The sequence below is a fragment of the Topomyia yanbarensis genome, chromosome 2, assembly GCF_030247195.1.
Source record: "Topomyia yanbarensis strain Yona2022 chromosome 2, ASM3024719v1, whole genome shotgun sequence".
NCBI classification, from domain to species: Eukaryota; Metazoa; Arthropoda; class Insecta; order Diptera; family Culicidae; genus Topomyia; species Topomyia yanbarensis.
This window is the reverse complement of record NC_080671.1, coordinates 468,405,995-468,550,173: the sequence shown is the minus strand read 5'-3', so window position 1 is coordinate 468,550,173 and position 144,179 is coordinate 468,405,995. Positions and strand designations below refer to the sequence as shown.

The 144,179-nt window shown below is 37.4% G+C and overlaps 3 protein-coding genes across 7 annotated transcripts; 1 reads left to right on the top strand and 2 right to left on the bottom strand.

Annotated features, from left to right (window-relative positions):
- Positions 1-16,273: 16,273 nt before the first annotated feature.
- Positions 16,274-43,937, bottom strand: LOC131686176 (glycogen phosphorylase). The gene is made up of 5 exons (XM_058970392.1): positions 43,443-43,937; positions 19,227-19,458; positions 18,872-19,168; positions 17,204-18,810; positions 16,274-17,144 (listed from the first exon to the last, which is right to left on the bottom strand). Exons 1-5 carry the CDS (start codon positions 43,683-43,685, stop codon positions 16,992-16,994), a joined length of 2,532 nt encoding a protein of 843 aa, XP_058826375.1. The 5' UTR covers positions 43,686-43,937; the 3' UTR covers positions 16,274-16,991.
- Positions 43,938-47,341: 3,404 nt separating this feature from the next.
- LOC131681222 (uncharacterized protein K02A2.6-like) lies at positions 47,342-50,564 on the top strand. Its single transcript, XM_058961926.1, has 3 exons — positions 47,342-47,902; positions 47,980-48,341; positions 48,485-50,564. The coding sequence occupies exons 1-3, from the start codon at positions 47,342-47,344 to the stop codon at positions 50,562-50,564; spliced, it is 3,003 nt and encodes a 1,000-aa protein (XP_058817909.1).
- Positions 50,565-52,118: 1,554 nt separating this feature from the next.
- Positions 52,119-121,630, bottom strand: LOC131686174 (reticulon-1-A-like). Of its 5 annotated transcripts, none has more exons than XM_058970386.1 (6): positions 120,524-121,629; positions 104,405-104,440; positions 54,258-54,465; positions 53,979-54,187; positions 53,815-53,920; positions 52,119-53,746 (listed from the first exon to the last, which is right to left on the bottom strand). In XM_058970386.1, exons 1-6 carry the CDS (start codon positions 121,383-121,385, stop codon positions 53,692-53,694), a joined length of 1,476 nt encoding a protein of 491 aa, XP_058826369.1. In that variant the 5' UTR covers positions 121,386-121,629; the 3' UTR covers positions 52,119-53,691. The 5 variants fall into 5 exon arrangements, with proteins under 5 accessions (XP_058826369.1, XP_058826372.1, XP_058826371.1 ...); XM_058970389.1 differs by lacking the exon at positions 120,524-121,629 and adding an exon at positions 104,944-105,460; XM_058970388.1 differs by lacking the exon at positions 104,405-104,440 and having other exon boundaries at positions 120,524-121,630.
- Between the last annotated feature and the right edge of the window lie 22,549 nt (positions 121,631-144,179).

Here is a 144,179-nt window from a genome sequence, read left to right as displayed (position 1 = left end):
CAGGTATTTTGGGAAAGTTTGTCCTAGCTTATATGTCTGTTCTATGTGCTTTTACTGTCTCGAGACATTTGTCGAAACTGATTAGAGAATGCAAGAAATGAAGAAAAGATTCCTGTTTCTGTTTGCTCTTGCCAGAAGCTATAATATTGTTATACATCTGATGAGATCCGGTAAACATGACAGTAATATAGTGAGTCTGCAATTCAAATTATAGTGAATATGCACTCCAAAATCTATACAACGAGATCAATTAATATAATGAACATGAATTACTGGACTAAAAGCAAACCAATAAATGTGACAATAAACAATTCTTCGCGCCGCAAATTGGTAATTGATCAACTTTCAATTCTCATACATGATTCAAGAGTCATTGATTAACGTCACCTGGGGGACGCGTGTTCCCTTAAAATTTTATTAAAACAATGAACATTTAAATTTACAAACGAAAAAAATGTGCATTTTGGAAAAATAAACGAAGGCTTACTTGTAATATGATCGAAAAAAACTGATCACATAGGAATCAGAATCAGAATATATATGGGAACATTTCCCATATGTAGTCGGGGATTTGTGCCTTGGCGTGTCTTGTCATTATTTCCTGAGCGGAAGGAAAGTAGAAAAGTGAGAGAAGAAGTAGAGTTAGAAAGTGGGAAAAATAACAGTACAAAATCACAAGTTGGACTCACAAGTAGTTCAAATCGCCTGCGAGTAAGCCTAAAGCTCTTCAGTGTAACAGGTCACTTGCGTTTGTTGTTGCGTTGATATACATTCCTCTTGTGAGAAAATCTTTACACACAGTAACTCAGAGTCAAAGAACTGCAAGGAACGAACGCTGGTTGTTATTCGCTTCTTCGTGAAAAGAGCCAATGAAGTTTTGCATGTTGCCTTAAGTCAATGATTGTTCCGATGAAAAGTCCCGTAATTAATATTTGGCAACGGTCACTTAGTTTCCATAACAATCCGTCGATAACCAAATTCCACAACAAAGGTGACAGGACGCCACCCTGAGGACAGTCGCAAATACTCAATTTTCTTATCTCTGACTGTTTCAGCGACGAGAAAAGAATGCGGCTACTAAGCATTGCGTTTATCCCGAAATACATGCAGATACTACATGGCCGCGCGTCGCTTCCAGAATAGCACCCTCCAGGAATACACCCAAGCTGAATTAGTTGAGCGAGAAGGCCTTCTCAATGTTGTTGTTTGTCGTGAATAAGAGTGATCGTAGATTTCCCACACTGATATGCATGTTGCATTTTATGCAGTGGATATTCACCTAAACTAACGTTCCTGATGTGATGATCGATTATCCGTTCCAAAGCTTTTAGAAGAAAAGAACAAAAACTGATAGGTCTAAAACTCTTGGCTTCTTTATAGCTTGAGCGTTCCTCTTTGGGAATAAATCTAACAGTTCGTCTTTTTCGTCCGTCATTTAAACACCATCCCTAATTTTTAAGAAGGTTATCTGAAAATCTTTCAAGTTTGAAAGAATTTTATTTAACCTGCTAAGCTCTGGTTTTCTCCATATAAATTGTCGAAAAATCCTATACAAACTTCTGGCACGTTGGTCCGGTAGCTAGACTTGTCCGAATTGCTTCAAATTTGGAGTAAGTACTCCTGGTGGGACTAGGAATCGACTCAGGGGTGGGTTGATAGGGGCCATTTTTTTCTTTTCACTATTATTCATGCTGGAGATTGATTTGTGTTACTCTATCCATTGTTCATTCGAAAATTATAAATTTTCTTTCCAACATATATGTTTAACTAGAGAATACCTAGCAAATTGGGTTGTAAACGCATATGGTGAGCCATATCACATTTAAATGGAACACGATCATTGGATTCCCCCGATTTGCGCATGGCGGGCCACTGTGTCAGAGATCCGCATAACACGGTAAGGGCAAAACCCAAAATGCTTCGTGCGCGACTGGCATATTTTAGACCCTCCAGCCATCAAGTCCACGATACGGAGCTACACCTTGACTTAGGGAATCCTGAGAGTAGAAAACCTGGCTGGATGCCACACGGCCTGACATGCAGAGGTTCCGTTGCGGCGCAGCGGAGCATGTGGATGGAAATGGACATGAAAGATTCCCCTTCCAAGTTGGCTTACTTTGGAGACGAAACTCAAGTTACTTGTGTGGTTAAATTGGAACATAAAAAAATAAAATATAAAATTCAAAATTCTGTTTGAATTTGTTGTGGGTCTATGTTCAATCCTAGCAGGTGATAGGCACTCAATGCGAACATAGACCGGCGGAAAATAAATGTGAATAAAACAATATTGTTCGAGACAACTCGTTATTAGGCAGTCCTACGTCATCGTTGCGTAGAATGTGGCTGAAAGCCACAATATCCGGTTTCTTGCATGTAAAAAAATATGAAGCATAAAATACTGTCTGAAACTAATTAGATAAAAGGCTGCCAAAATGTGCGATTTCTTAAGTAAAATCAAACAATGATCATGATCTGCTCTTCATAGACATAGCCAAAAAGTATCTAATTCTGTTCCAATTCGATCACTATAGAATACTTGTATTTCCTTAATTAACCCTAATGTGTTGCTAGATTACGCAATATAGAATAGATGTTACGCGATAGCCTGTGCTTTCAAACGAAAAGTCACAGCCCCACGTCAAGCAACAAAACAACTCTTACGTCAAACGACGCGATCGATTCGCAATTTGTGGCGTATATTAACATTTTTTTCAGGAATGGCCAATTAGTAGGAACTATCCAGATCTTGATGGGCTAAATAATACTTCATCGGGAGATGCTTCCAGGAATTGCTGCATTTTATTACGACACCAGATGGATTATTACTTCCTAATTGGGGGTTTCCCAGACCGACGACAGAAACGTTATTTTTGCGATAGTTAAGCCCGATTCAGGATAATCGATTCTAAATGACCGTCGTCTGGTGCGTCGTTAGAAGATAACAATCCGCTCAAACCGTAAACAGTTGCAGTGCATTTACGATCGAGAAATTATCTAGACTTTTTAAATGCTTATCGTTTAGGTATGACTTCATCTCGCACAACAGCGGTGTTGATCTATCCTACTCACTTCATTAGCATTAAATTGCGTATCACCTTTGCCTGTGGGCCCTGTTCGGATGAAGGGTGGTTTTACCAGGTCGATTGTCATTTGTTGGGGAAGACATTCAACTGTGTGATTGTTAAATGCGATAGACAGTTTATAACTTCCGGTTCACTGAGCTTTTAATTAACATTTAATAATGTAATATCATCAAAGTTACAGTTTGCGATATAGAGGAGTAACACTCAAATAAATTTGGTACTCGATACACTCATTATATCGTTAAAAATTGGAACCAAATCAAATTAATGATTATTCAATTAATCAATAAAACATGCTGGAAAGCATAAATCAATGATCGAAAAGAAACCTGCTGCCGGTTTTCCATGCGTATGAAAAATAATACCGAATGCTTGTCGAGTCAAAGCATTGAAGGAGAAGAGTAAATCTGATCGAACTGTATACGCCAAAATGTAGACTTCTCGATGGTCTCACCGTTCGCTGGCGTAAACATGTGAAACGAAAGATAACATTGTTTACTAGTTATGATCATCTCAATTTATGTTTGCTTGAATTTCAGTTGCACGTTTATCTCACTTCTAACCTAGTCACTGCTAAAGACGAATCACCTTAGAATTCTAAACACGTTGGACGATTCTTCATTATCTTGATTTCATCATCTTGTTATCAAATAGTTAAAGAAGATGTTATCTTAATTTTTGGTCCACATACAGGGTGTTTGGTTCTCGAGGGGTGATTGACTATCATATTGACTACACATACCATCAAATCTCAACCGTTACTAAGTTAGACTTTTTTATGTTAAAAACTTAGTTATCTTAAAATACCTCTAACTCAAAAAGTCTACTTTGTATTTCAAATCTTTAAGGTCCATTGGATAGGTGCGAAAATTTTCCATTGAATGAGGTACTCACAAGTTTCAGTTCATGAGGTTAAGTAACCTTTTTAAAGTAATTTATTTAAAATTTATCAATTTTGATCGATTTTTCGTTCATTTCCCGAAAATATTAATAGTTAACATCACTATTTTAATAATTCAAATTGTTAGTCTTGAAGAGTTGTATAATTTGTTCTTTGACATGATACACTTATCTTGTTTGGTTTACATGTGTTAGGGTTATTGAACTTGGATATTTTTATCTGATTTTCACTAATACTAGCTCTAATATAGAAAAAGTATGGCACTTATTGTACCTTTTCTTCTCTTCATTCTAAAGTCAGGAAAATTTTGCAGAGAAGAAATGTATTAATACCTTTCAGTTAAGCGAATTTAGTATTCTTTTAGAAGTAAATTAGCTTATAGTTAGTGTTATTATCAGCATTTTCGTTATTTCCTTAAAATAGTAAATAATAGTAATTATCTCTTTTTGTTCCGACGCAAAATCGTTTTTATCACATCGTTTCATATGCTTTCGAACCCATTACATTTGGGGTGAGGTCATGCTGTGTTGACTATTAAATTGCAGCGAAATGAAAAGCGATAGGGTTAAAGTTTCAAATAACAAGTTAGAGAGAATGTTAAGAGGCATCAAATGAACAATGGTTACGATAAATTTAGTTGATTAATAATTAGAATAATTATAAAATTCTCCAAAAAACGTTAATTTTAAGTTATTTTACTAGTAAAAAGTCATTTAATACACTTAACTAAGAGATATTTGTGCATACATCGAAAGGAAATTTTCTCAGCTTTCCAATGAAACCTTAAAAATTGCGATATAAACCATATGTTTTAGATAGGAGACTTTTAAGCACTTGCAAGTGGATTACAGGAAAAGTTTAGTAATGAAATTACAAAGAAACGAGAAGAGATAGGAATATTATGTTGAAGAAAAATAATGAATCGTCCTAAAACCTAACTTTTGGATAATAGATATAGCTATAATCATAATTAATTATTTTGAGAAAATCAATAAAAACATTAACTTTTAACTACTTTACAACTAAAAGGTAATTAAAACTAATTAACTGAAAGATATAACAACACCATCCAATAAGAAATTTTCTCAACTTTCCAATGGAACTAAAAGATTTAAAATACAAAGTATACTTTTTGAGTTAGAGATATTTTAAGATAAATAAGTTTATTACACAAAAAGTTCGATAACTCTGTAATGGTTGAGATTTGATGGTATTTGTAGATCGATTTTTTCTCCAAATATGATAGTCAATCACCTTCGAGAGGTTCTTAATCATGAAACAAACACCCGATATTGTTCTTGACGGAGAAACGTTTGTTATGAGAACCACCGATTTTAGTCAACATATTTATAGATTTATTCGTCTTTAGATATTTTTCCTGCGATCGCTCAACTCACATCTCACTCTGTGGTATGGGATGTTTTGGGAGCAGACATCTGTCGATGATACTGTTTCCAATCACGATAGATTCGTTTATTCTTAGTTCACATCCGTGTTTCTCTATTATGAATCCAAAGGTCTCTGCCTCACAAATATCTTGCAGGCCCACTCTTAGGTTATTTGTTTGCTTGTCATGTTCAGGTAATACATCGAACAATTTGCAGCATTTGAAAAACAAGTAGTTCTGGGTACAAGATTTTTTGGTGCTCAAAAGTCTCAAGTCACTGGTTTGTCTGATTTCATACCGATGCACATCTCTTTTTCAAACAAGAATACTATATTCAATACGTTGCTGAACTGGCACCCACTGTAAATAATCTTCGTGAAGTTAGTCTACCATATCGTAGTAATATGGGTCGTCAAACGGTGAGATAACATAATTCTCGCTATTTTCCTATTTCATGCCTCCAGAATGAGGGGATGCGAAAGGATCAAGGCGTGAAAATGAATAATTGATCGGAGATCAGTTACAATACGAATTTAATCTGAATAATATCGATGATCACGGGCAATAGGTATGGAAAGTACGCCGCGTCTGCCTTTATGAATCTAATTTCAAGTTCCGTTCTTGGTCATATGCCAGTTTTATCAATACCTTGTATTTTCTTTTGATGGACGTTATTATCGCTCGTATACGCGTATTCTACAAATATTCCGTTGCGAAGAATAGGTAATACTTTTATTGATCTATCACATTTCGCGCTATCCTAGTTATGCGTCCACATTATGTGTTATCATTCGGTGGCTTCCAACTCAACAAATACATTGGAGAATTGAAATAATGATATCTAGACCAGCTTTTCTATGCAATACACCAACAGCCGGCTTTGCAGTACGAATTGGCTTTGTTCGGTTACTCTCGGTAGCCGGCTGCCCAGAGTCAAAAAAGACTCAAAAACTAAACAAGACCTTTTCTTTTTTGATTGACCGTGTATTCGAAGACTAATGGAACAAGTGGATAATAGAATATGCTTTACAAGCCGCATCGCTTGCTTGGAGCCAACCGTAAACCTTATACCCTTCTGAATCTCCAACTCCGTGACACCCATGGAAGAATCTGATGAATCGTCATCCTTCCGGTAAGCAGGTAAAGCATTATCACTTCCCAAAACTTTGATATTTTGAGTTCTTGCAAATAACATCAATGCCAATCTATAAATCGAAAAGTAGTCGTCGTTAGGAAACAATTTGTCACTCTCGCAATCAAATAAATTGTACGGATTAGAAACTGTCTAAAGGCGTAACAAAGAAAGCTTTTTGGACCAATTCGCAGCGAATAGAATTAACAAAACGAATAAAATAAACAGAATAATAAAATATTAAATTTTACTGGACTGGAACATTTTCTAAATCAGAAAACAATAAAAATAGCAGTAAGAAATTTTAATTTAACTTTATGTTGGTAATCCTGAAAATCCCTCCCCTAGGTTGACGGGTTTGACGGTATTGCAAACATCATCAAGCATATGGACCAAATCGCGGACTGTTACGTTACATTCAGACGGATATTTTGACATGAATTTCCCTGATAATACATATTTCTGTTACTAATGATACAACCACCTGAAAGTACGCTCATTTTGTGAGATTTTCTTCAAATATAAAATTTTTTGCATGCTTTGTTATTGGTGAGTTAAGAACGTCTAAGCATGGAACGATTAAGTTACATAATTTTTGAGCAGCTTTTAAACTTGCCTTACATTGTTGAAAAAGTCTACTCTACTAGTGAACTATTTTTAACAAATGTTACACATTTTCTAAGCTTTAGAATGAAAGCTGAAAACAAAATGACGATAATGTTGAAAAATTTCTTTTTCACTTGTGTAAAAGCAAAAATGTTCGGACTGTTACGCTACATGTGCGATCTTGGTTTGCGTCTAGAGTTGGATTTTGCATTGAACTCACTTTAGTTGTTCTATTATACAATGGATAACCTTAATTAATTGTCATTTTTTGGTTTATTCCGATGCAGCTGACATTAACCATGCGTGGTCAATTGAGAAAAAAAAATTATTTTTTGAAATTGGATAAGCAGGGCAATACCTTCCTTTCAACCTCCTTTCTACTATACTTTCGAATAGGTTCAAAGACACTAACCCAGGTGAATATAACAATTGTCGACTAAGTCCGATTGTAGCAAACAGATCTGTTTACATTGCAGTAGAAAATGAATTTTAATTCTTTCTGAAGATTCAAGAGGAAATTCATATGGTTATGTTTAGAAAACTGACTTCTTTGGTTCACTACATGAAGAATAAAATTCTTCTTTTATTATGCAACAAAAGAATTTTATTCTTCATGTAGTGACCCCATTAAAAGTGAATGATTATAGTTTCGTTTTGTTGGAAGAAGCGCTCCATTATTCACTTGAAATTGATTAGTCGTTGCTATATCGCGAATATTTTTTACTTTAGTAATAAAGTCAAGCTCTTTCAAAATGTATTAAAAATGTAATGTTTTGTACTGTTTATTACAGTATTGAGGTCTGAAGTAATGTACGAAACAATCACAAGTAAAAATATGCTTCCTAGACATCATTTTGGCATTTGCCCCTATGCTATCAATACAGAATTTCCCAGGCGAAATCTTGCAATAGTTATATTAAATTTTTCATACCAAATTCGCTTTTGAAGAGAAAAAAGTAATTTCAGCAATGAACTTATTTGCAAACTACAAGCCTTATTTAACCTATTCTAAGCATAAAAAGTATGTTTTTGGGCTATAAAATCAACACAGTATAAAAAATTAAAAATCTATAAAAAAGACTGTTACGTTACGAATTGTTTTTGGCTCTACACAATGACATACCTAAATATACCGCCATTGTTTTATATTTTTTAGAAAATGGGTTAAAAATGTTCGAAGAAAATTTCATGTTCATGTTTTGTTGACAGGGTAAACTACGCACAAAAAGACTTTTTAGGATTTTGGACTGTTACGTTACATTGAAAAAGGCGGCAGAATACTTTATCATACAAAAAACTGATAAATATTGGATTCTTCGAGTACTCCTTACAGTTACGTTTACTTAACTTTAATCTATCTGAAAAAAAATATAGCGCGTAAAAAATAGCATATGTTGAATATAACTATTTTTTTAGCTTAGCGTTCAATTTTTGCTTGTTTTTACTCACTAAGAGGCAATGTAAAATTGAGCGTGATATTTTCGATATCAATAGCAATTTTGAGTTGACAGTTCTATTGCTCGATACTCCAGGATGTCTATTACCCACAAAAAATCAAAAAAGTACGGAAATGAAATAAATTTTATTTTTCACGTGGTTTCGTTTTTCGCGTTTTGGTCCATATTTGAGCATCAGTTTTAAAGAAGCTCTGGCAGATAACTGCTTTAAGATGGTTATTGCATTACGCCTCGATAGTGATGCATCGAGGACTTATGGGCCTTTTTTATGTTTTGTGTTTTTATTTTATTTTATTTTATTTTATTTATCATCTGACCTGGTTGGTCTTAATGAATGTGGGGATGGGGAAAAGCCAATTTGAGTGAAACATTAACTCTTCTCAAATTGGCATAAAAACCCCATATCTTTTCAATTGAATACACAATACATAACTTAACAATAAAAATAAAAGAAAAAAAAATGTAACAAAACAGGCTAGTACAAAAAGTAAAGAAAAAGTAAAAAACATATATAAAAGAAAAGCAGCAAATAAAACTACAGATTAAAAAGTCGTCGGTAAATAACTGTGAAGTCAGAGACTCCTTAGCAGCCGGTTCTTGAAAGTGGTGGATGACACGTTGAAATCGAAATCCGCAAACACATCGTTGAATATGGCAGACATGAAACGAATCGAGTCATGACCACCATATAGAGAGTTCCTATGTTCCAACAGCAAAAAGTTTCGTTGACGGAGTACACGTTCTGGTGCATAGATGTGGAGTTGACCTAATAATTCCGGCGTATCTAACTCACCTAGAAGAATCTTAGCGACGAAAACAGCTTGGGCTACTCTCCTTCTCGTTTCAAGCGTGTGTAGACCTAATAATCTACATCGGTCTTCGTACGGCGGAAGATCATTAGGGTCCTGCCACGGAAGGCGTCTTAATGCATAACGAACGAATTTTCTTTGAATGGCTTCAATTCTTGCTATCCATGTTGCTTGATACGGACACCATATTATGGAGTTAGATTCCAATATCGACCGTACCAATGCGCAGTACAGTGAGCGAAGACAAAGAGGGTCGTTAAATTCATTCGAAATTTTAAACATGAATCCCATCTGGCGGTTTGCCTTGTTAATGATAAAGTCGAAGTGAGGTCGGAAAGTGAATGCAGAATCCAAAGTGACTCCAAGGTCACACACTTGTCCTACACGCTCAAGATGTTGATCTCCAATACAGTAGTCGTACGAAATTGGCTTGTGCTTGCGATGATACGATATTACACTGCACTTGTGAATACTAATTGTAAGCGAGTTTAAGGAGCACCAGTCATTGAAAGTGTCCAAGAGCTGTTGTAAAGCTAAGCAATCCCTGATGCACTTGACGATCATGTATAATTTAACGTCATCAGCGAAGAATATACGACAACCCGGAGGTAATACCGTGGCTAGATCATTGATAAAGAGTGTGAATAAGAGTGGGCCCAAGTTACTTCCTTGGGGAACACCCGAGTTGTTCGTAAAAGGGGCAGAAAACACACATCCAATTTTTACTACAAGTGTTCGATCTCTCAGATATGAATGGAGCCAACGGATCAGGTCAAGAGACACTCCTAATAACTTCAGCCGTTCCAAAAGTATTGCGTGATCAACTCTGTCAAATGCTGATTTCAAGTCGGTGTATACAGTGTCAACCTGAGCACCAGCGTCCATATTACGTAAGCAGAATGACACGAATTGAGCGAGATTCGTGGAAGTTGATCTTTTTGGGATGAATCCGTGTTGATCAGGGGAAATGTAGCTTTGGCAGGATGCAGAGAGCACATCGTTCATTATGATCTCAAAAACTTTGGAGCAGGCACACAACGATGTAATTCCTCTGTAATTTCATACTCAGCACCAGCCCAAACTAACAGTCAGCTAAGAGCCTATGCACACTGGCGTGGCTGATTGGCGGGTCGCACAGTGATCACCTTCCATACAAAAGTCGGACAAAACTTAAAAAGTAGCCTGAATTTGATGAAAGCTTTACATTAAGGTAATTTTGTGACGCAGAATTCATATTTGATGTTTATTTTTTGTTTTTTTTTATCGCTTCAAAATTTTGACACTTCCCTTGGTTCGAAAATTCAATATTTACGAATATAAAGTGCACTACATCCGAAAATTCATTTTCAAAAAATTAGGCGCGGTGATTTTTTTAACAGAATACACATTTTTTCAATTGTTAATAATGATAAGACACATCTAAAAATTATATTACGAACCCTGGGTAATCAAAGGCTACCATGCGTCTTCTTCAGACATATTATGAAAAATCACCTTTTTTCATACCTCGGGGCAGAAAGGGGCAAAACAAGATATTTATTTTCGAAAAGTACACTAATTTTCAAGTATCATGAACAACAAGCGATCTTTCCGAACTGTTTCAAAAAAAAGTAATACTTTGAATATTATAACTTTAATTTATTGCGCGATTTATTATTTATTCCTCATGTCTGAGCGAGAAGTAAGGCTTGTATCGACTAAATCGAATGGCAACTATAAGTCCAGCGATTAACCTTTAACCTTTAAACCAGTTCAATCCTAATCGGAGTCTTAACTAAAAAGATATATTCATTTGAATACAGTATTTCTCAGAATTGACCATCTATTTCATCTTTGAAGTTCTGTAAAAAATCGAACTATCGGCCTCAGGACTATATATTTTTGGAGGACTTTATTCAACCTGTTAAGAAACAGGGAAAAATGTTTAATCATGAAAAATCAAAAATAAAATTTTGAGGTTTTGTCCGGCTAGGCGACACTGTGGGTCGCCGTGAATTGACTTTTTCTGTGGGCTGTGTTCGCAGACATTGTTCAACAGCTTAACGGCAGTCTTTGTGAGCACGGCTCGCAATGGGAGTCATTGTGTGTCGATTTATCGGTCGACCTCGTCAACGTGCACAGGCGCAATAAAAAAAATAGCAGTTGAACTCTATTAGTTGTGTTGTGTTGTAATAATAGTAGTTTTTAGTACTAGTGTACAATTGTTATGTGCTAGTCGTATATCTATCTGTGTATGTGTTCGTCTGAGTATTTGCGACATATGGGTCAGGTAATGGATGCAGAACTGGCTTATATGATAGAATAGTGGGTAATCCATCTTGGGATTCGTTGGTCACTTTTTACCGGTGTTCAATTCGAGCATTCGATTCGATTCATTCGGATTGGATAAATGAAGGTACCATTAATTTACCGATGCACGTCAACCATCCATTCCCGGTCAGCATAGCATGAGAACGGAACGGAACATAGCATGAAACGGAATACAATTGTCGTTAATGGTAAATATATAACATTTTCTGGGCGGTGGTCAGCTATTTTCGTCCGCGTCCCCTATCACCAATTTTTATAAAGTGATTCATCAGCAGTGCTATCTTTGAAAATGAACCACCTTGTAGAGATGGTCGGTTTTCAATTTTTTTCGAACTTGAACCCGACCCGAACCCGAGAGCTTGAAAATTTAAAAACCCTGACCCGACCCGAGCCCGAAATTATAAAATTTTAAAAACCCGAACCCGACCCGAACCCGATCATTTTAAAATTGAAAAACCCGACCCGAACCCGAGAATGAAAGTTTTGTAAAACCCGAACCCGAGAATTTCAAAAGTCGAAAAACCCGAACCGTACCCGAACCAGAAAATATATAATTTTGAGAAATCAGCGTGAACCAAAGATCCCGAATATTTGAAATTTTAAGCACCCGAGCTGGATCTTAGGCTCGACTAAGAAGTATAGAATCACTAGAAATTGAAGTAGCACCATACACGTATAGTTATATCTGCCTATGCAATACGAATTACTGGCGAGTGGAATTCGCATTTATATTTACCATTCAGGAACGTCGAATTTGTAATGCTCTGAGAAATTTATAAATCGTCGATATCCTAACCGGAAAGTAGGATAAATCGGCGGCTAACTCATAGGGAAACAAAAAGCTTGATGATGACAGTTTCAAACAACCTTGCCCGTCGTACTTAACCAAAATTTTATTTTGTTTTATCGAAAGCCATTCCTGCAAGAGTAGTTTTGTATAATTTATTGCATGTATTAAATGAGCCATGGTAATTGGCTCAATAAATGAGGAATAAAATTTTCCTTGTATTACAACTTAAAACCCTTAAAACTTCTGAATAATTTTAATTTATTTTTTAACGAAAATGTGAACATGTCCTCTTTTGACACTATCGGTCTTCCTTGACAGTGAATTTAGCCACATGGGTTAGAATGTATGACAGTAATCCTAGAAAAAGGATAGGGATCAAGGTAGTTCAACGGAAGGTGTGGTCGTAATAATTTAATTTTATCCAACAATTTTTATTTGTTATTTTGCGTATGAAGAAGTGAAACAAAAAATTCGTCTACGTATCTTTAACGTCAACTGCATCAGAATAAATCAAAAACAACCTTATGACCAGTGTTGCCACCTCTGGAGAGGCTTTGACTCGAAGATTTTCACTAACCTGGGGAGGGTGGATTTTGATCGGAACAGGGCAGAAATTGAAATCAAAGCGATTGCATTTTTAGCACTTTAATCGCTTTTTAGTATTACGTTAAAATAAAGCTGTAAATTTATCATGTTGGAGAATGGTTTTGTCGGTTTAATCTGGTGTAGTATCTCACTTCCCCGACAAAAATACAAAAGCACCAGTTACTCTCGCTGTGGCGGATAAATGGAACGTGCATTGCTCTTCTCCACAACTAACAGGAAAAGGAGAGCAAAGTAGGCAGGCCAGCGGTATCACATGCGAAGCATTATGTGGGGTCGGTTATTCATCATCAGAGGTCGCCACAAAGCGGCAAAACTCACCTCCCTAGCACACAGTTAAGGGTCGCTGCAGGAGTAGCAACAAACTCGTTTGATATTGACCTAGCCAGTTAGATTCAAACAATTCTGCCATACCTTGGTGCAGCTGGTGATAAGCACCACCTACAGTGAAGAGATTTGGTAAAGTTGCAGTAAAATAAATTTTTTCCACTATTATGAGCGACTTAGTGGGATGCAACATTTCAATTGTAGCATATAGCGAAATATTACTTTCCTTAATTTGTACTAAATTTGATTTGATTTTCATTTTCATTGCTTTGTGTAAGAAATCAGCAATATTCGGTGAACTCATCTTTGCCACCTTGAAACGAAGGGTTAGCCAGGCAAAATAAATCTGAACCAGAGCGATAGTTAACTTAGACTCTTTAAATATTTTGTAAAGAATCAATTAATTCCAAAAATATTGAAATTATGCTTCTTCTCACCAAACCCGGAGAAATTAATGTAAAACCCGGAGGCCCGGAGATCGCTCCCGAAAACCGGAGTCTCCAGGTCAAACCCGGAGTGGTGGCAACCCTACTTATGACCCTATTCGTATTCGACAGTTTACCTGACGTCGCCCTCGTTACTGGTTGGTCCAAGGGCTGCAACGGCATTCAAAGTATAACGAAATTTATATTCCGTAGTGAAAAGTTGAACCAATATTTTTGATAAATTTCCTTTGACATGGTTTATTGATGATTATCATGAAAAATAAATTGCATTGAAATTTTAGATGTGAAACACTTATTGTTGAATGCTCTCTCATGAGTACTCGCTTAAAAAATAAAAGTTTTCGCGCAGTTTGCGAATCTGAAGAGAAGAAATTTGGTACATGAATATAAAAATATAATATTTGAGCGCCAGAAAATATGACGAATTCTTGCGATTCATAAGTGGTAATATTTAGTTCGGTTATATGTGTCATCCATTCATATCACGAAGATTAGTTAATTACTACAAAACGAGACTGAGTGTTGTGTATAGAAGTAATCAGCGTCAAGAAATGGTTGGGTGTCATTTGTTAAAAACCCAAACCCGAAAATTCTAAATTTGAAAAACCCCGAACCCGACCCGAACCCGAAAAGTTAAAATTTCAAAAACGCGGACCCGACCCGAACCCGAGAGTTTCAAATTTGAATACCCAGAACCCGACCCGAACCCGAGAAGTTTAAATTTTTAGTACCCGAACCCGACCCGAAACCCGTCGGGTGCGGGTTTCGGGTCCAAAAACCCGAACCCGACCATGGTTATGCAACTAATTTTTTTCCGATCTATTTTTAAATGCAAATAATTAAGCAATCTTCATTTCGTTATATTCTGAATTGCACATATTTTGTCGTATGTAATTTTAAACGTACTTTCATTTGATGGCATTGTAAGGGAACACGTATCCGCTGGTTGATGCCAATCGAGCTGACATTTCTTTAGACTGAGCAAACTAATATATTTGTTTGTTTAGTGTTTATTTGACCAACTAGGAAACGAATCCACTGGGTCTTTAATGCATGTGGGAAATACGCATGGTCTTGTCTGAGTGAATGGCTTTTGAATTATGTATGAAGGTGGAGAATTGACAATTCGCAAGATCAATTCAAATCCAATTACCAATTTGCGGCAATCATTTCAACACAAAATGCAAATGTTTTATGGTCATATATAATAGCTAATGGAGTCCATTAGCTCATCAGTTAGTTATACTGAGCTAAGAATAAGTACGTACTATCTGGAAACGGGGGGTGTTTGATTCGTGCATGATGTTAATATCGTTTAGGAGCGCAGATTTATGTTTTTTTTTTGTTTCACGTCTTCATTGTAATATCGCAACGTTTACTCGAACGAGGTGGAAAATTTCAAGTTAGGGGATCTCAATATGCTCGTGATTATACCAATAAGGATCATTTATAAATTCTGCCACGCTATTAGGAGGAAGAGATATGACTAATTGGACATAAATGGGAGGAGAGCACGCAATCGGCCGTAAAACGCACGATTGCGCCATGGATATAGGAAATTCCGTAGAACATGAACATTTTTATGAGTAGCGGCTTTAATGTGCTACTACAAAATGAAGGAAAAACTAAAATCATTTGATTCGTATTAGACCAAGGGGAAAACAACGTGGTAATATGACAGAGAGTTAGTGTTGGGTAATCTTTGCGTGACATAATTTATGAATGTTCCACAATACCACTTTTAAACTCATTTTTACGGTCCATTTTACATTGTCGACAACACTCCCGACAGCCGGCTGTCCGGAGTTCAAGTTGTTTTCGATTAAACAATCTCGATAAACGATTACCCAGAATTTAAACGCCTAGAACATTTACGTATCCTACAGTCAATAAACTGTTCAAACATCTTATGCACGAAAGTATATTCTCAGTCGCATCGCTTGCTTGAAGCGAATCCTGACTAACAACCCACCCACTACCCAAGCCGTGGTACTTATGGGAGTGTCACTGAGTCGGGGCCTTTCGTTAAGTAAGTACCACATCAACACTTCCCTTCTCATCCCTTTTTTTTGTTCCAGGGTACAGAATATTTTCTGTAACATTTAGTGACTTCGACCTTAACATAAAATAAATTCTATGTGACACAAATGCTTTCCATTATTGGTTTACGGATTTTCTTGTTGCAAAACTTGAACGAAATTGGAACATTAACGCATGTCGCATAGCGATTAAAGTTTTACATGGGTCGTATAATAACTTTGTAATCGTTTTTTTAGAGCTATCGTCAATGCGGTGCTAGTTCACCTCAAGAAGCTACCCGACAGCAAAATCAAGCAGCCGTCAAATTCGATCGAATAAAGTTTATTATAGGCTGAACAAACACCGGGTATGAGTGTCATCTATATTAAACATGAAATGCACATTTCAGGTTTTCTGATTATATTTCATAAAAATAATAATATAAACAATAAGATGCTCAAAAAATTTCAACAGAATTTGTGTTACACATTTCAATGATGTTTTGGTTTTCCTAACGGTTTAGTTCTACACGCTGTGAATTGGTGGTTCAAACTAAGGGCTTTTTAACTTCTATTTGCGTGTTTACTCTCACAAAACATGTTCCTTTCATTCGTTTTCCGGTACATTTAAAAGTAAACGAAAGAGGGGGTTATATCTAGTTAATGGCACCCTAATTTTAATGTTGATTCGTGTTGTGATTATCTCATAACCATGTGTTTTTAACACTTTGAGTTTATTTGCATGCCTTATTACATCTAACGATAAACGTTTATAACTTTTTTTTAACAATTTTTAAATTTAAAATTTCAATTAACTAGTTACTTTTGTTCTAAACTGCCGATTTGCGTTGACGAAAACCACCCCACTCGAACGAATGATCGCTGGGCAATCTAAAGCTTAGTAGGACGTCGAGAGTTTGACTTGTTCTATATCCGGACTGCACATCGAATAGCGATAGTATTAAAAAGTCGAAATAGTATTTCCAACATATAAAGGTTAACTCCTTGCTTGACCCATTTGTTTCTTGTATGTTTGTCTGTCTGGTGTATGTTTATGTGTATGGGTGTGGCTGCGCACGGTGGCAGTGGTGTTTATTTCTGCTCATGTCCCTTCGGGAAGAATTACTTAGGGGCCTCAGCTGGGTTGGGCAGCTTTTCCCACGTTGGTTCGACACCCCAGATTTCACGTGCGTATTCGGCGATCGTACGATCGCTGGAGAATTTACCACTGGAGGCGATGTTGTTGATCGACATTTCGAGCCACTTGGATTGGTTCTGTAGATAAAAAAAATGTGTTAAAGATTGGTCTGTTTAACTCATCCTTTGCAACTTACCTGATAAGTAGCAGACACAAGATCCTGCGTCTTAATGTACGAATCGTAATCAGCAAACAAGAAGTAGCGATCGTGTTTCATCAGCACGTTCGCAACGTCCTGGAACTCGTGCGGGTTACCCGGACTGAAGAATCCACCCTGGATTTGATCGACACACTGCTTGATGTCCGGGTTTGAGTTGTAGTAGTCCATGGCGTTGTATCCACGCCGCTTCAGATCTTCGACCTCATCGACGGTCATTCCGAAGATGAAGATGTTCTCGTTGCCCATCTCCTCGGCCATTTCGACGTTGGCACCGTCCAGGGTACCGATCGTTAAGGCACCATTCAACATGAACTTCATGTTGCCAGTTCCGGAAGCCTCTGTGCCAGCAGTGGAGATTTGTTCGGACAGATCAGCGGCCGGCATGATCTTCTCAGCCAGTGTAACGCGATAGTTCTCCAGATAGACGACTTTCAATTTGTCTCCAACGATCGGATCGTTGTTGACCACGTTTCCAACGGCACAGATCAGTTTGATGATTTGCTTAGCAATGTAGTATCCAGGAGCAGCCTTTCCACCAATCATAATTGTACGCGCAGTAAAGTTTGCCGTCGGGTCTCGCTTGATACGGTTGTACAATGTGATGATGTGCAAGCAGTTCAGCAATTGACGTTTGTATTCGTGGATGCGCTTGACTTGAATGTCAAACATCGAAGCTGGATTGATCTTGACGCCGTAGTCCTTCTCCAGCAGCTGTGCGAGTTTCAGTTTGTTCTCCTGCTTAACCTTACCCACTGTTCGCTGGAAACCTGTATCCTTGGCGAATGCCTTGAGTTGAGCCAACTGTTCCAAATGTACAGGCCACTGATCTCCAATCTTGTCAGCTATCAGATCCGATAGAGCAGGATTGCACAGTAGAAGCCAACGACGAGGAGTAATACCGTTGGTTTTGTTCTGGAACTTTTCCGGAGTTAGGGCGTAGAAATCTCTGAAAATATCCTTCTTGATAATTTCCGAGTGAATAGCGGCGACGCCATTCACGGCATGTGAGCCAACAATCGACAGATTCGCCATGTTGATGCGCTTATCACCGTCCTCCTCAACCAGTGAGAGAGCGCGCATACGATCAAAATCTCCTGGAAAGCGTTTCTCAACCGCTTGTAAATGCAAAAAGTTTATGTGATAAATGATCTCCAAGTGACGTGGTAGAATGGATTGCAGCAGTGACACTGGCCAGCGTTCCAGCGCTTCCGGTAGTACGGTATGGTTAGTGTAGGCGCACGTACGCACAACAATATCCCAGGCCTTATCCCACGGTAACTTCTCGTCATCGACCAGGATCCTCATCAGTTCCGGGATAGCCAGCGATGGATGCGTGTCATTCAACTGAATGGCGGCCTTGTTCGGGAAGTCTTCGAACGTGGTACGGATAGCGTCACGGGATCCAAATTTGGATGATTTGTACCGGCGAACAATATCCTGGAGAGTGGCAGCGCACATAAAGTACTCCTGCTTCAGACGTAGCTCTTTGCCCTCGAAGAAATTGTCATTCGGATACAGGACGCGGGATATGTTCTCGGCTAGATTACGATCCAGCACAGCCTGGATGTAGTCACCGTCGTTGACTGTAACGAAGAAAAGGATTGTTATTCAAACTCTAGCTGTGCACAGCTAACGTAAACTTACAGAATTTCAGATTGAAATCGATTGGCGACTTGGCAGACCACAAACGCAGACTGTTGACTACGTTGTTTCCGTACCCGGGGATCGGATTGTCGTACGGCATAGCAAAGACAGTTTGTGTGTCAACCCACTTCTTGCCCTCGGGGGTATCGATGACGCGGCCATAGAAATGAATCGGTATCATATATTCCGGGCGAGCCTTTTCCCATGGGTTTCCATATCGCAGCCAGTCATCGGGTTCCTCAACCTGCTCTCCATTCTTAATCTTTTGCGCGAAGATACCGTACTCGTAGCGAATACCTAGAAGTGAGATCCCGTTACTTGCAACTAGTCTGTAACGTAACAGGTGAATTATTACCATAACCGTAGGCCGGCATTCCGAGCGTGGCCATCGAATCGAGGAAGCAAGCGGCTAGACGGCCAAGACCACCGTTACCGAGACCGGCATCCTCTTCCAGTTCCTCCAGCTCCTCGATGTCCAAACCCATCTGGTACATGGCCTCGTCGCAGGAGGTCTGGATGCCCAGATTGATCATGGTGTTCTGCAGCGAGCGGCCCATGTAGTACTCCAGCGAGAGGTAGTACACGCGCTGAAATGATGGAGAGAAAATGGTGGTTAGTGTTGAAATAAGATTAAAGGATAATGATAATGATAATCGGATCAATCTGTAACTTTCCAAGTAGCATCAATTTAAATAAGAATAAGGATAAGAAATATAATAGTTAATCTATCTAGAACTGCTATGCAGAATTAATTTTTTGAATAAGTAAACACTGCAGTTGATTTTAAGTCATACAAGGGCAGAAGGAAATAATTCCATTATATCACATATTTATTTTGTTACAAATCCCCTATCAAATATTGCTATTATTGGCATCGTCCTCGTGCACAAACTAATAAAAAATAGAAAAAAAACTGATCCTATTAACTGTCGTTTTGTAATAATTGTAGTCCTTAGCCCAAGTCTACACTTGTTATGTGCTAGTTGTATGCCTATCTGAGTATGTATTCGTCTGAGTATTTATGACAGCTGGGTCAGGGAATTGATGCAGAACTGGCGTATATGATAGAATAGTGGATAATACAGGGTGCGCCATCTGGATGTATTCTATTTCAACATTGAATAACTCCGTCCAACTTCCAACTGATTTTGACAGATAAACACAATTCGGAAACGTCATTTAGCGCCATTTTAGCTATGAAGCGATTTACACCAAAAGAACGCGCCACGTCGCTTGGAAAATGGAAATGCTGCGGCAAGAATGATTGATGCAGAGCCCGAATTTTGGGACAAAATCTTATCGACGTTGTATTCTAAACCCGGTTTATAATAAATGACATAAAATACCCTAAAAAACTTGTTTACTTGTAAAAATCGGCTGAAAAATGGCGGAATTGTTCAATGTTAAAAAAGGATACATCCAGCTGGCGCACACTGTACTTGCGGTGTTCAATTTGTATAATCGATTTTATTCATTCGGGAAGGTAGGATTGGATAAATTAAGGTACAATTAATTTACCGATGCACGTTTATCATCCATTCCCGGTCAGCATAGTATGATGAAATTCTAACAGAATGCAACTGTCGTTAATGGTAAAGTAGTTTGATTGCTTGTATCATACTTTCTTCTCTTCTACTTCATTGGTCTGTTTTTGTTGTACATCTATTAGTTTGCTTTCCCATTACTCATGTATACCAAAACACCATCGATCAATTTATACATTACTAATCAATCTCTTTGCATTTTTTTTTCTTAATTCGGCATGTTATAATTCCTTTTATTACTATAACTTAAATTAGATTCATACTGACACTCGCTAACACAATTAATTGCATGTTCGCTTATACACGTACAAACGCTCGTAGTCTTTCACGATAACACAAACCTGGTCACAAACAAGAGCATACAATTGCAATCATCTACACATTTTGCACCCGCTATTTCGCCAACATTAAAACACTCGCGCGATCATGAAACGGTTATGTCCGAAAGTCTCTACTCTCGGTCCTAGCAGCCTAGACTCATGCCTTCAGTTGGACCAATCAAAAGAAAATGACGCTCATATTTGCTAGACAACGCGTTTCATGGCGACATGACCGGGAACTCTAGTGATATGGGGAAATTGTCTCTCTCTTCTAGCATCTGTACCATACACTAAAAATTAAGCATCAGATTCACGATCCGCGCGCGATCATTCAACAATACATGCGAATGTGCGAATGGCCACAAGATTATAAAATCGAATTTATATATGCGAAGCCACAAACACGCGACAAACACGTTAACATACCATTGCTCGAGCCCTTCGCGACCATCCCGATGAACGTTTGAGCGCTTATAAATTTTCAAACGCGGTCTCAGGCGCGAATTTAATAACTCCTGCGCTCGCGCAATCATGCATCGGTAATTTCCGGAAGTCTCTATCCTCGATACAAAAAGTCTAGGCCTATGCCTTCAATTGGACCAATTAAAACAGCTCTCATATCCACCAGACAACACATGGGCGATATGCCCGGGAACTCCAGTGATATGGAAGATCTCACTTTCTTTTAGCATCTGAAACGTACACCGAAAATTGAGTATTAGATTCACAGTCCGCGCGCGATCATCCAAGAATACACGCGAACATGCGAAAGGCGCACGGTTATAAAATAGACGCGATCAAACACATTAACGAACAAACGCTCGAGCGCTGCGCGATGATACACGCGATCGCGATGTCCCTACGCCCGCACATATCTGAAACGTAAAATGAATAACACATTCGGAATCACGGCCCACTGCAACTGGCCTTAAGCAGTGTTTTAGTGGGCGACATTGCCTGTCCCGTCTACAATTGGAGTGTGTGATACTGACGGGGAGCCCTTCCGAGATCCTAGCTCTACAGCTCCAGTAAACACAAGTCTCAAAAAAAATGACAAGATCGTAACAACTCAAGAATTCCACTCATTTTCGAGCGCTCGGTTGAGACACAAGTGTTTTTTCTTTGCTTCATTCCCACTGTAAAGTGATTGAAATGAAAATTATTGATGAAACGTCTACCTGTTCAATAAGGAAAAAAATAATTAGAATTGGTCAACAAACCATTGAGATATGACCTTTTGAAGTAAACATTCAAACTTTTATCTTTTTTTTTTTTTTAAATTTAGACATTATATTTAACGTTTGGTAGAAATCCCTATTTTCATATTTTTTCAGTGCACCATATAAATAACACTTTTTGTACATTATATTTATGTAATTAAATGGTAAGGTTTTCCTTTAAAAACCGCGATACGTATAAACGATCTAAATAGTCAATGGACAAACATGGATTCACGCTTGAAGTTTGGTAGAAAACCCATCTATGACCGCATACCACATCCAAACCGTTATAACTTTCGATTCCGCCAATGAAATATTTTCAAACTTGCAGGAGATATACTTGATTACTATATCTTTCGATCGCCGTATACTAAATAAACAGACAAATATTTATTTGTTTATAGAGATAGGACCAAACCCGTGGGTGTTTGCTGGTAGCCTTATGAAACGTATTATAAAACTTCAAATCGCAATATCTCTCGAATCTCTCGATGGATCATTTTGAAATTCACTGAGAAGATGCTTGAATACTGTATTTTTCGAATGCCGTATGCCAAATTTATGGTAATTTTTTGTTAATAACGGTTTTAGGAACACCGTGCGTAGCTTACAGTCGAGAATGACATCAAGGTTCTTGACGAATACGACTCGTTCTACGCGAGCATAATATATTGAGTATTCGAACACAATTGGAGAATGTATTATTGTAAAGGTGATTGTGCTGCATATTAGAATGTTCACACTCATTCTGTTTCTGTCACTTTAGTCGATTCAGCAATGCACAACAGTCTACCATAGTTGTTATAAAACGATAAATTTTCAGATTGTCAGTATACATGGCTTTAGACGATGACAATTCACTGCAGAGGTCATTGACAAAGAACACAAATGGAAGAGGTTCGAGATGGCTCCCTTGAGGAACGCCCGATGTATTGTGGAAACGATTCGAGAGTGTAATCCCAGTCGCATCGAGGCGCTACGGTTCGCAAGGTACGACGAGATCCAATTAGCCAGCAAGTCCGCCAGTCCAATCCGCCTTAGCTTTTCCACAGCAAGCTGATGAGGAACACGGTCGAAAGCTTTCGAAAAATCGATGTACACAGCATCGATCTGTTGTCATTTTGCCATTTTTTCAATCAGCGATGACACGTAGCTCATCAGATTAGTAGTTGTCGAGCACTTTCCTACAAAAATGTCCGAAGTGTTGATACGTTTTATTGCGGGATAGATAACATCTAACAACATTCTCTCGAAGATTTTTGGGAGGCAGCTTAAGATTGAAATTTCTTTATAATTGGTTTTGTGGATTGATGTTATCAAAGCTTCCTTCCACTTTGTTGGAAAACATTTTCAGCAAAAAAGCGATTGAATAATATAGATGCCGGTAGCGCCAGAGATGAAGAGCAATTCTTGATGAACGATAGTTGGAACCCGTTCGACCTTGGATCCTTCAAACTGTCAAAACCCCGTTGATTAGATTGTACCTGATTTTCGGTGAATGATGTTAAAGGCAAATTCAGAGTGAACATTGTCAAACTACAAAAGTACGATGCACACAAAGGTGGTGAGTTATTTTTTAGCACGTTTTGAAAGAATGACGAGAATAAATTTGCTGACTCCTGAGCTGATGTCGATGTCCTGTCTACATAATTGATGATTTCCAGGATTGCATCGGAGGATGTTTTGTTCCGCAGGTAACACCAAAATTGCTTAGGGTTGTTTTTCATCATAATCGCATTTATTGAAATCGTAGAATAAATCTGCATCGTCATTCATAGAATGCCAATCACAGCGTCAAATTTCAACACAAATAGATTCTGTTGACGAATAATTAACGGTAATGGTGGTTCCAATACTTCGCATCCGCCAGTGTTACTAACTAACGCTAAATCAAGCAACCTTCCATTCGGGTTCGTCAAATAGTTCACTTGTTATAAGTCAGAAGCGATCATAGTTTCGACTAGCAAAATTTCGTGTTTCGAAGAGGCATTTATTGGAATAAAACATCCAGCTTCGTCATCGAAGCTCCAACCCAGCAAAAGTAAATTATAGTTGCCCAGAGTTGGGCAAATTAGTAATTATTCTAGAGATCTCGAAAGATTTGACTAAGAACTATTCGGTTGTGATCCAGATAACAAAGCGGATAAAATTAGAGTTGTCGTGATTAGCATCGAACAGGTGAACCAGATTTCTTGTTGCAAGCGTTATACGCAGCAGTTTAAGGTATATGTACCCGTAAATGCAGTGGAAATCGATGGGATGGTCACCGAGCCGGGTCTGACATGCGAAGAGTATGGGGTTGGCTGCTTTAAGGATTCCGGGCTTCGGCACCAGCTGATACATTTCGAAACACAGTTCACGCAACATATGTAGTTCAATTCTGCACGAAAACAAATCGATTCGAAGCACTTTGAAGCGCTCTGATTCAATAAAACCATCATTTCGTTTCCCAGCTAACTAAACCTAAATCTTGCCAAGAATTACACATTATTTCGAAAAGAAACATCCTTGTAAATGTTTGAACTGCGCACGGACAATGTAATACAACGAGGAAAAATGTCAAATTTTTCAAATATCTCGCATTCAAAATGGAGCAATTATGTGCAACTTTTCTTTCACCGATCTAGTAGTATTTGGGTTAAACTTAATCAGGGAACAAGAGTCTTCACTGGGACGGATTGGGAACATGAACATTTTCAATTTTGAAAAGTGAGAAAATGGCGGATTTTTTTTTTCTTCTGTATTTAAGTTTAATAAGACTAATATTTTTTCGAGTATATGGATCCATCTACACCAAAATATGACCCTGACCTTGGTTTATTAAAATATAGGATATTTGAATCGAAACAATTCGAATCACTAATGTTTGGAAAATTTTGTTTACACGCGCAGATTTAAATCAGCCTAGAGCATTAAAAAAAATATTCCTTGGACAGTGAACAGCGTTACCAAACTTTAGTAAATACACGCAACGTGGTTGCCTTCTAATGCAGAAATTACTAGAGAATATCATGATATAATATAATGTCCTTGATAATGGTTTTTGAAAATGTGACTTTCGGCCAGCTTTTTCGGTCAAATACTCCTCTGTGAGACGGTCTCCCATCCCCTGGTGGGATATAAAGTGCTCAGAAATGTACGAGGAGAAATCCACTGCGTATAAGACCTCCCGAGATGACGGGTTATCCGCTAGCTATCGACAGTACGCGTCCTTAGAAACGCGAATGAATAGTCTAATGAAAACCAAAAAACGCAGTCATTGGCATCAATTCGTTGACAGGTTAACGAGAGAAACTACAAAGAGCACTGTTTGGGGTACGACTCGATGCATGCGTAACTGAAACAGTACCAACGAGGATGTGGAATATTCAAACCGCTTTCGCTAAGAAGATCTGTCCGGACTCAATCTCGTTACAGAAAACGTATCGCGCCGCGTCTCCTCAGGATGTCGCGAACAAAACTCCGATGGAGGTTCTCACTTGCTCTCTTAACATGCAACAATAAGGCTGCGGTTTTAGACAAAATCAAATTAAACATGCTGAAGAATCTGCCTAACACTGTGAAAAGGCGCTTGTTGAATTTATTTTACAAGTTTCTTGAGGGTAGCATTGTCCCTTATAATTGGAGGCAAGAGAAGATCATCGCTATTTCAAAACCAGAAAAACAGGCATCCGACCACAATTCGTACCGGCCAATTACAATGCTTTTCGGTATCCGGCAGTTGTTCGAGAAAATGATCTTGTTTCGCTTCGACAATTGGGTCGAAGCAAATGGCTTACTGTCAGATACACAATCGAGAAAAAAAATTGTTGGAGTCATATGATCCCTTGGTTACAAGCAAGCGCGATTATTCGATCCAGAGGCATGGTGCATAATAGATTTAAGCTAATCTGACGAAAATTCTGATTCGGATGAGTGTAATATCGATAATGAATAATAAACAAATTTCTATAAGACCATTCCTTTTTCATCTACCTATCTAGCTAGCTACCAGAGCCATGGATACAACCGGATACAAATAGTTTTTACAAATGCTTATGCTCTTTTACTTTCAAACGCATACTAATTAATCTGTCCGTTTTTGCCCGGTCATGAGTTATTTGAGAGCAAAGTAGGCCGTATTTCAAAAAAAACGCAAATATCTCAAAAACGGTGCAACATAATTAAATACTTTGTTCACGGAAATGATGTATTCCATTCATTGTAATAGTTAACTGCTAAAAAAACTTGAAAAAAAGTTATGATGAAAAGAATGTTTTTTTGGTCTTTTCTCAAATAATACTCGATACCTTAAAAACCATTGAAGCTAGAACGTTACCACCTTCGGTAAAGATTCTTGTACTAGAATTTTCTACAAATTTGTCGAATACTTCAACTCGCTATCTCTAATTGTACGAGAAAAAAATTTACATCTCACTTATAGGAGGATTAATCAACATGTTTTTTATTAAAAAAGAAGGGTAGTTCCATTGTCACAAATTTTTTCGAAGATCGTACATCGCTTCAATGATCCATTTCGAAGCAATTGAAAACGATAACTTTTTTCGCGTTTTAAACCACTGTGCACCGGTGTAACACCATGCACAGTGGCCCAGAATGCAAATTTGGCAGGAATTTTGAAGCTTCATTAAGTCTTTGGAGAAGTTTTAGTAGTTTGTGAGCCCCTTATTTTTGTTAAAACAATAGTCAGGGTGGGTCTAATTTTACCAAGATTTAAAAACTAACTTTTTAATCATTCCAACTAGAACCAAACGACCCTCAGTGAAGTTGTAGAACGAAAAATTTTGGAAAAGTTTACTGAAGACAAGTAAGCTCTATCTGTCATACTTTTTAATTTACAACAAATTTAAAATCGAAGGTTAGGGTGCTTCTTAGAAAAACTGTTTCATTCAAATAAGTTTTGCGATATTGATTTAAAACAGAAGTTGTCTTCAGACAACTTTAAGATTGTTTTAAGGAAATTAATTTGTTTCATGGCACCACATATCCAATAATTTTCGTTAAAAATTTACGAGCACTTTTTCGCCAAAAAAGGGTTTTTTTGGAATAACAATATAACTCATTGGGGCAAATAAAAGATAATTCTTTTTCAAATATAAATATGCTCATGATTAGAGTTAAAATTAAACTGTTTATTGAGTAAATATTGCAAGATATAAAAAATATCGTATTTTCCATTTTTTGGTAATCTATACTACAAAGCATACTATTTCATATGGCAGCAACGATATTTAATGTTAGGTGCCCTAATGGAAGATAATGCTATTTAAAAAAGTTAATTTTGTTGTATAAAAGTTCTCATGATTTGCCCTTTTTTGACAATAATCGTTTACGTCAAGCGCCCAGCAAGAGGAAGTCATCCTACGTTAGTCGAATTCGTTGGGTGTTTATTCAATGAACGCCCGACATCCTCGACTGGGCGTTGTTGTCAAGCTGGCGTAAACGATTATTGTCAAAAAAGGGCAATTAAACATATTACGAACTAAACAATTTAGACCGCCTTTATGGCACGTAAAAAGCTGGATGGAATTAAAACCGTTTTTTTAAGAAACATTGTAGAGCTTACATTTGAAATTCTCGTGCAATGGAAAGTATAAAAGCTAGAGCTTCCATGTCTTCGGCAAATTTGTCTAAAATGTGTTGCTCTACAACTTCATCGAAGACAGTAAAGCTCTATCTCGAACCGTTAAAAAGTTCAATTTTAAATATTGATAAAATTAGAACCACCCTAGCATTTGTTTAAACAAAAAGAAGAGCCTTGCAAAGTACAACAACTTTGCCAAACATATTGTAAGGCTAAGTCATTTAATTTAAACGAAAAGTCCAAATTCCTGCTAAATTCACATTCTGGACCACTGTGCCATGTGAAAACGAAAACGCTATAAATTTGAACCGAGCGTAATTTCAAACCAAATAAATGTTCGCGCAAACTGCATCTAAGCAGGCTCTCGAACGCCCAAAGACCCAAACAATGCCAACGACTTTCAGTTGCTAATCGCGAATATATGCGAACCAGCCAGCTGGCAGTACGTGCTTCGCCTGCCTCAACGCAGAGGTTACTAAGATCCGTGAACGTATTATCTAATTTACTGCTCATATTCATAAAACTATCCCACCGACTCGTAGGATTGCAACTGGCTCTTCGCCAACTATGTACCACAATATATGGGGGTAGTTTGCGTGACACGCGAGTTTGATCATGTGTTCGACGCGTGTCACGTGATCATTGCCCATTATGTTTGTTATTGTTTCTGTCTGCTAAAAACTGGTTTGAAAATGTGTAGCGCCTATCGTTTTTTTGCAAGCCTTGCCACCTTCACCGATCCTGCTCTAATGTAAACCGATTCGCTCACCCCACGCGACACCATACAAACTTGTTCAAACCTAAAAATAGGCCGCGAAACAGTTGTCCGGTAGCAAAAGTCTTTCAAAAGACCTCTAGGCCAAACCAAATTTTGTGCAGTGACGGTAGCGGCATTATGATTCAAAAAAGAAATACACGATCATTTGCAGTGAAATGAAGAGGCAATTGTCCACCCTCTAACCGTACGGAAAAGCGTGTTCAGGTCACGGCTATTAAGGCGTGAAGGTTAAACTAGGGCAGTTGATAACCCTTGGGTCTCCGCGCTGATGGGGTTTCCAATGCGTGCATGTTTGAAATATGCTTGGCGACAGTCGAGAGGAAGTAACAGTAGATGACATATCGATAGCTTAAATCACGTCAAGTCACTTGTGCAATTGCCACCAGCACCGATCGACAAATGTAAACAGCTTGGCGGTGAAGCTTTTCCGTGTTGTGGCAATCGATGGCCAACTTGTTTACAACGGCGGGTGAAATATGGTGATCGGTTATCAGCTGTATTATGAATGAGAAGAATAGTACTTGCTATTTTGCAAATTTTATAAATAAGCCGACCGTTTGCTTGGGGAACTGATTTCAGATTACAAACGTCAATTTGAAGGGAGCTGTTGATGAAACACTTCCAATGAGATTTTTCCGATTAGAGCAGAAATAGTTGCCCTAAATAATTGCTTTTCGGAATTTGTAATCATGGTTAACAAGAAAAACACGCGACATCATTGTATCATGGGTCAAGTCACAGCCTACTTTGATTTAGCTCTATATACGGCTTATTTGGTAAACAGTTTGTATTGATTGGGAAACTATACCTTGTTTTTCTTTTTTTTTTAATTTGATTTAGTTTTGTGGCGTCACTGATGAACTAATACATTAGGAAATGACGGTGACCTACATTGGTAATCTATCTATAGTTACTCACAATATTGGTCGTGCAGTCATGTTGAAATCTATAATATTGATGTGAGATCGTTTAAATTTCTAATTTCTGTTTATTCAAAATGTATCACTTTCGAAAACGCAAAATTGATTGCATATTTTCAAATAGCTTTAGTTTAACTCTGATACGTTGTGATATGTTGAATAATATAAGAAAATTTGAAAATGCGATTTCCAAGGTAGCATTTTTCAAACATTTGAAATGAATTTTTTTTAATGCAGTTTTTAACTAATCAAACAAAAATGATACAGTCCGGCTACATAAAAAATTGAATAAGCGATTTACAATCATTGTTTGTGACAAATATATATCCTAATAGGTGTAAGATTAATTTTGTGAGCAATTGTACCTAGTTTGTAAAAATATGGCTATAAAACCGAGAATCTTTTATGCGGGAGTATGAGATCAAAATAATTTATTTCGCAATTTATTGCTGTCATCACAACAAACCCATCTGCGTAATCTCAAAAATAGACTGAATTGCGAGTTCATCGACACTGCACATTTTTGTTTATTTGTTTCAGTGTCATGAGAATAAAAACCTAGCGGAGTTCGGAGTTTTTTGTGATGTACTCACTTGGGAACAAAGTTGAAGAAAGCAATTTCAGACTGGACTGATACAACTTTCATTTGTGTAACAGTGCGACTGTTTCATGAAAGAAATGTGGGCATTTTTTACGTAGAATCAGATAAAATTTGGATACTTGAATACGGGGGTGGGGTTCATCCCTCACTTTTATTAGGTTCAAAGAACAAAACTGTAGATTAGACGTAAACTCAGTGCGAACATAGCGATTAGTTACGTTGCATATGATAATATTTGGCCAAAGGTTGCCGAAGTGCTGACTGTTTTGATTTGGATCAAGAAAATGTCTTAGATAAAAAGCGCTATCACTACCGCCGACAAGTGACGCTGAGACAATGTCGACGAAAGTAATTCGGTGCATTTTTTTTCTTATTCCGACAGTCACGGTTATCAACTTGTGCTCCATTCGGTAATTCAGCAAATTGTTTATCTTATCTCATTATGAACTGTATTAGAGACCACCAACTGAAGGTCTTAGTCATTTGTGAGTGTACAGCACGTGCAACAAAAGCTTTCCTCTGCTATCGTAAGTACATTTTAGCAAATTAATCATTTCTTATAGTAAGAAACTCTTGAAATACTGTCTCTGAATAGAATAATACTTCGCCCAAGATGAACATATTTATGCGGTTATAGAAGCCGTTTAACAGTGCGATTGAATTGAGTCCATTATTGACTTCACTGACATCGGGATGCTGATCAAGCACGGTAGACTACAGTGGACTAGGCATGTAGCGCGAATACCGGAAGCTATGGTTATGATAAGCAGTAATCCTGGAAAAGGTTGTCGACCTCGGGGTTTTAGTGCTCTCCCAAAGCTGGCGTCCTTGGCGGGGGTCAGCGAATATGTTACGGTGAAGGTTTAAAGAATGTGCAATTTTGCTTAGATAAATGAATTTGTTTATTTGTTTATTTGTTGTACCGTCACCAACAGACCCCTTGGCCCCAATGGTGGCTACTTAAACTAATTACATTTCAGAATACGAATTATTTTAGTTTTTATCGAATTCCTTGTCAGGTTGAAGTCAAACGCCGTCGCCACATTGTTAAACACACGCTGGAGTCCGGTAACAGCGCTCTGGCGCCCATAGTTAGTTCTCCTGAATGGGACTCGCAGAAGAGAGTTATTGCGCAGAGCTCGAACGCGAGCTTGAAGATCGAGGCGTCCGAGGATTGTAGGGCAATCCACCCTGGCAGACAGTAAGTCCGAGATGAACAGGGCTCGAGAGCAGTCCCTCCGGATGCTTAGAGTATCGAGCTGTATTAACTGACAACGGTTTTCGTAGCTCGGCAGCTGAAATCTGTTTTGCCAAGGAAGATGTCGGAGTGCAAAGCGTATGAACCGGCGTTGGACGGCCTCGATTCTGTCGACACCGTTCTGGTAGTAAGGGTTCCAAACAGCAGAACAATATTCCAGTGTTGAGCGAACCAGCGCACAATAGAGAGATTTTAAACAGTATACGTCCTTAAAGTTTTTCGCTATTCGGAAGATGAACCCAAGCTGTCTTGAAGCCTTATCCACAATGGATGATGTATGTGGTTTGAACGTTAGTGCCGAATCCATGATGACTCCGAGATCCTTGACGTTAGAGTGTCTTGGAATACTCGAGTCGAAGAGATGGTAGTTAAACTGAATCGGATGGCGTTTCCGCGTGAACGTAACGATTGAGCATTTGCTCGGGTTTAAAACCATTCTGTTTAGATCACACCAGGTACTAAAGCTATCCAGTTCCCTCTGAAGAAGCTCGGCATCGGTTTTATCCCGTATTTGTTGAAAAATTTTCATGTCGTCGGCAAAAGAAAGGCGGGGTCCTTGTAATTTGATGTTGACGTCATTAAAGTAGAGGAGGAATATCACTGGACCGAGATGGCTTCCTTGTGGGATGCCGGATGTAGCGAAGAATGGTGTAGATAGACAGTCCTTAATGCTGATTTGGAGTTGCCTTCCATCGAGGTAGGAACGAAACCAGCGCAGAAGTTGTCCATGAATACCGAGTTTGTCCAGCTTCGCTATTGCGATATCATGATTGATTTTGTCGAAGGCCGCAGATAGATCCATGTAAATAGCATCGGTTTGCAATCCGTCAGCGAATCCATCCATTGCATATGTTGTGAACGAGAGCAGGTTAGTCGTTGTCGATCGTTTAGGCATGAAACCGTGTTGGTCATCTGCAATGTATTGTTTGCAGTGAAAGAAAATAGGATCTAACACAACCAGCTCGAACAGTTTTGATACAGCACTTAAACACGAGATTCCCCGATAATTGTCAATGTTCGATTTGTTTCCTTTTTTATGAACTGGAAACATGTGCGCTGCTTTCCAGCAGGAAGGGAATGTTCCAGTATTGAGTGATAGCACAAAGACTCGCCGAAGTGGTTCAAGAAGCCCGCTGATGCACTTTTTGACAAAAATCGAGGGAACGCCATCTGGGCCCGGGGAACTAGATGCTTTCAGCTTGGAATTTGCTGCAAGAATGGCAGCATTATCGACACATATTCGGTTGATGGTTCGTCCTAGAGAAGGAGTTAGATTTGAAGCGGCAGCGACTTGTTGTGGGGAGAGGTTCTCGTCGGAGAAAACGCTTGAAAATTTGTCGGAAAACAATTGGCAAATTTCCATGCAACAGTAGTTATACAACATTTCGCTAACACAACACACAATCAAGACTTTCTTTTTGATATGACGAATGAGTTTTCATTCGTGAATTTGGAGGGCCAGACTGACTTAAGAGCGACACCTCTTGCATACTCTTACCGATTGAAAATTGAACATTTAACAACAATTTGAAGTATGCATGACTTAAATTTTTTTTTAGAAAGTCATTCAAAACCGCTTGGAAATGGAAATTTCTCAACCTCTTTCAGGCAATTTAAAGCACCACCAGAATACTAGACGATTGTAAAATTTAAAATATAAGTTCAACGTAGAACATTTACTCGTGAGACTGTGAAATCAGCTGACGCTAGATGTTTAAAGGCGACGGAGGGAGCATTTTTCTGGGAGACTGTACATGCAGATTGGTTTACTGAGCAGACAATTTCTTGGGGAATTCAACCCGCGGGGCAATCATCCAAAAATCCGAATAATTTATTTGTTCCTTTATCAACCTTTATAAAAAAAACCCTAAAAACTCATTTGGTGTAAAATACCGTCTCAAATAATAAACCGTATATCCCTGCAAAAAGTTGCCGCTTTGTGCTTGAATGCAACGTACCATTATATGGAGGAGACTATCTTTATGAGCTGTGAGCTGGTTGATGGTTTGTTGATCACGGCGCTGTCAGGAGCAGTACCAGTTTCAGTGCTGTCACGACATTCCATTTATGCCCAACCACATTATTTTTCACAGACTAGTGAAAAAAAAAGTTGCTTTTATGATCTCTTTCTGTGTTTTACAGTTTCTTTTTGCCATTTACTAAGAAAATCGACTGCATTTTATACCGTAAGAGATATTTCCAAAGTTCGCCGAGATAAGCTCAGATTTATGATATTCCGTCTCAAGTAAGCAAGTGACAAGTATTTTATGAAGGTCTAAAGCGTCTACATGCCTGCCTACAACGTTACGATCGGCGGTGTGATCACCGATTCGAGTTCGTCATGCGTGAATCTACTGAAGCGGGGGATTGACTGTTTCAAGCACGAGCAAAAATTCTGAATGGCAATTGCACATAACGGGACAAAATTCCTTGTTCCTTCAAACTAGTATCGGGTGATCTTTAGTGAGTAGTTCGTCTGCCTGTTCAGTTATTTGTACCAAGCGTTGTGCATTACACTAAATTTAAGCAAATGAGCAAGTACGTAGAAAGTCATTAGCATGACTTTTGCATTGGCAATACTGAAAAGTTTGCCTTGTGTGAGGAGAGCTCACACGATCTGTTATCATGTCCAGTTCAAGTGTTTTCTTTGGAAAACGCTAAACCATTCACCACGACAAATCATGCTATTTCGTCAGATGGGGTACCTTGTAAAAGCTAAAAAATTTTGTCTTGTGTGGTCAACAAATATAATAGCTCGAAGGAACAGTGACACAAAGCCGAAGTAAACAACTACTGGTCTTAGAAATTCGCGTACAAACGAGAAGTTTCCACGGCTTCTAGGAGCATCACAAATCTTGAATGGCTCAACATTTTAACCAGAGATTCAGCTTAGTGCCAAACCGGAAACTTTGTGTTATTGCGAAACTACCGACACGGAGGAGAAGCGCGATGTAAGTTTGCAATAATTTTCGCATGGAAATGGCATCCTTATTCCGATTTATTTCATGTCCAGTATGTCTTCATGTCTTTTACAAACATGCATTGTGATTTTATGAAGTTTTCTATACAGAATACAATTGTAATGAGAATAGTTTTGGCTCTGGTCGCTCGGATATCTGAAAGACTTGGAAATATTCGTTAGCAAACTAATTCTTTAGGATAACTTGGTGATGACTTTTGTAGTGAAAAGTTACAAATATTTTCTACCATTAAACAATAAAAAATGCATCCTACAGACATCGTTCATTTGGAATCGATTCATGGATACCAAAGTGGTCAACTTGTACGTGAGTTTCTTACAGGGTGTTTTGGGGATAAAATCGTTCTACACAGACCCTCAAATTTCAACTGTTGCAGAGTAATAGATCTTTTTCTGCAAATAACTCAAAAAGTATACTTTGTATTTTAAATCGTTCAGTTATATTTTAAGGGCGAGAGGGTTTCCTATTAAATTTTTTTATCGATTTTTCGTCATCATTTTAAAAAAAGCTGCATAATTTGTTCTTCGACATGATGCGGTTAACTCTTCTTGCTTTTATAGGTTTGGGTTATATAGGTTTGGGTTATTGAACAACCTCTACTTCGAAAAGTATGCTACTTATCTTATTTGTTTTTGTTTTTATTGGAAAGCCACGAATATTTTACATATAAAAATGTTCTAATGCCTTTCAGAATTTAGTATTCTTTTAAAAGTAAATTAATTTCAAGTTACGGTTATTATTAGCATTTTCGTTGATCTTCTTAAAAAATAACATTACTATCATCGAAATAATGCATCCCGGCAAATTCTACAAAACCATCTCTGATTTCATGCCACTATCTCTTTTCATTTCGACGCAAAATTATTGTTTATTGACATGTGTTGAGAAACCAGGACGTATGGTCATTAGAGTGGCTCGACATATGTCATTTTTCAGTACAGCACTTTTTGAGCTCCTTTTGTGGTCCCGTGCATAAATTCATAACACGAGCGTTCATATGCTTTACGGATTTCTCAGCTGTTCAGAGTCGGAATTAATAAAAACGCATATCCATAGATTCCAGGAAGTTACTTCAAGGGGGTGGGCGTAGCGTAATTGGTAAATCGATTGCCTTGTACGCTGCGCACCTGGGTTCGATTCCCGACCCCGCACATAGGGTTAGAAATTTTTCATAAAAGATTTTTCTAACCCGAACAGGCGAATGACCTTAAGGTGAAAACCTCTATAATCGAAATAAAAAAATTGCTTCAAACAAACGTTTTTGATGGAATTGAGTTAGGTTCTCGCAAACTGCGGTGATGTTAATGAACCTGAAAGAAACCCAACCCAATTTCCAGAACAGAGTTAGTTTTAGACTCAAGCTAGGGTTACCAACCGTCCTTATTTTAAAGGACATGTCCTTAATTTCGATGATTTGGGAAAGCGTCCTTAATTTTACTTCAAATGTCCTTAGTTTTAATCTCAATCCATGTTATTTTTGAAATCAATTAGATTAAATTCACTCAAGCGAATGAAACATTTTACTCGCCATGTTAGTTGTTCACTTCCTTAGAGTCTTTTGATTTGTTATGTTCATATTAATGATTCAAAAAGTTTAGTTCATCCAAAAATTTTATTGCCTGAAGAAAAGTTACAAACTAATACTTTTCATGTTTCTCATCTTGTTGAGCGCTAACAGGAAAAAAAAGATTTGTCCTCTAATTCGAACCATCGAATTTTAAACAGCTATCACTTTTTAGCACAGTCGGCAAATTTCTTAGTAACTTCATGGACTTTAATCAATAAGTTCTCTAAAGGAAAAACTTTGATTTTTGGAAATGAAGATGAAAAATATAGGATTTCTCGCAATAATATCCATACAAATTTCAAATGTAACACGGTATGCCACGACCTAATATTCTGCATAGTTTCTTAGGACCCCAGAAGAACAAAAAAAGCGCTGTTCTAAAAAAAAATTGAAAATCTTTTCTTAACACCACTCAACCAAACACATTTAGTCAAAGATTGTTAGTTTCGGTCAAAATTCAAAATGTCCTTATTTCGCTTTCAGCCCATTTGGTAACCCTACTCAAGCAAAAGCAACATATTAGTTTTTAGGTGTGAATCCTTAATGCTGTAGATGTTATTTCCCCACAGCAACGAGTGTAGTATGATTCGTATTTGAGTCTATCAAAATATTAAGAAAGTACAGTCTTTCACATTTCCAAGGACGTAACGATGGCTTCGTTGAACATTTTTAAATCATATATTCTTCAAATTTTTTTTCTTGGTTCTTATTCTGGGATTAGATGCCAGCCCATCATATCGTTTCAAATGAGATAGTAGCTCAGACATTGAATAGTGGTATTCTAATACCTAATTCGACGGTCTAAACCTGCGCTGAAGATGTATTATTTATCTTATACGAAACAATCTAAAAAGGGCCGGGGACACACGTCCCTCCCGTCTTCTATACTTCTATGTTATTCAGCAATTCTTCCTGAATATTTCATTCAAAGGTCTCAAGTCTCTGCGATAAATATATTCTCATGTATTTAAGTTTAAAATGCTGATGTCGGTGTGGCAGTGTTGGTAGAAACGATTTTCCGCAATTGGTTTGAACCATAAGTTTTAAAATCATTATAACTGTTTTTTTTTTGTTTTTTGTCTTTGACATAGCTCTTAACAAAGATTTGAACTATTGTTCTATAAAGCTGGTTTTTCATATTGAGTGAAATAGCGATTTTTATTAACGTAAATGCAAAATAATTGCTTTTCCCATATAAACCCCATACAAACTTGTTTGATGATCTGAACCAGATAGCAACAGTTTGCCAGAAACCAAATCTCTCGCAGGAATCATTCTGAAAGGTTCCTGTCACTCTTTGGTTTGAAAACCCTGTCAGATTTCTGCCCGCATCCTGCCGGACCAGTCAATCGAGGGCGAATTCGATTTCGTTCACACTTCCTGGTAAATTAAGATTAACAGGAACCAAAGTCGCACGAAACTCTGACAATATCATCCTAGCAGAATTACGTCAAAATTCAAGCAAACAATCCGACAAAATTATGGAAGGGATCAAATTAAAACCCTACATAAACACTGTATTAATCTGGCAGAATCTTAACTACCAGCTTTCAGTACCGCCTATCTTCAATGTTTCACAGAATTGGTTTTTGCAGTTTGAGCAAACGTGCACAGAAAGCCGTGAGATTTCTGCCAGACCTAACTAACCTAATACGCATTGCCCAGCTTCTGCTAACTGTCAGACTGCCATGACTGGGTTACTGCGATCTAAATAACATTTCTTCAGTGTTTCTAGGTGAGGAGCTGAATCTCTTCATTTTAATGAGTGACTCAGATACGCTGCGCTCACAGAACTGAATCAGTTTGCCCATGTCTAGTGTTAAATGATCGAATGATTTTTAATCCTGTTCAATCTCCAAAAATATGTTTTTTGCTAAAAACGAACCATCGGATATGAATATAACATGTTGGGAGTACTCGTTCGTCGGTCCAGTAGTGTGAAGAATTTAAAAGTGAAGTTATACACGGATATTTTTCTTATTTCTCATTTATATTTTCATTTTTATCATCTTTCGTACATGGCTAGTATAACTCACGGAACGTAGGATTCGAGTATTTTATAGATTTATTTAATTTTATTTCTACACTAATACACTAATACAATATTTTCAAGTGATTCTTTCGCTGAGTTTATCATTTGAAGATTGTGGCCAATTTCTTCATTCTAATTGATTTAAAGAAGGTTTTGGTTGCTGGAATTACTTTTCTGATATTAGCTTTCAGCGATTTAAATCTTAGGTCAGTCTAATGAGACTTTGACCCCGAAATTTGCTCTGACCTGGGTGCAGATTTCACAAGAAACATGAAAATGCGATGAAACCAGACATAATTTTGAATCATAGCGATTGCTCGACAACATTTTAAAACATTTTCATTGCTTTTTATTATCAAGTGTGCTCTTTGTCTGTTACCCACCAGGCTCAAAATTTACCACATGATTTGACAAAGTATAATGCCGCTGTGGCACTGTACATTGTTCGCGATTGTGAATTGTTTTGTTTATTTAGTTAGAAATAGAATTTCGCGTTCCAATTGACCGTACAGGTTCCAAAACGACCACTCTCGCTGCGGAGGAGAAGTCAGACGAGCGTTGATCTCTACTAGACCAACAAGAGATAGAGAGGTAAGAAAGTAAGTTATCACCTGGAAAGTACAAGAGGGGGGTTTCCGTGGATCTTTTCGTGGAGCAAAGAATCCAGCCGCAACAAATATTCCAACAAAAGAGCAAAAATCCACCCGGTCGATCGAAAATGAATTTGCCAAGCAGCAGCTGAAATTGCAAATTACCTCTATTCTCACCGCAACATTTCAATTATCATAGGTGTACCAAATTCCACAGAACAACTGTGCAAAATCTAAGCTCGATCGGAGAAACTATATTTTAGTGCCCACGGTGTAAAGTTTACATGGGATTTCGTATGGGGCAATTAACAAACAAATTTGGCAGGGAACAATTCTCTTAGCCATTAATCTGAGCTATTTGGTCTCTTCATATGAGTTTATGTGGTTAAAATGACAAATGAGGCTTCTTTTGGATTTAACGACCATGTTTCAAGTATCACTGTAAAGACGCTACGGAAGAAAAAAAAACTTTTCAATTAGAGGAGACACAGAGTGTTTAGTTCATAGTTAAGAATCTCTCGAGGAGCGACAGAGGTCTTATTTGGGAAATAATCTGTGTAGAATTACAATATTTTTTACAAAATTCAAAACTTTTGGAGCGACTTAGTGGAATGTCACAATTAATTCTGTTGAGACAGGTGAGGAATTCCACGAAGATCCGTCCAAAAAATTTTCAAATCGTGACCGACCATCTTAGATTCCAATGAAACTTTACACGTTTCACCGTCATGCAAGACTAAATATTTTCCACAGGTAATAAGATTATTTTGACTCAAGAGCAACTTTTCAAAAGGGCGCAAACGTTTCTACGTGTATGAACTTCAATTTTTTTTTGTTCGATTACTGTATTTTATAAAGCAAAACTATCTGAGAACGAGTTACAGGGAATGAATACTTCTGTCTGAAAAAAAATATACACTGAAAAAAATGTTGTCATTTTTCAAAAAAACTAAAATTTATGATAAAAATTTAAATTGCGAAAAAACCCATTTTTTAATTTTTTTTATATTTTGTTACCAAAAACCTAAAGAGAAAAGAAACATTTTGAATGTGATTGCATGATGGAGAAAAAATCGGTAAAAAAGTTTTCCTAACAATAACTTCGTACATGTTTTTAAATTTCATACTAATAGACATACAAAATTGTAATTCTATTACAGAATATAATTCTAAGCACTATTTAAAATCAAAATACATTTAACAAAAATCTTCCAAAATGCGATAGTTTTCGAGATATTTGAAATTTTGCTCCTTCAAAAACAATTAATTCGTGTAATTATGCTCTTTTTTAAAGTTATTCGCGTTACCCCATCAAAAAATGTCAAAAATTTAATGTTTATCGTTTTAAAGACGTAAAAGCAACCTTTTTAGTGTATTTGGATCCTGGAGAAGCTTTCAACAAAAAAAATTTCCTAACAACAACTTTTGACATTTTTTTATAATTCTTACTATTTGCAGTCAAAAATACAATTTTCTTTTTGAATATGATTCTAAACGCCATTTTAAATCGAAATGCTCTTAACAAAAATTTTCTAAAATGTAGTAGTTCTCGAGATATTTTAACTTTTGTTTTAACAACACAATTATTTTGTTTTATTACGACCTTTTCATAAGTTAGTCGCATTTCTCCATCAACCATAATAGGTTTTTCAAAAGGCCCGTAAACTTTCGTGCAACTTTCTCTTTGACATCAAGGCGATATTGTAAAACATTTTAAAGTTACATGAAAACAACCAACATATGATTCAGCTATATAGTTTAATCAACAGACCCTATGGTGTCTTTCGTTTAAATCCATTATAATATTATAGTGCAATTAAACGGAAGACACCTGTCTTAGCAGAATTAACTTTGTAGAACGATTTTTACCCCCAATATGATCCCCTATCGCCCTGCGTCAGGTTCTTAACCGTGAAACAAACACCAAACACTACCAAACCTCAATCGCTATAGAGTTATTAAGCATTTTCTGTTAATAACTTGTTTGTCTTAAAATACTTCCGACTTAAAAAGTATAGTTTGTATTGTAAAACTTCCTGTTCCACTGTTGAAAAAATCCTTTCGGATGGTTTCCTCAGGTTGCCTCATATCTTTCAGTCAATGAATTCATGTAACGTTTTAGAAGTAAAATTTTAAAAGTTCAAATTTCATCGAATAAATCTGGTAGTCTTATTTATAAGTTGGTGATTCAGATTATAATCCAACAGATAAACTATTTTTAACAAAAATGCACATATGGGATTCTTATGTTTTAATGGGTTACTAAAGCTGACAGAGGATTTTTTGTATTCGTCATGCTTTCCTATTTATATTTTCTGTAAATTCTACATTAAAGTCAACTGTGAGTTTCATGAAATTTTGCTTGAAGCTCATAATCATTATTTTTAAGTTTTAAGTTTAAGTTTTATTGAACTGACAGACGCCCCCTGATGCTTGAAAGTTTTGCCAGAAATACTTAGGATATTCTTGATGATTCACGAAGATTCTAAAGATTCTTAAGATTTCACTCTAGATCATAGGAATTTCTTGAAGTTAGACTGAGAAACACTTTTGAAGTTCGCAGAGCTACCCCGAGTCCAGTAAAATATGCGCGAAAATCGTGAACACTCTGCTGTTTATAGCACTTGTTTGAGTGCATGGAAATTCTCTAAGGTTTGAGGTATTTTTGAGATTCTAAAAGACTTTCGAAACCTCAAAGTGAGATACTCTGAAGTGTATGACTGAAGTGCTGAGGATCTTCTTGTAAGTTAGCAGGCTCCCGAAATTTATAGGATTTTTCTGAAAGTTGTAGGACGTCCCTGATCCTTATAGGTTTCTTTTCATGCATTGTAGATTTGCATTCACGGTTCACTTGAAGTTTAGAATACTATGGTGGAATGTGCAGAACTACTTTGAGTAGCGTAGAACTTCTCTAAAGTTCCCTTGAAACTCGTATAACTTCCACAAAATATATCCAATTTTGTTGAAGTTTACAAAATCAAACGAATAAATTTTTGCTAGTTTTTATAGTACGAGGCAGTACTAACTACAATAGTACTATCAAGGCATACCAGTATCTCGTTTCGCCCGTAGCTAATAAATGCATAAAAACTCATTCGGTCCAAGTGCTAAATCGTACTTGAAATACTCACCAAAAACTGTGAATTTTATCTATGACATAATACCAAACTTGGCAAAATTTAGCACACTGTAATTCACGAAATGACAAAATATAACCGTGAACAATCTAATTTTATATGAAAGATATATTTTCCATGCACTGCGCATAAATTTACACTTATCAACTATTAAAAATAATGCCATTGTAGAGTAAAATTACGTGTTTTACAAAATTCAACGAAATGTAAAGTTAAAATCAAACATAGGTTTATGTCATTTCTAATGCTCGTATATGTCAGAGCCAGGAGACTTTAATTTGGACGAATTCTCAAAACACAACTATGCATGCATTTCAGTTGAAGTTGAAAAATAATCAAGTGAAATTGATTTAAGAGGGGGTTAGGGTTGCAGCAAGAAAAAAAAACTTTTTTTATGAATTTTTTTTACAAATTCAAAAATTTCACAAGAATTCAATGTAGGGGTTAGGTATTTTTTACATAAAATGTGCATGCAAAATTTGAAAAGAATCTGTTAAGTAGTTTTTGAATGGCAGTTAAATCCGCAAATCGTGTTTTTTCAGAGATGTTCTACAAAAAGCTTCGTCACCGCGTCGCTCGTCGATATTTTTGCAGGGAAAAATAACAGAATGTTATTGAAATGATGCATTATAATACACAAAAGTTTTAATTAATTCGCTTCACCCGAATTTGTAAAAAAAAATCGCAAAAAAAGGATTTTTTCTTGCTGAAACCCATACCTTCCCCCTTAATGTTTAAAATATAATTTTGAAATCAAAGTATTCGAACAGGTGTAAAAAAATCATTTGGTATATTTCATGTTTTAAAACTATAATTACGAATGCGCTTCTTATTTTCAAATTTTAAGAATTGTCCAAATTTGTAGGATATCCGGTATATCTTTTTTCTTGTTTTAAGTAGTATCGAAATCAAAAAAAAATCGAAAATTGTTATAATTTAATCATGATTGCATGTGCGAAGCAACCACCAAACCAAAATGCGCTTACGTATTTCGTATAATTGTGCCATACAGTTTCCCTTTACCTAGAACGCAGCACACTTCCTTATTTTGCCAGCTTCGCTGCTGAATACATCAGATAAATATTTAATCCAAACCATGTCAAAAACATCCACTACCAGTCAATTGCGCTAACCATTTTATTTATCGCCCTTCGCACAATCATCACACTACCCTAAAGACCATTGATGACGGTACCCGTTACAAATTATGCCATCTTTTTAATTTAACTTTGAAATCATATGAAGGTCACAGAATCTATAATAGTTTGAATGGTGAAAAACGACTGTGGATTTGCTTGGAAACTCGCAGTGGTATTTTCCGTCGTTATGACACCACAGAAAATTACCGGCTTTGCCCAGTGGGAAAAAACATGTAACAAGATACCATTTCACCGGGATATGTTCAAGCTTAGCGAACTTCTTCAATCATTTGTTGTTCTCACCCAAACGGAAATTTGTCTCTGATTCCTTTATAAAAGTTATCCAAGCAATCAAAGTATCGCATTTATTTTCCCGTCTAATGCTATCGTGAAAATTGTCTGCCATGGCGACCGACCGCACACGCAGGTCAACGAAATTCAAGATCGACCGGTCTCGCACGAGGGTGGGCTCTCCTCTCGAAATCGTTCTATTGAATCGCCTCCAAATAGTAGGCGTCGGTCGGCGCTGAGAGCATTCTTTCGCTCATCTCGAGTCTCGACGAGCACGTTTCGGTGCATCATATATGTAGGTATGAAGAAAGAAAGAGAGTACTGAATCGAAAATTAGGTAATGTCATAAAAAATCTACTTTCACTTTCTATTTTTCGTGTTAGCTTTAGAACAATTCTGATTCAAACCGGTTGTTCTTATCAAATTAGGTCTACCCTTCTCAAATCATCCTGACAGGGTGGGAGATAACTGCTAATTATAAAAAACTGGGTATTATCATCGTGCATGTGTGGAAATAATTCCAGTGATCCAGAGCGACAAGACAATAAAAGGTTAAAGTTACGCTTATAATAGACCCCCCGAGTACATCTAAAGAGTTGGAGTCTTTACCTTGGGGTCCTTTTCGTAGTAATGCTGCTGCGTTCGGATCCATCTGGACACCAGATGATCCTTGACGGTGTGGGCTAGCGCGAAGTAGTAATCGCGAACCGTTGCCACATTACGATCCTTCACCAGGGTGTAGTGAAGGTGCCGATTGAAGCCCTTCTTGATTTCGGTGACATCCTCCAGCACGGAGATGCCACGGACACTGATCTGCTTACGCTTCTGTTCATCCGATTGTGGTTTCGACATTTTGTTCACACTCACAAAAATCACTTAACACAATTGGACAATCAAAATGGACAGTTCAATGTACGAATACTTTTTCTTCCCTAGCAGGATTAGCGCAGAACACTTTAGTGCGATCCGTTCGGAGCCACAGTTGCACTACAAGTGAAGTAACGAATCTTCTACTCGGATGCGGTCACCTTGTGGAAGGTCAAACATGCGCGGTTTGTGTTGTTTAGTATGGTTTTACTCGCTCTCTTGCCTTCCCGAGCTGTTTCACACATAAGGTACTTAGCAAGTGGCCACCAGCTTGTGAAGCTGTCATTTAGTCGGGTTCGCTTATGCTGCCTTTCGCCGACTCGCTATCAGACGTACACCAACTGTCAGCCAAACGAGCGCGGTGTGTGTGTATTCGTTTCCATGCGCTCGCAGCAGGCCGGCGAGCGAAATGAACGGTTATCGAAATATTGTAGTGTGATGGCGAAAAGTTGAGGCAAAAACAAGAGGCGCATTTGGGGGTTCTGCCAATAATGCATTTGATCGGTAAAACAAGTGTAATATACGTACAGTTTAGTTTCTCCATAACGGCTAAGTTAAAAACGTAAAAAATCAATGAAAATTATGAAATAGAATGATTTAAAACGTCAGTATGTTTGTTGCGAAAAAAATTGGTCAAAAGTAAAGCTCATGGGTTTGGTTGAGTTGTTTTAGACTTCGATCAATTGCGCCACACATGATTATGTCCGTCCTGTAAGCGAAATCAACGAATAAATTAATCACCCTATCTAGCAGTCGCATTTTTCGGTTTTTCTATGTCTATTTTACTCCTAGGACTAGAATACACTCACTCTAATATATCTTACATCTATTTCTTAGTAGCTTTTGCACAGGAAGTTTATTTACATTTACGTGGTAATCTGATAATCATAAGTACACAGCGTTGTCCGAACATAAGAGCGCTTTGCACCAGAAAGGCAAAATATGAAATCCGCACTAACCGCATTTTTACCACACAAACTGTCCAGAAAATTACTGCAAATCCCATTTGGAATTGTTCAAGTCGTTTTGGCAAACGAAGACTTCTATGGTAGCTAGCTTTCTGAATGTATCAGTATCTCATTCCATATATGATGAAACTGGATAGAGTTTATTTCACATAATAGTAATATTCCATTTCACGAATAGGAGAATGAGTTTTCCAATACCCAAAATCAACTGATAGGTTACGTCACTCATGTAAGTCAAAAGTTTCGCATATCTCGATTCAACCTATTCGAAGTAGTTGTTGCTGGTTCCTTTTGTTCGTGCTTGCAACCAGTATAACAAGTGTTCTTTGTTTGATACTGTTACTAAAACAAATTTAAGAATTCTGCGTTGTTGCAGGATACACTAGTTTCAATATTTGAATGATATTTGACGGTAATCTAACGCAACCAGAATAACAGTTTTTTTTTCTGAAACTCTGACTAGAATCCCTGAGATATTGATCCAAATATTCTAAAATCTTTAGTTTACATGAAATTACATTAACTGGTGATAGATAGGTGAAAGAGTGAAGCCATTTTTTAGCTTTAGCATGTAAACCGCGAGTGAAAGGTCATGAAAGTTTCATTAGTAACCACATATTTTTGCAATTGAATTTTACTCGAACTAGAGGTGTCAATTTTTGAGCATCTCATCATTGCGAATAGAAAAAGATTTCATTTCATGCATGAGCGAAAGTAAACGTATAATTTCGCTTTTGTATCAGCACTCACAGAAGTAAAGATATGAAGTATCACCTGTGGTATCGTACCAAATAAGCTAGCCATGACTTTAGTGGCAGAGTAGTGTAATGCTTGTTACGAGATGGACGTAAAATATATTGTGCTTACACAGAAGCTAATAAATCAAGTGCTAGTAATCTTCAGTTCCGAAATCCTGTTACTACATTGGCTACGAGGAGAAAATGTGAGTACATGCATTATATGTGGAAAATTATCATTTGGTTACATTGATCGTCTCCAAAATTCCACGCACCATTCAAATCGAGTTCAATACGGTAGCTACGCCACCCGGAATTTTCAAGCGTGCAAAGTTTCAAACGAAATATTTCCATGGCAACCGCGAAACTACAAACTTCCATGGTTTGCTATATATTTCTGAACAGCCGTTAAGAAAAAAAAAGTGTTTGTTATGATTGAGGTCGACATACTAATGTACGGTGAAATCATTAACGGTGGTATTGTGGTGTTGTGTGTTATTCGGTGGGTTGTTCCGACTACGAATGGTAGATTATCCTGCTACAGATGATCATGTTATCTGTACACAAGAGACAGAAAACGATAACTTAAATGCAGTTGGTTTCAGGTATGTATGTATAAGATTCATGTTAACATTTGGAATTAATGATATGAAATAAAAAAATGCGTGTGAAAACTGATTTTTATTCACAATTGAAGAACTGTTCGCTAAAAAATATACATAAGAAAAATTGTAAGGCGGAATCGCCATACTTTATCAAGTGAAAAGCGGGTTCGCCACAGTACAACTATTAGGTGAAAATGAGTCACCAAGTTACATGAAGTACGAAAGGCGGGTTCGCCACAGTATGTGAAATTGGGTTAGCCACAAATGTGTAAATTGAAGAAGGCGGGTTCGCCACACAAATTCCATTGAGAAGGTCAGTTCACCAAAATGATAAATAAGATAGGCGGGTTCGCCGATGTGCTATAAGAAGGTTACTTCGCTAAAATATGAAAACTGAGGAAGGCGGGTTCGCCAAAGTGTTAAAACCGAGAAAGGCGGGATCGCCAACATTAAGAAGGCGGGTTCGTCATGCAAAATAATTTGATAAGGCGGTATCGTCATATTTTATTGCGGTTTGGCTATAGCTTGACAGAAAAAAATGAATGGTGCGTGAATTATTTTTTTCCCTTTCAAATTTTTATTTGGCATGAACTATTTATGAATTTGTTTTGTTTTTTTCTGCATTTTGTTCAATGAAATAATAGGGCTGATTGAGAAATTCGGATTAAACAGTTTTCAAATTCAATAGAGTCATCCCAATTGCCCTTGGCATGGGTCAAATGGAAACACGATTTGGAATGTTACTTTGAGTCTGAGAAAATTGAATCTCAGTACGACAAACGGTCGAAATTGTTGTACCTAGGCGGTTCTGATCTACGGGATATATATGATAATTTACCAGAGGTTGAAAATGTAGCGCACGTTCTGAGGGACCCACCGTATTTCGATGTCGCAATTGCCAAACTTGACGCTCATTTTGAGGCGTACCGTAGACGTACTTTCGAACGTCATTTGTTCCGCCAAATTACTCAGAAACCATCTGAGCGTTTTTCTGATTTTGTACTGCGGTTGAGGACCCAAGTTAAAAGATGCGAATATGATAAGCCTGATGAGATGATCTTAGAACAAATAGTTGAGAAGTGTTCTTCTAGCAAGCTGAGACAAAAGATGCTTAAGCGAGATATGCCATTGAGCGAAGTAGAAGGTTTGGGTGTAAGTCTTGAAGAGAGCGAACGGAAGCTAAAGGAATTTGGAAATTTGTACGATGCTCCAATCAGTAATGTATCGAATTGGAAGGCAGATGGCAATAAAGGGAAAACAAAACTTCAATCAGGTATTTCTAGAAATGTACGATCATTTCACCATCCAGTTTCTCGATACCGGTCCACAGAATGAATAAGCGGTTCGACCCGGTATGTTTTGCTTGTGGTAAACGAGGTCACGTCAAAGGAGCTGACATATGTCCGGCACGAGCTGCTACGTGTTTGAAGTGTAGAGGACCAGGGCATTTCGCTAGACAATGTCTAAAACGTGCGAACAATGAAGTTAGAGCAGAAGCAGCACCAAAACGTATTCGAGCTATTCATGAGGATGTTGAACAGGAAAATGATGAAAAATACATTTTCTATGCGATGGGAAAGAACACATTTTTGTTCAAAGTCGGTGGCATAAATATACCGACGATCATTGATTCGGGAGCAGCGGCCAACATCATTAGTCAGAAAACGTGGAATCATATGAAACAAATGAAAGTTTCTGTTTGGGATATGTCTACTGAGGCGGACAGAAACTTCACGTGCTATGCATCAAACGTACCCATGGAGATAACGGGAACGTTTATGGCAACAGTAGAAGGCGGAGGAAAAAAAATTGATGCCAAGTTCTATGTCGCCAAGGATGGCCAACAGTGCCTTTTGGGAGAACAGACGGCTAAATCGCTGCAGGTTTTGAAGGTTGGATTCGACGTTGGAAATATTTCCCAAACATCTCATGAGTCACTGTAGAAATTCCAATTAATGAATCTATCCAGCCTGTTCAACAAGCATTCCGAGGTGCTCCATACGCTCTAGAAGACAAAGTAAACGAGAAACTTGAAACATTGCTTGTACAAGGAATCATAGAACGGGTTTCTGGACCATCACCTTGGGTTTCACCAATGGTTCCGGTTTTAAAGGAGTCAGGCGATATTCGACTGTGCATTGACATGCGTCGAGCAAATCAGGCTGTAATACGGGAGACACATCCACTTCCTTTAGTAGACGAATTACTCGGATCGGTAAATGGTGCTACGACTTTTTCTAAAGTGGACATCAAAGATGCGTATCACCAATTGGAAATTTCGGAAAGATCTCGTCCCATTACCACATTCATTACAAAAAGCGGCTTGTTCAGGTAATTCAGAGGAATGATTTTTAACATTTGCATTTAATTAAATATTAAGCATTTAGATGGAAAACTGAATTCAAATAAAATACAGAGAATAAAAAAAATATATATTTCAAATATTTTTATTTTCATGACACGATTGTACTCAGATATAAAAGGCTAATGTTTGGTGTGAGCTGTGCCCCAGAGATTTTCCAGAAAACGATGGAGACGATTCTGGCGGGTCTAGAAGGGATCATAGTGTATCTGGATGACATAGTTGTGTTTGGATCTTCAAAACAGGAACACGATAATCGATTACAAACCCTCCTCAAGCGTTTGGAGGAATACGGAGTTTTATTGAATCATCAGAAATGCATATATGGAGTAAGCGAGTTGGAATTTTTGGGTCACGTCTTGAGTAAAAAAGGAGTAAGTCCCACAGAAAGTCGCATGAAAGCTATACAAAGTTTTAGGGAACCGAGGACAGTCGCTGAATTAAGAAGTTTTCTTGACCTTATTACCTACGTCGGTCGCTTCATTCCACATCTCGCTTCGAAAACGGCACCTCTACGATCTCTTTTTCGAACTGGTTCGGTGTTTAAATGGCAAAATCAACAACATAGGGCTTTTGAATCAATCAAGGAGGCAGTTAGCGATGTTAGCTATTTAGGATTTTTTGATAAGAAAGACAAAACTAAGCTGATTGTTGATGCAAGTCCTGAAGGGTTAGGAGCTGTTCTGCTACAAGTAAATGAGGACGGACAACACAGAATTATAGCTTTTGCAAGTAAAGCACTTAGTGAATTAGAACAGAAATATTTTCAAACCGAACGTGAGGCTTTAGCCATAGTATGGGGTGTAGAGAGGTTCAGCTTATACTTGCTGGGAACCAAATTTCAACTTATAACTGACTGTAAGGCCCTGAAATTCTTATTCAACGCTCGATCTAGACTGTGCCCAAGGATTGAACGTTGGGTATTGCGAATTCAATCATTCAATTATGAAATTATTTACGAACCTGGAGCAACGAATCTGGCAGATGCGCTATCCCGGCTATCTGTTGCAACAGCTAAACCATTCGACAAATCAGTGGAATCCTACATTCATCAACTAGTTGATTTTGCAGTTCCTGAAGCTGTGACTCTGGACAAAGTTACCGCAGAAACAAAGGAGGACGCGACGTTGCAAGATGTAATAAGAGCCTTACAGACTGGTTGCTGGACAGAGACGACTAAAGGTTTCAATTGTTTCAAAACAGAATTACACGCAGCCAAAGGGGTGTTAATGAGAGACGATCGCCTAGTTATTCCCGAGAAACTACGTCAACAAGTGCTAACCTGTGCTCATGAAGGCCATCCGGGAATGAGTGTTATGAAACGTCGTCTTAGACAAAAAGTTTGGTGGCCAAAGATGGACGAACAGGTGGAAAAGTTCGTAAAGAGCTGCGGTTCATGTACGCTAGTTTCCGCTATCAGTCCTCCTGAACCAATGCTCAGGACCAAGATGCCAGACAAGCCCTGGTCAGATGTAGCGATTGATTTCTTGGGACCATTACCATCAGGACATTATCTTCTTGTTTTAGTAGACTATTTTAGTCGATTCACTGAAGTAATCATAATGAAACAAACAACTACAGACCTTACTGTGCAAGCTCTGTTCGAGACATTTAGTCGTTTTGGGGTGCCCGAAACCTTACGATCTGATAATGGACCACAGTTCATAAGTGAACCATTCAAAGCATTTTGCCAGGAGTTCGGTATAGAGCATCAGAAGATAATACCATATTGGCCACAGGCCAATGGTGAAGTGGAACGCATGAATAACACCATTCTAAAACGTCTCCGTATAAGCCAGGAGGAGAATCGGTCAAAGTGGAAATGGGATTTACGAAGCTTCTTGCTGATGTACAACTCGACGCCACATTCGACATCAGGTATTGCGCCATCGGCTCTTATGTTTGGCAGAGTATTGCGAGATAAATTACCAAGTGTCCACAGTCGATTAGGACGTTTAACGGAAGCTATCCAAGATCAAGATTGGGAAAGAAAAATTAGAACAGCTGGAGTGACAGACATCCGAAGGCAGGCAAGATCAAGCGATCTTGTAGAAGGTGATATTGTGGTGGCTAAACGCATTGTTAAGGAGAACAAGCTATCCAGCAATTACGCGCCTGAGAAGTTTGAAATCGTGAAAAGGATGATCAGATGTGAAAATTCGCTCAAAAGTCACGGGGAAAATATATCGTAGAAACGTTTGTCACCTTAAACGTATACATCTAGATACGAAACTACCTACAGAGGAATCATCAACGGATACTTCACAAATCAATAAATCAGATGTAGTACAGTATAACCCTATTACGGACAACCAAACCTCAAGACCATCTTTAGGCAGGAACATCGGTGATAATGTTGAAATTCGAAAAAGTCGACGAGAAGTGAAACGACCAGAGCATCTAAAGAATTATGTTTCAAGTATTTTAAAATAGATACTAAGTAAGGGGGGAGTGTGGTATCGTACCAAATAAGCTAGCCATGACTTTAGTGCCAGAGTAGTGTAATACTTGTTACGAGATAGACGTTAAATATATTGTGCTTACACAGAAGCTAATAGATCAAGTGCTAGTAATCTTCAGTTCCGAAATCCTGTTACTACAGTGCACACATGTAAACGGTACTGATAAACTCGGCTGAGGTTTTGGTTTCGTTTACCGTGTGAACGAAATCAAATCCGTACACGGTGAGCACCGCTCGTTCACACGTGTTTATTTTTTTCTCCTGTTTGGAATTCCCCGAAAAAATAAATGATGTTCTCTCTTGTGGATGATCAGAATCACTCGCGTGCAAATAGATTTTCTTAAATTTTAGGTGGCGTAGCACTCTTCAACACTTATGCAAAAGATCGTTTTGAACGTTTCTCAAGGGAGCGCTTTAATTTCTTTCCGCGCAGCTCGGGCACAGCACGTGGTAATATTTTACATAACAATCCCCACATAAAATACACTTTTGAGTATTTTTCTGTAGAAATCTTTCCCATGTACGTCCCCACAAGCCTACCGTTGGCAGTAGAGTTAGTTCATTTCACGCGGTACAAACGAAGCCTTCCTATCATGACATGCCTAGGTAGATCTGAGACAGTGAAGGTTACGCGAAACTAATCTGACTGAGCGGAGTTCTTTTTGCTGTTCTACATCACTGCATTCAAGTATTTTTTATTGACTGAAGCAACGGCTACCAATCCCTTAACATATCCTCGCAAGTAACACTCGTATCAAAAAAACTACACCATCTATCTCCCCATCATGGGATGGGACACAGACGTACATTATTAATTTCAGTCAGAACATTGTCCATGATCTAGTCAAGTTATCAGCGTGAATTTTAGGGCGAGGAATACCAGTTCAAGCAACAAGGGAGGTTTTATCGTTTGCACCATCTTTGATATTCAAGACAGAGACGACAGAACAACCAAGAACACCCAAAAAAATGCAAAATAATGGACAATGTGGCTGCTTATCTTTTGTGTTGGTCGATGGAATATAATCACACATGCGCTATTATATTAAGAACAATCTGCTGTTATCACTATTGAAACTGAGCACCATATACAGCGGCGTAAAATAAAACCCAAATGATATTACTTCTCCCATTTTTGGTACCATCGACAGGAGCGAGAAAATTTTCGTTTCCGACACGTAATGCTTACTACGATCAGATCTTTGTCATTGCCTACCTGTTCTTAACCGGGGGTTGGTCGATGGGTGATTTATCTGCAAACTCCCATCGAAAGAAAAATGAAACATTTCATTCGCTATCACTAGCGTGACGGACAAAAATCTTTTTATTGTTTCGCAAAGATATAATAAGTAACCAGCAGAGTTCTCTCGTTCTGTAGTGGTTTTTCATTTTATTATTTTATTTTCAGTTTTTCTTGCATTGATGACAATTTTTCACTTACTTTCTTACTATCGCATCTTTTAATGAGTCATAATAATAATAATAATAATAATAATAATAAAGTTTCTTTTTTTTATTTATAAGCAATCCTTGTTTTGTTTCGTGTATGTGCTTGCTTAGTATGAAGGAGTCATGAACATGATACACTTCTTTTGTGTTTTTTTTCTTTTTATTTCATTTATTTCTTTCTTCCTCCAATTTACTTCTAGAAAAAGGTGAATCGAAAAAATGGTCGCTTGCTTAATAGGTAAAGGCTAAAAACAAAACTCTTACGCGATAACGAGTAACGAAAAAGATTCGATATTTCCTCTCTTTTTGGTTAAATAATGCACAACTTCAACAGAATTAAAGGCTAAACGACTTGACGAGATGTAATGGTTTTGTATTTATTTTCATTTCTTAGCTTCACTTCAAACAAGCCTTACCTATAGACGAATATAATATGAATATAGCGTTTGTTTTCACGTGCTTCTACACAGATTTAAAGCGGCCTTTGCTTTCCTTTCCTCATTTTGCACAAATATTTTCTCGGACGACGACGAATAACGGAAATCATATTGAAATTCGAACGACATATACGACGACAGGATACTTCTGCGCTGCCGAAGACAGATTTGGTAATCACAAAACAAAAAGTTGCAGCAAACACAGGGCGCGGCGAAAACAGCAGACAATCAAAAACGACACAGCTAAGGAGAATTTAACGCATTGGTTTCGTGTTTTTTTTTTCATTAGTAGGTACTTTGAAATAACGAAACGTACAAACTAGAAAATTCATGGTGTTGCTTTTGTTTGATTTCGATTCGGTTGAGTTATTTGAAATGAGACTCAAAACAAATGTGTGATGATCTGTTTACTTATTTTCCAGTTAAAACGATGATTTTGGTTGTTTGATTCGCTACTTTTATTACTGACTCTTTAACAAAACGATCCTTAGTCGGATAGGTGTGTTTTGCTGAATGTCCATCCTATCTGCTTGTTACTAAGTGCTAAATTCATCTCCGTTTAACTGTTTGAAAGATTAATATAATGACTATATGTTTTCCTGTTTTTTTTCTGAAATGTGTGAATGTGTGTTTTCGCGGATCTCATCCAGAAATCACGGCAATCAAATCAAATGAAACGGAAAGGAGAAATCGTTTTGTTCTTCATCTATTTATTATTTTTTGCGTCGTCAACATGGTTTTCCTTAGTAAGAACGTAGTCGTTAATCTAGAATCCATGCTTCACTATGACTTGGTATTAAAACGGATATATTTCCATCAAATTGATTTCAAAATAAAATATTCGATTTTCGTAAGTGTTTTGCACATCTTATTTTGTGGTTGGTTGCATTAGCTTTTTCCCTTGTTTAAGAGTTATCATGTTAAATAAATTAAAAAATAAAAGGGTTCTTTTACAATTACAAGCTATCAAACTTATTTCTCCTTATCGGATTCGGCTTTCTTTCCCAGAGGAACGGCCGCTTTTAATCTGAAATGTAATGAAAGATTGGATTAGTTTCGGGAAAAAAAAAGTTGAACCATTCACAGGACACTTACTTTTCGGTGATTTCCAGAATTTTGCTTCTGACCAGTTCCAAGTAAGCGTCAATCGACTGCTTGTTATTTTCGTAGACCTTTGGCAAGGTGAATAGTGCAACGAATGCTGTAGATAAAAAAAAATTGAATATAATAGAATTACTTGAGAAGAAATTAAAACTTACCAATGATGACACACGTCATTCCGTTGAAAATGGCACCGACATAGGTTAAGCAGTAGAGGACAACGCCAAACTTGATAGAATCGACTAGATCTTCCACCAGGAACAGACGGCGTAACTCCGACAGCAGGGCGTTGGCATGCGCTACAGCAACCGTGGTCAGTTGCTGTACTTTCTCCTGCGATAGGGTCAAATCAAAGTCCAGGTATTCCCTGCGAACGAGTACAAGAAAAATTTATATTCGTTTTGGTTTCGAATAAAATTGCGATAAAATGATCATACTTGAACGGGTGTCCTTCGGAGGTCTTTTGTACGGCCTGGAGCACGTTCTTGTAGATTCGGAACGAAACGGTTCCGAACAGGACCAGCAGCGAAATGTACGAGAAAACGCTAATCAGCGAAAATAGCGACATGGCGAGCAGGATTGTTAGGCCACTGCCGAACACGATTGCTGATTTCTTAACATCGCGCCAGTAGATCAGGGATTCCACTATAACGAGAGAAAAAAAATGAGGTGTACTGTTAATAAATGCTATCTTATGTTCGAGTTAAAAAAATTATACGACTACGGAGACATTTAAAATTAAGCATTAGTCACGAACGCGCAAATTATTCTTCATCCGACCCGAAGTTCTGAACTGCAACTTTGAAAGCAAAGTCGTATTCGTCATGCACAGATCAATTTCAGGGCTAGTGATCCCTAACAATCCTTCCTGAAGAAGAGTCGAAAATACGGCGAGAGACTTATGACACACACCCATACCCTCCAAACAGTCAGATTACCCAATAAACACCTTTCTTGATTACCACTTTCTATAAGAATTTCAGTGCCTGAAAAATTCACAAATTTACATAATTGTGTTGCATCATGGATGATGGTGAAACTTACGTCAAGACCGCCTTTCGTTAATTCCTTGGACAGGGAAATTTCGTCGCCATTCCAAAAAAAAGTTAGAAAGTAGCTGTGATGCTGTTCTTATTCGTTGGCCTGTTGGCATTCCTCGGTTATGCGAAATAGCGAGAACATTCTTAGTAGGCCATGCTCTGTGCGCATTCACACTCGACTGTGCTCTACAATGGTTTTCCCGCTAGCGAGGTGACACAGCGCTCGCGAGCATTAGCGAGAAAAGCTTTTTGGAATAGCGCTACATACTAGATGAAAGCATGGGTTCCTCGCGAGTATTCCTGCTCAATATTTTGTTTCATTCGGGCGCAAACGATAAAGAACACTAGGCATGCTGATCACACACGCCCGCGAACGAAAGGGCTTACTGTGCTTCTCGCTCGTTTCGCAACACTGCACAGTGGAGTCTTTAATACATAAAACCTGATCAAAAAAATTCTTCTGAATTTTTTTTCTTCGAATCAATCCACCGTAAAGTGATTTTTTACCTATCTCGATGTTAAATTTATATTTTTTTTTCTTTTTTTTTATTTCGAATAATTGTCACATTTTCTTTTTTTACTTTTGAACGACATTCAATTAGCTATAGATTACTCAGTAAAGAAAGTTATGCAAATTTAGAGCCGAAGTACTCAAGTAAGAGCAAGGATGTCAAATATTCAAATCGGAAAATTAGAAGTGGCGGGGTCATTACAAACAGGCTTAACACCTTAAGGGCTAATCTTTTGTCTTCTGCTGGTAGAAGTCGAGCTTAGGCAGCATAGTCAAACCTGTCTCCTTTTACCATGAGAGCCGACATATTATATTTTATATAATTAAAAGTATATGTATGGTTCTGAAAACAAAAATCTGTACGCATCAATCCATCTAAATGATATATGATACTTTTCGTATTGTTTGCAAGATATATTAGCTACTACGAAAAAAGCAAGCCTTGCGAAGGAATAAGTTTTTGGTTTGAGATAAGTTCTTGTGTTAATTTAATTTCTTTGAAGATTTTTAGTGAATGAGATGGACTATTTGTGACTTCCTTGTTCAAACACGAGGCGGCATTCTCCGAAGCAGGTCAACGGCGTTCACTCATTTAAGTAGCAAAAATTAGTTCATCAACAGAATTTCTAGTTTTTTGACGCTTACTGCATTGATACGGGTCAGGTGGATAGTTTGGGTGATGGCTGAGCTGGTCCATGCGGACGACATGCACTCCACAGGAGAAGAAGGGATGAAGGACGCGAAAGGGTATGAAAGGTTTGTTGAGCGTAATGTTAAGTCATTTAGTATGTCCGTCCATAAGTCAGTACATTTTCAGTATATCCGACTTTTCTTGATCTATCTTTTTTGTGCTCGTGTGTATGTGCCAAGCGAACCGTCATTCTGATATTTATTTTTCGGTGCACGGAACACATTCTGACAGGGAGTGAGTTACTCTATATCACTAGATTTCCCGGTCATGACGCCATGGACAGTGTTGTCCAGTGTATATGAGAGCTTTCTTTTTTATTGATTCAATTGAAGGCATGGACCTAGACTTCTGAAATCGATTCATGATCGCGCGAGTGCGGGAGACTGTAGGTTCACGCTTGAGATTGCGTTTGAGTGATTACAAGTGCTGAGACGTTCATATTATCACCGAGATGTTATAATACCTGAAAGAGCGCGGGTACAGGTTGCGTGGATGGTCGCGAAGGGCTCAAGCATTTTTACATTCGTTTGTCGCGTGTATGTGACTTTGTGTGTATACATTCGATTTTCATGTAGTTTAGTGGACATGAGCATTATATTTTTGATTGGTCCACCTGAAGGCATTGGACTGCTACTAGGGCCGATAATAGGGGATTCCGGACGAAACCGATTCATGATCGCGCGAACACGGGCATTTGGAGGTTCACTCTCGAGACCGGGATTGTTAATTTATAAGTGCTAAACCATTCTGCCAATGCTTAGTCACCGGGGTGTTATACTTTTTACGAGATCGTGGGTGTGGTCGTGGGTGATGATCGTGAAGGACTCGAGCGTTTGTATGTGGACGTTTTTATCGTGTGTGCTAGTATGTATGTAACTTCGCGTGGACACATTATTTTTATAAGCATTCGGCCATTCGCATGTTCGTGTATTCTTCAATGATCGCGCGTGGACGTCTTGTCTAGTTTTTATTTCTATTGGTCCAACTAAAGGCATGAATTTGGGCTGTTAGGATCAAGGGCGGAGATTTCCGGACGTGACCGATTCATGATTGCGCGAGCTTAGGTTCTTAGGTTCCAACGTTCACCTAATCAATCGGGGCGTTTGAATTTTGGCGAGATCGCGGGCGTTCGTATTTGTGACCAGGTTTGTGTTATCGCATAGGCCACGTTTGTACGTTTGGAATGACAGATTGTTAGTGTATATGAGAGAATAAGCAATTTGTGTTAGTGAGTGTTAGCATGGATCTAATTGTAAATATAGCAACAAAAGAAGGGTGCCTGCAGAGAGAATTGGACCCTAAACTCACATTGTCAAAGTTGGACAAAATTCAAACCAAAATATGAACAATACATATTATTAATTTTCTTTTCTAAATCACTAATTATTGTTTCGGATTGAGAACGAATGGCCATGAGAGATGTGAAAAATGTAGCTCAGTGCGACAAAATGGAAGAAATTGGTTAAACAATTGCGAAAATTCAGCTGGTAGTTCAAGGTATGAAATTTCATACGCTAGGCTGAACCGATATCTTTTTTCCCAAGGCAAAATAATTCCCTCTTAAGGACCCGGAGGGAATTAACAATTTTCTTGCTGATTTTAACGTTGAATTCAAGGCTAATATGTTGCAAATTATGCCTGGTTCTAATCAGAATATTTATGTAAATTCTCGTAAGAAAATGTTCTTTCTCTTAAAATAATTACAAAGTTTGAGGGAAAGATGGTGTGATGTAACGAACCTATCACGAGAAGAAATGGCACGAGAGAGGAAAGAAGTGTTGAAATCATTCAAAAAGCTGTAAAATGAATGATCCCGCAAGGTTGAAGATATTATTCGATTTTATGCTAAATATAAGGATATTAGCCGAATTTTCTCAGTAATGATTTTTTGATACCCTATCAGCCCAGCGTATGAAATTTCATACTCTGGTTTTTTTTCGCAACAAAACGTTCAAAAGTGGTTATTGTATTTTTCCCATACTTAATTCGGCATAATATGAGGGCTCATGAAGTATTTTATAAATTACCAAAAGTTTTAACATAGCTGGGTTTTAATGGGTTAAATGTACTCTCAAGAGATCTTTCATTCATTCCACCAGCAAACTAGAAAGATGCTTTCTTGTAACCATCGTAACAGTTTCGCCATATCCTAAAAAAATTGATGAAAATAGCTTAATATTTTCAAAGTGGTTTAAAATGCAAAATCAGAAAGTTTTCAAAGGTTTTCTCCGCTGTTATAACATGAAAATAATAGGTATTTCGTATAATAAATTTTAATATACCGGAAACTACCGGATTTTTTTTAAGGAAATTGAAATTTTTTATTTTATTATTTAATACGCATGTTCCTATTTTGTTAGCTAATCATTAAAGTAATTTATTTAAATTAGCAATAAATAGTATTATTCTACAAGTATTCTTGAGGAACTTCAAAAAGGCTATTTTGAATAAAACCATACCATCGCAAACTGTTGAATTAACTCGTAATATTTGAGGATGAAATGCAACGCCAAACGTATCGAAAATTGGTCAATTCGTAACTCTTGTTCGTTACACAGGTAAACACACTATTTACATAATAAACCAATGCACCAGGCATTGCATTTATCGCTCATATGAATAAATGCGTCCGGATAATTTGCCACTGCGAAAATAAAAACTCACATTTTCACACGAAAAGTTATTGACACTCACACACAACTTTTCCAGATAAATGCAACGTCTTTTTTTCTCCGGATAAATAAAACCGCCGGAGAATGAGCGAATGAGTTTATCACGGTATCCTTTTTGCGCTCGCTGCCTTGCTATCACTATTCCAAAACACGAAAAAAACAAGTCTGTCGTACTGCTTTGCCGTTTATCTTTGAATCAATTGATTTTCAGGAAATTAAAATATTATCAGCTTCTCCGATGAGAAGGAATTATTCTCACGCTATACGGATAAGCCGCTTCTCGCGTGAGTGACAGAGAATTACAATGCCTGTACTGCATTGAACAGGAGAAAGTGTCAAATTTTACCAGGAATAGCATAAAGCATGCTCGTCTTTCGAAGCGATTCCTGTAATTACAAGCATAACGTACATTCGGAAAAAATAAATCAAGAAATAAACCACGAAGTGTGTTTTTCATGAAAAAACCTGATTTTTTACTAATATAAACGGCAGAATATCATGCTTGTTTTGTCCTAATTCCTCTTTACATTTTGTCGTTACATTCAAGACAATATATTGTATTTGGGTACCAAACTTCGTAAACAAATTGGCAAATATTACTTAAATTAGTTATGGAAATTTGCGTTTCGGCTTTGTCTCATCAGAATCCGACACTAACTTAGTGTCAAGACTATGCTAGCGCTAGCTCAAAAACCTGTTTTAATCCACCTAGCGGTGCAATTGTGCCTTTCTCAATCATGAACACGAGAATGTTTGCGTTGTTTATATTCATTAAAAGCTTTCAAATGCAAATATTACATTTTATTATTTTACATGACATGACAAATAAACAAAACAAAAAAAATCATTAATCGAGTGCTAAAATGTTGTAAAAAAAACTGCCACGGTAATAATGAACTGAAAAAAGGTGCGAAATCGGCAAAGTCCCAAAAAGTCGATTTTTATAAAAAAAATTTCGTGATAACATAAAATCTCGACGTTTCATGCATTCTAAAGATGTTTGGCATCAAAAATACGAATTCGATTTTTGAAATTTCATGGGGTTCCCCCATCGAAAAAAATTTTGAGTTTCGGCTTATACGGGAATTTCATATGTGACCGGACGGTTCAGTCTATATTTCCGGAACAATATAAGCGATCCGTGCGAAATTTTATAGACATCTGTGGGGATAATATCGCTATCATTTGGGACTAAGGTTGTGAAAATCGGCCCAACCATTTCCTAGAAACTGATGAGTTTGCTGGTTTTGAAAGATGGCCACTTTTCCCGGGCACTTCCGGAACCGTCTATGGTGGTCAATGTAGTCAACGAAACTTTGTTTGGCCGTCGGTGACCTAGAACTGCAAATTTAAGTTGTTTGAGAGACATTTTAGCGAAATTTTTACCTTTTTTGCTTTCATCGGAGTATCGGTTTGAATCACAATTTGCTATGTGATCGCACGCCACAACCTGTAACTCCGGAACCGGAAGTCGGTTCGGGATAAAATTTAATAGCCATTTACGGGGACGCAACATCTTTCATTTGAGACTAAGTTTGGTTGATTCGGTCTAACCATCTCCGAGAAACCGATGTGACTGTTATTCTGAATTTGGATACTTCCGCCGGGGCTTCCAGAACCGATGATGGTGGCCAATGTGGCCAAAAAGACTTTGAATGGCTGTTAGTGACCTAGTACCACAAATCGAAGCAGTTGTGGTCACATTTTGGAAAAAATTTCACCATTATACATTCATTGCAGAATTTATTAAAATCGACATTTTCTACGTGATCGTACTCATCACCCTGTAATTCCGAAACCGGAAGTCGGATCCATTAGAAATTCAATTGCAGTCTATGGGAACATTGCACCTTTCATTTGGGACTAAGTTTATGAAAATCGTTTCAGCCATCTCTGAGAAAAGTGAGTGATATTGTGTTCGCGTACACACACATACGCACATACACACACATACATACACACACAGACATTTGCCGAACTCGACGAGCTGAATCGGATGGTATATGTCACTCGGCCCTCCGGGCCTCCGTTAAAAAGGCGGTTTTCAGAGCAATTGCAATACCTTTCTATTTAGAAAGGCAAAAACGAAAACACTATTTATGTTTCTGAGTAAACCCCAAGTTTTGCATGATATCCCGCAAAAAAAGGATTTCTGATTAAGCTGATAAGAATCAATAAAATCTGGCGCTAGCTTGGTCCTGGCACGAAGTAAGTGTCGGATTCTAATGCGACGAAGTCGAGACGCAAATTACATACCTAATTTAGTTGATTATAGGTTTTGTGCGCTTCTCGCGCAAATGTGGTTTTTTAAGAATTTTCTCCTTAGCGGACAAAAACAGTTTTTATCAATTTGTTCTCCGTCAGGGAGTGAAACATTGCTTCTTCAAGACTATTACTAAACTACCTCGTTTTTAATCGACCCGTGGCGTACTACACACGGATCTAAAAATGTTGACCGTAAGTCGTCAATTTTTAATAGATTCTTTTTGGTTCACTCTTCATTGAGCTCTGAAGCTAATAGATATTTGACTACAAAAAACAAGTCTTCTTTGCTCCCGCCAAAAACTGTTTTTTAAGATTGTATTTATCGAGATGAACTTGTGTCATTGGAATCAGTTTATTTAACGTGTTGGTCTTGCAGAGAGGAGTCTGTGCGCTTGTGATGAGATCTATCACGACATCGAGCAAGTTGTCTGGGTATGCGTCGGGTACTGTGTTGACTGGTCTCAGTTAAAGGATTCTCTTCGGGCCCAAGGTAAACCACCCAATTTTCCAGGTCGGGATGTCCTGGCAAGTAGCGATCTTTCCTATATGTCTCTCATCTACCTTTTTATTAAAACGATAAATGTCCTAATCTAGACCTCCTCTTATATTTATTCTTCTCAGTATAGGAAACACTATATTTATAAAGCCGACCTGTACCGGAGTGCCATCACTTGACCGCTTTGGCCCTCACCAAGGTAAGGTAGACATTTGTTACATAGTCCGACAAATGTTTGGCGCATTCGTTTATTGCAACCGGTTCTGGGAGACATAGAAAGCGAACTGCTACATTTTACGTGGTAATACCAGTCTGCCTTTTCAACAAATTGGCATTTTGAAGACGGTGCCGGGGATTGAGTGGAAAGCCTGGCTAGCTTAAGGGGATTGTTTGGTGTAAAGTGTTCAAACCGAAAGTTGAAGTTGAAGGCAAGGCAACAATGGATTTTTTTTGTGTAATGTTAAGATTTATTTATGCATTCATTGCTCACAAAAAACATTTTTTTCAGTCACGCAGAGCCACACACACACACGAGCGTTCCAAGAGTAGACGTTCAACATTTTCCACGTCAAGGAGCGCCGCGGTGAACACGATAACTCTTGATAAAATTGTCTGTCACAGGAAATTCAATAAGATTTGTAACGCTTAGACTTATAGTTACTCGATGAAAATGGAGTTCGAGTATCGGAAAATGGCTTCATGAAAAGCAAAAAATCTTGTATTTTACAGCAAAATTAACTCTTTTTTCTTTAAAATGATTGGAAGAAATTTTTTTTATTCGGCTTTCTATGGTTCGTCGACAGGCTACACATATTGTGTATTCTCATAAAAAATCAAGTCAATTCGTTGATTAGTTTTTGAGTTAACGCATGTGCTTTGAAAAACGCGGTTTCGAGAAAAACGCTATAACAGGGTGTACCACATCAAATTACATCACGGAAAAAAATGTGGGTAGAAGTAGTTTAGAGTGTATTGTTCACACTATATTTTTATCGTTGCCAGTTTTTCGAAAATTGTTGCAGATAGATTGAAATCTGCGTATGTTATAGCAAATACGCGCGAGGACAACAAAACAAAATAATAACAATAATTAGCACTCTTACCGTTCGAAAAAGGAAGAATTCAATACCTTAAGTGTAATGTAAAGTTTGTTTAGAATAGTGTCCAAAAAGGAAAAATCAACATTTTTTGAAATTTTTAATATGGGTGGAACAATTTATTTCAATGCTAGTTATGTAAAACAGTCGGAATAGAAAATACGTCGGGTGAACGTCGCACTATGTGGTATTTGATACAAATATCTGTCCGAAATTATTTTCTGCTGTTCTATGTGTTAATTGCAATGTTTACATAAATTATATTGAGGCAATTTTCCACAAAAAAAATCCTCATACCAGTGTAAAGTTTATTTTTGTTTTTTTTTTTTAACAACAAGTATATACAAGGTAAATGTAAAACGATAACAGTTCTTGATGAGTCTTTTGCCGTTTTTCATTGAAAAACCCGGGGTAGTGAATTGCACTGGTGTTGCATTTTCTAGCAGAAGAGCAGGCCACTGGGCGTGTTTGATTCCAAATTCGGCTCGAAATTTCAACCCTCTGCCCTGGTATTTTTCAATGAAAAAAGACATTTGCTACATACCTTCACAATACAGTGAACAGTGGCGGATTTGCCTAAAAACCTGGCCAAAAGTCAAAAATTGCATTGTAGTATTTTGGGTTCTAGTACATATATTGTACTTCAGGTGGTGCTGCCGCATGCTATTGTAAGTGAAACGCTCCAAAATTTCCATATTTGAGATGTTGATACATCCAAACAGTTTAAACCATCGCGTTTTGCTCATATTTTTTATCGAGTGCTCGAAATATCAGTATTATTCAAATGTAGCTGGATTTTGATAAAACTGCCGGTTTTGAATATGGAATAATGGAAATTTATGCTAAAGGTATGTGCTTTATTTATATGTATTGATGTCAAAAGATATTATCTTGTTTGTTTATTGAAAATGTCAATAACTTTCACGATTTTGTAGCAGATGGTTTCAGCACACATTTTTGCCACATTATTGAAATAGTTTTTTTGTCCACGTATGTCCACTATGTTTCAATGCAATTTGTGTTCCTTGAACGATTCTCCATTTGGAACATTATAGAATTCTTGCCCGAATTTGCCCGTTTTTGAGTAATCTTTGGTTAAGTGGAGATGGAGACGGATTATAAGATTTTCAGTTTGAAATTTAGACTCGTACTTTTAATTACTGCTGCACCTCCCGTTGTCGTAGCGAGTCGCACAATACTGCATTTTGAACAGGAAGAATTGTGTATTTAGCGGTGAAAATTTCATTGAGATACATAAACATTTTCAAAATTTATCGAACGTGGAACGCACAAGACGTAAATAATTTTGGTCGTTCATATTGAAAACCAACGAGGTCAACAGAAGTGATCGCCAAAGGTTCCAAGTTAAAAAATCGAATGCGAATACCATGGTTAAACGTTACCGGGAAACTATGACGTTTGATCATGCAAAGCAAAACAAATCTAGAGGTAGAATATACGACTGGATTGTACGAGCGAAAATCAGTGTTGTAGTGCAAAAGAATACTGGGATCTCCGGCCGTGATTTGACTAAAATCTCACTTTGGCGTACACTCCAGCTTGGTGAATATGTTTTTTTGAGAAGGTTGTCAGTCGTAAAATGTCATCAAACATGACAACAAAACGTGGTTGCTCAAAACTATACTAGGAAGCAGTACAAGCACGTTCTGACCAAGCATAACGCATGCATTTAAATAGACTCGTAATCGAAATAATTCATCGTAATAATGGACTTTGGGCAAATCCTCGGTCCAATAATTTAAATGAAACTATGAATCTTAGTGAATTTCACTTGTTTTCGTATTTTTGTCATATTCATTTTTAGTTACTACAATTTGCATGCAAACTTGTTGTCAATTTTCACCTCAAGCATTTCGTCGCAGAATCGGCATATTTTCTATAATTTGAAAAAATACTATTTTTTGTTCTTTGAGAAATAAGTGCATTGCACAGCAATTGAATAATAATCATACAAAGAGTTGAAAAGTTTTATAACTATGTTGTATAATATTTCAAAATACATAGTTTGAAATGACTAATAACATTAATTCTCATAAAAGCTACATCATCAAGACATCCAAATATCTTATTGCGTACAAATCAACAAATTCTATCATTTAACTACACACCATTTAAAATTCGATACATTATAAACGTTATTGGCATACACAGGAAACATTAAAACCATCAATTCGTGAAAATTTACTTGTATTTATATTAAAATGTCGGCTATTTTGTACCCGCCATTTTGAATTTTGAAAATCTGACATCAAAATCGTAATCTGCGCTACAAAAAAACGTGGTATGTACCTTTGCAGGTCAATCAAAACCATTTTCGACTTTTGGTCAGGTTTTTAGGGAAATCCGCCACTGTGCAGTGGTTTGAAAATGAGACAAACGAAGTACGCGGAGATTTGTCGGTAGTAGTATTTCGTAAATATGTTACGCTACTAGTGTTATGTAAAAACAACAATTCTCAATTTAACGGTCAGATCAGTATCGACCACTGAGCATAGCCTTCTTCTGCTCTTAATTTTAAACTATTTTTATTACGAAATTTTACTGAAATCATAAACTACACAATGATCGCCATGCTTAAAAAAAGTAGGGAAACCTTGTGCTATTGAGATCGTTTATTTAGATTCCCTCGATTTCTCAGAAAATCGTAAGACTCTACTATCGTATATTCGTGGTACCGCTATTCTAAAACAATAATTTTGACAACTGAATCTCATTTTTCCGTTTTTTTTTTCGAAGGGAGATACAACGCATTTTTTGCCATTCTTAAAACAAAAATCATTATAATGGTAAACCCGTGATTAAAGCAACAAATAAAAGTAAAAAATGACAGGTAAATGTTTTGGAAAGCATGAGGCTCCTATTTTATGGAATGATTCTAGTTTGGGTAGAAACTCAGATATTTTCCAGACGATCATCACTTTTATGAGAAATGAGTGTACGGGGCTATTAAGACCCCCTATTCCACCAACCACCGTTCAGCGGCTTGCGTCTGCGCACACGATTGCACACACGAAAAAAATACATGATGCGCCAGCGACAGCCGCGACTAACCAGATTAAGTTATCACACGCATTTTTTTTTAATTTTTGGCTTCTTAATGAGTTTCCCCAATAAAGATTTCATAGGTAAACATAATTCCATCGGAAAAAATAAATATAACGGTCTGAATTGCCCCGTAGATTGTAAAAGGATGGAAAAACGTAGAGTTTTGCAAATTGTCGCCTAGCGCTATCATGAGAAGGTGCAAATCGCAAACAGTCGCAGGGAATCCCCCAACGTGTCAGTTACAAGGATGTTACCGCTGAGTCCCCGTTTGAATCGGCAAACCAATTCTCATCCTTTTTTCAAAGTGTGCAAAATAATAACCGACCACCTTTGTCTGAAGCGTATTTGAATAGCCTACCGATGTTCGATCTGAACATGCCGCTCGTCAATTTTTCGGTACGCGATGTGGAGCTGAAACTACAGTCACTAGATGGTGCCAAAGGAGCTGGTCCGGATTGTCTGCCGCCTATTTTCATTAAAAAATGTGCTGAAGCGCTTGCTGTTCCTGCGAGAATAATTTTCAACAAATCATTGTTCGAAGGAGTTTTCCCGAGTGTCTGGAAGACAGCAGCTATTACACCGATCCATAAGACAGGTAGCGTGAATGATCAATTTTGAGTTGCTTACCAAAAGTTTTTGAAAGTCTCGTTCATGATGTGCTGTATCCGAAGGTGCACCATATTATTTCCGAGTGGCAGAATGGATTTGTGAAAAAACGATCGTCAAGTACAAATCTTATGGCATACGTTTCGTCACTAAATAGCGCGCTTGGTGAACGTCAGCAAATTGATGCCGTTTATGTGGATTTTGCTAAAGCGTTCGATAGAGTGCCTCATTTGCTAATGGTGGCCAAACTCGAACGAATGGGACTTCCTGAATGGTTGACACGGTTGATATTGTCGCACCTCACCGAACGCTGCACAGTGGCCGGAAGCTGGCCAAAACCTCAAAAATTTATTTTTGAAATAATGATATTTTATATTTTTCCTAAATTTCTCATGTATTGAATGATGTATATTCGAAATTTTATGATCATTGGATAAGAACACGATTTTTAACACGAGTTTAAACGTACCAAAGTCCGGATTTTTTAATGATTTTCATTTCCGAAACCACAATGCTCTGTTCACTTCAAATGCATGTTGCTCTTTTGATTTTGGTCCGATTTTAGCACAACTAGTTTCATTGTGTAGAGGAACTATAGAACTTGGTTACTGAGTAAACTACATTTGATAAATTTGCTTGGAACTATGACTTTTTAGTTTAAATATGTTTAAGGTGGTCAGATCAAAAATACTTTGTTCACTAATGTATTCTGTACAAATTTCGGAATCATTTCGGAACGGTCACATAGTATACATTCTATGTGAAATTAGCTCTACTTTTCGAATATCATGGTCTCGTTCTGCGCCTAGGTGCGCAAAAAGGCTTAAGGAGATTTTGAAGCTTTGTTGCTGATATGGAGACACATGGTGTTTTGTGTTAACTAGTTAGACAATCTACAGTAAACCAACACGTTCAACAATGGTTTTTAAGTAGTGTTCTTCATTTTTTATGATATTGTTGACATTGGTGAACAGTAACGGAAAATCTATCATGAAAACGGGATCGTAGTTATAAGATAGGTTCAATGACACTGTATGGAAAAAAATGCATCTAATATTTTACGACTTTTGACATCAAAAATGAGCTCAGCACCTCAAAATTAGCTTAAATTGTGATTTTCAGCCAAATTAGGTAACATTTGAGGTTTTGTCCGACTTTTGTTTGAAGAGCCGCCACTGTGCGCTGTGCGTACGTTCGTATCGATGAAATGAGATCATCTCCGTTTGTGATAGAGTCGGGTGTTCCCCAGGGCAGTCATCTAGGCCCGCTACTGTTTATTTTATTCGTAAACGATTTGTGCTCCACTATACAGTCCCCTAAGTACATGTTCGCGGATGATCTGAAATTCTTTCGTGTAATTGCTTCGGCAGTCGATTGCTGTGCCATCCAAGCCGATATCGATTCGCTGCTAAATTGGTGCACACTAAACGGGATGGAAGTAAACGTACAAAAGTGTAATGTGATCTCGTTCTGTCGTAACAGGCACTTAACAACGTTTGATTATAGAATGTCAACAAGCATTATCAACCGTGTAAACACAGTTAAGGATCTAGGCATTCTTCTCGATAGCAAATTGAGTTTCGCGCAGCACACTGCAATGTCTACAGCCAAAGTATATGCCGTATTGGGGTTCATCAAAAGAAACACGCAACAATTCAACGATGTATACTGCCTAAAATCGCTCTTCTGCGCACTTGTACGTAGCATTCTCGAGTACGGTGTACTTGTGTGGGCACCCTATCATGCTGTACAAATCAACCGCGTCGAACGAATTCAGCATCACTTTGTTCGTTACGCTCTGCGGTTACTACCTTGGACTGATCCTATTCGTCTACCGCCCTATGAACATCGATGCAATCTTCTACGTTTGCCGACTCTTGCAAGTCGGAGGATAATGCTGCAACGGCTCTTCGTGTTTGATTTTCTGGGAAACAATATAGATAGCCCGGAGTTGCTGAACCAGCTCCGATTCAACGTACCGCCTAGACCCACCAGACGAACTGGTTTCTTTCGGTTACCAATGTATCGTACTCTTTTTTCTCAAAACAATCCGTTCAATGTATGCTGTCGTAATTTTAATAATGTAGCTGACAAATATGATTTTAGCATTACTAAGACTACCTTTAAACATAGAATTAATATTAATTAAGGAACTGTCTGTACGAGTAACTCGAAGACCAGTAAATAAATAAAAAAAATGAATCTTTTATGGATCCAAAATATAGCTGAGTTTTCAAACTAACATTTAGGACTTTTGATCTATAAATTCTTTCACATTTACCTATCTAAAATGATGATTTGTTAGGTCCGAATTGCCCCGGGTTCCCCTAAACATTTCTACCTCGGAATTTTTATCATTATAATAGTTAAGATAGATGATTGATACGGGTTTCTAAGATAATAAATATTGGGACCAGTCGAAAAACATTGTACACATAATATGGGTCACCAAAAGTTCGATGCTCTTCAAATATGCCCCAACGCACGCACATTTGTTTCGGCTCCTTTAATCAGGTTCAGGGTTAAGGAAGAGTCGATTTGTGTAGATACTTTCACTAAAGCATTTTAAAAATATAATATGATTTTACCAAGGTTTGTCTTTATAGCAGCCTCATATTTTTTGATAGGGCAGTGTGAAACACAAAGGTAACTTTATTGGTTCAGTTTCAGCCTAGAAGATGACGAATTCGGCTATAACAGTGTCGAGTTTTCGTGAGACTTCAAGAAGTGCAGAGGTCACTTTTGGAGACTTCCATCTGTCCGTTGACGGTACCAAATGTTATAAAGAGCTGGATATTTTGCCACTTCCGCGAATCGCTTGCCAAACAAAGATTTTGTGGCGATTTTCGAGGTCTTCTTGGTCCACAGCTTTCTTGTGCGATTTTTGCCACAGTGTTCTGATTCGCGCTCCGTTCTAGTACAATTCGAACTCAGTATATGTGTCGTCCAAAACATTACGTTGGTTTTGCTGAAACCAGAGGTAGGTGCAACATGTCCTCAGTAAAATTTATGGCAATGCTTTCTTCTATAACTTTATCGAAAACAGCCCAGCACCATCTTGTTTCGTTTAAGATTACGACTTGTATATAAAACATGGTAGAATACATCAAGTCTCAAATTTTGACTCCGAAGAAGTAAAAACCTCAAAACTATAATTTGAGCACTTACTCATAGAAAAGCCAGAGAATAGAAACATGGCGGATGCAAGTTTTGAATGAATGTCTGAAATGAATAAATGAATGAATGCCAGAAAGCCTGGTGCTTTATGCGGTCTTCTGCGTTGTATGAACTGATTGGTGTTATTTGAATTTAGCGTCTAAGTCGGTGTCAGTTACTGACGAGATGAATCTGAAACACAGAAATTCAACAGCTTCCGATCATAACGCATATGGTCTGTTTAAAATGCTATTCTGCACGAAGAAATTGTCGAAAAAATAATCCTGCGACGTCTCGACAACTGCAATGAGGCAAATGGCTTGTTATCAAACATCTCGTTTGGTTTTTCGGAGCGAGAAAGGACGAACGATTGTCGGGTGCTACTCTCATATCAGAAATCCAACTCACGTACGCAAGAGAAAAACAAATAACGTTTGTGTTCTCAAATATAAAAGAGGCATTCGACTCAGTTTCAATCGATGCTCTCTCGGAAAAGCTTCTCCAATGTAGGCTTTCACCAATATTGAATAATTATTAAAAGAAAATATTGTCAGAAATCGTGGGCGTCTGGTGTAGAGGGCAAAAATAATCGACTTCTTTTTTATCCGCTTAATTGATCTCGGTGCTCACGCTGAACTTCTTTTCTTTTAAGGGATTATATACTGCCTATGACCGCAAGTCAGTCCCATAAAGATAGGAAATCCCATAGAAAACGGGACAAATTTGCGATCATGGGTAGTACAGTGCTGTTCGAAATAATAGCAGCGCAAGCGTTTTTCACGTACAGTGTTATATAGATATGCACATATTTTACATGTTTGCATCGTGTATAGTGGTAAAAATTCAGTACCTGGTGGACGTCTAACCTACTGACGCTACCTTTCGAGCCATATAATACCACTTTACTATCATCAGCCCACTAAATGTTACGCCATTTTGCGACGGTCCAATTGGCGTGAAATTCGGCAAAGTTCAGACGATTGTGAAAATGTTGTGTTGTGGGTTTATCGAACTTATTGCGTGTAAATTTGTATTAATCAATCATTTTCTACTCGATGACGTAGCAATAGAAAGTTCCTGGTTTTTTTTAGAATTCTCTTGAAGATATTAACGGATATTATTTTGCCCTTCGAACCATCTAACGATAAGTTTGAGCAGACGTTGCTCGCTTTCTACCGCTAGTATCACTTTTGTTTGTCCAGTGTGCATTGTGAACTTTTTAGCAGAACATTGTAAAAGTTCCTGATCTTCACGTATGTTTTGCCACTAGCAATCAACCGTTTGATAAGATGTCGTTCCTCGCTTCGAACAACCCATTATCGTGAAATACTACAACATATAAACTTACAATTTCGGGCTAACTGTAAGCGTAGGAATGTCATACCGAACAGAGTGGATAAATTAAACTGAAAATCTTGAAAACTTTGGCGATTGAGAAACCTTTTGTGCTAGCGCTGCTATTTTTACGAACACCTTCATATCGACTTTCTTCAGAAATTACAGTTATGTTTTGTAAACAATAAGCCAATGATACCAAAAAGTGGCGCGTTTTACTCTTTGTACTACACGTCACTTACAAAGACCCACAATGTTACTGGAGAGTGGAATGTGTGGGAGTATTCTACATTAAACTCGAAAAAAAAATAGCGCTGCTATTTTTTCGAACAGCGCTGACAAAGTTGAAACTCAAAAAATCTGAAAAACTTTTATGGAATATTCTGAAACTACATGCTTTTGAAAGTATCTGTGCAAAATTTCATCCAGATCGGAGCACTAGATTTCAAATTACAGCCATTTGTAGCGAGCTGGTTCTTGCACGAATGATGTTAACACAAAATTTTAAACGCAATTATCTCGGAATGAAATTTTTTGAAAAGTACCGTTGCGGTGAACGTGATATCTCAAAAATTATTCATCCGATCTCCATAATTTTTTTTTGAATTGTTTGTATTTACATTCTCGTGTACTTGAACGGTTCCTTTTTTATCAAAAAATTTTCGACTCTTTGTAATGAATTTTGGTTTAAAATTTGGAACACCAAAAAAACTCAATTTTTGGTCAACATGTTCTTTTGCAAGAAAAAAAAAATTCTATTAGAAAACTGATCCGTTCAAGTACACTACAATACATTTTTCTTCAATAATCTTTTTAGTTTTTGGAAATCAGTTGAGAGGTTCGGCTTGGAGAGCGTTCACCGCAAATCTCTGCCTAGAACACACGCTTCGGGGGATGGGCCATAACTCCGACAACCTTGAATATTTTTTTAATTCAATTTGGTTTTCTATCTTCGATAGTACTACCAACGAACTGTCTTTCGCTTTTTCAAATAAGCTTTGCATAAAACACTTTAAAAAAAATTACGAACTTGGCTCACTTTTTCGCCACAACTTTGTATATAACTCCTTAAGGTTCAACTGAGAACGTCTCAATAAGCGGCCATCTTGGAAAACGAAAAAAGCTGTTTTCTCTCACACCGTTGGAAAAATCTTCATGAAAATGGATCAATGTATTCGGAGCATTGATAGAGTATTGTTGATTGATTTTCATGAAGATTTTTCCAACGGTGTGACAAAAAAAAACTGCTTTTTTAGTTTTCCAAGATGGCCACTTTTCCAAGCTTTCTCAGTTGAACCTTAAACAGCCATGCATTCCACGCGCATATTTGCTATAACACACGCAGATTTCAATCTATCGGCATCAATTTTCGAAAAACTGGCAGCGATACAAATACAGTGTATACAATACACTCTAAACTACTTCTACCAAAATTTTCAAAGAAATTACCCAATGGGTTATTTTCTACAGCGTTTTTCCATGATGCAATTTGATGTGGGACACCCTTTAATAGTGTTTTTCTCGAAGCCGCGTTTATCAAATTAGCGAACACGATAACTCAAAAAGTAATCAACGAATTGACTTGATTTTTTGAGGATGAACCACGGAACATTGAATAAAAACAATTTTACTCTTATTTTGAAGAAAAATGAGCGAATTTTACAGTAAAATATGAGATATTTCGGTTTTCATGAACCCATTATCCGAAGCTCGAACTTTTTTCTATTTGTTGTGGTTCATCGACTAACTACAAGTCTAAGCATTACAAAATTTATTGAGTTTCCCGTATCAGACAATTAAAGCGAGAGTTATCGTGTTCGTCACGGCTCTCCTCGACTTGGAAATGGTTGGTTGGTCTACTCTTAGAACGCTCGTATGTGTGGCTCTGTGTGACCGAAAATATTTTTTTCGTAACATTACACAAAAGATCCATTGTTACCTTGTCTTCATAATCGTAAAACAAAATAACTTTTTTTAGCACTTTACACCAGATGCTCCCCTTAATATGTGTATATTGTAGCTTGGGTTAAATTAAATCTGTTCGGATAATTGAATCTTTTTCATTGGATAATTGAACTTGTAGGACTTGAATGCAATGCCAGCACGTTGCTTCAAACACTATGATTTAAGCGATCGATAATGTTAAAACTGATTTTAAAATTAAAAAAAACCCTTTTAAATTCATAGCTATAGTATAACCAGCCAACCAATGCATACCACTTTTTCGGTTTGAAACCACCCACAATTTGGTATCAAACATAATCAACTAAAACTTTTGTCGTAACTCTTTAGAAAAGTCTAGTGAATATTCAATTGTGTTTAAATTATCCTTTCAGGTGATCTGTTGAACAAAAACTTGTCTCGCAAACCTATAAAAAAGAAACAAATGACCTTACAAAAAATACCGGTTTTCCTGATGCCATAACTTCAAGCTCGCATGTGTAGAATTTTCCTTTTGTCTCTTTGGAAAGACTAAACATTGGGTCAAATAACAAGCGATCAAGTTTGTACGGAGTACTTTACTGATTAAACATGTTCCCAAAATGCATCGAATTAGTTCAACTAAATGTCCGTCCATAGAAACCATTTCCATCACTATTCCAAACTTCGCCACGTTGCACGACGCGTTCAGTTATCAGTAGATAAGTAGAAATAAACACACCTCCTCCGAGACACACCAAAAAAGTGAATGCACTTCACTTTCATCAGCGAAAGGTACCGTACGCTCTTGCGCATCAGCCCGCCACACTCGCAGCGTGAAATTAAAGGCCAAAAAAGAGATCGTTTGATTTTCTTCTAGCTACGTAATGTTCGTACTGTTTGTTGTTGATCACCGCGAACTTCATTGCGATCGAGCAAAGCCTTTCTAATTGATAGGTAAACGTTGCAAATAATTATTTATTGAATGATCTGCAATTGCCGAGATCTCATTCCCCAATAAACTAGTTTCGTAACCTGCGAATTGTGCCAACGTGGAAAAAGTACATCTCAAGGACATCGACAACTTCGAGGAGATTCTGGTTCGGACTGCTACCACCGTTCAGTGGAATCAGTGCAAGGTGACGATCGGTGCACGTTGTAGGTAGGCCGGTTGCCAACGCGTAACCAACCGGTCAACCACTATGCAGTGTGCCGCAGTAGGCGCTGGACAAAAGGCAGCTCCATATGAGTTTTGCTGACTCGTGAAGATCCAGTCGAGGTGCAATATTTTAAAGCGTAAACACAAGAGATTGTTGGTTGTTGGGGTGCCAAGTTACAGCTTCTCCACGCTTCGCGAATCCCAACACGGTCGTTTTCCATATGAAATCGGAGAGTTTTCCATTCCCTCTCATGCTTTCATGGTCAAAAATTACGGTATAAATCCACGCAAATTTATCGGCGAAAATAATTAAATATCTATGATCTATTGAAACTTATTTGGGGTAATTTTAAATTTCATAGTGGAAAACGATCATTTCAACCCGATGCGATCGCGAATCGAATAATAAAAGATCAATCTCCAAATCCAAATTATGACACGTTGCCAATTAGAGCAGTGCGCCTCGCCAACTCTCGCCACATCTTTCACATTCACGCTGGCAATCGATCCTTCACTGTTTCTTTGTTTAAATCCCCTGCGGGCTTCCGAAGTATACCTGGTCCTCGCGGGGGCAATTCCTCCTGACGGTGATGCGCGGTGGACCCATTTCCATTGGAGTAGCGAGAGTTCTGACGTTTGACCATATTAAATTTTTCGCGATGCTTTCTTCCTTCACTAACAAACTACAACGAATCTCGATCGCGAAACGGTTTGCGACCAATGAATACGAACTGAACTTGGGCACTGTAGGCTCACTTATGAATCGGAATCGGTAGCATGGTGATTGATACCTTATGCTATGGATTGTGAACGAATTCACCTAGACAACAGTCGGTGGATGTGGATGGAGAAGACGGTCGAGAGTGGGAGTCAGAGAAGGGATCAAAAGAAGTAAATAAAGTGCGAGACGTGTAAAAGCTGAACAAACCTTCACCAACACTAGCGCGGGAAGTGAAGACAACGCGGCTATTGATGAACCACGAGTGTCTGCAGCTTAGCCGGGCACTGGAACAGTGCTGGCAAATATTACGGAGCGAGGTGTATTTTCAGGTGCCAATCGCATGCGTGGAGAATTAATTTATATTTGATTTGATTTATGTATAGTAAAGGAATATTACGGAACTCTTCAAAAAATCAATCTGCTTTAATTTTAGGCTGACGCTTTTAAGAAGTTATGCATTTGACTTATTTAATTCAACTATTGTCAATTAGGCGACAAAATGTGTACCTGAATATGATTGTCGAAGATTAAATATATATGTGAATAAATATTATGCTATCTGTTGTTCAGCGTGGTAGTACTGTTAGGGGTAGGAAAATATTGGTTGTTTATTGATAGCTTCCTAGGAAATGGGTCGCATGTGGTTTTCTGTTGTCATGTGCTTATTCGTTTCAATACATATATTATCAAAGGGAGTTCTGGGGATATATTCACTAGACAAAAGATAAGAAATAAACGACGCATACATATTTTCCAACGTGTCTATTTGACAGCTTCATACTAGCCGTAAGTTGCTTTACATTTATGTTATGATGATTGATACAAAAGTACCTTTCTGGTATTACCCATTTTGCAGAAAATGCATCGAAGTAAAAAAGTATACAGTCATTCGCGTTAGGTAAATGTGCACAGAGAGCTTACACTCGTAAATTACTAAGAATTAGTTTCAGACAATTTTCGTAAAATATTCAAATTTGTCGTACATATGTTTGTTAGATGGCGGGTAGGGCGGCAGAGGGGTTGCTTCTCTAATCTTCCGGCCATCACATCATATGGTTTGGTATTCTTAGTATGTGTAAAAAACATAAAGCTAAGCTGAGAGTTTTCCGACTACTTAACCCTTTGTCTTCTACCGCAGGAGTCAGGATATTTTGGCATTTTTATCGAATGCAAATCACCTGAATATGTGGCATTCCCGGGCAAGCGTTTTATGCTGTCGGAACCGACAAAGAGAAAACGCTCTTTATTTTCCAAAAATTGAGGATATTTTCTTAAATTTACATAGAGATTCGAGCAATAGATCGAAAGTTACAGCGCTTCGAGACGCGCCACTTCTACCAAAAACAGTGGCAACTTGGAAATTTTAACAGCGCTGCGGGAGACACGATGTTAATCAGTTCTTTCTTTTCTCCCTTTTTTCATGTTTTCTCTTCTTTTCTTCAATGCACAGGAAATATTTAGACTAGTTGAATGAGACAAAAAATAGAAGATTGAAAAGAGGTAGAAAACTGAAAAACGGGTATTTTTTCTTATACAGGGTGTTTGGTTCATGAGTAAGAATCTCTCGAGGGGTGATTTACTGTCATATTTGGAGCAAAAAATCGTTCTACACATACCATCAAATCTCAACCGTTACAGAGTTATTGAACTTTTTGTGTAAAAAACTTATTTGTCTTAAAATACCTCTAACTTTAAAAGTATACTTTGTATTTTAAATGTTTCAGTTCCATTCGAAAGGTGAGAAAATTTCCTATTGAATGGTGTTCTCATATCTTTTTTTTTGTTTTAATTACCTTTTAGCTGTAAAGTAGTTAAAAGTTAGTGTTTTTGAGAAGGTTTTTGCTAATTTTCTCGAAATAATGAAGTATGATTATAGCAATATCCATTATCCAAAAGTTGGGTTTTAGGACGATTCATAATTTGTTCTTGGACGTCATATTTCTATCTCTTTTCATTTCTTTGTAATTTCATTACTATACTTTTCCTGTAACCGACTTGCAAGTGCTTAAAAGACTCTAATCTAAAAAATATGCTTTATATCGTTATTTACAAGATTTCATTGCAAAGCTGAGAAAATTTCCTATCAGTGTATGTACAAATATCTTTTAGTTAAGTGTACTAAATGGTTTTTTACTAACGAAATAACTCAAAATTTGTGTTTTTGGAGAGTTTTTTAATTATTCTAATTATTAATCAACAAAATTTATCGTTACTATTGTTCATTTGATGCCCCTTAATGTCCTCTATAACTTTTTATTTGACACTTTGTCTATATCAGTTTTCATTTTGCTGCTATTTAATAGTTAACACAGCATGAGCTCGCCACAAATGTAGTGGGTTCGAAATCGTTATTTTTGCATATGAAACGATGTGATAAAAACGATTTTGCGTCGAAACCAAAAGGGTCCGTACACAAATGACGTAGCTTTTTTCGGCGATTTTTGACCCCTCCCTCCCCCCTCGTAGCATTTGGTCACAAAATTCGAACCTCCCCCTCGTAAATAACGTAGCATTTACCTTCCCCCTCCCCCTCGTTCCATGCAAAGCGCCGGGGCGATGAAAAAAATTACATATGTTTTTCAATTATTTTAAATACATGTCCTTTCAAAATGTTTGACGACTTCTATCAACATTTTCATTATAACAGCAAATTGCGTGCAATTATTTTTCCATTTCATGACAAATATAGTGTAGATAGTTTTGTTTTGAATTTTATATGTCAAGGAGAGCATGAAGACAAGTTCTCTCAGTTCACAATCGTGAAGCTGCCAATTATTCTAAGAACCATACGTTCATCTAAATTACTACACACCAAAAAAATCTGAATTTTATCGTTGACGTAATTGCAAACATGACACAATTCAACAAACCGTAATTTACGAAATGACAGAACATTACCGTGTTCATTACTTTACATGCGCAATGACTTAAAATTACACTTCCTACCATTCAGAACAAACGCTGTATGTGGAGTAAAATTACATGATTTACGAAATTAAACGTCATGTAAAATTAAAATCAAACGTAAAACTAAGTCATTTTTGATGCTCGTATATGTCATGGTCAGGAGACGTAAATTTACACTATTTTTTCTAGGTGTGTAAATTTTGTTTGGTTGAATCCGAAGTGAAAATTTAACTCAGTTTCCAAACAAAGTCTACTAGTTAGCAACATTAGCTAACTAATGTAGCAAGTTAAATCCGCACACAAAATCTTTTCGTATTTTTGCGAACTTGTAATTCCGCGGATCGTAAAATTTACCTCATGAAAAACTGCATCAAAAGTAACTTGTTTGAATTTAAATTCATTTCTCTTGGGAATGGAGGATCATTAAATTGTTTTCTCTAAACAATGAGTTTTAAACCTAATGCTATGTCGCACAACTTCTGACCCTACCCTCCCCCTCGTCACACTTCGTCACAAATTTGGTATACCCTCCCTACCCCCCAAAATGCTACGTCATTTATGCATGGCCCCAAAGAGATAATTGAATGGAGTCAAAGAAAGAACTGTAGAACTTGCTGAGTTGCATTATTTCCATGATAGTAATGGTGATGTTTATTATTTACTATTTTAAGAAAATTAACGAAAATGCTAATAATAGCACTAACTTTAAACCAATTTACTTTTAAAAGAATACTAAATTCACTTAACTGAAAGGTATTAATACTTTTTTCACTGTAAAATTTTCCTTATTTTCGAATAAAAAGAAAAAAGTACAATAAGTGCCATAATTTTTCAATTACAGCTGGTACTAGTGAAAATGAGATAAAAATATCCATGTTGAATAACCCAAAATCATGAAAATAAGAAAAGGTAAGTGTATCATGTCAAAGAACGAATTAAGCAGCTCACCAAGACTAACAATCTGAATTATTAAAAGGATGAGGTTAACTATTTGGATTTTCAAGAAATGAACGAAAAATCGTTTAAAATTGTTTAATTTTCAATAAATTACTTTGAAAAGGCTACTTAAACTCATTAGCTGAAACATGTGAGGGCATCACTCAATGCGAAATTTTCTCACCTTTCGAATACAACTAATACTAAAATACAAAGTATACTTTTAAAGTTAGAGGTATTTTAAGACAAATAAGTTTTTTAAACAAAAAGTTCAATAACTCTGTAACGGTTGAGATTTGATGCTATGTGTAGAACAATTTTTTTCTCCAAATATGGCAGTCTATCACCCCCCGAGAGATTCTTAACCATGAACCAAACACCCTGTATACATCAAAATCAAAGTAATACACTCAATACGCGTCGATTTCATTCTGTAAGGTATCGAAAGTTTTACTGTAATGTTAAAATCATATTGATACAAACATTACATTAAGGCGGTGCTAGTTGATGGAACGATGACCTTGGAACATGTCTGGCGCTGTATGCGAAATGGGTCATCGGAAATTCAATTGAGCTAACACCTACCCAAATTCATGAACCAAGTTATTTGCATGAATATGTTTAAATACATGCAAACATTTTTTCTGTAAATCACTACCGGCTAGTGGGACAATTTTGTGAAAAAGTCTCTCGGAACAAATACTTTTTCCGATGCGTACGTATTTTGAGCTATTGAGCCGTGAGTAGATGTCGTTAATGAGCATTATTGTGATTTTAGTGATCGAACCAAAATTAGTGTTCAAATTAGAGAATTTTTCATTCCAAAGGAGTTGAAAAGGGCATTACCATTTGGTGGAGAAGCTGCCCAGCCCTAGCTCGCCCGCTATCGTTTTTCGCGAGGACTCAGAAGAAAAAAGGATGCAGTATAATTCCGGTGATGCCTTTCTATTTTTAATCATATTTTTCTGAATATTCAACACTACATATATATTTGATTACAATCTTTTCTGGAGGATTAATTGGGTTTATTTGTTCCCACGACCAGTTGTGACTTTCATACTAGTAGCCGAACTTTTTTGTGCGAATTATACTATATTTTATCATATTGACAGAGGTGTTACAAACAACTTTTAACAGTGCCCGTGAAATTCAATTATAAAATCTTTTTCCGTATGTCACATATACTATGGTTGCATTTCCTGGGAATCGTTATGTTATCGTAAATTATATCATATCAAACATTCCCCGCATTGATAATTTTATTGGTGGGTGTCCAAGGTATACTTGATTCAGTAGTGCAACCTCTTACTATCTGCTTTAATTTTATGAGTTCCATAAGTACATTACATATAATAACTTTTATCACATACATTATCATAGCTATACTATACGCCATGTCCGAAGGTCGATAGGTTGCCAAAACTATTTTGTCTCGATGGATACAATGGGATCATGTTGGCGATATTGAAAGTAAAACGATGTTCTATTAGAATCGGATTTGGGGACCCAGCATTACTTAACCGGTGAGTTCGTTCTAATTACACTAGTTTACAAACAAAAATAAGTTGCGAGAAGAAGTGTTTTCTTGTTTTTTCAGGGGACTTCTAAACTTCTAATTACACTAGTTTACAAACAAAAATAAGTTGCGAGAAGAAGTGTTTTCTTGTTTTTTCAGGGGATCGCTTTGGAGATTTTTTGAAAAACATTTTTTTGTCTTTTTGTTGTTGGTCTAAATCCAGTGAGAAATGTGTAATGTGTGTCGACCACAAGTATATATTTTCAGAGTTACATGCGGCTAAAGCCGAAACAAAAAAATAATTTCAAAAATCACGAAAATTATTCTTGTCAAACTTTGGTCGCTTGAAACATCAATAAATTTATATTTGGTTTACACCTATTGCATAGAGCGAGTAAAGGCGCTTTAACCTAGGCTTAATGAGCCAGGGCAAGGTGTAAATACCTCTGTCCCATCCCAAAGGACCAAAGGAGTGACATTAACCTTCTTAGCCAAGTCACTCCCAACGATTTATCCTAACTCCCTATAAACTGAAACGGTCGGTACGGTTGTCCTCGTTTCTTCCTCATTCATGTTTCAAAACGATTCGTTGGTTGAATTGTTCATTAAATGAATAATTCAACTGCCGTATAATATTGAAACGTCTTCAAACCCAACTCTGCACAGTAGGCCTGGCCGTTTTAATATTTGCGACATATTACATATTATATGCTTCAAATGTTAATATTGACAAGAAAAACACTAAAGTGTAACTGCAGTGTTTTCCAGGATGCTTTTCAATACTGGCTGTGTAAGGGTTAGAATAGAATAGAATAGAATAGAATAGAAATCACTACCGGCTAGTGGGAAATAGGATGGTTAACACACACATATGTGAATCATTGGTAGTTATATTGAAAAACTTTTATTTTAATTACGAGTTTTTCGTAAAAACCAATAGAGGTGGAATCGAGATCGGGTTCAGTTGAACAATCACGAGCTGTTCGTTGGTTTTGTATAAATAATTTTGAAGTTTTCTCTCTTCTGGTTAGCCCAGAACAAAGAACGGCTTCTTATTCTGCCGGAGAAATGCCAATATTTCAACTAGTGATAAAGTTCTCGGACGTCGGGTAAGCCATCCCGGGCCTCCGCGCCCCTTTTGCTCTGAAGGCGCAACAGCATAAGTACTCCATTCCGCGTGTTGTCTAGGCGTCCAATAGGCAATTAACCGCTGGATGACAGATGCAATTTCCTTAAATGGTTGAACGTAGAACGACCGGCGTGGAAGTTCGTTTGATAGCTACCATTTTGTGGATTTTTTCCTTATCTTCTCTCGACATTCCTGTCATGGGTCGGCATCCTTGCTGTAATATCCCGGCGAAGGCGAAGAGCTTTTATTGGGGTGTGAGTCACAATAAGCAGATTTTTGCGCCAAAACCAGATGGGTATCATTACCTCGTACCTGATTTATTTGCATACAGACTGATGACCATAAGACACTTAGATAGCAGCATAGCATTCTTTTTTATAAATGTAACAACCTAGCCGCAATCCAACCGGAGGAATGATTTCTGTCGAATCGAATCGAGTCAATCGATAAAGTCATTTTGTGTTTACCTTTTTACCTCGAAAAATTTCTCTTCCGCAGATTGAAATATTGATAAGGCAAAATCAATTTTTTTTTTCAAACCCCTCATTACTACGAAAATGTAGTCTTATACAAGTCATTACTGAGCAGTAATTAAAGATCGTGTAAGGGGAGCAATGACAGAATTTCCATGCGAGTCATGCCATTACTTAGCTATGACACTTTTACTGCGCGTGTAAGAGTCTCTAAAAATGTTTGTAAATTTACATTTGTGTATTTTATCAAAAAATTATTGAGAAATAGTTTTGTTCTCAACCCAAAAAAATGTTTTGCGCTATTCACGGTTTCTGCAAAAAAATTTTACAATATTAAATCATAAAAAATAGATATTACAAGAGTGCATCTAACTTTTATAAACATTTTTCGTGAATATCACGAACAAAAAGTACAATCATTCCAGTGCTCAATAGTGGTGAGCAATACGAACAAAAAGTACAATAATTCCAGTGCTCAATAGTGGTGAGCAATAAAATCGATTTTTCTAGATCGTTCCTTGTAATTTAAATAAATAATCGGTGTTGGCAAACATTGATCCTAAAACATCTAACGCAAAAAAAAAGTTTTTATGGACATGAAAAGTTTTCTAAGATGACCGAAAATGATTTCGTGCGACCAACGAAATCGTTCACACGATACACAAACATTTAATAAAATAACGAAACATTTCGTTTCATTCACAAACACGAATTTCATTATCAACAATAATATTCGTGCATTGTACACAAAATAAGTAAAATTTACGAAAACTTTAGTTCACTAAGGACGACGAATGAACTCATGCATTGCACAATCATTTTCATCCTAATTACGAATTTTTAATATCAGTGTAGTGCATCTAAAACTACATACGCGAACTATAGCTGAATAGTCTTTCCTGTTACAAATAGTTGAATAATCATTTCATTGGATAGCCGTTCAACGTAGAAAATTTCTTTAAATTGTATACCCATATTGTGTATGGTTCGTATATTTTTTTCCATAGTGGTTTATGAACCAATGAAACTGATAAAGATTGTTTAAGGTCTGTTTTGATTGTCAGAAATTTAGGTGTTTAGATTTAGATTTAGGCAGTTCAAAAAAAAATTTTCGAATGAGGTTATCGAAAACCATTTTCTGGTTGGCTAAGCTGTATTATTGTGCAACATGAGCCCAAACTATGTCGCCATTCACCTCTGATACAGAACTACTATCCCTTACCTCCCCTCTGGCGCCAACCAGATGTCAGTTCATACATTTTGACAGCGGTACAGAAATCACCCTGGATAAACGAATCAAATTTCCAAAGCTTTCTGACGGTACGACAATGAGCTTCAAAGGGTTCTTGGCTCTCTCATTGCGATGCGAACATAACTACATTATAGAAAGCATCTAAACGCTTGCACATTTTAACGCTGGCAGAAATGTTAAGGGTTCGTACTGTCGAATCAAAAAGAACTCAAGATGTTGTCGAAATACTAATACTTTGTGACTGTAGTATTGACCGCCTGTAAACCTGATACCTTGCTTGTATTTAGTTTGTCTCTGTTTAGTCGCTCATCTATCCGTTCGTTGAGCATATTCTTTAGCAGCATCCTGATTCAACAGTCACTGTCGACGGTTTTCGAAGATACTAACATCAATGACATCAAAGAAATAACCATTTGTCAAAACCTAGTTGTTTGGAAAACACGTTTCACTATTCGGATGTCTCCACGTGTGTTTCCGAATATGTTGTTGTACTAAGTAGGTTTTACATATAGCCATATCTCGGGCGTAGTCGTTTGTGCTTCAGTGGTGACTCTCCTCTCTAATAACTTGGAGCAAAAAAAATTTTCTTGCCGACTTTTGCATTTACCTCACCGCTGATCAGTTTCACACCATATTTATGCACTTTTCGTGTGTCATCCCAACAAACAACAAAAGCTGAACAAGACTTTATTAGGAGCTAAATAAGCTGAATAAGAACTGGACAAGCCATTATCCAGCATAATTGTTTGCTGGGATGTCTACGCATTTGTTGAATTCCGTTTCATATCATCAGTTCGTTGGCGCGTATGCATTGACAGTTGAAGAACTTTTTCATTATCTTCAACAAGCAGATACGGTAATTCCAATGATCCGTCGCTGCAGCTAGCAAACTAACCGTTCTTTATTTATTCAGCTTTCTGAACTCCGTTTCTACACGGCTCATGACAAATTCGACGTCCCTGAGGAAGTTGGAAACCAGAAGATGATCAAGTTTTGCCAAAAATACATGATTTGGCAAGCAATTTGCTCGTGTGGAAAGCAACGCATCCTGTTCGTCGCAACCGGAACGGTCAATGGGTAGGTGTACATGAAAGAATGCCTCCAATGGCGTCTGCTTCCACTTATGAGGTCTCACAATGGCCCTTCGCTTCTCTGGCCTTTGCTTTAGCCTTGTGCCATTACTCGAAAGATGTTCTGGAGTGGTAAAAGGCAATTTAATGTCAAAGTATCTTAATTCACCGAACGCACCGGAATTGCGACCAATTGAGAAATACTGGGCACTCGTTACATCACTTCTTGAACGATAGAGTTCGTGAGATATACAACCCACAAGTCTCCTATCTCATGGCTCCACGCGAGTCTAAGTCTATTGAAGACATTTAGCCTTTAGACCGGCGACGACTGGGTGCTATCAGACTTTTGCCGATAGCAGCAATATGAGAGGGTGCGTGAAAACACTACCACGAAAATAAAATTTTTATCGAAGATCATCAGACTTAAATCTGACTTTAGTTATTGCTAACAAGCCCGTGAATCAGGTTATCAATTTCTTGTATTTTCCCTCAATTGTCAATTTTATCGCTCGTATTCGCGTATTCTACAAACGATCCTATATGAGAAAAAAGGAATAGTTTCCTACAATACATTACGCTTTTATAACTATTGATCACTATTACGTTTTATCATCATAAGTAATGAAAAATTCAAATCTAGTGTCCTAACAAATATACGCATTCTTAAATCAATAAAATTTATATCGGTAGCAACACTCCCGATGGCCGACTGCCCAAGTTGATTCTTACTCACGATAATCGGTTATCCAGAGCCTAAATATTTTACACTGAACTGTTTATATTTATTTTAATCAATCAGTAAACTATTCACATAAAATTAAATATAAAACTTCTACAACAGAAAATTATATTCTCAGCCGCACCGCTCGCTTCAAGTAAATCCTGACTAAATACCTACCCAATCCGTGGTACTTATGGAAATGTCACTGAGTCGGGGTTCGTCTGTATATTCATGGTATCTTTATGAAGTTGTATAGTGTTTGAACCCATGAGAATTTGCTGCCCCCTTTCATTTGACAACAGTATTGATGGTAAACTTTAGGATTTTGTGGTAACCAAACATCGTCATTTTGTATTTTTAAAATGACGTCAAACATCAATTTCCGTTATGTAGGTACTCCACTCAACACCCAGATGGATAGTAATTTTGTAGGTTTCATGGTAACCGGGAACCGCCGACTTGGATTACAAAATCACTTTAATCAAGAATTTATTACTTTGTACTAGGTATATACAACACCATGCACTTTAGCAATATTCGAATGAGTGACACATGCTGTTAGCAGCCGCTTACCACTTTCAGTGAGGCGACAGAAAACTTGTAATTAACTTTCTTAAAACAAATGTCTTCTGTTTAACTGCACTAAGTTTTGTTCAACTATTGTAAAAATTGTTATTCTGACAGTGACCTGGGCGAATACGATCACCCAATAGTAACTTCATCTGAAGCAGCTCTCGGAATACCTCTTCGTAAGCTTGGTGACGACGAGAAGAAGCGCCCAATTCATGATTGAAAATCAAGATAAAACTAAATTTACACGCAAAAAAATCCGTTCATAAATTCATGAACAAAAAATCACGATTTCGTGAACTGAGCGATTTACGAAAATCGTGACTAAGTTCCTGAAATTATGGATAATAATCCTCGTATTGATGAGACTATGTGTTACTGTGGTTGTTTCCTGGACATGTTTAGTTTTTGTTATGATTCCTGTTCACACTTTGGGATACACTGGTATCAACTAAAAAACCCGGTCATGATTTCAAAAGCTTAGTCGTGATTTTAGTAATTTCTCATCACGTTACTGTGATATGTTATTCACGAGTTTCGTATTGAATTTTTATGACAGTGGTGTGACTTATGTTTATGTTTTTGGGACCTCAGTCACGATTTACGTAACTTCTATTCACGTTATTTTATTTTAGTCACACGTAGTCACACAGTGATTTGTGCTCATGATTACAGGATCGTAGTCACGATTTTTGATATTCTAATCACGAGTAGTGTAATTTATGTTCATAATTTCATGATCTTAATTTTTCGTAATTTATATGATATTTTATTGTTGAGCTCACGTTCGAATTTGACACGTGAAGTAATTTGACTACTGTTCATGTTTAATCACTGTCAGATTTTTACTCGGAGTAACATGACAATATGATTTGGTTCATACCGTAAATGGTTCGCAGTATTTTATTTTGTGAACTACATCACGAACATGTCGTGACTATCATACTGAGTCATGAACTAGTTCACGAATATATAAAAATTATTTCGAGTTTTTGCGAACGAATTCATGGTCATGATTGGTGAGTTGTGACTAATTCACTAGAAATCAGGAATCAGTTCTCGTATACATAAATAACAATGTGTGATTTTGTGACTTATTTCACGAGCACGAATATTGAGTCGTGACTGTTAGATTTGGAATCATGAACTAGTTCACGATGATTGAAAGGATTCATGAATCATATTCCGGGTTTCGTGAAATAGTTCACGCATAAACATGTTTTCCAAAAGCTATAAATAAAATCACGATTCTACCTTTGGTTTAATGAACAATTTCATTGCATCTCACGGAAAGAGTGAGGCTCTTTTTTGTGCATCATGGCCCTGCTCGTAGCGAAGCAGTGGAAGTAATTAAAAAAGTTGTCAAAACGGTTCTTCCGAGTTAACCTAATCTGAATTGTAGTTTGCTTCGCCTTTCATTCTGTTTGTCAATGAGGTGTAGCACAAAAAGTGGCTCTTCAAAGTGAACCCTTCTGCGGAATGGTGCATCTCTTACAATTTATTGGTTTCAAGTTTCTCTTTATGCATTCATTTGCACATAGTAGTATTTGTTTCGCACTTCACACCGGCATACTTTGCTCTTTGTGCACATTTACGTGAGTCAATAAAAAGCCAGTTTGATAGGTCGTGAATACTTCAAGTTGTGCGGTTTTCATACGTTAGAACGGAGTCCCCAACAACAAAGCTATTCTATGTCAGTGATGCCTTCAAGCTTCAGACAGATAGGCAGGTATCAGTAATATTAGAAACATCACAATTACTCGTACCTATAAATATAAACCGTACAACTCATTCTACCGCCAGCCCAGCCATGATGAAGTAGAATGCACGTCGAATTAGTAAATGCTTTGAACTACTTTAATACATGTATAAACTGTTGTGAAATTGTAATCTTTGCGTTAGAATGTTCAAAAATGGAAGCTTGATCTCAATACTTTCACTATTGCAGTGAATTTCAAAAATTGAACATAGTAGTCGTGTGTTTTAAATCACAAAAATTATTTTTATCTGAGATATTTCCAATAGCTTCGCACTAATCTAATTTATCTAATATTGTATGCAAACAAACACCCTGGTACAGCTGAATTTTGGTAATAGAACCAAGTAAAATAGTTTAAAAGAAGATGTCACTGTAAGAACTGAGTGACAAGTTATTAGCGCGCCGCATTCTTATTTGCAGTGTACCAAATAGACATTTGCTGATAGTTGGGTGAGATTCGTTTTATTCACAAAAAAATAAATCCATCAGATTTGAAAAACACGCATATTATTTCTTATGCATTTCACTATAAATTTTGAATCATTCTTGTTTTATTTCCCGAATTCAGGAGAAAGCTATAATTTAGTTGAAAGTATGGTCCTTTTTGCTGGTTTTACTCCAAGTAGGTGTATTGTATGTCTTGACTACGACTACCCCTTTCCAAAATATCGGATAAAACAGGAGTGTGTGGTTTTAAACGTTAGTCATTTTCATTGAAATGAATTACACAAATCAGTTTAAAAATTTCGAAGTTTGTAACAACGCATAAACCGATTTTCAGAAAATGTTTCGGAAACGGCATGGAAAAACCGAAATTTTTCATTCTATTTCAAACAGAGCCTTCAATATGGAGCTTCTAAGAGATCTTATCAAATATTGGAAAGTTATTTAACTCTTGCGTGTATTTTTGTGCCTCATTCGTAGCTCGCTAGTCGAACGAGAAGCATGTGGATACTTGTTCAGACGGTGCAGTAAGAAGATCGCAATCTGGATTTTCGTTACCCATATATAGTTCCGCACTTAATTTAGACTTGGTCGGATATTTTATAAGTCGCATTTTTTTTGCAGTACACTATTTATAAACTCAAGTACTGACAGTAGTATTTTAATGTAAGTGTCGCTATTAGATTTGCCAGTCCAAAGTATAGTCACGACACATAGTTTATGTCCCATATATTACCCACCCATCTTTTTTGCAATAAAAATTTAGGGAACTAGAAAAAACAGAAGTGTCTTCATGTTTCCTGTAAAAAATGAAAACAGTAAGTTTATCAAACACATGATTTATGTTCGTAGTCCTGTTTTCGTAACACGAAAACGTGATTGATCTAGAGCTCATAGCAAATTGCCTATACTTTTTAATCGGTGTTAAATTGAGTTTGACAATATTGAACGATCCTGGTTAGATTGAGTTAGATACACTGTTTACGATATGAATTGTGGAAATTGTATAATCGGCTGTTTCCGAAATGTAAACTGGCTAATTTTTAAATTCATATGCGCCAATGCGGAACAACCCTTTCGTTTTCTCTTGGTTTGGGAAAGGGAAGTTTGTTTTTTTCTCAGGAAAGTATTTTAAAATTATGATCATTCATTTAATAACCACTAAAATTTTCATCGAATGAGATAATACTGCAGAGTCCAGCACTAAATCATAACTAATATAATGCAATAAATGAGTGCATTATGCATGTTTTTGGTGTTATCGTTAAGTAGGTCTGATTAGCAATGTCACACATCCTTTATAGGTCAAAGGTCAGCCGAACATGGTGCAGCAAAAAAACGACACCACAATAACAAATGTTTTGTCAAGTTCCCTTGTTGTGCATACTTTCACGATGCAGCAAGACTAATTGGTGCCAGTACGAATGCACCTTGCTATTTCACTTCTCCCAACTGCAAACGGTGGAAGCGTGAAAATATATTTTTCACCAGATCAGATAGATATTATATTCTGTTCCACTGAGATGCTCCCAAGATGACCATCAGCGACAACAACAGCTTGGCAATAGCTCCCAATCGTACACCTACACTGCTGGCCAATAAAATAGGTGTGTGGTAGATTATTTTGTTTTTCTCTCAATTACGCATACCAAGTTGCATCAGTCTCAATCACACCTACCGCACACAGAAGCCTTGGGATCTGTCAAGTTACTAGTGGGTTGTTGGCACAGATTATATTTGCAATCTTTGTCAAGATGCAAAACAAGACTACCGCAGGCTTTTTCGTGTGGTCAATATAATAGGTGTGTAAAATATATTAACGTGTTATTACTTTGCATAATTCCATTATACGTTTTATTTGGTGAAGTTTGAATTCTGCGTGTTAATAAATGTATTCAAATGTTGAATAAGTCAAAGATTTGTTATAGAATGGGTCGAGCATCTCACTGTACTCAAGTGGAACGAGTTTTGCTAAGAAATTTTGTTCAAGAAGATAAGACGTATAAATAAATCGCGAATACACTGCGGCGTTCCGAAAACTTCGTTACAAAGGCCTTAAAACCTTCGAAAAAAGGAAACACGCAAAAAACCCAAGAAAACATCTACAGCAGCTGACCATCGTATTGCAATTTTAGCGAAATCTGACCCATTCGCGTCATCCAAAACCAATTCAGCACAAATTGGAAAAGTGGCAGGTCCGAGAACAGTTCGCTGTAGGCCGTAAAATTTCAATCTTCCAGAAAGAATTACTAGGAAGGTTCCACTATTTCGAAGCCAAAGCCTTTGAAGAAAAATGCAATTTGCTTTTCAACAGCGTTAATGGGCCTGGTTCAGAAGGAATCATAAAATGGCGACATATCCTTCGGAGGGACGAATCAAAGGTAAACCTGTTTTCCTCCGATGCACAACGAAACGTTAAACGTCCAAAGTGCAAACAGTTTGATCTGCGACACACGCAAAATATGGTAAAGCACGGAGGCGAGAACAATGAGGTTTGGAGCTTGCTTCTCGTGGAATTGCGCAGGTCCTATTCTTCGCAACGCCACTATAATGGCAAGATTCGAATGCAAGGCTAAAGGATGGACATCCTGAAGGATGTCATGCAGTCCTATACCAAAGATAACGTGCCTTTACATGACAGTTTCAGCAAGATATTGACCAAAAACACACATCGAAGTATGTAAAGGAATGATTTCGGGATAGTAAAGTGACTATAATTTCGGACCATGCCAATCTCCTGTCATCAATCCCGTAGAAAATTTACGGAATGTACTTAAAAAGAAGTTATTCGATCGAAATTTCACAAATAGGGATCGTTTGTAGGAAGTAGCTTAAAAGGAATGCTACCCTATATCAACGGAAACTTATCAGCGTTTGAATGACTCAATGCCAAGACAAATGGATAAAATTTGGTTGAATAAGGGAGTTTACACAGGTTACTAGTTGTTAAAAATGTTGAAGCCTAAAAATCATTGGATTTGAAAATTTTTATTGCAATGGATTACAATACACCTATTTCATTGACCAGGTACTTTTTTGGATTTCATGGAAAAGAAAGAGTTACGATAAAGCATAACATTTAATTTACAAATAAAAGTGTTCTTTTTCATTATCATGACTGTGCCTAACTATAAAATATTTGAATATAAAAATATTTTTAGAGAAAACTCAAAATTTCATGTATTTTTATCTCACACCTATTTTATTGACCAGCAGTGTATAAAGATGCGAAATGTGTATTTTTATAATTCCACCACTGGCTGACTGGCTGGCGACTGGTTGGCCGACCTACCAGCAAACAGCCAGTAGCAACAAAATCCGATTGATTCTACGCCTGGCCGCACTACCGGCCACCGCTTCATGCTCTTTTGTCACACTTCAAGCGGATGACTTTTTTACGTAACCGAAATGACAGAATGTATGTGAAAATGAGAGTATATCTATATCTATATTATCTACTACTGCCGCCAGGTACCATCATCTTTCGTATGCATAGCACATTACCCTTTATTTCTCACAGGGTATACATATTACAACTGTTTCACAGCCTACTTCGTCTACACATCTCAACTGGATAGCGAAAGAAACGACGTAATTTAAGGCAAAGATCGATCACACATCGCATACTATATCGCATTACAAACCCAATCCGGATCGTTAGCTGGTTGTAAGCACTTACTTCCTTCCTTATTGAACTCGATCTCTCGTAGCAGCTTCAGATCTTCTAGGGACACCATTTTGGCGAGACGATTTGTCCTTCAGTGTTTCGTTGAAAGCAAATCGCGGTAGCAGCTTCCAGGTTAGTTATTCCTTCGCACAACCCACACTTCTCACACCGATTTTTTTCGTAACTTCGAAGGCGCGAATTTCAACCGTTCAACGGCGAATTATCCCGGAATTGATCACTTTTTTCCTCGCACTCGGTTTGGAGTCACTTTTCCGACACAAATCACCACCCGAAAGCAGCAGCCAGCCGTCACTAGAACCTTAAATTAGATTTCGATTTATCCCTGTAAATGGGGATAACAAAACTGACCGAAGAAAATCGGTTTTATTAATAACTTTTTCCTTACTACGTCTATTTTCGACTAAGACTAAAATTATGCTCGTCTCGGTGAGAAGTGCAGCGCTGGTTTTCTCGCTTCTGTTTGCTTTCTCACTACACCCCAACACAGAGCAACTCGGACTGCGGCGGCAACGGCAACATGCGCCTAATCGATTGGCATCTGCGCTACGACTCCCACCGTGTCGCTGGTGTTGGTGCAGGAAAATCCTATCTGGGATCGTTTGTGCTCATGTTTACACACAAACACATATCCCACCGCCAGGTAAGGGTTTATGTATGCCATTACTGAAGGGCTACAAGAGGGTGATCACGAGCACGTACATACAGGCATTCCGAGAAAAATAGCGATCGAATGGTTGGCATAGGTTAAACTAAAACCCGATTCGTAGATGTATTAGATGAATGACGTCAGAGGTTCTAGTGGTACGTTAGATTCGGGTACAATTTTGTTCGTTGCATCGTTGTAAGATGATAAAGTGATGTTATCAAACCTATTCAGATTCGGGTAGAATCTGCGACACCGATACAGTTAAGCCTCGACGACTGGACAAGTTTTTTTCAAGTAACTCTCGAATGATTTATGAAATTGGAAGTCCAGTATGAATTATTGAAAGATATTTGATCCGCTATGCTGTATTTCTCATTAGTTATGATAAATTTGTCAGGTGGAAGCTAAAACTAGGTTGGTATCGGATTCCGATGAGACGAAATCGAAACGCAAATTCCATACGTAATTTAGTCGTATAGGTTCTATACCCTTTAAGGGTTACATACATTTTTATTTTTACATTATACAACTCCTTAAAAATACTTTCCTAAATTTTTATAGAGATCCGAGAAATGGATCGAAAGTTACACCGCTTCCAAGCACACTTCGTCTACCAAGAGCAGTGATAACTTGAAATTTTAAACTCGAATATCTCGAAATGTCGTTTTTCCCAAAATGGTTTTTCCGTGATCACGATTGCCGAAAAACCACTCAACCAATTTCTTCAATTTTTTTCAATTGATTGTATTTTTCTCGTACCATAGCGATTCTTTTTTATGCATAAATTTTTGTTTTGTTGATAAGGATTTTTAATACAATTTTTAGAGATTAAAACTGCTATTTTTTTGGGAAAAACGTTCCCGAATTATTACTAATTCAACTAATCGTTAAGGTACAAGGAATACTCATACACTAACGGAATTTTTTGAGTTTTAGGATTTTAGTTGATCTATTGGTCTTCTATCGTGATCACCACAAACCTCTTAAATGAAAAAAGGTTTCGGGGAAAAAGCCATAACTCCACCAATTATTAATACATTTTTATAAACTTATGATCATTTATTTACTGAAAAAATTGCTACCAAAATATTATAAGTTTGATTTAATGAAATCATTGCTTTATACCTTTACGTAAGCTCAAATTTTCTTGACATTCTTCTCAGAAAAAGGTAAGTAACCCCTTAACTCGCAAATGTGGTTTTAAACAATTTTCTCCTAGTGAAGAAAACCTAACAATTTTTTCTCCACCTTGGATAAATATAGCAAATTGCATTGGCTTGCTAAATCAAACCAAGTTAACTCTCATCAGTTTAAGCAGAACTCCTTTTCTTGTAGGACTTCACGTCGGACTAGGGGTTTGCTGAAAAACACAAATAGTGTTTTCATTTTTGGAGCTAGCGTCAATCCGGCACTAGCTTAGTGCTGTCACCAAGTTAGTATCTGATTCTGATGAGATTATGTCGAAACGAAAATTGCATAACTAATTAAAATATTTGATGCTAGTATGGTACCATGCTCGTCTGCAATCCATTATTTCAACAACCTATCATCTATAAAAATCCATAAAAAATCGGTAAATTGAAGTTGAGTATAGTTATAATTCGTGCCATTGTCATAACTGGCTGAATAATTCTAGCGAATTTATTATCGGAAACTTCAGTGTGACAAAAAGTATCGCTACAATTGGAAAATCCGAGCCATTGATTCTAATAAAAGCCTCCAATTGATGTAATGTTGAAAATGAAACTATGACAAGTTGAAGTTATTCACAACTTTTGCAAATCTATAGTGATTCAATTAGCTGGAGATGAAGCTATTGTCCACTATGAAGTTGATATCATTACTATCTTGTTCCGGACAAACACAGATTAGAGACCTGTGGCATCCAGCGGCAAAAGCCAATAATTGATCCGCTGGATTTCTGCTCCCATAACATAAAACCTGTTTTAATCCACCTAGTGGTGTAACTATGCCTTTCTCATTTATCTAAACTATGAATTAATGCCTGGATACATTCAATATAACAATATGGAATTGTCTATTACATTCTTATCACTCTTGATAAGCATATATAAGTGCACGACTGTCATGAACCTGATAAACAACATGTCGACACTGACATACTTTTTTTTCATACGTTTATTTGACACGGCATTTGCAAAAGCTTTTTACGCCAGTTTCTTTTTTTACATAGCACGTTACAAAAATCCTTAAGACTAATTTTAACTATACTAGTAATTTGTCTAAAACTAACACTGAAATCACTTTATTGTTTGCTTTTTTCCTTACATTGTTATATTTCATAATGATCTAGTATTTTCGGGAGTATTTATTTATTTTTTTTCTGTTATTGTCTGAATTTAAAAACTGAATATTCTAGGACACTTTAATTGGTGAATGATTAGCCTTGGATGAGAGTATGAGGAGATGAATTTAATTAAATTTTGATAGACGCTGTTTTTAGAAAATGATAGATAAGTTCCATGTATAGAGGATCGCGATACGCCAGGATGTCTCTAACAGGAACATGGATTGGTCTTCCTCGGACTTGTAAAGAATCTACTAATTGTGATCTGGCTTCACGATATTCAGTGCAGGACCAAACAACATGCTCAATGTCATGGTAACCCTCTCCACAAGCACAATGATTACCCTCAGCGAGCCCAATACGACGGAGATGCGCATCTAAAGTATAATGATTGGACATGAGCCTAGACATCACACGGATGAAGTCCCGACTTACATCCAATCCTTTGAACCATGCCTTCGTTGATACTTTAGGGATAATTGAGTGTAGCCATCGTCCCATATCTCCATTGTCCCAAGATGTTTGCCAACTAGCAAGTGTCCTCTGTCGAGAAGCGCTATAAAATTCATTGTAAGCGATGGGTCTTTCATATATTTCACCATCTAGTGCACCAATCTTGGCTAAATTATCAGCTTTCTCATTTCCCGCAATAGAGCAATGGGCGGGGAGCCACACTAGGGTAAATTTATAACATTTTCTTGTTAGGTTACTCAGAGATTCTCGTATCTTCCCCAAAAATAATGGATCTTGATTATCAATCCTCTTTGAGCGTAGAGCTGCAATTGTGCTGAGACTATCAGTGAGGATAAAGTAATGGTTCGAGGGTAAAGTATTAATTATTTGCAAACTATAGTGAACTGCTGCTAGTTCCGCTATATAAACAGAGGCGGGTTCTGCAAGTTTGAGAGAAATTGAAAAATTATTGTTGAAAATACCGAAACCAGTGGCCTCACTGATTCGTGACCCATCAGTGTAAAACATTTTAAGGCAGTCTATGTGTTGATATTTACTTGTGAATATTTTAGGGATCTCTCGCGAGCGTAGATGATCCGGAATTCCACGAATCTCTGCTTGCATGGACGTGTCGAAGAATAAAGTGGATTCAGGAGTATCTAGTATATTGACGTATGTGGGAACAGACCTAGCAGGCGTTATTTTTTGTGACATGTGATTGAAATACACTGTCATGAATCTGGTTTGGGGTTGAAGCTCAACAAGTCTTTCAAAATTTTCAATTACCAGTGGGTTCATAACCTCACATCGAATAAGTAAACGAGAGGAGAGATCCCAGAATCGGTCTTTTAAAGGAAGAACTCCCGCTAGTACTTCAAGACTCATCGTATGGGTCGACTGCATGCAACCTAGGGCAATTCGTAAACAACGATACTGTATCCGTTCCAGTTTAATAATGTGAGTGTTCGCAGCTGAACGGAAACAGATGCACCCATATTCCATTACTGAAAGTATTGTTGTTTGATACAATCTTATCATGTCACTTGGATGAGAACCCCACCATGATCCAGTTATTGTTCGCAGAAAATTTATCCTTTGTTGGCATTTCGTTATTAGATACCTAATGTGGCCTCCCCATGTGCCTTTAGAATCGAACCAAATTCCAAGGTATTTAAAAGTCAGGACTTGGGCTATCGTTCTACCAACCAACTGAAGCTGAAGCTGAGCCGGATCACGCTTCCTTGAGAAAACGACCAACTCTGTTTTCTCCGTAGAGAAATCGATGCCCAGTTTTAAAGCCCAAATTGATAAATTATCCAAGCTATCTTGCAATGGTTGTTGTAAATTTATAGCTTTTGGTCCTGTGGCAGAAACCACCCCATCATCTGCAAGTTGTCTTAGAGTGCATGGGCTGACAATACAATTATCAATATCATTCACGTAAAAATTATAGAGAAGGGGGCTTAGACAGGAGCCTTGTGGGAGGCCCATGTAACTTATTCTGAGTGTCGCCAAATCGCCATATGAAAAATGCATGTGCTTTTCTGACAATAGATTGTATAAATAATTATTTAATATCGGTGAAAGACCACATTGATGTAGCTTCTCCGAGAGAACATCAATGGAGACTGAGTCGAATGCTCCTTTTATGTCTAAGAACACAGACGCCATTTGTTCTTTTTTTGCGTAAGCGAGTTGGATTTCTGACGAAAGTAGCGCCAGGCAATCATTCGTTCCCTTTCCTCTTCGAAAACCAAACTGGGTATCTGAGAGCAAACCGTTCGCCTCAACCCAATTGTCGAGACGTCGTAGGATAATTTTTTCCAACAATTTCCAGATGCAGGATAGCATTGCAATCGGTCGATACGAGTTATGATCGGAGGCTGGTTTTCCCGGTTTTGGAATGGCGATAACTCTCACTTGTCTCCAGTCACGCGGGACAATATTCTGCTCAAGAAACTTGTTGAATAAATTCAACAAGCGTCTTTTTGCTAGGTCAGGCAGATTCTTCACCAAGTTGAATTTAATTCTGTCTAGTCCCGGAGCATTATTGTTGCATGAGAGGAGTGCAATTGAAAATTCCATCATAGTCAAAGGCGAATCTATGAAATCGTTACTTGTGGGAGCATCGACTGACATACTTGAAACTAACAAAAATATAATATTTATATAGCTTAATCAGCATGAGTTCAATTTTGTCTTCATGTTAACTTCCTGGTGGAGAAGGGAAGGGATATAATTAGTGGGAGGGGGAGGATGCATCTGGAATCATCTAACTTATTTTAGTGTATGGGTGGATGAAGAGAATACAGGTGGGAGGTTGGTCTGAGGGGGGTGGTGAGACAAGGGGAAGGGTGGTTGAGAGGTAGTAGGTGGAGGAGTAGATGGTTCAAAAGCGAACTTCAGATTATACCATCCATTTGGGACTAAGTTAGTGAAAATTGGTTTAGTCATCACTGAAGTGGCTTTCAATCTGAAATATGCCCGGAACCCGAATTATCGATAGTGGACAATATATTCCAATAATCTTTGTTTCGCCATCGGCGATCTAGGCCTGCGAATCGAAGTAATTTAATGTACATTTCAATAGATTTTAAACCTATGAGGTATTACAATTGTACCGGTTCATATTTAAATTACTAAGAAATTACTATGTGACCGCAATAACCAACTCCGGAGCCAAAAGTCAGAACTGAATGAAATTCAATAGCAGTCATTAGGAGTATTATAGCTGTGACATTAACTCGAGAACTTGGTGAGTTCCCAGGGGGCATCAAGATCCGTCATAGGTGACCAATGTGGTCAAAACTACTTTGATTGGCCATCAGTGATCTAGACCCGCAAATCTAAGTAATGTTGAACGTATTTGAATATGTATTACATCATTCGGACATCATAGGGTTACCAGTTTATATGGGAATTTGCTGTGTGACCACACTCTTCAGCCCGTAACTCCGGAACCGAAAGTCCGATCAACTAAAAATTCAATAGCGTCTTATGGGAGCGTTATTCCGTTCATTTGAGTTTGTGCAAATCGGTTCAGCCATCTCTGAGAAAATTGAGTGACATTATTTGACACACACATACATACACACATACATACACACAGACATTTTGCGATCTCGACGAACTGAATCGAATGGTATATGACGCTCGGCCCTCCGGGCCTCGGTTAAAAAATCGATTTTTGGAGTGATTGCGTAGCCTTTCTTTATATGAGAAAGGCAAAAAACGTCAAACTCTTGTTCATTTTTTGCGTGTTTTCGACTATCCATTTTTTTTGTACAAAATTAGTAAATAAATTTCTATCTTGCTTTTTATCTCTTTTTAATAAAGCTTCTTTTTCTAATAGTTACATAATAATTTAGCAAGCGTGAAATTTCAAGTTAAACAAGGCAAGGTTTTCAGTACAGTTAATCCTTATATTTGACCGCTCAAAATTATTTCATAATTTCGTCTAATACAATGGATAGTTATTTAGTAGTTGCCTCAGTTTATTTTCTAGTCTTATTTACTATTTAAATTCTCGACATTTTATGCTGATTTCCCTTTTGCTAGGATGTCTTCTGTAAAAATAATATTCAAATTATGTATCTTTGTAGAGTTTAGACAGTTTCTCGGTATTCGTCATTCCGATATTATCAAATCATATTTTTTAGGAAAGTAATAGGTCTTCTGGTGGTCGGGCGCCACCCAGAGACTCCTAAAATCTTGAATCAGGCGCGAACTTCCGCACGCACAATTTTGGAATCCAATAATAATCCCTCGTCTCCCGTGGAACTTGTGTGGTGCGCGGTATGTACAACTTGTAGCAAAAATAAGTGTCGGACTAACATTCTATCCCTTTCCTGTGGTATTGATCAATAAACATTGAAGGCTGATTTGTACTCCTAGATATTATCATCTACGGATTCTCTGTGCAATTTCAGTTATAACCAATTAATAACGGAGTTGCAACCAACACTTGTCGCACAAACACAAACTCAAGTTCTATGGAGATTAAAGATCTAAAGACAAGAAAACGAAATAGTCATACTGGGAACGTGAAGTTATCAAAAAAATCTTTAAAACTGTGACCAAACATCAACTGGGAGTATCAAGTTTTTTTATTCATATTCATGTCCCGACGACTTTTGTTCGCACTGTTGACAGATAGAATAAAACAATCAATTTGCAAACAACAAATAGCGCCATGCATCGCCACAGAGAGCTTCGCAATAAAACTGCAGACTGATTACGTGAGACTATTATAGAGTTTTAATACTAACAAGCAAATGAAAAAATATGTTTTACCCACTACACCAGACTCCCCCTTAAGAAATTTTTTAATTTTTTAGTCAATTTCTTGTAAAAAGATAACTACAAAAGTATTCGACAAAATTTTTCAAACATGATTTTCTCCAATTTTCTGCGAAACTGTCTTGAGTAGATTTCTAAATTTTAGTAAAATTGAAGTCTTTTCCAGTGCAAAAAATTGGTATGAGAACGAAAGTATACCTTTATTGTCAATCGAAAAGTAATTTAAACATTAAGGGGTAATTTATGGAAAACCCAATTTTTAGCATAACTTTTGAAGTTTCTATATTGTACTACTGTATTCTTAAGGCGACTATCAGAGTGTGTGAAAACGAAAATTTTCTTCTAACAATACTTGAAACAAATTATCCATCCAAAAGGGGTTAACCCCACATTGAGTCTGATGGAAATTCAAGTTTTCTCGTTCGTTTTCCGAGGTTTTAAGAAAAAGTTGTCAATTGATTCGCAATCAGTAAATTTTGTGTTATAGCTTACATATCGGCGAACTCGATATTATACTGTTTTAGTTGGATTGCATTGTACGTTGACGTTTCGGCCCAAACAATCGTTTCTGAAGGTAAGAGCCACTCATACACTTGCTATGTTTGGCTATTTTCTATCTAGTATAAATTTTTTGCACAAATGTTGTGCAAAAAGATATGCACATATTATTGTGCATATCTTTTTGAAAACTCCAGTGAAGGTGTCATGTCTTTACATTGAAAGTTCACTGAGCAATAAGGGATTAAGGGAAAAGCGGTACATTGTGGTCGGAAAGTAAAAAAAACGTGGAGTCAATTATTATCTTTCGTTATAGAGTTATGGTGTCTTCGGAAGAGTTGCTGTATGACACTTAGCGCTTTATTTGGTTGAATCGCACTAGTTCGGAATTCAGTCGCTAGGGCGGCGCTGTTGAATGTGAAATGTGGTCATTCTATCATTTTAAACATATCTTCTGAAGATTCAAACTTTGTAGGTTCTATATGTTGCGAGATAGAGAAGGTTTTAGTTAAGACATTTACTTAAAGATTATGTTTACAAAAATGCGCGATATTTCAAAACCTGTAGCATCTACAAAGTTGGTGTCTTCAGAAGATATATTTATAATTACCTGACATACAACTTTGCCGTAGACACCATCTTTCTATCTCGTGCCATTAAAAAGTTGATAACAGCGCCGCCCTAGCGACTGAATTAGGAACTAATATGAAATGATCAAATAATGCGCTAGATGTCACACAACAACTTTGCCAAAACACCATAACTTTAAAACGAAAGATAAGGAAATCACATGTGAATTGTGGGTTAGCCCCTTTTGGACGCTAGGTACCCCCGGGGTTAGCTATCCGAATTACTAAAATAATCGTGAATTCAAAAGTAGCACATGTAACGATCTTATTTTTCTAGGCAGCATGGGTCAATGAACTACAGGCCATATTCGATTATCCGTAGTCTCGATTATCCGTAGACTCGATTATCCGTAACTCGATTATCCGTAGAAAATGATTCGATTATCCGTAGTACGACAATCCGAACAAATTGTTTCGATTATCGGCACATTATTTTTTCACAAGCTACATTACACATTTATAATTTATTATTTGCTACCAACTACGGTTTCTGAAAGAATAAGTATTTTCTAAAAAATAATGAAAACTTCGTAGAAATACAGAAATTTTTATTATTTAACATATAATTTTGAATTCGATGCGATGACTTACATATTTTCGTACACCAATCAATTACAATTGATACTAGCTACAGTTTCTGGAAGACCAGAATTTTATATTCTCAAATCATATTCACAAAAATACGTAGTAATACAGAAATATCGCATTTTTCACAAAAAAAAACTTTTTTTATCCCAATATATAAATACAAAAATCGATAGAAAAGGATATCATCGACAATTCCTTGAAGCACAAAATTTTAAACTCTCATAAAAATTACAACAATTTGGGAAAATAAAGAAATTTCATATAATCAATAAATCTTTCAATTAAGTGCAGTGTCCTATAAAATTTTACGCACCTAATAGATTGGCTACAAACTATAATTTCCTGTAGATACCAGCTATAATTACAAGAAGAACAAAATTTTGAAATCTGTGATTTTTTCTGTAATTTTTAGAATGAATATAATGACCGATTTTGTCAGCCCAATTACGTATTGAAGATTGACAAAATCTGAACATATATGTTTCATGTTGATTGGGAGTAAGTGATAATTAAGACGGTTACAATTTTGTGGAACATTTTGAACTTTAGAGAAATCTTGGACAAGTTATAAAGAAAAAACCTGTGTTAATCCACTTAGTGGTGCAGTTGAGCTTTTCTCATTTATCAAAGTTATAATTTAATAGTTGGTTTCGTTCAAACATTGTGGAATTGTTTATTACATTTTTATTACACTTGGTAAGTATATATAAGAACACGACTGCCACGAACATGTTGAGCAATATGTCGACGCTGACACACTTGAAACAAAAAAAAATATATTAATTAGCTTTACTGAGTTCGATATTGTCTTCATACCCAACTCCAATACCCAATTTCATATTAAACCTTCCATTTGAGACTAAGTTAGTGAAAATTGGTTCAGCCATCAGTGGCTTTAATTCTGGAATATGCCTCTTACCCGGGACTTCCAGAATTATTGATAGTGGACAATATATTCGAAGAATCTTTAATTCACCATCAGTGATCTAAGTCAGCGAATCGAATTAATTTGATGTTCATTTCAATAGATTGTTAACCTATGAGGTATTACGATTGTACCGGTTTATATGAGAAATTCCTATGACCACAATAACCAACCTGTTACTCCGGAACCAAAAATCAGTACTGAATGAAATTCAATAGCAATCAATGGAAATATTATATCTTTCAGTTGGAATCAAGTTTGTAACAAACGGTTAAGAGTTTGCTGGAAAAGAGGTATGACATTAGCTTAGGAACTTGGAGAGTTCCCCAGGGCCATCAAGGACCGTCATTGGTGGCCAATGTGGTCAATCCTACATTGATTGGACATTAGTGAGCTAGATCCGCAAATCCAAGTAATGTTGAACCTATTTAAATATGTATGACAGGGTTACCATATTCACAGATATTTCTGTAATGTCGCAGATTTTTTTCACAATTTTTGATCACAGATTCGTTTTCACAGATGACAGAATGTTGGCATTTTGATAAAAATTTCACAGATTTTCACAGATTTTTGGAAATATTGCGATTTTTTAAAGATTTTTTGGAAATTTATCACAGATTTTTTTCCTGTTTTAGTCATCACAGATGGTAAAAAGATTTGTTTTTAGCAGAAACACAGATTTCAATGTGGCATCCCTGATGTATGACACCATTCAGACACCGTACTGTTACCAGTTTATATAGAAATTTTCTGTATGCCCGTGCTCTTCAATCAGTAACTCCGGAATCGGAGTAAAAAAGTAAAAATTCAATAGCAGATTCTGGAGGCATTATACCGTTGACTTGAGACTAAGTTTGTGAAAATCGGCTCAACCAGCTCCGAGAAACTGATGTGAACAGATTTATTTTGCAAGATGGTCACTTTTCCCGGGCACTTCCAGAACTGTCTGTGGTGGTCAATCTGGTCAACGCAATCTCGTAGGGCCGTCAGTAATCTTGAACTGCAAATGCAAGATGTTTGAATCTTATTTTAGCAAAAAAAAATATCCTTTTTGCATTCATCGCGGTATCGGATTAAATAGAAGTTTCCTATGTGACCACACTCCACAACCCGCAGCTCCGCAACCGGAAAATGGACCGAAATGAAATTTAATAACAGATTTTGGGGTTGCAACATCGTTCATTTGAGACTAAGTTTGGTTAAATTGGTCTAGTCATCACCGAGAAATCGATGTAGCTGTTATTCTGAATTTGGATACTTTCGTCGGGGCTTCCGGAACCGTCGATGGTGGCCAATGTGGCCAAAGAGATTTTGAATTACTGTTAGTGACCTAGAACGACAAATTCAATTAGTTTTGGTAACATTTTGGCAAAATGTTCACCTTTCTACATTCATCACAATTACGTTCGAATTGGGATTTGCTGCGTGTTCGTACTCATCACCCTGTAATTCCGGAACCGGAAGTCGAATCAGTTGGAAATTCAATAGCAGCAAATGGAAACGTTGTACCTTTCATTTGAGATGAAGTTTTTCAAAATCGGTAAAGAAAGAGTTGAGAAATAGGTATGACATTAACTTAGGCACTTGATGAGTTCCCCGGGGGAATTCAGAACCGTCATAGGTGGCCATAAGCGACTTAAATGGGTCATTTTTGATCTAGACACGCAAATCCAAGTAATGTTGCACACATTTTAGTATGTATTGCATCATTTAGACGTCATGGTGGTATCCGTTTATATGGGAATTTGTCCTGTGAACGTACTCTTCAACCCGTAACTCCGGAACTGGAAGTCCGTTCAACAAAAAAAATCAATAGCGACCCATGGGAGCGTTGTGCCTTTCATTTGAGCCTAATTTTTTACAAATCGGTCTAGCCGTCTTTGAGAAAAATCGGTGAGATTGCTTGACACATACATACACACATACACACAAACATACATACATACACACATAGAGACATTTTGTGATCTTGACGAACTGATTCGACCGATTGCATAACCTTTCTATATGAGAAAGGCAAACACGATTTTTCAAATTCATTCTAAAATATTATATATCTCAAAGATTAATAAAGACTTTGGCAAAGCTTTATATATGCCTATTATATAAGGTATTTTTAATTTTGTTCGGACGTGAAAGGTTAGGTAAAATCATAGCGTTTGCTAAAACACTACTGCGTTCCTGCGAAAACTTACGAAAACGACATCATTACATTTTCGAACATAAATGAAGTGCGTAATCAATGTTTTGTCTGGTAAATTATTGTTCGATAAGCTCACTCAGAATCAGTATAAACACAAAATTCAGCTTGCAACTGAAGTTGAATTTGAACCGAAAATAACTAAATGAATGTGCTGTGTAGAATGAATGAAGGACGAGGCAACAGCCGAGGCATTCCCTTCAGCGCGGCGAGCATAAACTTAATTTCATTTCTCTTTTCACTCCACCCGGGGATGCCAATATTTCAGAGCGCTGACCCCATATACCCCATGCGAAGGCAACGTTTCACATGAAGGAAAATGTCAAATAAATACAAGATATTTAACAATCTAGCGAAATCGTCTTAGGGCACCAGTGGCTGCTCGTTCAGTGGGCCATAAGCGCGACTTCCGGAGGGTTAATAAACATGGCCTGGCATAGAACGCGATTTTTTAAAATGTAATTTTCACGTAGAAACAACGCGTTATGTTAATCAATACAATCTTCCAACATTTCATTTTGAATCACAAAGAAATCTATTTAACATTTACAATTGAAACGATATTACTATCTACAATGTTTATCTTGTCTTAATTATAAGCTACCCCTAGCAGATTGTGAGTGAATCGTGGAATCAAGCACCAAGTATCCCACTTAATATTAGTTTCTAAATGTAATTTGTTTTAACGTGAAACACGAAGAATTAAAATGGCAATCCAGTTCTCATATCTCCATAACTTTCAAATCGCACTAGCTATTACAATCTAAATTTAAAAGAACATAGCAAGCTATTTTTTCCCAATCAAACCAAAAATAAAACACGACCCACTTACCTTTCGGGTGCAATTTCTCCGGCTTGAACCAAGCATCTGTAATCGACGAAAAAACAGTATAAGAAGCAATTAATAAAATTTTGGCTTTGCGAATAATTTAGATAGGAGTTTCTGAAGTGCTGGGAGAGAGAATAAAAACAATAAAACGTCTGGGGAAGCAGCCTGAATGCATTTGAATGGATTATCACTAACACTAAAGGCTATTCATATCACTGACTGATAATAGAAACTTCGAAGTCACAGAAGAACATTATGTGGTTTTGTGTTGGTATGGGATATAGCAACATTACTTCCTTTTCCATCAATAATTTAGTTCTGCAGAATAATCATTGGAACTTGTAATGAGGAAGAGAATCACCGATGCATTGATTGACCGTAAGGATCCCCACCCATATTCCAAACATCGTCACCCCGTTTCGACCATTGACTGGATAGGTTTCATAATAGTTGCATTGCAGTATGCTGATTTCTAGGTGGATCAATAACTTATCTGATAATCTAACTTTCAAGAAGCTGCTGGAAACACCAGAAAAACTTACAAGGATTCATCACACTGCATATGATGAGCGGACTGCATGTTTTTACGTTTCCTTCCATTCCGTTCATTGTCGCTTGCGAATAGAAAACCTGTTCTTCCGTTTCTGGTTACTGTGGGCCTCTACTCCAGTTACACTACACACCCTCTATGCCACAATCGTTATTCACTCAGTCGCACTCTAATTCAACTGGATTACAATTCGCAAAACACCTCAACTTTCAAGTTACAATTATTTTCTACGCCTTTGCTTCCTGAAGAGCGAAAACCAACGCGTGCAATTGTTCTGGTCGTATGTGGACACTTTGGTGGAGAGTTCTGTGCGAATATCGATTTTTTCCTCGAAACGTCGCCAATTGTCTCTCTCAGTCTCTTTCGCCAATGTATCTGCTCCCCCACAGCACACCACCCCTTTTCCCGATCCTACACTAGAGGCCAACTTGTTTTTCCAGCAATCCTTTGTGATCTGCTTTTGCACCGCAACACGAACCGAGACTGAGCATAAAAATGGCCTACCACGGAAAAGGCTACCCAGGATCTACTGACTGACTCAAATCGAAAATCCATCCCCGCTCTCAATCTCTTTTTCGATCCCCTTATCGCTCAACCAACGCAAAGGATTACTCTCCGCTGATTCATCGGCTTGCTCTGTGTGGGTCCGTGTGTCTGTGTAAAGGACACATTTTGCGGTGCATCCTGTCTGCGCATGATCGCAGTTTACGAGTGCGTGTTTAATGAGAATGGCGAATGCATGCGAGAATATTATCTTTTACAGGAAAAAAAAGATTTCCGTTACTATCTATAGAAATTGAATTTAGTTTCTGACATGATTCATTATCTTGAAAAAAAATCTCGGTTCAAAAAACCCGTATCAATTACCCTTACTACTGAAAATTTCGTTTATCATTTTCGTTTGTCACGGCGACTTTTAAAAGCAAGATTGTGGTGCGTTACATGTATTGTAAGCTGCAAGTATAGCTCGATTGTGTCATGCATTTCATTGTACGAACGTGAGGTTAACGTCGCAATGTGTTTTTATTTCATTTATTTGGTAGGGTGTTGATATCATTTTCACCCAATTACTATTGTCACCCTGCCCATTTGATGCCATTGAATAGAGCAGCTCCTGCTACATCTGTTCAATAAATTCGATAATTTGGGCCATTTTAATACGAAGCGATGAGATTGATATCAATTTCTACACATTCCATTAGTTGTGGGTCGAGAAATTAGTGAAATAGCTCGGCACCCTTCCTGATAGGGTCAAAACAGGCTCATCACATTATGTACTACAAATTTGGTTCGACTGATGGTAGTGTTTGGTTATCAGAAATTGATTAAAACCGTTTATTCAATGGCTCCCAACACCGGGAAAAGCTGATTGCACCTTATGTCAGCTCTGGTGCAATCAGGGCAAGGTTTAAATTCTAAACTTCGTTTTACTATGAGTCATTCACTTGACGGTGCGGCTTATATGGGACAAGAAGGAGGGTACTTGCGACTTGTTGAACGAGTGTTAGTTTTTGGGTAATCATCGCTTGATTTAGATTAACGATTTTGTACAAGATCTCTTCTCATATTAGTTATATTCTAGATTGCATGTTGTTTACCATAGGCCCGTTATTGGTTTTACTTCGACATCTTTACGAATACTAGGGTATCATGGGAGATGACTAAGTTTTTCAATATATGGAGAATTATTTAAGCAATTAATTTTGTTATTTGAAATGACGTGTTCAGTTCTTTCACATCGAGTTATTTTTAGACCACTGGTTAATGGAATTATGTAACGTAAAAAAATTAAGGTTTGTTAGTCGTTCAATGCGTCGCTACCTTTTGCCACCCTTCAACATGACCAATATTGGATAAGTTATGCTACAAAACAGATGAAAGTATTACATATCAAATCAATTAGACGTGATATGTAACGTAGTTTCGATTTTCACTGGACGATACTAGAATATTGTTAAAAAAAACACGAACACGAAATTATTGCGACACCGATAATGTCATGCCAATTTTCTTATAATGTTTAAAATCAAACCAAAATTTTAGGGGAGTTTTATACATATATTTACTTCAAAAATCAAAAGAAAAGTTAATCGATAGAGCCTTGAGTGTAAAATTGAACGCATTTTCGCTTGATGCCCTCCATCAAAATCTTTACAGTGTCATCCTCTACCAGTTTCTCAGTTTTTTTTCCTTTTTCTTAACATGTCTTTCTCGTCTTTGACTGTCTTCTTGCTCTTCCGAAGTTCCCGCTTCATCATTGCCCAGTACTGCTCCACCGGGCGCAGCTCCGGACAGTTTAGCGGATTGATGTCCTTTGGAACAAAATGGACAAAATTGGCCTCATACCACTCCAGGACACTTTTAGAATAGTGGCATGATACCAAATCTGGCTAAAATAGCGGAGCTTCGTCGTGCTGCTGCAAGAACGGCAAAAGGCGCTTCTCGAGGCACTCAGATTTGTAGATCTCGCCATTCACTGTGCCCTTTGTCACGAAAGGATCACTCCTCAGTCCGCAAGAGCAGATGGCCTGCCAAATGAGATATTTGGAGGCGAACTTCGACATTTTCTTCTTCTTAAATTTGTCGTCCACATAGAACTTGCTCTTGCCGGTGAAAAACTCCAACCCCGGAATTTGCTTAAAATCGGCTTTTATATACGTTTCGTCGTCCATCACACAGCAGCCATACTTTGTTGCCGCTCATCGCGGTTTGGGAAGTTCTGTACCTTGAATGTATGTAGTCCAGCTCTCTTCTTTGCATTCTGGACGTAGCTCTGCGACATGCCGATCTTTTTAGCCAAACCACGGCTTGAGACGTTGGGATTTGCTTTAATCATCCGCTTCACCTTTCCCTCCGTCTTTTTGTTCTCCGGTCCCGGTTTTCTTCCAGCTCCTTTGCCGTGGTCCAACGTCAACCGCTCCTGGAACCGCTTCAACACTCCGGAGACGGTTGAATGGTGAATGTTCAACATTTTTCCCAACTGTCGGTGCGAAAGGTCAGGAAATTCCAGGTGTTTGGAAAGAATTTGTTCTCTCGACTCGCGTTGGTTCACCTTCATTTTCGTTGAATCGAAAAACACGACTTCGAGTTTGACAGCATGTAAACAATACACATCAATCAGAAAGTGTGCAAAATTTGGTTGATTTTTACCCAATGGTAAAAAAGTTATGTCCTGTTGAATGTGTCGCAATAATTTCGTGTTCGCCCTTTAAAAGCGTTGAACCTGAGCAGGTTGGGTACAAAATGATCATGAGTCAGCGCATAAATACTATTGATTTGGTTATATTTAGTAGCATAAATTACATTTGCAATTTACAATTGAATATGTGTCACCAAATGCGCGAACAATGTGGTTTGATTTTTAAAACAATCACGTTTTTGCGTTACGAAAACAATACCATGAACCAACATCATGTTTTTTGTAACAGTCTTAAGTTCTCCTCTCGTAACCCCTCAATAAGGCCGATATAAATATTTTTAAAGACACTATGGTACATCCTCCGTAGTGGAGAATATTTTAGGTAAGAACTATTTTTCACCACTGAGAAGAAAATTGTTTTAAACCACATTTGCGCGTTAAGGGCACAAAACCTAAAATTAAAATAATTGTGGAATTTTCGTTTCGACTTCGTCTCGTCAGAAGCTGACACTAACGTAGTGACAGGACCAGAGCTAAAAATATTCAAATTCATTGAATGAAAATTGATCATAATCAGCCGCATTCATTTTCAATATTCAGTGACGCAGCAGAAAACGTCAAACGAATAAACCGTTCATTCATCCATGCAGATTGTCATTCGTCTTCGATTATTACACGAAGTGGCCGTGCAGCAACGAATCAAACGCATCAAAGTAGGCCCTGGCACAATGTAAGCGATGATGATTGTTATTTCATATGCTTTACCGGCATTTGAAAACATTTTCCTTGATAATTAGTAAAATGAATATATTGTACGATATTCAACTGAATGAATAACATGGACATTTGAATGAATATTTTTTCTATTCACCACGAGTCGCATCAGGTTCATTTTCAGCCAACAAAAAAGAGCTTCGATTATTTTTAACCCTGGACAGGACTACCAATAGAGACGAAGTCGAAAACAAAAAACAAAATATAAATATTATTTTATTAAAACAAAAAAAATACTTTAACCGGCCACATTTTCTTCGACCATTCTCGTGGATGTTTCCGCAGGGCGATTTAAGATAGCGGGGTTGAGCTATTTGTTTTATTTGGGCAATTCAAGCAAACATTACTCAATCAAGTTCATATAAGCAAGGGATACTTAAGTTTTTTGTTTTAAGGAATTTTCCAAACAGTGTTATTTCTAATAACGGTTTAATCCATATCCAAACTCCAAATTAAAGCTTGACAGTTCGCTAAAAACTTAGTGTCAACTTAAAAGAGTACTTTTCAGGTATTATCCGAACGTTTGGTTGCCTGGATAGGTGTCGTTCCATAGAGGCGACACATGGACCACTTTGTACAAAAAGCATGAAAATCGGTCAAAGATGACCCCGCTTAATGATAATTTCTTTTTTTCGGGAGTTGTAGAGCTAGATTCTAGGAAGGGCTCCCCGTCAGAATCACATACTACAATTTGCAGACGAGACAGTCAATGGCGCCCAATAAAACACTGCTTAAGGCAAATTGTAGCGGGCCGTGATTCTGAATGCGATATTCATTGTACGGTTCAGATAAGCGTGGGCGTAGAGGCTTCGCGATCGCGTATATCATCGCGAAGAACTCGAGCATTTGTACGTTAACGTGTTCGATCGCGTGTGCGTTTGTATGTCGCGTGTGCTAACGTGTATGTAACTTCGCGTGTATAAATTCTAGTTTATAACCGTGTACCTTTCGCATATTCACGTGTGTTCTTGGATGATCGGGCGCGGACCGTTAATCTAATACTTTATTTGTGGTGTACGACTCAGAAGCTGGAAGTGGGTATGAGCTTTACATTTTGATTGGTCCTACTAAATGTATGCACCTAAGTAATAAGGACATAGGGTAACGGTTTCCGGACGTGATCACGCGAAAACGGACGTTTGTAGGTTTGCGTTTGAAACTTCGTAAGTGCTAAAACGTTCACCTTATTACCGGGGTGTTATCAAGTTTTCGCGATCGCGAGCGTAGGTGTGCGTTGTGAATCGCGAAGGGCTTAAACGTTCGTATGTTATTGTGTTTATCGCGTGCATGTGTCACCGTTTGGCCATTCCTTTATTCGCGTGCGTTCTTGGATGGTCACGCAGACCTTCATTCTTATGGTTAGTTTTCGGTGTACAATTCACATTCTGACAGGGAGTAAGCTACTCCATATCACTAGAGTCCCAAGTCATGTCGCTATGGAACGTGTTGTCCAGTGGATATGAGAGCTTTCTTTTTGGTCCAATTGAAGGCATGGAGCTAGTTGGCCGATACCAAGGATAAAAACTTCCGGAATTGATCGATTCATGTGCGAGCACAATAGTTTTTAGGTTCACGCTTGAGACAACGTTTGAAAATTTATAGGAGCTGAGACATTCACTTTATCACCGGGATGTTATCGTGTTTACGGGATCGCGGGTGTAGGTTACGTGGATGGTTGCGACGGGATCAAACATTTGTATATTAACGTGTTTGTCACGTGTATGTGACTTCGCGTGTATAATTTCGATTTTAGAACCATGTAGCGTGTATTCTTCAATGATCGCGCGCGGACCGTGAATCTGATGCTTAATTTTTGGTGTATGGTGCAGATGGTAGAAGAGAATCCGTTTCCCCATATCACTAGAGTTCCAGGTCATGTCACCATGGAACGTGTTGTTTAGTGAATATGAGCGTCAGTTTTTTGATTGGTTCAACTGAAGGCATTAGTCCAGACTGCCAGGACCAAGGCACAGTGTTGCCAAATAGGCAAAAACGTGATCGAAATTGTTTTGACCGCGAAAAAACAATTTTCGAGATATAGTGTATTCAGTAAAGTTTGTCTACAAAATATTTCCCATCTTATTAATGTGTTAGTTTGGTGATTAATCCCCCTAAAGCTGAGAAGCAAATTTTTGTTGGGTCATTTACGAAAATAATAAAAAATTGTATTCAGCAAAGTTGTAGGGAATATAAGAAGAAACAACTTTGCTGAAAAGACTATGTATCTATCTTTTGATTTCACTATACATTTGTGAAGTTTTCTATGATACACGCCTGAAAATCACTTTTTTTCGAAATAACTTTTCAGGGTGATTTTTTAGAATTTCAAAATGTTGTAAGATTTTGTTTGGCATAAGAAAATACACAATTTTTGTTATACATGTTTTTTTCCATCTCTTATATCTGTCGAGTTATCGAAAGTTTTAGTGCCAAAAAAGAAACGTTTCGGTATGAAATAACACTTCAATCCGCAAATTTCCGCAGACAAAGCCATATTTATTCGAATCTCGAAAATTGTTTTTTCGCGGTCAAAACAATTTCCATCACGTTTTGCCTTTCTCAATAGAAAGGTATTGCAATTGCTCTGAAAACCGACTTTTTAACGGAGGCCCGGAGGGCCGAGTGACATATACCATTCGATTCAGTTCGTCGAGTTCGGCAAATGTCTGTGTGTGTGTGTATGTATGTGTGTGTGTATGTATGTGTGTGTGTATGTGCGTCTGTGTGTGTGTACGCGAACACAATCTCACTCACTTTTCTCAGAGATGGATGAACCGATTTTTACAAACTTAGTCCCAAATGAAAGGTGCAATGTTCCCATAGGCTGCTATTGAATTTCTAATGGATCCGACTTCCGGTTCCGGAATTACAGGGTGGTGAGTACGATCACGCAGAAAATGTCGATTTTAAGAAATTCTGCAATGAATGTATAATGGTGAAAATTTTTCCAAAATGTGACCACAACTGCTTCGATTTGTAGTACTAGGTCATTAACAGCCATTCAAAGTCTCTTTGGTCACATTGGCCACCATCATCGGTTCCGGAAGCCCCGGCGGAAGTATCCAAATTCAGACTAACAGTCACATCGGTTTCTCGGAGATGGCTAGACCGAATTAACCAAACTTAGTATCAAATGAAAGATGTTGCGTCCCCGTAAATGGCTATTAAATTTTATCCCCAACCGACTTCCGGTTCCGGAGTTACGGGTTGTGGCGTGCGATCACATAGCAAATTGTGATTCAAATCGATACTCCGATGGAAGCAAAAAAGGTAAAAATTTCGCTAAAATGTCTCTCAAATAACTTAACTTTGCAGTTCTAGGTTACCGACAGCCAAACAAACTTTCGTTGACTACATTGACCACCATAGACGGTTCCGGAAGTGCCCGGGAAAAGCGGCCATCTTTCAAAATTTACGAACTCACATCAGTTTCCCTGAAATGATTGGGCCGATTTTCACAAACTTAGTCCCAAATGATAGCTATAATATCCCCATAGATGTCTATAAAATTTCGTACGGATCGCTTATATGGTTCCGGAAATATAGACTAAATCGTCCGGTCACACATGAAATTCCCATATAAACCAGAACTCAAAAATTTTTTCAAAGGGGGGACCCCATGAAATTTCAGAAGTCGAATTCGTATTTTTGATGCAAAACATCTTTAAAATACATGAAACGTCGAGATTTTATGTTATCTCGAAAAAATTTTTTTTTATAAAAATCGACTTTTTGGGACTTTGCTGATTTCGCACCTTTTTTCAGTTCAATATTACCGTGGCTGTTTTTTCTTTTTCAAAATTTTAGAACTCGAATAATGATTTATTTTCCTGTATATAATTGTCATGTGATGTATAATAATAAAATGTAATATATGCATTTAAAAGTTTTTAATGAATATAAACAACGCACACATTCTCATGATTCATGATTGAGAAAGGCACAATTGCACCGCTAGGTGGATTAAAATAGGTTTTGCCTATTTGGAAACACTGTGCGAGGTAAGACTTCCGGACGTGACCATATCATGATCGCGCGAATGGTAGGTTAATGTATGATACCGCGGTTGGAAGTTTAAAGATGCCACGTTTACTTAACTACCGGGGTGTTTTCATGTTGGCGAAACCACGGGCGTAAGTATGTGTGGATTATTGCAATTGCATGGTCGCGTTTGTGGCCAGGTTTGTATTATCGCAAAGACCATGAGCGTTTGTAACTATATTAGTATAGATAGCGTATAGTAGAGATATACTAATATAAGAAATCATAACTTGCCGAATAAAGAAAAAAAGATGCAAATAGCTTGATTAGGAGTGTATAACTTGACCGATACTATTTTAGTATACATCAGTAATGAAAAAGCAAACTAATAGATGTACAAAAGAAACAGACCAATGAAGTATAATAGAAAAACACATGTAGCATGCAAGCAAACTCGTCTAAATGCAGCTAATGTTGTATGTTTACCATTAACGACAATTGCATTCTGTTAGACTTTCATCATGTTATACTGGCCGAGAATGGATGATTCACGTAAATTAATTGTACCCTAATTTATCCAATCAGACCTACCCGAATGAAAAGACCCAAATGCACAAATTGAACACTGTAAGTATTAGCCACTATTCTATCATATATGCCAGTTCTGCATCAATTCCCTGACCCAACTGTCACAAATACTCAGACGAACACATACATAGATAGACATACGACTAGCACATAATGATTGTACACTAGTACGAAAAACTACGATTATTACATAACGACAACTAATAATTAAATTAACTTTTAAAAATTTATTAAATTAATTTAATTATTAAATTAATTTAATTAGTCTATGTATGATGACGACATCGACATCGACGACACGAATACCACCATCAAATTGTGGAACAATATTTGCAAACACGGCACACAGCAAAAGTCAATCCACGTCGACCCGCCAGTCGGCCACGTCACCGCGCACAGACCAGTGGTTGAGCGCTGCTATGTGCAGGTGCAGAGTATGAAGAAACATAGAAAACACAAACGGCGCATAAGCCCTCTCGGTCTCCTGGATACGCCACTATCGAGGCGTAATGCAATAACCATCAAAGCAATTGTCTGTCAGAGGTTCTGTAGCACTGATGCACGCAATATGCTTGATGATGTTTGCAATACCGTCAAACCCCTCACCCTTGGGGAGGGAAAGATGACCCCGCTTGATGATAATGCACGGAAATAGGACCATAACATATTGATTATGGACTTTTGGAAAACATTCTGGAATTAATCCAAAGGTGCTAGATGTGAAATTTTCGTTAATGTATTTATCGATCTCTGACATATCTTCTCTGATATTTCAGCGTATTTCGTATACAGTAACTTGACGAACGTACATTCTGTGCATACTATAATTTTTCGAGCTCTGGTTTAAATATCGCTTGTGCTTGAAGACTTGCAGATTAGTTTGCTTGATACATGAAAAGCATTTGGATCTGTCCCGCACACATCATCAAAATTCTTGTGTTTTCTCCCATTTTGTTGCTCAGTAGGTAGCCACATCAGAGAACTGAAAACTGCATCTGATAGTCGTACGGATTTATGAAACGTACAGAATTAGCAGTGCATTTTTGCCATTTTCATATTGGGAATGCTATGTAATTACTCTGAAGCGCTCGACTTTTCAATCGAGACCAGGAGTGCCGAGTATCATATACCATTAGACTCAGCTCGTCGAGATCTGTAAATGTATGTGAGTGTTTTTATAGTAAGGTTAAAAAGGTTAAAAAACCTAGCTGTAGTCAGAGTAGTCCTAAGACCAATCGGGCCCAGGGCATTATTGAACTGCGGCACCTTTTTAATTTAATAAGTGTAAAGCAGATGTAATATTAATTATAAAAATGATTAATTTTAACATATCATGATTTAACCCACTGTTTAAAATGAGAAATTGAGAAGATAACAACATATATTAGCAAACATTTCTCTTTTTATCAGAATTAACACGAGGAAATCCGATCTACGTTGTTACAGAGCATTGTTTGAGTAGAGAACAATGTATTGTTCTCTACTCAAACAACGCTCTGTAACAATCACATCAAAAATAAGGAAGCAGGGTTAGCTGAATTTTTCTTTCTTCTCAATATATTTGGGATTGTTGTTTGCGATCTGCTATTTGTATTTACATAATTATGTCAAGTACTACGTGTTAAATCTGCAATCCCTATCAATTGTTTGTTGTCAATTATCACCATTGTATTATTAAATTTTTGAAGTTCTCTTCTCTTAGCTCCAAAACTGAAAACTGAAACTCGGTACTAAAAACGATAACACCACCTAATTTATGTATTTTACTTTCAAATAAGCTAAATGAAATCGTAAGTGCATTTGTCAAGGACTCCATTTTACTATGCATTATACTTGCCCTGATATTACACGATGACAACCAATGAAAACCAAGCACCAATGAGCCAATGAAATGAAAGTCCTATTTATGATTCAAACTGCCGAAATTTATTCATTTAAAAGAATGTTGGGCCCTGCTTTTTAGACGACGGAACTTGCAGTTGTACAGTTTAGTTTTGTTCTTAAATTCTTGGACATGTTTAGTTTAAGGGGGGCGTCTGGTGTAGAGATTTCAATCTATCGGCAAGAATTTTTGGAAAAACTGACAGCGACAAAAATACAGTATAAACAATACACTCTAAACTACTTCTACCCAAATTTTCAAGAGAAAATACCCAATGGGTCATTTTCTACAGCGTTTCAAATTGGCGAACACGATAACTGAAAAACTAATCAACGCATTGACTTGATTTTTTTTTACAAGGACGCCCAATATTTTTTGAAAACTCGTAGCTAGTCTTCGACAAAGTTGTTAACCTAGGTTTGAACTATTGTTTTACAAAGTTGGTTTTTCATATTGAGTGAAATAACGATCTTCATTAACGTAAATGCAAAGTAATTGATTTCCCCATATAAAATTCCATACAAACTTTGAACGCAATGCGCAAACTTGGGAAGCAACCGACCGCTCCCAAACTTTGCACAGGCATTTGGGACCACAAAAGGAACTCAAAAATTGCTGTGCTGAAAAATGTCATATTCGAGCCACTCTAATGTGTAGCCTATCGATGAACCGCAGAAAACTGAATAAAAAATTTTTGCTCCCTATTATTTTGAATAAAAATTACCGAATCTTACAGTAAAATATGAGATTTTTCGGTGTTCATTTATTTTTATTTTTTGTGGTTCATCGACTAACTACAAGTCTAAGCTTTCCAAAACTCCCCATATCAGATAGTTTTTTCGAGTGTTATCGAGATGAAAAAGATCCTTACAATGAAAATACTGCAATAATGTGGGGAAATAAATTCTATAATGTAATATATTAATGGTTTTTCTTGAACTTAATTTATCACGAGGTTCGAAGCTGCGAAATTATCACGCTTCCATACTGCATTGTCAGTAAATTCTCGCAAATTCTTGAAAGGTGAAAAGTTAGGTTCGTGCCTACTAAGGATGAAAAAGCTGTGGAATAAACTGCTTGTCGTGAGAATGAGTGAATATTTTAACCTCTGGTTATGACTTCATAAAATTGTTGTGTTTCGTGCTTATTGTATAATACCACTTGTGGAGCCAGATGAATGAACTTTGCTCTGTTGCTTAAGCATGGGAAAAATCGCATCACTGATTAGTCGACACCCACACTGAAAAAAATCGATTTTAAAAATTTAAAGTCGATTTACAAAAAAAACCATTTTTTATTTGGATGAAATTTTGTTCCAAGATAGGTAATTATGTTCCCTACCTACTTACCTAAATTTCAAAGTGGGCATTTTCAAGGAAAAAAAGTTATTTGAAAAAAACTTTTCTTTGTCCAAACTGATTTTTTTTTCTTCAGTGTATTTTTATCGAAAACTAAACCAATAAAAGCCATAATCATCTTAGAATACATTTTCCCAACTACTATTTGCCTGATACATGCAAAAAGTATCAGTAACGAATTTTGTATATATTCATAACAAAGTTGAATGAAGACTGGAAGACTGCAGTTCATTTGTTTATCTCAATAATGATAAATTTTATGAAACAATTGACAAACTTTTCTAATATTTATTTTATGTCTGATAAAGAAGCAGCACAATACAAAAATAAGAAAAAAATTCCTTGCATAGAAATAATACAAAACAGCATGCATGAAGATAGATTTAAGACAAATGCTATATGAAAATAAATAAATAATTATGTAAAATTGAATACATGATGTTGTGGTGGTTATTTCTTTCCCTTATCCTTCGTCAGCAATAAACAAGAAAATAAAGAAGTAATAATGGAATATTTCTTTAATGACATAAACTCTTTTCAATGGGATTCTTGATTAAGGGGTTACATACCTTTTTGGGAAAAAAATGTCGAGAAAGTTTGAATTTAAGTAAAAGCATAAAGCAATGATTTTATTACATCAAACTTATAGTATTTTGGCAGTACATTTTTCAGTGAAATAAACAAGCATAAGTTAATAAAAATATATGGATATTTGGCGGAGTTGTTGCTTTTTCCCCGAAACCCTTTTTTATTTAAGAGGTTTGCGGTGATCGCGATTGAAGACCAATAGATCATATAAAATACCAAAACTCAAAAAAAATAATAATATATGAGTATACCTCGTACCTTAACGATTAGTTGAATAGATAATAGTTTTTTCTGCATTCAGGAACGTTTTTAGTAAAAAATCGCTGTTTTGAGCTCTAAAAAATTGCATTAAAAAATTATTATTCGCGAAACAAAAATTTATGCATAAAAAATAAATCGTTAAACTTCGAGAAAAACTAATTACGAGCAATTGAAAAAAAATAAGAAAATCGATTGAGTAGATTTTCGGCATTCATGATCACGGAAAAAAACATTTTTAGTAAAACGACATTTCGAGATAATCGAGTTTAACATTTAGAATTACACTGCTCTTGGTAGACGAAGTGCGCTTGGAAGCGCTATAATTTCGATCTATTTCTCAGATCTATATAAAAATTTGGGAAAAAATTCTTGAAGAGTTGTACTTACAGATAAAATAATAAAAAAAATCGATTTGATGAAAAATTAAAAGGTTTGTAACCCCTTAATAAAAATATACTTAGTTGCTAAATTAGACAATATCTTCTCCCAAACTGAGTTTTATTGGGTTCTGAGATGATTTTGACTTTCATTGGTTTAGTTTTCGATACAAATACACTGAAGAAAGAAAAATTCAGTTCGAACAAGGAAAAGTATTTTTCAAATAACTTTTTTTCCTTGAAAGCGCCAAATTTGAATTCAAATTTGAATTTAAAATTGACGGTAGGTAGGAAACATAATTACCTATCTTGGAACAAAATTTCATCCAAATTAAAAATGGTTTTTTTTTGTAAATCGACTTTAAATTTTTAAAATCGATTTTTTTCAGTGTAGGAGCCAATGAAATTTTTTTTCAATATTTTTCAAAAATTTGACTAATTTTTTGAAAATCACTCCTACAACATTTTTTGTAGGACTTGTCATAACCACTTGAAAAAAATGGGTTAAAAAAGTTTGACCCTTTTCAAAAGACAGTCTAGATCATTTTTGGAAAAACAAAGTATGCAAAGTGGCTCTTTGTGACAAAGTATTCGTGTGCAGAAAGTTTCCTTAAAATCTGATTTCATCTGCTCACTTGACCGATTCAGTGGTAATCAATGTGCGTACCCACGAGTCCGAATCACCAGAATGAGATTTTTGAACAAGGCCCATCTGACGACGATACAATTAAGGACACCTATTTTGTCCGTCACATAAACACCATCTCTGGTTTTTAAGTTCTTCTGATTTTTTTTTTTGATTTTGAGGGAATTTTATTTAACCTTCTTGCCTTGTTCATGCTAAAGATTAGTGCATAGGTTTTGCCAGGCATCCCACTCTGCAGATCTTAGACATTTCTTACATACATCACGAGCTGACCTGAAAGCCCTGGAGTCATCACGCTGGCACCGGTACCAAGCTGTTCTCATATTCTTCTTCATTCTTTGAAGCTCAGCCCTTCCTCTAGTCGATGTAACAGCACGAAGTGAGCAAACATCTTCGTAGGATACGTAGGAAGCTTGTTATATCCACGATGTCGCCCAAGTCGTCTAGTTGACTTGGAATTTGTTGGAAAATATCCATGAAATTTAATCGCCAAGTTTTCCAAAAAGAGTTTATAGATTTGGGATTACGATGTGTTGCCACATTCAGGGTGGCATCAAGATGATCGAAAAATATATATTTATGAACGGATAGACGGTTCTGTTTCATTTGGAACTTGCCAATTTCCAGCTCATGAGAAACTCTTTCAGAGTAAAGCGTTATATCTAACACCTCCTTTCTCCCAGAACTCGCAAAAGTTGGTCGATTTCCTATATTCAGAATATGTAGATTTGTGCTACTTATGTACTCCATCAGATTTTTATTCCCCGATTACGCACCCCATGAGCTCGGCCGTTCACCCCGAGTGGAGAAACGTTATGGAATGTTGGTTACGTGCCTAGCCACCTGGGTGATCCGCAGATTACCGAAGAACATCAATAACAATGTGCAGCGACCCAGGTACCTAATTAATTGTGAGCAATCCGAGAATTGCAGGAAGCAGCAATCTAGAGCAACTGACGGAAGACTTCAGGGAGAAAGGGATGAAAAGGAGATTTCGATTAATTCCCTGAGTAAGCGCATTGCTGAAGTAGGCTACGGTAATCGTGTTGTGCGAAATCTATTTGTAGGAGCTGTGATGCAAATACTTAAATCTCATATTATTCAGTTGCTATCCCTTTGGGGAAACCTTTGCCATTGCGACCACTCCACTGCGGTCACTAGATATGAATTAAATCCCAGCGAAATAAGGTAATGCTAATCGTCTTGGTAATTAAACGTATTGAATAAAATAGTAGGCAGAAATTGAAAGTAAAATTGGATGGTTTTCGGAAGATGAGCGGAATTAAATTTCAGAAAAATATAAACCAAACAGTCACAAATGGCAGTGGTCAATATCAAACATTTTTCAATTATTATATCACCCCTGTAATGTTGAATCACACACGCAGATGCATGCAAGGCAGAGTGAGCGATGCATGTCACCCTTGTTTGAAATCAGATGCAATTGATTGCATGATCAATCCACAGACAAACATACGTTGAACCAAACTTATACAATGCAGATGATGTTAAAGTTAGAGTATGCTACAAAATACGTCTATTGTTCTAGGATAATTTTGTACTACGTCTTAAACAATGCTATAGTCATTTTCCCCCACAAGTGCAGTATAGACCAGTCTGTCGCCAGTTATGCTAACATCGATAAGTTTTACTAATCACGTCTATTGTCATTCTATCCATACTAGCATAAAACATTTACTCGTCAATATCACTTACAGTAGCAACCACATCCGATCCTCTAAAATCTACCAAACAGTTTTGCTTTGCAAGTTAAAGAAACTCAATATCTGCTATCGGATTTGCTGATCATGACATTACCTGCCATTCTCACGTATCTTCAATGACTCATTGTTTATTCATTAGTTTTAATTCATATATTGAATCAAAGATGACGTAATTTTCAATTATCGCTTGATCTGTGTGATTTAAACCACTAATTTACACAGTCACTAATCAGGTAAAATCGTTATCTACTCACCCAAACCAAACTGCTTGAATAATTTCTCCGCCTGTATACACTGCTCAGCAGGTTTACTGCAAGAAGCTTCTACCGGTTTCGGCATTTCCTCCGATGGTTGTCTCACCGGGGTCACCGCTTTTGGAGTAACTGCTTTTGGGGTGACAACCGGCGGCGGGGCCGCAACTGGTGCGGGATCGGGAGTAGCAACAGCCGCATCAGCAACAGCAGAAGCAGCTGATAGCGAGTCTTCGAACTGTGGCTCCACGAATTGGTCCTTTTTGTTGTGACTGGCGAAAGCACTGAATATAGCTTCTTTTTCTACACTATCGGAAGCAGCAGCAGCAGGAGCACCGGATGGCTCTTCAAGCTTTTGATTTTGTGCGGTTGTGCTTGAACGAACCTCGGCATACGGGTTCATGTAATCACTTTCGATGTCGTCCTTTACCACATGGAACGGTTCATCTGGACCGGCGCCGAATGGAACGGAATCGGTGAAGATTTGCTTCTCTGCATCGTTGTTGGATTTTTTCTGCGGCTCCAGGAAATCTGGAGCACCGATATCGATGAGCGAGTTGGTGGCAGCCGGTGCTGGCACCGTCGGTTTTTTGGCTTCTGCCCCAAGGAAAAAATCATCAAAGGGCTCTTTTTCGTGCGTTAACATTTTGTAGTCCGGTGCAGCCTTTGGTGGCATGGAAAACGAATGTCCCAACAAATCGTCCTCGGCAGAGAACTTTTGCGAAATGTCGGATTTTTCCTCGTTTGCTGGAAAACGGGAGTGGTCCGCGAAGAGATCCGCATTGGCAAACTTTTCCTTTGGCATCTCGCCCAAGTCCTTCGGAATCACTGTGGCACTATCGGAGTTTACCAAAAAACTATCCATTTTTTTCACTTGTTATATTAACTGGACACTACACTCGACACCAAACGGATGAGATAGATTGTTAAATATTTTACTCTCTCTGAGGAAGGATGATTCAACTGATGGAACGCGAACGGATGTGCAGCCGTTGGATACTGGTGCACAACTTGGGCCACTTCTGTCAGGTCAGACAACGCACAAAGGTTCTCTCGCTTTGAAGAGAAATATTTTTCATCTGTTTCCAGAACCCAACCGCGATGACGACTCGGTGCTGTGTGTGAGTGATTTCCAGCCTACTGCGTGTTGTACATGCGCACCAGACCGGGCGCTGGAGATCCGTGACTCACACCACGTTGCACAGTGGCGGCTCATCAAACAAAAGTCGGACAAAACCTAAAATGTTACCTAATTTGGCTGAAAATCACAATTTAAGCTAATTTTGAGGTGCTGAGCTCATTTTTGAAGTCAAAAGTCGTAAAATATTAAATGCATTTTTCCATACAGTGTCATTGAACCTTTCTTATAACTATGATCCCGTTTTCATGATAGATTTTCCGTTACTGTTCACCAATGTCAACAATATCATAAAAAATGAAGAACACTACTTAAAAACCATGGTTGAACGTGTTGGTTTACTGTAGATTGTCTAACTATTTTACACAAAACACCATGCGTCTCCATATCAGCAACAAAGCTTCACAATCTCCTTAAACCTTTTTGCGCACCTATGCGCAGAACGAGACCATGATATTCGAAAAGTAGAGGTAATTTCACATAGAATGTATACTATGTGACCGTTCCGAAATGATTCCGAAATTTGTACAGAATACATTAGTGAACAAAGTATTTTTGATCTGACCACCTTAAACATATTTTAACTAAAAAGTCATAGTTCCAAGCAAATTTACCAAATATATTTTACTCAATAACCAAGCTCTTTCGTTCCTCTATACAATGAAACTAGTTGTGCTAAAATCGGACCAAAATCAACAGAGCAACATGCATTTGAAGTGAACAGAGCAATGGTGGTTTCGGAAATGAAAATCATTAAAAAATCCGGACTTTGGTACGTTTAAACTCGTGTTAAAAATCGTATTCTTATCCAATGATCATAAAATTTTGAATATACATCATTCAATACATGAGAAATTTAGGAAAAATATAAAATATCAATATTTCAAAAATAAATTTTTGAGGTTTTGGCCAGCCTCCGGCCACTGTGCGTTGCCAAGGAAGAAACAGGACTTTGCTCTCTTGTCTGTGCGTTCTTGTGATAGTGCGTTAGTGTAGGAGGTGAAAATAATGCATCTAGATAAACTGAGGATCAATGGCTATTCTGCGCAGTTAGTGAATCATTTACATGTACATTCATCAGATTTTAACTCTTTTCCTGCACTGCACTGCCAACTGTTGCAGCCATGTGACTCATTAGCGCATTATGTATGACCAATAAGCACTGGTCGCAACGACAATAATATGTGAGATATAACGACTGCCCGTCATTCTTTCGCCTGTGAAAGCTATACACATACAAATCGGTAGAATACAAAACAACGATCGTCGGTACATAGTGTGTTTGAAAAAGGGCAATCATTCCAGTCTGAAGATCACTTGCCTATTAGTGTTGTGATAAATACAGTCAACCGGTGATTAAGAATAACTGAACTGAAAAAGTTCGCTCGAAGATATTTCGAGTAATCTGGAATAATGACATAGAAGTCAACGATCAAAATTGATTTTGAGAAGACGTTTCAGACGAGCTGTAAAAGTACGAAAAAAAACTTCTTTTTCTAATTTGGAATATGTTGATTGCAACATTTGTGACTCGTAACGATCATTCAGTTGTTACTCGGAATCAAATAAACAGCCACTTTTCAGTTCGAATTTTGATGAACGACCTTTCCGTGTATATATTGCATTTCTCAATAGAAAGATATTGCAATTGCTCTGAAAATCGACTTTTTAACGGAGGCCCGGAGGGCCAAGTGACATACACCATTCGATTCAGTTCGTCGAGTTCGGCAAATGTCTGTGCGTGTGTATGTATGTGTGTGTATGTGACCAAAAATGTCACTCATTTTTCTCAGAGATGGCTGAACCGATTTTGACAAACTTAGTTTCAAATGAAAGGTGCAACGTTCCCATAGGCTATTGAATTTCTAATGGATCCGACTTCCGGTTCCGGAATTACAGGGTGGTGAGCACGATCACGCAGAAAATGTCGATTTTAATAAATTTTGCAATGAATGTATAATGTGAAAATTTTTCCAAAATATGACCACAACTGCTTCGATTTGTAGTACTAGGTCACTAACATCCATTTAAAGTCTCTTTGGCTACATTGGCCTTCATCATCGGTTCCGGAAGCCCCGGCGGAAGTATATAAATTCAGAATAACAGTCACATCGGTTTCTCGGAGATGGCTAGACCGATTCAACCAAACTTAGTCTCAAATGAAAGGTATTCCGCCCCCGTAAATGGCTATTAAATTTAATCCCGATCCGACTTCCGGTTCTGGAGTTACGGGTTGTGGCGTGCGATCACATAGCAAATTGCGATTCAAACTGATACTCCGATAAAAGCAAAAAAAAGGTAAAAATTTAGCTAAAATCTCTTTCAAACAACTTAAATTTGTAGTTCTAGGTCACCGACGGCCAACCAAACTTTCGTTGACTACATTGACCACCATAGACGGAAGTGCCCCGGAAAAGCGGCCATCTTTCAAAATTAACGAACTCACATCAGTTTCCCAGAAATGGTTGGGCCGATTTTCACAACTTAGTCCCATATGATAGCTATAATATCCCTACAGATATTTATAAAATTTCGTACGGATCGCTTATATGGTTCCGGAAATATATACTAAACCGTTCGGTCACATATGAAATTCCTATATACTTAAACTTAAAGTTGTTTTTTCAAAGAGGGGACACCATGAATTTTCAGAAATCGAATTCGTATTTTTGATGCCAAACATCTGTAAAATGCATGAAACGTCGAGATTTTATGTTATCTCAAAAAAAAATAAATTTCATAAAAATCGACTTTTTGGACTTGGGATTTTGCACCTTTTGCCTTTCTCAATATTTCAATTTAATATTGCCGTGGCTAGTTTTTCTTTTACAAAATTTTAGAACTCGAATAATGATTTCTTTTCTTGTATATAGTTGTCATGTCGTGTATAATAAAAATGTAATATATTCATTTGAAAGTTTTTAATGAATGTGAACAACTCAATAATTCTCCTGTTCATGATTGAGAAAGGCATAATTGCACCGCTAGGTGGATTAAAACAGGTTTTTCGATTTGTATTCAGGGATATCAGATGTTTTTATGGAATGTCTGCAAAAGTTTTTTTTAAATGTCTGTAGAAGTCTGTAGGTATGGGTAGCAATATATGTAGATCGGAGAAGACATTAATGGTTTTCTATAGATGCAGTTTAGGAAGTGCTACACAATTTTAAAGATTTTTTGTTGAACATTTAAAAATTTAATATTTATTTTATTGTATTTAGTTATCATTCAAATTATTTATTTAAGAAAAATCGACAGGTATAATTCACTTTTGTAAATTTCTGAGGTGAATCGCCGTTTTGCACTTTTAGTAACTTCAACTAACCCGTTATGTGATCTCCATATTTATGTGATCTCCAATGTATTGGGAAAGTGTTTGAGTAGGTTATACAAGGAGTTGTGCTTTCCTTGTTTTACATTTTGTGGATCTATTATTTCAAGGCTTCGGATCACAGGGTTATCCAAATCGAATCGCTTTATGATTTGATTTATTACAGTTATATAAAAGTTTTGGGCGGTAATCCTGATTTTTTTAGGTCTGCGGAATTAAGCATTCCTGCCTCGGAAAATTTTTCAATTAATATTGGGACGTTGATTCCCATATAAATATTTTCCAACTCAGTGAAATGCTCAGGGCCCAACTGCACAGAGCCAATACTAGCAATAGTTCGTAGATAATGAGCATTCATGAATTATCTAGAATTGTTTTCACCAGTCTTCTGATCTCTGCATTTAGTCGAAAAATTAGTGACTCCTCTGATTGAAACAATTTATTTAATTGGTTTATTTTAGGTAGTATGAAAGCAAGAAAATGCAAATAAAGCTCAGTCAGTGGATCAGAAAGAGTTTCATGGATCCGTTTCATTTTTTCTACCATTTTTGATTCGACATCGGCGTCCCGGAAATTGAAATAAATTTTCAATGTATCATACTGTTCGATCAACCTCTTCACAACTTCCTCCAGAGACAGCCAACGTGTGGCACACGGATGTAGCATTTTGAGAGATTTAAAATCATTACCATCTGGAGATCTTCGAATTTGGCTGTTCTTAGAGGGCTGGAACTGAGAAACGAGTAAATATCTCTGCAAACTGTTTCAACTTGGGATGGTATATGTTTGCAGGCATACGACGCACTCAGAGCAAAGGAATGACAGAAGCATTTGAAAATAAAAATATTTGGGCAAACATTTGTTAAAAAGACTGCAACGGATTTTTTACCTCCCAGTATAACGCTCGCTCCATCTGCTTTAAATCCAACGAGATTAGATTTATTCCGTCCAAGTCGAACTTGTTAACAACTTGATTAAAAATTGTAGTTGCACCAGCTTCCGCAAGTTCAAGAGAATGATTAAAAATCTCGTACACTCAAAGAGTCATTATTCCAAACATAAGTTCTCACGACCAACACGAGTGTTTTTCGAAATGAGATATCAGTTGACTCGTCGGTCAGGAGCAATAGCAATAGCAGAATCAGTAAATATATTTTTAGATAGCTTAACAAAATCCTCCTTTAAAGGAGTGATAATCTCTGCAGCCCAAGCACATATTTGAATCTCTGCTTCCCTGAAACCAATTGAACTAACGTATTTGTCTATTTTGGACGGCGTTTTCAAATTCTGTTGATTCACATGGCTCTCCCTTTCGCCGTGCTTTTTCAAATCAGGAAACCCCCCGATACACCTTATGTTCTTTTCACAAATCATACAATAGGCTTTTGTTACTCCATTGGAACTTGCAGACAACCAATTAAGTTTTACTTCCCATGATGAAGAATAACGTTGAGCATATTTTTTATCAATCCGGTGTTTCCTCTTCGATATTCCTGTGGTCCAAAAAATTAAGTATGTTGAATCAGGTTGATATTTCAGTAAAAACGTACAGAAAGTCAATACGAAAATAGGAGTGTGCAAATCAATGATTTTTTATTTCTAAACGCGGAGCTATTGAGAAAAATGCTTTTTAAATTAGAATTGAAACTATAATTTCCAATGTCCTTCAATAGAAATGTGTAAATTAGCACCATTTATTAGTGAGCGGCTTCGAACCGTTCAGCGAGTTTAAGTGAACCGAGTCTTTTGAATAGCTCTTTAGCTCATTAGAGTTAGAGAAAGCTTATATCGATGTCAAGCAGAGCTATACCATGCATCAGTTCATGTTCATCTCACTTTTTCTGAATCGAGGACCTGTTCAGCTCATATTACCATAATATTTTCTACCCAGCGAATCGAAGGTCCACAGACGCACGTTCGACGTTGAAGAGACCCAAGGTGCTTTCGATAATGTGGTTCGGTTTGCAAAAGTAGTAAATCCCTCTGAAAGGGCTCGGAGCACATTTCCGAAAGTATCTAAACACTACTAGTTCGCCTTGGATACGTTTGTACCTATTCGTGTGTGAAAAATGGCTGAAAGATTTAGAAGTGCAGAGAAAAAGCAGTTCCGTGTTGTCATATTTGCGTTGACTGTTGCGAACAGGAGTAGATTATATTTACTAAGATCTGGAAAGCTGCGGCTCTTTAAAAAAAACCTATAGTTTATCAGCTCACTTATGTGAATCGATTCATTGGAACAGCTCATTAGCCGATTGTGCAAATCTATTTCAGAAAGCCAGAAGCTTCTTACCGGAACGTGAGCAACAATTCCTAAGCTATGTCATTTAGCGGACGCTTCTTTAGTGAATCACTAAATCAGTCAACACAAGAAAAAACTAGGTGGAGAAAAACACTCACTAACCAACGTCGACGAAATTTTGCCACACTACTTTTACAATAAACGGCAAGTTACGGCGGGTAGCCTAGAACACAGTTTCAATAACCTACCGATCGCCAGCATCTACTTTAACTCGCCTAGCCGCCTTTTCGTTTACTGGGTTACGATGGAAGCAGGGCGATTCCCAGTGTTCCCGGGTAGTGGCTAGGCGGATGAACATAATTTCTATTAAGGGGAAGGCTAAATATTTATGATCAAGATAGATTTTCATTTGTGGAGTGTGGAGTGTGCCGAAGCTCGCTTTTTCATGTGTAAAAAAAGGTTCTGTACAAAATTGACTTTGTTCTATGTAAAAAGTCTGTTCCTATTTCAAATGTCTGTAGGTGGATTCACCAACGATTGATGAGCAAAGCATATGATGGGGTAGCGTTAACCCGTGTAGAAACCTGTCGATTAAAGATACAATGAATAGTGACTACTTGTACATCAAAGACCAAGGCAATAATTAATTCCATAAAGGGTTTGAACAAAGGCATTAGGTATGAGTAAGCTGACCAACTTTAACGAAAAAATCCGTACACTATGCGAACCGTTTGCCTGAATGTGGTGTACGATTGCGCTTCGTCGCCGAATGGTGTACGGATTTTTTCAGCAGAGTTGGTCAGCTTAGGTATGAGCCTCAACTCATTGTCATTTCTAAGAATCCTAATGAGCGTCCGATTGCTAAACAATAAAGGTGAACTTTTATGCAAATCCTGTTTTTTAATGTTTTTGTTTCCTAAAATGCAGTTAACGATTATTTATCCTATTTATCCCAAGTTTTCTTTCATCATACGCTTACTATTAGATGATGTTATAATTCGTTATAAATTTCAGAGAAAAGATGATCCATTTAATATTAATTTACTTATTTCATTATGAGCTCTAGAAAATTGATACTGGTAAGACGTTGGTTGACCATCGAAGTAATCTCTTAAAGTATTCATTTCGCTCACATGGGTCGCTACAGCAGCTTAACTGAGCCGTGTATCATTTATGTAATTTTAAAAGCAAAGCAAAATAAGCAAAGTCTTGGTACTGCATTCCATTGTGAAGCTTGACCATCTGTTGCGACAGACTTCACACGTGGTATATAGGACAATTACAGGGCTAGTATACTTACCGCTAAGAATCCTTTCTGGTTGGTGCTCCAACTTACGACGCGTGTCTTATTAAGCCAGCGCCTTACACTCTAAAGCGCCGGGCCAGGGAATTTTAATATGAGAAAAATATGGGGTGTCGAGAACTAGTCCATTTTGTTCAGTATGCATAGTTTGCCACTGGTGATCCATTTTTTTCAATTTGGCATTTTTCGCGCTCCGTCTACTTCTCTTAAAGTTTTATCATTGCACAGTATTTTAAGGGCATATTTCGGAAAATTTTCTAGATGCAATAAAAAGTTCAATCGAGATCTTGAAAAATGGGATTAGTATTGAAGTGAAGTATAAAAAAACATTATTTCGAGTAATTACATCACAAGATGGCGGCATTTTCCCGTAGGTGCGCTTTTTGGAAGGGGTTCACGGCCGGAAATACATCTCCCGTAATTTTTACCTAGAGCCAACAACTAAAATTTTCCTGATTCCTTATAACAATAGCAAGTGACATACGTAGGATTTTTTCTGATATTTTGATTCTTGGCAAAATGGTTTTTGAGAGAAAAAACGCTTAAAATGTTATAAAATTGACACAAAATTGTTTATTAAAAATATTAATCAATTAAAAATCAGATCCTAAGTACATCGCTAGAGAAATCAATTTTGAATATTCTGTAGAAACTTTAGAACGATCAAAAATCGGTTGTTCTAGTTACATTTCTGGCCAGCTCGAAAAAAGTGGTTGCAAGAAATACGCGGGTAAAGTTTACAAATATCACGATAGATCTAAATACTGGTCGCAGTGGTTCGTCTCCAACTAAAAAAAGTTTGCAAGGCGCTCGTAATATACATAAGAGCCATAACAGCAGAATTGAAAATTCGAACATTTAGATATTATTGTCGTCTTCTATTTTTAGCATATCACTGAAATTCGAAAGGTCGATTTTTTAAAAATTCTGCTGTGGTGTAGCCCCTTAAAACGACGGTTTCGTGATCAAAATTAATGGCGTCCAAACCGTTCACTTTAGAAGTATAGTTTGTTCGGAGAAGTTGTGCTTCTACAAAAACACATAGTTAAGTGTGTGTTCACCTACAAGAGAAAAACAATTTTTTTCTACAGTAACTTAGAGACTTCACGTCTTCAGTAAAGTTGTAGTTTGTGTTATTGCGAACAAACTTGCTGAAGACATTGTATATTTAGCTTTGAAAGTTCTCAAGTTATGGACATTTCATATGGAAGCCCCCTTAAAGTAGTTTTATCGTGATAACTTTATTCGCCAATGTTTTATGTTCTTTGAATCTTCTAAATAGTGCTGTATTTATCATATATTTTTGCTGAACATCATAGCTTCCTATCTGCTTAATTTAAAAGGATATTTCAATTTTTTTATTAGCCCTCCATCACTCACCGCGTTGTATTTTATGCAACACCTTCCGAAACGCCACGGCGGACATGATAAATCTTGATGAAATTGTTTAAACAGGAAACTCAATAAGATTTCTAAATGTTAGACTTGTAGTTTCTCGATGAACCAAAGCAAAAAAGAGAAAAAACTTTAAATTTCGAGAAATGGCATCATGAAAACCGAAAAATCTCATATCTCTAAGTAATACTCGCTCACTTTTATTCAGAATACTGGAGAGAAAAATTTGTTAGATATTATAGTAAGGTGGGGCAAACCCGACCATTGGGTAAACCCGACACACTCTGTTATCGAAAATCGGAAGCACTACGCGAGCTAATATCAATGTTGTCGTGTAGAGCATTGAAAATAAATGTAATGCTAGCATGACAGCATTTTATTAGTCTACATTGAGATGCTCAAACAACAATAAGTGTGTTTTTACAACTTTTGATTTGATTTTTGTGCATCGTTGACGACAGGATATTTCTGATTGTTAAAGTGATTGCATGTAAGTGGATTTAAATAAACGAATTTATTTCAACTTTTTTCATAATTATTCCTTCATACCTGAATTTTCAAAACGAAATTGAAGGTGTAACCAAATCTCAAATCACGATGTGCACATATAAAGGACAAAACCCCCACGTGGCAGTTCTGTTACAAGAAGACACACTACGTGAAACAATGTACAGTTAGCTCTAGCAAAGCCGAAGTTGCAGCTGAAGCACCAACGAATGCTGGAACAACAGAACCTACGCACAGCGTATCCGATCATTGTGATGCACCTATCTCTTCCCAACCAACTGTCAGCACCACCGATAATAAAGTAAATGATGAAGATCGTGACCCGTAGGCTCTTCAAACCAGGTAGTCGTGAATACTTATACAGCATCAACAGCGAAAATAGCATGAACGACAATGATAAACCGTTAGAAGGCGGACTAAGTGCAAGCAACAACAGGCAATGCAGTTAATGGATCTCCAACAAGAAAGAAAATCTTTGCACAAAGTAACAAATCGTGTACATAAGATCCGATAGATATACAATAAAAGTCGAATTATTTATTTTTAAATACACATTTTAATATTTAAAGATCCACGGCTCTGGTAAGCCCTGTCAAATAAATGAAATAAAAAAGTACCTAATAGACGATTAACATGGTTTCATGCCTGGACGCTGAACACCGACTAACCTGCCTAACATATGCGGAATAAAATTTGGACAAAATTCAAAAGGCATTTTTTTTTCTGTAGAAAACCATTTATTAAATGTTCTCTCTGTATGAAAACATTTGTCAGCTTATTAACTTAATGTAGAAAAAAATTGAGCCCATTCGAGAAGCTTTATGATAGTTTACAGGAACTTTTTGCAAAGGAGTCAAAAAAATTGATGTTGGCATATTCTTAATTTCTTTCTTAATTTTGATTATCACGTTTGTTTGTTTTAGGTCGAAAATTATTGGCATATACTCTCTGCTTCAAATTATTCCAGAAATCCTCATTTGGGCGAAATTTTGGTACATTTGGAGGTTTATCAGCCTTTGGTACAAAAAGTATGTTGTAATCCTCCAATGCGCCAAAACTTTTTTTTGGCATAATAGCTAGGAGCCAGATTGGGCGTTCGCTGCCATTTCGTTCACATGGTATCTCCTAGAGGGTCGAAATTAACACTGGATGTTTAAAATAAGTGTGCCCAGAGTATGACGTTTAGTATGATGCCTTGCAACCGGTTGCATTTTTGTTTTAATGCTGGAAGCGTTGTCCAAATTTCATTCCGCATACGTTAGTCTAGCATCCTACATAACAGAGAGTATGGAATGTCGCGCTCAAACTGATATTATTTACACCAACCTATCCGACAGTGTTCATATAACAATCGATAAAATGGAGAAAATTTGGAAAAAAACGGTACATTTTGCAGCTCTTTCGATCCTAGCTCTCAGTTCGAGAGATAATGGTTTTTTTTATTGGAGATTGCCAGGTATAGCGCAGGGTAGCTGCTTGGGACCGTTGATGTTTCTGGCTTACGTCAATGACGAGTATTTAGTGCTCAAAACTCGTCGCCGATCCTGCATGGACAATCTCAGCATAAAACTTTCGCTGATGATGGTGTAGTAAGAACTGTGCTTGGTGATCAAATTCCGATGAAAGACTTTCTGGCAGAGCTCTTCCTCCCAGACCCCCAGAACTTTTTTAACTGCCGAAAACATGTGGAGAAGGCACAGTCAATTGAAAAGTAACGTTGGAGGCAGTACCTTTTCGACTGTCCTGGTTTTTTACTCGCCTGATATGGTCACCCTAGGTATTGACCTTGAAGTGACCAGCTTGTGAGAACGCTCAATGAAGTTATTTCACTATAGTTGTTGATGTTTCGTTATTTTTCTTTTCCTGGAAGGGATTACCAGTAAGACGAAAAAATGCCACTAGCAAGAGAACTCAAGAAGAAGCAGAATCACCTAAACGGTAATGCGTCTTCTCAGAGGTGACAAAGGGAACTCTTCGGGTCCCGGATTAAAAGACGATTTAAGCCGAGAAGAACCTCTGGATCATCGTTTTCATCGATATTGATAGCGAACAGAGTTTGGTGAAATTTACTTGCCAACGGGCTACAGCTCATTTATATACTACGTACATACGAACGGTGTCGGACCATTAGACCGAAGGACATTAGGCCGAATGGTCATTAGGCCGCATGGTCATTCGGCCGAATGAACAGTAGGCCGAATGGTCGTTTGGCCGAATGGATCGGATAATAGATAGAAGGTAAAGGAAACCGAAGTTTATCCTGCACAGCTTTCGGGGCTTCTCGGAATGATTTTCGTATCTCGATTAAATGAACCTCGTATCGTTTTCATTGTCTGAATATTACAATTTTTTTTTCATTTGAGGTTAGGGTTAGGCGCTGATATAATTTATTTTTTACATTACGTCGGCAACAATGTCTGGCCTTTAGGCAGTTCTCTACCATTTTGTCTCACCCTCTTCCACTATTTCTAACTTTACTATTTTGTTCCACATTCTCTCTCAAAATTTCTAATTATTTCCCTAACTCAATTAATTTAAATCATTGATGTTTTATCCTTCTTTTTAATATGAGCTGTTCTTTCAAATTATATTCTGTGCATTTCACGACTTCCATCCAGCCAGTCAAATTACGGAAGTTGACCTAAATGACAATTCACATTCATAAAACATAGAATACAACTTTTACTAAAGTTCATTCTCTTTATTTCGATTATGGTAATTAAAGCGGATAACTTATTCTAGAAATTGCCATTGTACATGCCCGTAAGCTGCCAAATTTTGTTTTGAGAAGTAATGAACAGAAACACTGTCGGATCAGATATTTCACCAGAAACACGCATATATATATTTAGCGTAGTTGGTAAATCGATTGCCTTGTACGCAGCTCACCTGGGTTCGATTCTCAACCCCGCAGATTTTTCCAAAAAGAGATTTCTCTAACCCGTAAAGAGGCAAATGGCCCTAAAGTTAAAACCTCTATAATCAAAATAAAAAAGATGGGTAGCTAATGTCAGAGACATAACCGAAGTGAAGTAGAATACACTTAGGCTGTTAATTCGAGCTATTTCGATGTTTGTTATGATGTATTGTGCCCCGTTGTTGTGGTTCATTTTACTTCCGCACAGGTGCGTTTTGCCCTGCCCATTTTTCAAACAGCAATTTATAATGGTTTTGAAAAATTGAATATTTTTCATGCTCCTTAATATTTTGCAAAGCGATTGTGATTTCAGAGAAAAATGTTGGCTAAATGATATCATTAATTAAATTCTTGATGGTCTATAGCTAAGTTATGATTATATTTCCTTATGGGTGTATTTTATCCCATTTACTCCTACATACGCTTGCATTACGTTCACATAAATCACTTGCGACGCGTTTGTGCAAATGGAATCTTGGTCATACCTCGAAAATTTTAAACGGCCACCAGAGACACATGCGTGGCCAAATTCAAATGCTAGGTTTGTTCCAAAGCTTCAAGTGGGTAATTACCAACTCGATTATTTTCAAGTGGATAGTAGATCATAACAGTTTTTGCAACCGACCGAGACGGTTGTGCCTCCAGGTGGAAGGTTTTGTTCTCGAGAGAGTGACGGAGTGCGAGACGCTGTATGCGTTATTGTGGGAGAGAGAGACGAGTTTGTTAAGTGTGAGTCGACAGTTGATACGTCGGAGGCGTGGTCAACGGCATCCTCGACAAGTGGTGTTTTGACAGCAAACCGCGGGTAGACGAATTTGCCTACCGCGGTGGCAGAAATCGACAGTGATCGTGCCTGTACACACAGAAAAAAATATAGTGTATTGGTGTCGTCGGGCAATTCTAATCGACGAGAGGGAAGCGTCACAGGTAGACCCATTTGCTCTATTTGTCTACCGCAGAAGTGGTACGACGAATAAGGAAAACAAGTGGCACCGAAAGGTGCCGCATCGACAGTGGGATTTTCGCAGCAAGCCACAGGTAGTCACATTTGTCTACCGAGGTGGTGGAAACGGAGAGAGCGCGCTTGTGGTAGTGATACCGACGAGCAGCTTAATCGGAGAGAGTTTTGAAGTGTTGCAGGTAGGACTATTTCTCTACTGAAGAAGCAACGCGACGAAGAAGGACAGCAAGTGTCACATTGTCAAACAACGGGCGCCGAGTTTACAACGTAACACATTAGGTGTGTTCTACCGGTGTCTTCGTCACCTAATAGATAGTAGATAACAGGTATATTTTTCATTCCTTTTTGTGATAGTTTTTCTTACTAGGTAAAATGGATGAAGAGATGGGAGAACGAGTAACAGACCCTCCCCCTAAGCCTTATGCTGAAAATGTAAATCCGACTAGAATTAAAATTTACCCAGAGTCGTCAACGGGACCATGGATTGTATTTATTAGGCGTAAAGCAAAGGCGCTAAATATCATTCAAATTTCTAAAGATTTGACTTCGCGATTCTCGGATGTAAAAGAGATCGTCAAAGTTAATAAAGATAAAATACGCATTGTCGTTGGTAGTCTCAAACAAGCCAATGCAATTGCTTCTTGCGAGCTTTTTACGCGTGAATATAGAGCGTATATTCCTTCAAAGGAAATTGAAATTGATGGGGTCATCACAGAATCGAGTTTGACTGTTGATGACTTAGTTAAGCATGGGGTTGGTCGTTTCAAAGACACCATACTTAAAGACGTAAAAATACTTGAATGCAAGCAATTGCATTCAGTATCACACGAAGGAGAAAAAAAAAAGTTTATCGACTGTCTGACTCATTTCGAGTGACTTTCGCTGTGTCTGCGCTGCCCAACTATGTCATTATCGATAAGATTCGTCTCCCTGTTCGCCTTTTTATCCCTCGTGTAATGAATTGCCTTAATTGCAAACAGCTTGGCCACACAGCCACTTACTGTTCCAATAAGGCACGGTGTGGCAAATGTGGGGGTTCTCATCAAGAGGATACATGCAATGAAAATTCAGAAAAATGTTTAATGTGCGGAGAAAACTCACATGAGCTCCCTGCATGCCCCATTTATAAATTGCGTGAGGATAAAATTAAACGATCCTTGAAGGAGAGGTCTAAGCGCTCCTATGCAGAAATGTTGAAAAATGCTACCCCTAAACCCATCTTCTTAGAAAACACTTACACATCTCTATTTTCGGAACAGTCTGACTCTGACGGAGCGTGCGAAGGTACATCATTTGTTTTACCCGGAAATTCCAGAAAAAGAAAACAGTCTTCTTTTCCCAAGCTGCCAAGAAAAGGCCTTAAAATTTCTCCAACAGATAAACTGCGCCCAAAACCGAAAAATTCCGATTCAAAACCGAAATCAATTCCGCCCGGTTTTGGGAACGTACAATCCAAACAGAACACCATTACTGGAAATAATAAAATTTCGACTACCTCTGAGCCTCAGCCGGGGGTAGGATTATTGAAATTTTCTGAAATTGTTGATTGGATTTTTAAAGCATTCAATATTTCTGAACCACTAAAGAGTATACTTTCAGCTTTCCTCCCAACAATTAGAACATTTTTAGAGCAGCTGATTGCTCAATGGCCCATCCTTGCAGCGATTGTATCTTTCAATGGGTAATTCACCTCCTCCAATGAAAGATTCCATCACTGTTTTACAGTGGAATTGCAGAAGTATCATACCTAAAATTGATTCCTTAAAAATTTTACTGCATAATTTAAAATGCGATGCTTTTGCTCTATGTGAAACATGGCTTACCTCAAACATTAATTTCAACTTAAATGATTTCAACATTATTCGCCTAGACCGAGACACCCCGTATGGAGGAGTGCTTCTAGGAATTAAAAAGTGCTATTCTTTCTATAGAATTAACATCCCCTTGTTTGCGGGCATTGAGGCTGTAGCTGTCCAAACGAACATTAAAGGCAAAGACATGTCTATCGCTTCTATATATATATACCTCCAAAAGTTCAAATTGGACAACGTCAAATTTTTGAGGTAGTGGAATCCATGGCTGCTCCGCGTCTGATACTGGGAGACTTCAACTCGCACGGAGTATTGTGGGGTTCCCTCTACAATGATAATCGATCCTCTTTGATATACAATGTTTGTGACGAATTTAATATGACAGTTTTAAATACTGGCGAAACAACACGCATCCCCAGACCTCCTGCACGTCCAAGTGCATTAGATCTATCTCTACGTTCGACATCACTTCGGTTAGATTGCACGTGGAAGGTTGTACCTGATCCTCACGGTAGCGATCATTTGCCAATCGTTGTTTCAATTAACAGTGAATTAGGCCTTACGAATTCAATCAATGTTCCTTATGACTTAACACGAAATATTGATTGGAAAACATACGAAACATTAATTTCCACTTCTCTTGCTTCGACAGAAGAGCTAACCCCAACCGAAGAATATGAATTCTTAGCGGGTTTAATTATTGAAGCAGCAGAACAAGCCCAAACGAAATGCAATCCTGGAATGACAATAAATAGACGGCCCCCTAATCCTTGGTGGGACAAAGAGTGCTCTGATGCATATGAAGCTAAACAAGTTGCCTACAAAGAAATTATGAAACAGAAAGGGGGTATACGTGAGAACTTTGAAAATTATTTCATTTTGCAAAACAACTTTGACAGTATACGTCGTGCCAAAAAATCTAGTTATTGGAGACACTTCGTTAATGGCTTGTCAAGAGAAACATCAATGAGTACTCTTTGGAACACAGCCAGAAGAATGAGGAATCGAAACGTGACTAATGAAAGCGAAGATTTTTCGAACCGTTGGATATTTAATTTTGCCAAGAAAATTTGTCTCGATTCTGCTCCTGCGCAGAAAATCACTCGCGATGCTCCCACAAGTAACGATTTCATAGATTCGCCTTTGACAATGATGGAATTCTCAATTGCACTCCTCTCATGCAACAATAATGCTCCGGGACTAGACAGAATTAAATTCAACTTGGTGAAGAATCTGCCTGACCTAGCAAAAAGACGCTTGTTGAATTTATTCAATAAGCTTCTTGAGCAGAACATAGTCCCGCACGACTGGAGACAAGTGAGAGTTATCGCCATTCCAAAACCGGGAAAACCAGCCTCCGACCATAACTCGTATCGACCGATTGCAATGCTATCCTGCATCAGGAAATTGTTGGAAAAAATTATCCTACGACGTCTCGACAATTGGGTTGAGGCGAACGGCTTGCTATCAGATACCCAGTTTGGTTTTCGGAGGGGAAAGGGAACGAATGATTGTCTGGCGCTACTTTCGTCAGAAATCCAACTCGCTTACGCAAAAAAAGAACAAATGGCGTCTGTGTTCTTAGACATAAAAGGAGCATTCGACTCAGTCTCCATTGATGTTCTCTCGGAGAAGCTACATCAATGTGGTCTTTCACCGATATTAAATAATTATTTATACAATTTATTGTCAGAAAAGCACATGCATTTTTCATATGGCGATTTGGCGACACTCAGAATAAGTTACATGGGCCTCCCACAAGGCTCTTGTCTAAGCCCCCTTCTCTACAATTTTTACGTGAATGACATTGATAATTGTATTGTCAGCCCATGCACTCTAAGACAACTTGCAGATGATGGCGTGGTTTCTGTTACAGGACCAAAAGCCTTAAATTTACAACAACCACTGCAAGATAGTTTGGATAATTTATCAATTTGGGCTTTCAAACTGGGCATCGATTTCTCTACGGAGAAAACAGAGTTGGTTGTTTTTTCAAGGAAGCGTGATCCAGCTCAGCTTCAGCTTCAGTTGGTTGGTAGAACGATAGCCCAAGTCCTGACTTTTAAATACCTTGGAATTTGGTTCGATTCTAAAGGTACATGGGGAGGCCACATTAGGTATCTGATAAAGAAGTGCCAACAAAGGATAAATTTTCTGCGAACAATAACTGGATCATGGTGGGGTTCTCATCCAAGTGACATGATAAGATTGTATCAAACAACAATACTTTCAGTAATGGAATATGGGTGCTTCTGTTTCCGTTCAGCTGCGAACACTCACATTATTAAACTGGAACGGATACAGTATCGTTGTTTACGAATCGCCTTAGGTTGCATGCAGTCGACCCATACGATGAGTCTTGAAGTACTAGCGGGAGTTCTTCCTCTAAAAGACCGATTCTGGGATCTCTCCTCTCGTTTACTTATTCGATGTGAGGTTATAAACCCACTGGTAATTGAAAATTTTGAAAGACTTGTCGAGCTTCAACCCCAAACCAGATTCATGACAGTGTATTTCAATCACATGTCACAAGAAATAACGCCTGCTAGGTATGTTCCCACATACGTCAATATACTAGATATTCCTGAATCCACTTTATTCTTCGACACGTCCATGCAAGCAGAGATTCGTGGAATTCTGGATCATCTACGCTCGCGGGAGATCCCTAAAATATTCACAAGTAAATATCAACACATAGACTGCCTTAAAATGTTTTACACTGATGGGTCACGAATCAGTGAGGCCACTGGTTTCGGTATTTTCAACAATAATTTTTCAATTTCTCTCAAACTTGCAGAACCCGCCTCTGTTTATATAGCGGAACTAGCAGCAGTTCACTATAGTTTTCAAATAATTAATACTTTACCCCCGAACCATTACTTTATCCTCACTGATAGTCTCAGCACAATTGCAGCTCTACGCTCAAAGAGGATTGATAATCACGATCCATTCTTTTTGGGGAAGATACGAGAATCTCTGAGTAACCTGACAAGAAAATGTTATAAATTTACCCTAGTGTGGCTCCCCGCCCATTGCTCTATTGCGGGCAATGAGAAAGCTGATAATTTAGCCAAGATTGGTGCACTAGATGGTGAAATATATGAAAGACCCATCGCTTACAATGAATTTTATAGCGCTTCTCGACAGAGGACACTTGCTAGTTGGCAAACATCTTGGGACAATGGAGATATGGGACGATGGCTACACTCAATTATCCCTAAAGTATCAACGAAGGCATGGTTCAAAGGATTGGATGTAAGTCGGGACTTCATCCGTGTGATGTCTAGGCTCATGTCCAATCATTATACTTTAGATGCGCATCTCCGTCGTATTGGGCTCGCTGAGGGTAATCATTGTGCTTGTGGAGAAGGTTACCATGACATTGAGCATGTTGTTTGGTCCTGCACTGAATATCGTGAAGCCAGATCACAATTAGTAGATTCTTTACAAGTCCGAGGAAGACCAATCCATGTTCCTGTTAGAGACATCCTGGCGTATCGCGATCCTCTATACATGGAACTTATCTATCATTTTCTAAAAACAGCATCTGTCAAAATTTAATTAAATTCATCTCCTCATACTCTCATCCAAGGCTAATCATTCACCAATTAAAGTGTCCTAGAATATTTAGTTTTTAAATTTAGGCAATAACAGAAAAAAAGTAAATAAATACACCCGAAAATACTAGATCATTATGAAATACAACAATGTAAGGAAAAAAGCAAACAATAAAATGATTTCAGTGTTAGTTTTAGACAAAGTACTACAGGCCCGTAGCCAGGATTTTGTTTCGGGAGGGGCTTAAAAAATTTGCATAAAGCTTTTAATTCTGACAATTTGATATAGTCACTAGAAACTAAATTAAATTTTGAAAAGTTCATAATGAAATCAATTCCAAATCAAAGACAATCCTAAAAATATGTTCATTGTCACAAGAAAGGTTATAGTACTTACTCTCGTTACAACAAAGTATACTCTAGAGTTCACAGTATTTATGCGCTAACCGAATATGACAATACTTGACGGTGCTGGAAAACACTAGGTGTTCCAAGCTACACCTTTAAAAGGCGTAGAAGATGCTAAACCGAAATGAGTAGAAAAATATCCATAAAATGTTCGAACGAAGAGAATGTCGAAATTCGTACAAAATCTTCTGATTTAGCAAGCGATTTGTAGATGCGCAGAGACGGTTCAACTTCTATTTTCTTTGTCTGGTGTTCTGCGAGTATTACCAGTTCCAAGGCATCATGCTAACACAATTTTTTGATATATTCTATTTAAATGAAACTATTTTCAAGACTAGCCTTGGTCGGGTAGATTAGAACCCCAGTTAGGAAGGATTTTTGGTAATCAATAGGATCAAAATATAAATTTAAATGATTAAATCAACTGAAGGAAACTGCCCACAATTTAATTGATTAAAGAAAATTGTCTACAAATCGAATGAAAACACTGATTACTAATATCTTCTAATTTTCCTTCAAATCGCCAGTCGCCGTGCATGTGTCGTTCACCGTGCAGTTTCAAAATCACGAAATTTAAAGAACTAGCTCCCTAAATCCATCGGAGAGATCCCAAATCCTTTCGTTTCATCGTTTTATTGAAACATTCCAACTAAAGTTGAATCAAAATTTTAAATACACCGTAAGTTGATCATATAACGTGCACTGGTGCCAAACAAATGTCCTCAACTACTTATTCTCGTTTTGTTGGTAATAGTTTTATATTATTTCTAAATTGTGACGTATTTAGATAGGTATTTTTACGGTGACTATGAGGGCGGTTTTCATTTTGATTAAAAAAACAGGATTTGAAGTCACGTCAAATCCACCTAAACGCACGGTAACTGGGGACTTGACGGTACGTGAAATTTGTTAAATGTATTACCAAAAGAACTAGAAGGTCTACCTTCTGATGTCGCAAAAAGCAGAAGCAAAAAAAATTGCTACGCTATACAGGCACCAGTGAATCAAGCTAGCTATTGTTCTATATCAGTGCACATACAAATTATATCGTTGCCCCCGGCTGCGGAGTAAAATGAGTTTGCCAAATGAAGCAAAAGTGCCTGTGCTACGGGATAACACGAACAGTTAAGGAAGTGGAACAATTAGTTAAAGTGAAAATGGAGCTTAATCTCGCTGAAGTTACCTACATTCAGCTACATCACGTAAAAACTGTGTTTTGATCACGTTTAGAAGCTTAGCACAGGCCGAAAACTTTATTGCAAAGAACAACATGCAACACGAGGTCGAATTTAATAACACCAGAATCAAGATCCCCGTGCATATGGAAAACGACATGGTGGACGTGCGTATCCATGATTTGGCCCCGCGCACGAAGGAGAATTTCATCAAACAAATCATGTCGCAATATGGAGAAGTAGAATCTATTACGAATGACACCTGGAGAATTTTTTTCTCCGGCATTCCCAATGGCGTTCGTATTGTGAGAATGCGAGTGACTAAACCAATACCTTCTTACATGACTATCGAATGCAAATCACCGAAGGATGTCGTGACCTATAAGCAAACAACGCTAATTACATATCCCGGGCAGACCCCAACATGCCAATTCTGTAACTATACAGCCTACTACGGAAAAACATGCGCCGAAGCAACTAGTCAAAACTCATCTACTACTGCCAACTCTAACACGCAGCCACCGATACCTTCAGATAAACCTAAAACAACGATCCAATTACCCAATAATGCAGGTACAACGACCACGACAACCGCTCCCAAACCAGCAACTAGCATCGCCAATAAAGAAGCAAATACCGATGAAGACGGATATACAACAGCGACCCATAAGAACGAGAAACAAATAAGAACCTCTGATCGTGAACAGGAAGAAAGCAGTACCGATGACGACATGGACGGGAACGATAACGTGAGAGAAGGCAGACTGAATGACCACCAAGCGGCCTCACCGCCAAGGAAAAAGATCTCAACACGCAGCAGCAAACTGCGTCAACAAGATCTGGCAGACCGACATTCTTAGAATTTTTTTATTTTTACTTATTGTAAAAAAAATTAAAAGACCCACGGATCAGTTGTGCTAACGCATTGAGCCGTTTCAAATAAAATTTTAGATTGAAAAAAAAAGAAATATTATAAATATGAACAAGCTCAATAATTTCAGCATCTCTTTATTCCGACATATGGACGGGTATACATCGCACTTACTTCACCTCTGTCGAAGAGTAACGTAGGTGTAAGGCCAACTTTCTTTGATGATTTCTGTTGTTCTGTAGTTGAGTGCCCAGAAAATATAGAACAGCTGCTCTTGGGTCGATTTCAATTTATTTATTATTTTTTCTCTCTTTTTCTTCGTGATCTCTGCTCATCTCTCTCATTTTATTCCATAACGAACAAAAATAAAACGAAAACATGAAATCGAAACATTAATCCCAATTTATTGACTGTAGACTCAACTAGTTACAACATTTTAGTCGCTCTCCGTGATAGGCTACTGATGTTTGTTCACTGTATCGTCACGTCGTTTTTAGACTTACATGGACATTAATTGGAAACCATCGAAAGAGACAGAAATGCTGCTGCTTACAACATTAAGTTTATTATGATTGATTGACTAATATGTGGTTTAGCATCTATTGACATCCGTTGAAAAGTAAGGATAAAATCACAACAGATAGTCCTACCGCTACTATGTACGTTTCTGTATGTGAACAACATTAGTAATATACGACGGTATACAATTCTTGGGTTGATGAACACCTCAGAAAAACCGCTGTTTTACCACTTTTTGGCTTGTTTATTTTTTGGCATTTTTCTTGCTTATTGTTCGATTGTTTAAAATATCACTACTTTGCGGACTAATAATGTTTAAATACGGACCGCATTCTCCGCATAAAATGAAATTGAGTGTCAACAGAAATACTATTGCATTAAAATGACGCGAAAACAAAAACTGTCTTCTCGACTATATTGTCATCAACTAACGGAAATGTTTTTGTCTAGCACGCTTGAGTGAGATGCCTGATGTTTCTACTAAGCGTACAGTGCACTAACCTATTACAGAAATTCAATCTGCTTATGCTTTAACTAACTTTATTCTGGCTAATATATAACATAATATCTGAGTTTTGTTAGACACAACCACTATCGATAAAGTTCTCATTTTGGGACAGTTTTTGAGCTCACTTTTCTATAAAACTTCTGCAATTTTATTATATATTTCGTTTATTTTATTCGGTTCAATGCATTAGCTAAATGAAGCCTTGTGTCTTCAATATATTTCCATGATGTGAACAATGAAAGTGATAAAACGTAAATGGTTGTCCTACAGATCTCGTGCGAACAACTAGCGATTGCATGTGGAGAACTATTTACTAGGCTGAGAAATATTTTTCCTAACCAACAGTGTCGCGGTGGTGTTCATTTCTATCTCGTACACTTCCTTATCATCATAGTGGTTACTGCCATGTCCATGTTCGCGAATTTCTGACGGGTCACGAGTGTCGACTTCCTCAATGATGGTGCCGACCGTTGATTTTGAGATACTAGACGCAGTTTTTGTCGTCAATATTATCCGAACAGCAGCCAAAATTTGGCAAATGTTTGTTTTTCAGGAAATGGTTTTGGAGACTATCGCATTCAGTTTTTACGTGCAGGGTCAGGTTGGAGGAAATATCTGTTCACCTAGATTTTCACCACAAAAACACCATTTAATATACTTCCTAGATGTGTCCTTTATAATGAATACCATTTTTTCCAAATGTGACAGGAATCTTTTAGTAGCCACGGTGCAAGTAAGTGGTATCAGATCTTGTAGCCGAGCATTGATTTTCTCATCGTCCATATATATGAGGATCAACCACATGTTACAAGTTGTTATGCAAAATGACTGGTTTCGCCTGGGCTAATTTGTTAAATGGCATCAGCACTGAACGCCTGACATGGTTAAACTCGTTAAAGGCGATGTTCGTAAGCATAACCTCCATAATCACCTTCAGCAAATATTTCACATCATTAATGTTGCTCCAGACAAATACGGAGGCTATTGACTTCAGGTCTTTTCGCATAAGATCGATCTTA

Bases quoted from the DNA above. Each gene is read 5' to 3' on its own strand.
- LOC131681222 (XM_058961926.1), top strand. From the start codon at position 47,342: ATGAATAAGCGGTTCGACCCGGTATGTTTTGCTTGTGGTAAACGAGGT. The intron at 47,903-47,979 runs GTTGGATTCGAC...GAATCTATCCAG, and splicing joins AATCGCTGCAGGTTTTGAAG to CCTGTTCAACAAGCATTCCG. The intron at 48,342-48,484 runs GTAATTCAGAGG...GATTGTACTCAG, and splicing joins ACAAAAAGCGGCTTGTTCAG to ATATAAAAGGCTAATGTTTG.
- LOC131686174 (XM_058970386.1), bottom strand. From the start codon at position 121,385: ATGGATAGTTTTTTGGTAAACTCCGATAGTGCCACAGTGATTCCGAAG. The intron at 104,441-120,523 runs GTGAGTAGATAA...CGTCGATTACAG, and splicing joins ATTCAAGCAGTTTGGTTTGG to ATGCTTGGTTCAAGCCGGAG. The intron at 54,188-54,257 runs GTATGATCATTT...ACTCGTTCGCAG, and splicing joins TCCGAAGGACACCCGTTCAA to GGAATACCTGGACTTTGATT.
- LOC131686176 (XM_058970392.1), bottom strand. From the start codon at position 43,685: ATGTCGAAACCACAATCGGATGAACAGAAGCGTAAGCAGATCAGTGTC. The intron at 19,169-19,226 runs GTAATAATTCAC...TCTCACTTCTAG, and splicing joins AATGCCGGCCTACGGTTATG to GTATTCGCTACGAGTACGGT. The intron at 18,811-18,871 runs GTAAGTTTACGT...TCTTCGTTACAG, and splicing joins CGATTTCAATCTGAAATTCT to TCAACGACGGTGACTACATC.